Consider the following 120,755-nt stretch of genomic DNA (forward strand, 5'->3'; position numbering starts at 1 on the left):
GCTCCTAGGGCGTGTACAAGTCCTCTTCTGTGGCAAACAGTGCCAGGTTTGCATGTTGCAGGGCCAGGGCTGCAAAGTGATTGTGCTAGACTTGTAACATTCCAGAGGTGAGCTTAGCCAGCCACTGGGCTTCAATGAGCCACAGGAAACTGCTTTGGGCAACCTGTTGAGCATCTTAGAGGCTCTGAAATGTGTTAAAGAATAGACAGCCAAATGTCAGATGTGGTGCTCTGTAAATCCATGATGCAGCGAACAAATAAAGATGTGGCCCTTGAAACATCAGTCAATATGTGCTGAACTGAGCCCACATCTTCTGTACCTGCTTTTTATGCTCTTTCAGACCTGAGCATAAAAACACAAACCACTGAGCCATTTGTCACTCTTTCAACACAGAAGTCCTGTGAAACGATTCAGAATGCTGCAGTCAAACTTTTGAAAGCATTACACGCACAGAGCATTGCTCTGCTTAAAGCATTTCGAACTACAGTAGCTGTTAATAAGATAAAAAGCAGTAACAAATCAAAGAATATCGCCTCTAACAATCATGCATGACTTACCATGGCAAACACGTCCTCGCTGAGTAAGGAGAGTGCTCAGCGTCCGTTTCAGGCCTCCTGCTGCAGCCTTTCATGCTTTTTATTTTTATCCCATTTGTCAAAATAACAGCCCTTTGTCAGTGCTGATTGCAGAGATTTCAACTCCTTGCCTGCTGGGTTCCCCCTCTGCTCCATAGGAGTTTCCTAATTGAATATTACCCCTGTGAAAAGAAAAGCTTTGAATAAGAAGAGGAAAAAATTATTAACGGTCTTGAAATCACCTCTGAATATTCCACACAGTCCCACACACAAACTCCCTTTCTCTCCCCAATGTGAAGAATATTCTTCTTTTATTGAGCAGAATCAGCTCTTTTTCTGAAGCTAATCACATTTATCATACACAAAAAATTGTAAATGAATGCAGTAAGAACCTAACTGGAGGAGAAGGGGGTGGATAGAAAGATATTAATTCAAAATAAGTTATAAAAGGTGTCTGATTTGGTTAGATTCACTGGTGCTTCATTTCTCACATTTGTGAGTCAAAAGCAAGGTATCATTTACTGCCTGCATTGAGACCTGGCATTAACAATTTCTGCTCATGTCTTGGTGGATGGAGTAGGACTTTCAATTCATCAAAAGATCATTTGTAAACTCTCTTTTTTGGCACTACTATTCCTACTAAACCAGCAGCAGGCTGCATGCTCAGGTTCAATTGAGAAAGGACCAAAAACTTGTATTCCTTCAATGTGTGTGGGAAATGACACTTTGGCTTTAGACAGGTGAAAAACCTTGTCTGCCAAGTTCTTCCCCTGAGCGGGATGGCTATTGTGAAAGCTCACGTTTCCTGCTTCCTCATCAGAAGTCACTGACCAGGTGCTCTTGCTGCATCCCTCAGAGAATGAAGCACAAGAAAGCCACAGCTTCAAAGTCAGGCATTGAAAGTGGAATCTGCCTGGCTTGTCTGTGAAAAAAGGAGGAAAAATAAAAAGAGAAGCTCGTCAGTGAGGCTGTTGAATGAGACTGCTGTGCACACCTGGCTTCTTCAAAGCATGGCACACTTTCCTAGAAAACAGAGGGTCTGGTGTGTTGTTCCCAGAGATTCCTCGGCTAAGTGATTCCTGAGTTTCAGAATGCTCCTACCTCTCTTCACATAAACCAACCAAATAAAAAATAAATAGTAAAATGGGTGGTGAGGACATTTGAAAAACAAGGGGAGCAGAATTCACAGATAACCATGGGAAGGATTTAAAATGGCCAAAGAGAAACTCTTCTCTCTACATCCCTTTTCTTCAGTCTCTATGCCACCACGAATTTATTTTTTCTTCTGTTTTTAAGGTGGCTTTGTTCTTCAGATGCTTGTCAGAATAGTCTTGCAAAGTTATTCCTTGTAATCTTTCAATGCATCAGCTCACTATATGGAGATAATCTGAGGTTTTCCCACTCTCCAATTTAGGCCTGTTATACCCCATTAAGGGAGGGCAGTCTCCACATTCTGCTCCTGCTGTACCACCTCTAGGATTATGAAGCCTTTAGCACAATCTTTTATGTAATTTCCCCACTTTAAGAAGCAAATTGGTGAATCCATTTCACTGTTATCCAGCTACATGTGAGACAAGAGGGTTGCAGAAGGGAAGTATCTCTCCTACTGAGAGTGAGCTAAAGGGCACCTACTCCTCAGTATCCATCTTTAAAAATCACATGTTCTCCTATCAAGTGATCTACAGTAGAATTTCAACTTTGCAGAAAAATGATTTTGAGAGGAATAGATAGTTAACTGAATTCTGATACTCCCAGTAGGTTAAATAACAAGAGCTTAACTACATTCTAATTCCTTGAACAAGACACCTAAAAGAAAGATGAATTTCAGCAAGTTTTCTATGTGTGTACATTGGCCTGCAAAGTCAGAGCTGATACAACAAAGAGGGGAGACCCAGAGGGACCTGGATCAGCAGCAGATACAGCTCAGGTGTTTTTAGGCAGGTAGGTAACATGGGGTTCTAGCTGCAGAACAAATTCGACCATCACCTGAGAGGGAAGAGGGTGGGCTGGCTGAAATGGCCAGGATTGGGTGGTTCCTGTGGCAGTAGGCCAAGACTGGTCTGGACAATCAGGTTTGGGATAAGTCCAGAGCAGAGGAGCCTTCTGTGTCTCCTGACAGCATGAGAGTAGGAGACAGGTTGTGGCTGCTGCTGGGAAGCATTAGAGTGAGGGTGCCATCTTATTCTCCATCCTACTTCTATCCCTTACCTGAGTAAAGCAGCAGTGGCTCTGGCTTTGTACAGTGCCTGAGCACTGTGGAGAAGGAGGTCCTGCATGTTTAGCTGCTCCTGAGAGCTTGCTGCCAGTTCTGAATGTGCTTGGAAGCAGCCATGGTTGAAGGCTAGGAAAAGTAAATCATTCTTTTGTAAACGAAGTGGTTTGATACCACCAGGCATAGAAACTAAACGTGGGACGAGAGCTTTGAATTCCCACAGGTGCTCTTCTGAGAGGCATGCCTCTTCTCGTGAGGGCCCACCAGGTATGTGGGAGAGCAGAGTAAATGCGCTTTGCGCTGTGTAATCAAGTGTGTTGAATATAGAGGGAAGATAAAAGGCCGTCGCAGAAGGACACGTAGCGCTGCGCCGCTGCATTTCTTCTGCCTCTTCACAAGTTCCCAGTGAGTGCAGCATGAGGGAGAGAGCTATTAATAGTTCTGCTCAGCACGGCTGCACAGTGAAACAGCATAATCCCAGCACAAGGGGATATGGGAGCCATGAACTCTAAAGCAAAAAAACTTCAGGCACAGAAGACAGCCCCAAAACTGTAATAATTAACAAAAGAGGGAAAGAATATGTTTAATGCAGGTTATTTATGAAGCTACAAGAAAACACCTCTGCATTAAATAAAATTTAAATGAAGCCTTGCACCTGAAGCCCACAAGACAAGTGTCTCAGCTTACTCTCACAGTCTATAAATGTTTTTCTGAACAGATGAATTAAAGCCTTTGCTATACAGATGCCTAATAAATAGTATATGTGCTAGAACATGTCCATCTCGTTTTAATACATATCCAGGTCTTCCTTAGGGTTCTCATATTCTCTACAGGTAAGAACTACTTCTAAAACTTATATGCTTTTGGAAGTTGTTGTCAGAAGGGTACAGGACTGAATTTCTATCAAAAGAAAATTATAGAAATGCATGCACATTCAGTTTGACAGAGTCCTCAGACAGTAATATTGAGTGAAGACTGTGATTTTATCCAGTGATAAAACAGTATCTCTTGGTTATTTGTACATGCCAAGCACTTACATAAACACATGTCTAATTTTACTGCATAAAGTGTATTCACAGTTTCCTGAAATTACCAACGCTACAATCATGATTCTCAGGCAAGAAGAAAATCCTATTAGTGCATTCCCACAGAGGAAAACAGTATGCTTTGTAATAACAGTAGCTACTGAAGGCCATGAAGATAATATATGTAGAACATGATATCTGAGAAAATATCATAATATTTGTATGAGAGTATTATACAGTATTTATGAGGAAACATTCTCGGTTAAATGCTTATACCTTGATTAAATCCCATAAAAAAATGCTAAGCACACTTCCAGGCATTTTTCTATTACCACTTTACAACAGTTGGATCGCTTATATTCACAGGGTAGGCAAATGGCTTTAGCTGGGTCATCCTTTAGCTGGTATTTCTAACAAATATTGTGCCATGGGCCATTCCTCTTGTCAGAACACATTTATCTTTTTATCTAGATGATTATGGTCATATTTTTCCTTAAGTATTCCTCCTTGATGATATCCTGAATTCTCAGATTTTCAGCAAACACTTGCAATGCAATTACTGTAAATCTAATACAGTGTCTCTTATCGTCAGTTTTCCCAGAACTTTAAAATTATTGTTTGTATCAAAAACAATAAGAGAAACAAATTGATTATGTTCACCTTACATTGGTGGAGCCAGCACTGATATTTGGCCTAAATATTGTTACAAATGTTAAAAAACATGTGCCATAAACTATGCAAATGCTCACACACACATTTTAAGAAAGATAAAGGGGTAGGCTACTTACTTCAATATTTTCAGTTAATTTGGAATAACAGTTCCAGCTTATCGGAAATGCTTTTGTTTTAATTCAAGGTGTGGAACAAAAAAGAAAAACTATTTATACTTTAAAAACAGGGACTTGAATGTGAGCTTTCACCCTCTCAGATGTCTTATTAATCAACCTCTAGTGCCATTTCTATTACTGCTTTAATATGAACAGTCACTGGGAAAATGAAATAAGCAGCTATTTGAAACCATGTCCCCCGCATCCTGGCTGACTAACTTTTCAACTTGAGAGGTTTAATAATTCATTTCTAACGGCTCTCATTTGTTTTGCATTTTCTTAGCTTTCTATTATGCCTTTATCAAAATAATTATTTTTATTTCTCATTTTAATTCACTCTATTCTCAAATGCATAAACATTGGAGTTTGAAAAATAGCCTGACTAGACTCTCTGGTGACTCCGTGGTACAAAGTGCAGACTGTCTTGTTTAAGGTTTATCAGAGAGAACACATGGGATTATGAAAGAATGAAAATTAAGATAAACCAGAAGCAGGATCTTTCTGAGTCACCATGCTCTTCTAGAAATACCGTATTTGCAATGAACAGGAAAAGGTATGCAACATAAGTAACGACTAACAAATTCATCTAAATCTTGTGTCAAGAACTTCATTAACGATGGAATTAACACACTGTAATTTTTTCTTAGTTGTAGAAATTATTGTCAAATAACTAATGAATCCCTCTATATGAAAAAATAGTCAGGATCAACCAAATCTGCTTGGACCAAAATTGACGTGACATAACTGACAGGTGAATTCCTGTTAGTAGAGCTGCTGTAGATGTCAGTATGGGAAATGCTCTTTTTGGGCAAATCTACTTCAAAAGAACTAAAACCAGATCTTAAAACCAGGATGTGTTTGGTCCCCTATCTGACAAACATACAATAGCATATAGTTAAATGTTGTCATTTTGTAGCTACCTTATCAGTTTGCTACAGGAAGTACAAAAATATTGGGGAAATAAAAGTCTGTGATTATATTAGAACAAAATTAAAGTTTCAGATATGGATCCTGAGTGACTGGATCTCTATTTGCATTTAACCACGATTGCAAAGCATAAAGGCTGCAGCAGCATTAGTGCAAGAGGACTACATTTCTAGGGAATCCAGTCCCCAGTCTCTGCTAGCCATAAAACAGTTTCCCAGGCAAGAAGAACTCTTTTGAAAGTGCCACGTGCTTCCCTTATTAATGGTACTGCAGGCCTTAAACTTCTTAAACATCTAGCATTGTTTGATGGTAAAGGAGCTCAGTGGAGGACGAATGAGCATGAGACTGTACAGGGCAGCACCTCTGAGGGTGGGGAATGATGCTCCTGTCTGCCAGCATCTGTCAGCTGCCACCCTCCCCATGGCACTGCCTTGTGAGCATGGCCTGCCCAGACCAGCAGCAGGAAAGGGGCTGGCACCATTTGGAGAGGAGAAGGGCATCTGGCAAATCTCTTCCACTTTATTTTGATTGCATAGTATGTTTCCTCCATAGGAGCACACAAGCATGAAATATGTACCCATTAACAAAAAAAAATTTAAAGGGGTTTTCATGAACTGTAGTTGTATTAATCCCTATAGCTTACATTAGTATCAATCCTTCACACATTTTATTAGCTATCTTTGCTTATTTAAGAAAAGAAAAAAAAAAGGAGGAAGGAAAGAAAAGCAATGAAATCAAGTGATGTGCTATTAAGCTTCAGCAAGTCCCTCTGTGTGGGGCTAGTTGCTCTGTGATGTTAGTCAACAAGGAAAATACAACAACAGAGCTGCTTTAAGCATTCTATTAACCTAAAACTCAAAAAAAACCTGACTCTCCAAAGACAAGGCAATCATAGCATTCTCTGATACTCAAAAGGGAAATGCTGAGCTTAAAAAAAAATAAAAACATAAATTTGCCTGAGGTTTCTACCCTCAATTCCACCCATGACGTCTGGGTATATGCAAGATGTACAAAACAAGGATTCCATTTTTCTGGCAGGAGATACACTCCCAGCAGTACCTCCTGCACTCCAGCCTCATTCTTCTATCCCTGAGTGAGAAATCACCTGTAGCTGATATCTCTGTGTGATAACAGGCAATACCATGCAACACCATTGTCTTCTTGTCCCAATATTCAAGGACAGTCTTCCCTAAGTGGCTACTAAAGAATGAAGAAACAATGAGCTCTGAACTAGCTTAGGGGCTGGAGACAGTTTGGCCTGAAGGCACCTGAGATCTGGAGAGAAACCTATTGAGATCCTGGAGAACACACAGAGGCCAGCTGAATGCACTGATTGGTTGCTTAGAAGTATGAAAGCAAAACTCTCTCCTCTGACTTTCATCAGTAACTCTCTATGAATGTCTCTTTATGTGCTTCATTTCACACTTTTCGTACCCATGCACAGGACATACCATGGTTTTGCATCTGCTTTATTCTAATGCAATGAACTTTGTAAAGCAAGTCTCCTTTCCTGGGCAGCTGTGTGGATATTACTTGTGGTGGAAATATGGTAGCAGACATCATCAGACAAGGCAAAAAGGAAATGATATGGCAAGTAGATGTTTACCTATTGAAACCCAAATTGCAAAGGGGGAAGAAGGAGTTAATGGCTGCTGAAGTTTTTCTGCTAAGGGGTGTAGTTTATTTTTCTTATAACTAAGTTCCTCTGTTTCTGCAAGTTGAAATTTCATCTTTCATAGCAGACAGATCCTTGATTCTGTAGAAACTGATCAGGAATTGATTTCAAAGAAAAACAAGACATAGAGAGCTAAAATTTTGAAATCCTGTTTTTTCCTAAAATATTAATCAACAAGGTTCAGCCTTTGAGTATAAATTTTTCAATTTACTTGTTCTACCAGAAGAGGCTATAAAACACAGATTTCCTTTTGGAACAACTTAAAGTACAACACACTTTAAGAAAAGCAAAACCAAAATCAAGTCACAATTAATTCTGAAACTGGAACTAAGTAGTAATGCAAGAACTTGAAGCTTATGCAAGCCCCTTTGCCCAAAGAGGCTGCCAGACAGTCTCCTGGGCTGTAAAATAAAGCTGGAAAGAAGGCTGTGTTATTGACTTTTCAAGTTGAGTGCTGTGGGAACAGAGATAATTTTCTCACATTTGACAAGACACAATAGAGAAAGATACAGTATAGCAGAAGTAGGGAAGCATGGTTTTGTGTTCATGCTCTCAGGGTAGGTGGCAGCTGGTCAGTCACAGATGGATGCTCTGGGCTGGCAGGTCAGCCATGACAGCTGTTGCTTGAAACCTTGGCTTGCTTCCCTGGTTGACAGCATCATCAGGATAAAATCTCCCTCCTTCCCTCATTCCTTGCAGGCAGAGCCCAAGTGAAGGAGTTGCTCTCTGCTGTGGTATTGGTGCAGCGTGGTACAGCTCACTCCCAGTTCAGGAGGAGAGAAAAAAGATGGGGTTATTTGAAGAAGGACATGCAGCCCTGGGATGGCAGAGCAAGAGCTAATGCTGCTCAGAGTACCCCAGCTGCACAGCCCAAGAGCTGAGGCTTGTGCACAAAGATCAGAATCACCCAGCCCTGCTAGCCTTAGGCTCTGCATCCTGCACCAACTCATCACCCTGCTTTTGCTCTGTAGCGTTGAGTTTCCCTTGGAGTGTGCATATATAAAGCACCTCAGCTTCTAAATAAATAAAGTGTGATATGTTTGGAGTTACCAGTTAGACCTATTTTTTGTCTTTCACTTAAAGGTCTTGATAATACCACAGCCCTTGAAAATTAATAGCTTATTGTGTTTGAATTTGTCTCCTCTTTGTATTCCTTCTGTCAATAGTCATTAGAGACTATCTAATGACTACTGATTACTGTGATAGGTATGGCAGTATGTTGAGCTCTAGGCAGGTTCTTCCAGGTGATCTAGCAGATCAGTGGCCTCAATTAACACTGATATCTTTTTTTATTACACACAGTTGCTACTCAGAATCAACCATTTGTTCATAAAATTTCAAATAAAAATGAAAAAGCAATATAAATATAACTGATAGCTCTGTGTGATAGATCTCCCTAGAGACAGTTATGGGCCAAACATCTCTAAATGTCTCTTTCTTCTTCATTTTTTGAACAGTTGTAAAATTGCAGTCCTGATATCACCAGGCAGGACCAGCATAATGACCAGCATTTAAAGTCTCAGCTTAGACCTCCCTTAGTCCCGTGATACACACCTTTGCAGTGAGACATTCTATGCTGATGTGAAGGCATTCCTAGAAAAAGCAGGTAGCTGTGTTACCTAGGCAGAAAGCCCTGTAAGGGGAAACTCTTGGATGCAGAGATAAGATTCCTTATTGCCTATGATCACTACAGCAGCTGTGAGAATCTGGGGGAGAGGTAAAGCAGAAACAGCTAAAGGAACACTGTGCTCAAGGTATAAGACATGGCCTCAAGTTACACCAGGGGATGTTTAGATCAAATAGTAGGAAAAATTTGTCCCCTAAAAGGGTGGTCATTCACTGGAATAGTTTTCAAAACACATGTGGATTTGACACTTGGGTACAGGGTTTAGTGGTGCTGGATTAATAGCTGGACTCAGTGATCTTAGATGTCTGTTCCAGCCTTAATGATTCTGTGATTCTATAATTCATGCATTGAACAGTGTTGAACAGAGTTGGGAAATACATGTCTGTGCTCTGAGCTTGCAACTGCTGAGACAGAAATCCTTTATTCTAATTTCTTGCAAAGTCTGAGAGAACATACTGAAGAACCAGAGGAGCTCAGTTGGCTCTAGGAAATTTAAATAAACTTCTGGATTTTAGTGAAATCATGACTGGGAAATCCTGAAAGACATTTGCTAACATTCATTTTTTCTGGGGATAAATGTAACTGTACTGTGCTTTCTCTCACCACCTAAAATGTCATCGCTCTTCGCTGTTCATTTAATAGATGATGGAATACAGGTAAAATCACAGTCAATTTTTTCTAAAACAGATTACACAGATGCCAATCTACATACATAAATGCAGTTAAACATGGCTAGTTTTGAATAGATTAATTTCCAAGTCTTGTGTTTGTTTGGAACTGAGACATATTTATTCAGTTACGCTATTTAAAACTTTCTCCAGCTCAAAGTACTCACTAGAGAAAGAACGTTTAGTATGCCTAAAGAAATGAAAAAATAATTAATCTTTAAAATTGTGTATATACATATATATATCTCTAATGTATGTAATACAGATTTTTAATATGGAAATTTGCACATATAACAGAGATTTCTACATACATAAATATTATGAATACATGCATTAGAAACATGTATATGTATACACACAATTTTAAAGATTAATTTTTATTTTTTCTTTCCTTATATCAAAAGGTCAAGACTACTTTTCACAGTACTTTTTGTTTACTGAACAGAGAGATTTTTTTCATGTGCAGAAATGGATGTCTTCTGATTTCCTCATGCACACTCTTTGCTGTGCTGGGAGCCAGGAGCTAAGCAGTGTTTTTTCTGTTCCTCTAGTCCAAATCCCCAAGCCACACAAAGATATCCTTGGCACCCTCCCGCTCCCATATCAAGGAGATGCTGGCCAGTCTGCTTGGTTTGTCACCTACCACAGGCAGACTAAAAATATAAAGACAAACTGGATTTCCTGGAAGAGCAAATCTGATAACCTTGCTGGGATGGCAGTAGAGAGATTTATGCCTCTGCCACACATTGCAGCCAGGCTGTCCTGCAGGTGCAGGGAGAGGGAGATGCAGTTTGTACTAAAAGCTCTGTGAACTACACCATGGAGCAGTGCTGAAGGAAGCACTGCCTCCTGTCTGCCCTCTGCCTAGCAGAGAAAAAATGTAGAAACTGCTTCTCCCTTAGTGGCATCCAAGCCCTGGTGACATAGAAAATAATTTGTCAGTGCTCCCACATAACAAACCTTTGGCTAGACATCAGGAGAGCAATTTTTTCTACAAAGCAGGGCCTCCTTTGCCATCTTTGTTCAGGATTTGTGTAACAAATTTGGTGGGGGGGGGGGGTGTTGATGTAAAAGAAATCTAGAATCACTTCTCTGTAGAGAACAAGATTACACGAGGTTAATACCTATTTCAGAAAGGAAGATGGTTAGAAAGTGGATAAATACCTAAGAATTTCTTCAGGGTATATGTTCCTCTATGGCAGATTGTGCAACCAGGCTGTGTGTAAAACTTCACCTGCTGAGGTTGTGCTTTTTTCCGGTTTTATTTTCGGTAGCATCCATAGAAATCTTGTCAAACACGACTTTAGTGCCAACTCATATGCCGAATATAGCCTGAAGTGTTGGGCTGTTTGAGGTTTTTTGGGGGCATGGGGAGAAGAACAACAATGTTTTGGTTCACACACACAATCCCCAAGTCCTCGCATTTCACTGAGTTTTTAGGAAATGAGCATATGGCTTCAGAAAATCCACCTCTGAGTCTTGGGTTCTGTCAGCTGTAATAAGGAGAGGAGCAGCACAAAACGCAGGCAAGCCACACATAAGTGTCTAGCACAGGAAGGGTACCTTCAAAGAAAACTGAAGGAGTTGGATACTTCATTGGGGAAGACAGACTTGGATTTGGATACTAAACACAGTCATCATCTTTTTGGGAGCCATATGCTTTCAAAACACACTGCAGAAGGGGCTGCATTGATCTGTTGTGCACCATTAGCAAGCAATTCTCACAAAATCCTAATTCTCGAGTCAAAAATTGGTCTTCTGGAGAAATACACATGTTCACTTTATGAGGGTTGAGCTTCAAGCTATGATTTGTCTGTGATGCTGCTCAAAAAGAGGCCTTGGTTTTTGGTGTTTTTTGGTTTTTTTTCACCAGAAGGAAATACTTTCTCTCCCACATTTTGCCCACCAGTGGCTGAAATTGTGAATTTTTGGAGTTGAGAATGCAAGAAGTATAGATAAATGATTGAAACTCTAGGGATTTTCTACTTTATTGCTGGAAATTTTAGCAAGAAAAGAAAAGGGTATTATTTAGGGTCTCTGTGCACTGAAAAAGTGAATGAAGAGCAGCTTTTCTGTTTGCTGTGATAGGTACAGATCAGGCTATCAATTAAAAATCTCTAGCCTTGCTGTTGCATACTTTATTAAGAGAGCAGAAGCCTACAAATAATAATAAAGAACAAAATTATTGTCTAGTTGGGTTAACTTTGGTAATTATTTAATTTCTTCTTTTCTTCTGAACTTCTTGACTGAGGACCCACCACAAACATCAGGGAAACAAGCATTTCTCCAGAGACTTCTAAGGCTAACAGAAGCAGGAAGCACTATATTGTAAAATCCACTGTCACTAAACTAAAGCTCAAAAAAGGATACATCCCAATATTGTGGAAATTTTTAGTCAGAGTGTTGGAGGAAAATAGTATTTTGTCAGTCTGCTTCAAGACTTGCTGTTGAATGGCTATAACTTGCTGTTCCATGCATGGTATCTTCACAATTTCTACCCAGTGAGCTCACAAGGTGGGCACCTGAAATGGAAATGTAAGTGAATGAAGTCAAGCACCCAGCACCAGCTAGGCAGTAAAAGACAGCTGCAGCTCTGAGGAGTACAAACCAAGATCAATGACATTTCAAAAGCATCCTGAAATTGTTTACTGCCAGTAAAGCACAAATGCCTTTGACTGGGTATAAAGCTAGTGTATTAGATGTCTGCTCTTGTTCCAATGTCTCTTAAATGAACAAGCTTTAAATACATCACTTTTTGTATGCTGCACTTTTGTTTCCTTTTATGTAATGGATTATTCAGAACACTTTCTTTGGGATAGAGTTTGTCAGTCAGATGGAAGTTATTTGATTTCACAAACACATTCACATAGCAAGACATGTGCCTTTTATTCTGAACATTAATGCAAATACATGCACTCTACCTAATTCAAGGAGACATCATTCTGTTAGAGCTCCCATGCTAATCCACAGCTTTGCTTTGACCCCCTTACACAAAATCAAAGTGAAAAAAAGGTATGAAGATATTCAAATGTCCTTGCCAATAGCAACAGGGGAACAATTCTGACCATGCCCAGTAGACAGCAGTCATGCAGCTGCTCTTTGAGTATTTCATGCAAACTTAAATTTGGAAATGCTAACTGTAGGACCTGAGAGACAGGTATCAAAGATTACAGAGATTTAGAGTGAATCTGTTTTACATGGGACAACCCCAGGGAGATGGCTGGAGTTTAAACATTCCCAGTGCTCTCTGAGTTGTGCAGCCTCCAAGGCAGAGAGAAACACAGAAGCATTCATGCCCTATTTTAATGACCTGATCTCAGTTTCAGAACCCTGTTGTTCTACCTACCTGTGGACAGCAGGATGAAGCTCACTATGATATTTTTCCTTCCCATAAGGATGTTCTGGCCAGGAAGAGGAAAAAAATCAAAGCTACTGCAGTGTGTGTTATATAACTTCTTCTCTTTTTTTTTTTTTTTTTTTTTTTTTTTTTTCCTTCAGATGAGAAAGTGTTGATCCTTCCCTTTTTCACAGCCTCACTTCCCAGCTGCTGGCTTCCTTGCTTTATTACAAAGTTCTACCATGTTAATCTGATCCTTTCTCTCTGTTACATCATTCTCCCACTTTAGCCTGGGAAGTTTGTTGTAAGTGGACTTCATTCATTTCAGATGAATTGACTGCTTTCAATTTTGACCAGACTGAAGTTCTGATTGTGTGTTGTTTATATGGAGTATGAATGGGGGAAAATTCTTCTTGCAGGGGAGAGATCAGAGGAGATTATTTAGCCTGAACTGCCTCCACTCCACGACTGAGACGTCCTTAGGTAAGTTTACTGACCTGTGGAATATGCCTTTCTTTACTCCTCTGCTTTTCCTCCTCTGTCATTTTAATATTACATCCCCAACTATCCATTTAGATTGTACACTGCCATCCTGAAATGTGTTTAATTTGCTGCTGTGAACAGGTAAAGATCTGTTTCTTTGTTCATTAAGGGCACAAGGTGATATTTTCAAACAGTTTCACTATTCGCAGTTGGGAGATTTTTATCAACACAGCTGCTTTCTATGTAGCTACAAACATTTGAAAACCTTGCACACAAGAGTCACTTTTAAGAGGTGCTCCATGCCCATTAACAAAGCTGTCATATATGGCTTCTCTTTAATTAAATATTGCTAGGAATTTAGTCTTGGTACAACATTTCAGACTAATATGGAAAAATCCTTTTAAACTGCATAACAGATCAACATGCCTACATGACTCTCCCTCTGTTCTACTGGCTGGATAAAGCTGAAGGACAAAAAATGAGAACATTGTTCAGCTTTTGCTGCCATTTGGGTTCCTACTGGCTTTACTAGCAGTATAATTAGAGATGCCAGTTAATGTCAGTGATGGTTTATGTGAATGGTGTTTTTTTTTTTTTTTAATTTTAATTACTATGAGGGAAATCTCCAACCTCTTTCACTACAGTTTATCAATAGGGATTTTCATCAGTTCGAAACAACTCTCGTAAAATTAGATCTGTAAAAGTTTCCTTGTTCAGTATCAAGCATAATCAATTAAATAAATATACAGTTTTACAATGGAATAGTTCTCATCCTGAGAAGAACTTTACTCCATGCTGTCCACCTCCTTTGGCAGGTACTGCTGAAGACCATACATCTCTCTGGAACGCTTGCATGTAAGTGAGATTCTTTCACTTTTAGGCCTGCCTTTTTTTATTAGCTGTTTAATAGGTACTCGTGGCTACTGAGCTCTAAGCATTTTGTTTATTGCTTGGAAAAAAAAAGATAAAGATAATGTGCTGTCTGCCAATCAGAGCGCAGCTTTGAAGACTTCATTTCTTTAAGAACACATATCAGGCTCAGAAGACATCCTGAGAATCAGCAAATTCTTACAAGTATGAATGATTCACTTACTGTATTTTTCTACTGTGTGGTATTCATTCTCTTGATGCTCAATTTTACTGGCAAAGTTGTCTTTGAAACAAGCTACTACCTGAATGTACAAAATTCATTTTATCGCAAATTTGCCTGAATGGATCAGTTTACTGTAAAGTTGGTTTCTTCTATGTGATTTCTTCTATTTCAATCTAAAGTTGATTTCTCCTTTTTCTTCATTATATTCACTTGAACATTTTCCTTTTTGAATTGATACATAATTTAATGACAGAAAAATAGTAATAAGCTTTCTTCTATCACCTAGAGAATTTAATTAACTTGGTATCTCATCCATAGGGATGGGATTCTCTTCTCACGCCTACATTTAGGAACATCAGCCACAGTAGTATTGCAGAACATAAGCATAAGGAAAACGCAGCTCTAGAAACATTTAACTTTAAGAACAGATAATTTTAAGTAAGTTATTTACTGGAGACTTGTCTGTAAAATCTCATCCTGGCATTTTTCAGGCCAGTGGTGCTTGACAGAAATCCTGTTTGCCAATGTATTTCCAAGTGCTGTTATAACTAGACCGTGTAGTTCTACACCTGTCTTCCCTAAGCAAAGAAACTAGTCTTTTTAAAGGGGAGATCTCCAGTGCCATGGTCAACAGATTTTATTTCTTCATGCACTTCCCTGGTGGCTTTGAGTTGTGCTGAATGAATGAATCCTGTAACACTAGGTCTTAATTCAGATTCTAAGCGCTGGCTGGGGGCAAATCCAGCTCTGCAGATGTTTTCTTTTGGCAGGGCGCAGATTGGCAGGAACAGAACTTTGTTTATTGGAAACGTTTCTTCCACCTCTCAGTTCTGACTTGTTTGTTTGAGGAGCATTGTTCTGAGATATAAAATGTCCTTATTTTATTGCCAAATGCCTGAGCCACGGGAAGTCTTTACAAATGCTTCAAAACCCCTCACATTTGTGTTCTTTTGGCTTGCTCTGTATCTGGATAATCAGCATCACTGTAAATTAAGGAAGGGGGGGAATAAAAACCAAACCAAAACAAACAAAAAGCTCTTCAGAAAACCCCAACATGCTCCAGGTAAAGATAATGGAGCAAATGAATAAATGCTAGCTAAGCATTACTTTGTGCTTGGGAGTCACAGAAATGTTAAGCAAAGAGGCCATGAGTATATAATAAAACATGAGTATATCTAATAAGGCATAATGGCAATTTTGGTCTATTTAGCAGCTGTTACACAGCAAGGAAGCTGAAAGAAATTCACAAGAATCAAAGTAAGTGGTAACAAATTCTTTTTGAGTTTAAGAATTCTGCTTATTCTGTATAATCAAATTTTATTTAGTGATGCTGAATAGCACCTGTAAAGTGGAAGACTTTTCAGCAGGAGAGGATGAATAGTACAGCTTCAAGAATGTATTGATTACTGCAGTGACAAGAGAGGTTGTGCCGGAGAAACTGTGATATGTTCATTCTCTTGAATCCAAATAATGGGATTGTGTGTTCTGCCTCTGTGAGAGGTATTTGAGCCCATGTAACATTCACTAATGGGTCTGAATCATCTTCAAACATGTATGGCATAAATAAAAAGTTTCCCTATGCTGTACACATAGAATTAAAAGGTAGGCTAGATTAAGTGTCTTGCTCAAGGGCATAGAGGAAGACCAAATCCAACCATTGTTCTTGTCAGCTGGTGCAGCATTTATCAGGTTGCTGATTGAGTGGAGGGTCCTATATTCTATTATTGGTGATGCTGGTCTGACAAGGAGTCCTGGTAAGGTGGCATACAAATGAACCCTGTTAATTTTTGTACCATTAGCAACCCAAGACAGAACAAAGAAAATCAATGCTTTGTTTTATAGTAAAGAAAAAATCAATAAGGAAAGAAATGGTGTTTCCTAGGATCTCAGGAAATGTTTTGGGCTATGGGGAATAGTTAGAGGGAATTAAAACTATTTAATACAAGTTGCCAGAGTCCCTTCAGAGAACGATCGTCTAGAGCTATCATTTTGTAATAAAAACATGAGTAAAATCCAGAAGTTCAAGTTAGGAAAAGAAAGCAATACCAAGAAGAGAGTTCTATTGGTATTTTTTACTTTAAATTAAACCAGCAGCCAGCTTCATTGAATCTATGAAAACTGAAAAAAAAAAAAAAAAAAGTGTTAGTAAATAAAATTTAAAAACAAACATGGGCAGCAAATGAGAAGCTACATGTAATCCCAAAATCCACAAGAAAAATTTACCTAAGAGGACTGCCAGAGGTCAATTTCTAGACCTTTGTGTTTCTTTTCTGTCTCGTACAGTAGCATATAAAGGATTGCTAGGGGAACAATTTTAAAAACAGGCCAAAAATTGGAATAAAGTTTTCATGGTGTTGACTCTTGCTCTTGGCAGTCTGCAGTTTAGAGACACCTTGAACCAGAGGTTGCATCAGGACCATCCTATTTAATAGTCTCTGACATTACTTTCATATTTTTTAACTGTTCTTTAAAGACAGCACTCTGATTGAAGACATAAAAAACAAGCAAAAAAAAAAAAAAAAAAAAACAGAAAACCACTATTAAAGTATCCATAGTCTTAAAAAATAAGTGAGATTGATTTGTTTTAAACTTAACTTTTCATTTAATACCCCTACTTTATGTAGCACAACAAATGCTGAAAAATTTTTCCCCAGAGTCCTTCCTCACTTAGTTTCACAGTTCACAGAATCACAGAATGACGGAGTAAGCTGAACTAAAAGGACCCACAAAGATCATTGAAGTCCAGTTCCTGGCCTTGTACCCAAATAATCACATCATGAGCTTGAGTGTGTCATCCACTCTTCCTGAGCTCTCTCGGGCTGATGCTGTGATCACTTCCCTGGGGAGACTGATTCAGTGCCCAGCCACCCTCTTTTCTCCTTCTTCTCTGGGAGAAGAACCTTTTTTATATCCAGCCTAAACGTCCCTTGACACAACTTCAGGCCATTCCCTCAGGTCTTGTCAGTGGGCACCACAGAGCAGAGATCAGTGCCTGCCTGTCCTCTGCCCCTCATGAGGCAGCTATAACTGCAGTGCGGTCTCCCCTCAGTCTCCTCCAGGCTGAACTGACCAAGTGACCTCAGCTGCTCCTCATACGACTTCCCCTCAAGGCCCTTCACCATCTTTGTTGCCCTCCTTTGGATGTTCTCTAAGAGCTGAATGGCTTTATTATATGGTAGCACCCAAAACTGCACACAGGACTCGAGGTGAGGTCCTCCCAGCTCAGAGCAGAGCAGGACAATCCCCTCCCTTGCCCGGCTGTGATGCTGTGCCTGATGCTCCCCAGGACAGGGTGGTCTCTTCTGGCTGCCAGGGCTCTGCTGGCTCAGATTCAACTTGCCATCCACCAGGACCCCCAGGTCCTTTTCTGTGGCATTGCTTTCCAGCATCTCATTCCCCAGTCTGTACATTCATCCAGGGTTGTTCCATGACAAGTGCAGAATCCACACTTACCCTTAATAAATATGGTTGTTGATTGCCCAGACCTCTGATTTTGTCTAGGTGATCCATCAGATTTCTGTTGCCTATTGTTCCTTGTGCCCAAATGTAATTTCTCTGCTTAACTGTTGTGCCCTTTGATATTTATTTTATCTGAAATATAAATCATTCAATAACGCTAAAAATAATTTTGCTCTTATGTTTATATTTATAGGTACTTTTTGGACCACAAAGACATTTGGTGTATGAATTTATGCTGCGTCATAATGATGGTCTCTGCTTTCTGTTTCTTCCTTACAGCTCCTAATATTTATCTTCTTTTCTTTTTGACTGCCAGTGAGCTCTGTAGAGTAGATTTTGAATACCTACCAAGAGTGTTTCAGGAGTCTTTCTTAAGTAGTAATATACCCCAAGCTGAGTCCGTTTGCCCTTTGTTTTTATGTAGCTTGTCACATTATATGAAATTTTGACACATCCAGGTAACCAAGGGCAACCACTAAACCAGGGCCAAAATGCAAAGAGGAGATTTATCTGGTTACCTCACTAACAACGCTGGGCAGCACAGACACACAGGGACACAGCCTCTGTTTGGCTTAGTTCATCCTACAGAGGCAGGGGATTCACTGCCTGCCTCACTGGAGCAAAAAGGTTTGGGTGTGTCTGACAGTGTGTTGCATGTTCTCTACGCAGGAATTCTTCCTCTAAAAACAGGCGACACCAGGCATAATAAATGGAGTTTTCCCATACTGAGATTCTTAGCATTCCCAGCTGCAAGGTCACTTTGAATGAAACTATTCTCTCCTCCCTGACAAATCTTTCAGTTTTCACCCTTTTCTCCCAGCACAATGATCGACATTACTACACAGCTGAATGCTGTAAGCCTGTCTGAGACAATCCTAAAATCATTGATCATGGGAAATATGACAAGACCATACATTGAAGAAAATAGTAGGTGAAGTACTGCATTGTGCCAGAAATTGCATTGGAACCAGAAGTCTCCCACCACTCTGAATATAAGATTAACTTCAGAGAAACTAGGTATTTTTGGGAAAAAAATTCAGAACACATAGAATTCTTGGACCACTTCACTGATCTTCTGAAGGAGATGAGGACAGTGCATTAAAAACTTCCAAAACCAGATTAAATCTCCAGAGTTGGGTATTTTCCCTCTAAAATGAGACAGCAGTTAGGAACAAAGGAGAGAGCAGACCCAGTACACTTTATAGTTGTGCATCTGCCTAAGCGAGTTTGTTTCCTGAACCCATTTTCAACTGCAAGATCTTTTGACAATCAATTTCACTGTTCAGTATGGAAGGTATGGTCAAAGTATGTGTTCATTTGCTTCCTTCTAATTCTGATATTATGACAAAATTGAATCATCATTCTATATTCAACTTCTTTATGTCTCTCCTGAATACAATGTTTTCATAGTCATGTCTTTTATAAGTTGAGGGATCTTGGTACGTACAGCATCTCCTTGTTTGTTGAGCAGACAGCTCCTGCTTGTCACATTTCTCTGTTCCTTTTGCTCAGTCAGCCATGTCCATTAGGAGATGATGGGAATCAAACTGCATCTATGGCAGGTCTCAATGCTTTTCAAGAGGATGCCTAACATCCTAGTCCCTGTTTGATTAGTGTCAACCTGGTATTGCCTTAGATCTATCAATATAACTCCAAAATCTCTTTCCTGAGTGGTAGCAGGTCTTTACAGATCATTATTACTGACTTTTTGGATTTTTTTTTCTCCTCATTACCTTCCTTTACTTAAACAGAATTTATTCTGCTTTTTTGGTAACCTTTTTTATTATAAGAAATCCTCTGCAATGGTTTGAAATCAGCTTCTCTTTTTACCCTTCACACCATTTTCTTCATATCCAATCACCACCTAGATCACCTGTGAATGCAGAGTGAAGATACCCCAACATAAATATCTATTTTTTTCCATTTTGAAAAATAATGCTTTAGTCATGCCTTTGTTTTGGGGGGGGGGGGGGGGAGGGGGGGTGTTGTTTTGTTGTTGTTGTTGTTATTGCTTTGGGGGTTTGGTTTGGTTTTGTGGGGTTTTTTTTGGGGGGGAGGTTAAGGGGTTTGGGTTGGTTTTGTTTGTTTGTTTGTTTGTTTGTTTTGTTTTTTGGTTTGTTTTTTTGTTGTTGTTGTTTTGTTTTTGTTTTTGTTTTTGTTTTTTGTCCTATTCTTTAGCCCATTTTTAGTTCATGAGAATGCCTTCCTTTTTACCCATGTCAATTAAAGGCTTTTGGAAAAGACTTTCCAAAGCCTTCACCCCTCCAGATTAGTGTGATTAGCTGGATCATATTCATTGACACCCTTCTCAGTTTCCTCAGACAATGCCAACAGATTTGTAGAGCATAATATCCTGCTTGATTCTCCCATAGTGTATTGTTTTTCTTATATGCCTACTAGTCTTATTCTTGAGTATTGGTATAGCCAGTAAATTATTCAGATTTTCTTCTAGAGATTCTCACATCATGTCAGGCTTTTCTGGTAAGTGATATCTTTGGGACTCTATGAAACTCTTAGAATTAGCATTACAATCTTCTGATATGAAGGATGATGTGAGAAACTGCACATTGCTGTTAAAGTTCAGTATTAGGCTAAAACTGTTGGCTGAATCCTGAGAAATGCTTCCTGTACTTTGTATCAACTTTGTTCTGAAACAAAAATTTTTTTGAGATGCAACTTCTGATGTGCCCCTTTGTGTAAAAAGAGATTATTAGAGAGTGAACAGAGACAAAAAATTAAATTAGCTTCTCTGTTATGGTCTCATTTCCTCCGAGAGCTTCTGATGTAGTTTATTTCAAAAAGATGTCTAGACTTCTATTTCCTAAACGTCTAGACTTCTATTTCCTAAAGAATATAAAATATATTCTTTCCAGTGAGAGGAATCAAGAAATAGAATATATTGCGGGGGATACCCTGTTATGGTCAGTACCAAGAACATACATATGCTCTTGGGTTGTGCCTACATTTGGAACACTGTGCGGGAGAAGGGTGTATGGCATAAAATGGAAAAGATGAGAAGTTTCATTCTTTTCTTACATTATACACACAGAGGAGTAAATCTGGTGAAGCAGTTGAATAAAATCAGTATTGCAGCTAAGTCCAGACACTCACAGAAGAACACAGTGAAGGAGAAAAAGTCTATCTTGAGCAAGAAGCTGAGGAAATTCTTTTCTGCCACAGTAGAGTTCTGCATTCTGCCAGATGAAGAATTTTTAATGATATACTTTGTCAAACGATTCTGATTGAGTCAGACTGAATACAGCCATAGAATTGTAGCTGCTTCACTGGGATTTTCATCAGAAGATATTTGGGTGGCACTGAAATAACTTTCACTCAGGGGTTGTGGCAATTGCACAGGATGCAGGAAATCTTCATGCTTATCCTTTGCTGTCCATATAAGTTACAAGTGAGTCAGTCCCATTGGGTAAACTTTGATTCATGAACTTCTCTCTCCACACTTAAGTAAATAATCCTTGATAAGGAGAGAGAATGTTGATATCTATAAATCATAGATATGAGTCTGGACAATACAAAAATGCAGCACTGAGAGTGTTACTGAATTGTGGCTTTTGAGAATGAAACCAGATATTCTGGAATGCTATGTAGCTCTTCACCATCAAACAAAAATTAATATGAATTATTTAATTTGATCACAATCCAAGTTCTTACTTCTTAAAAAGAATTGAAAATCACTTTACTTTTTATACATCAGCGATCCAGAAACACCACGGAATTTTTTCTCAGATGTATTCTCCCTCCTGAACACATCGTTCCATATTCTGCCTTTCATGGTGTGATGGTCTCAAAGAAACTTTAAGTGGAGACAGTAAACCAGAAGATTGGGCTAGTTCATTAAACTCTCTAACCATACTTTTATCTGAATTTACATACCTGTAAAAAAACAAAGGATTTTGAAAACAGAGTGTGATGATGTTCCAGCCCAACCCTCCCAGTTAAACCTGCCCTCTGGTCCTCTGCTGTCGTCTCACTTCCCTGCCTTTCTCTCAGGCAGGCCACTTGCTGCATGCCAGAGCAATTCTGCAGGCTGAGTTGAGATACCTTATATTTTCCTGTCCAGTGAGGCTTTATTGTGCAGGGAGCAAAAAGACCAGAGGAAGGCAGAGGATTTTTTGTTTTGGTTTTTTTGGGGCTTGTGGGATTTGGTTTAGTCTTAATGTTTAAAATATACAATTCTGGGATGACATTTCTAGGTGTATTTTCCAAATTCCTCTTAGATGACTAGAGGTAAAATAATTAATGATTTCTTTATTCTAGTTCTATTCTGAGTACAAAAAAATTCAAGTTGTGATGCTCCAGCTTTGCCTCTATTACTGCTTCTTTCCCACCCTGATGCAGTATCAATGCAACTGACAAAATATGGTATGTATCTGTGCTGAGAGATTTGACCTGAGGCCTGTCATCAGGTTCCTGCAGGCTTGTTAAAATTGACTATTTGGCTTTGACAGCCCTTTCCAGCAATTGTGTGAATTAACCCTGGGGACTGAGGGTTCCCCACACCAGCACAACACTCAATTTCTCCCCCCTAGGCAAGAATTTAATGGATAAACTGAAGCAGGTTTCTTCCCAAAACACCTACTGGAACCTCTGTTTAAGATGAAGAAGGACTGGGGTGCCACAGATCAACAAACAAGTAACAAAATATTTCTAACAATTCAGAGCTCTTGATTGTCCAGATTCCAACTAGCATGTGAAAAGACTAACACCTATCCTAATAAGAATAAAGACAAAGAATTATTCTTTAATTTGAACCCAACTTCAAATGGTAAATTAATCTCTGTCAGGTACATATCAAAATAAAATAACTTTCTTTTAAATGACCTGAGCAGCACAAAAAAACTCCAGAGAAATTAAATTACAGATGTGATCTGTGCAATGGAGACTCTAAAAAGCAATGTAAACACTGTGCTTGGAAACCAAACATATGAACTAAGGCAGCAAAGGAAGCTGTGAATGTTTTTGCACTAAATCTTGCCTCTATCAAAAGCCTGAGTCAACATATCAAAGAAATCCCATTAGTACCAAAGCAAGAGCCTAGATACAGATCCAGTGAACTACTACTGGATTTTTTGCCTCTGCTTCAGGGATTTTTCTTCCATCTACGAATCACTGTGGATTTGTTTAACAGCAGGAACAGTTTGTTCAAAACCTCAGGTGTGCTTGATATTTTCTTTTTCCAAAATCAGTTATAACCTCTATCTTTCTGAAGAAAAATTAAGCCCAAGTTAAAAAAAAAAAAAAAAAAAAAAAAAAAAAAAGCACAGGAGATAGGAGAAGGTTAACTTTTTCCTTTTTATCTCCTCCCATTCTGTGTAATCAAAAAAAAGTAGAAAAGTTCTGGGAGCCTGCTTTTATGTTTACTTCTTACTTAAGGCTTGGCTTGAAAAAAAAATTGTTTTAAAATAAACTCAGGCAAAAACTTTCGAGGAGAGTTGAGAGTTTGTGCCATAATCAACAATCTCACTTCTGTTTAAGGCACAAAAGTGTTTTTTCACCAGGCTTTCAGCCAAAGATAGCTAGCTCTTATTAATAACATATTCGTACTCTGGGAGAAATCCAGCCTAAGGGTCTGAGCTATAGAGGCACCGGTCACCTGCAGCTCTCATCAACTTCAATGGGAAGTAGATGTCTCTGTAGATCAGAATTTACTGGAACAGAATTTCAGCCTCAGGATAAAATGAGACTTTTTAAAGAAATTTAATTTACAGAGAGAAATATGACTGCTTGGGGTGGTTGCAAGCTGCTATGTAAGGATCTCTCCAAAGGCCCAAGCTAGAGTTTGATGGAGTAATGGTAAGGGCATCTCCTTCTGTGGCTTCAACTCATATCGATTGTTACTCTCCTTAATTTAAAAAAAAACACAAACCAACCAATCAAATAAACCCCAAAACGAAACACTCTCACAACTGGAAGTGATTGATTCCAAAAGATACAGGAGGAAAATGAAATCTCCGATGGATTGTCAGGCATGATACGAACAGTATGACAGCTTTAGCACTCAGGAATAGCCTAGGCTTCCTGTTTCTTGAATGAAGTTTATGTAGCAGTTACCAGTCTAAAACAGAAATTACTTTTTTGAATGAAATATATAAAATTTGTTCCAATAGTAAAAGAAAATTGTATTTGTGCACATAAACACCTGTTCTTGAATCTGTTAGGGAAAAGGAATTTAAGTGAACCCTTGTAAAAAAAGAAAGGCAAAAGATGACATGAAGCAAAAGGAACCTAAGTGTCAGCTAGCAAAACAAAGTTCATTTCAATGTCAACACCTAGATTATTTTCTCATCAGATAGCTCTTTTGGGGAAAAAGATGATGGGGGCTCGACAGTGATTAAAAACAGAGTTAAAAAACAAGGCAGTGCTTATAGGGCATGCTAAGGACTAGATTTTCAGAAGTCCTGGACAGTCATTTTTTTCTCCTGTAAGACTAATTTCCACATTACTTCTGATTTCTCAAGAAGCAATGAACATATTGTTTTCCACTATTTATATCTTGAGTGTTTTTTCTGTCATGTGCCAAGTTATACACCTTGACTACTTGCAAAAGTGGCATATGATATCCGTTAAGCTATTATTAAGCAAAAATGTTTTGGAAATATTTTTTACATGGAGTTTTGAGACTGTTTTCAAAAATAGGAATGGCAAAATTATTTTTGGCCTAAAGCGAAATAAAAGAAAACTGTGATATTTGATTGTTTTCTTTTCTCTGGGACAGATGTCCCTGCTCACAGTAGGAGTGCTGGAACTAGATCTTTAAGGTCCCTTCCAACCCAGTCTATTCAATGATTCCATGATTCTTCAGAGCAGGCTGCTGCCCAGTATGCTGAGTAAGGATCTTTGACAATCTGGTTCCTTGGTTTTGTAGCTATTTGCTTGGCCTGTCAAAAGTCCTAGCTAGCCAAATCCTTCCTTAGTCCTGAAATTACCAGATGCATTGATCTTCCTTCTCTTCTTTTGTTGCTGCTGCTGCTGATCTTAGGCAGAAGCTGAGGTATAGAATTATGGAAATGCCGTATGGAATTACGGCATTTGGTCAGCAGCCTGAATCTGCTTTAGAAATCAGTAATTGTGTTAAATCAGCATTAATTTCAATAATGGGGGAAGGAAGGATACCTTTCAAAATGTGAGGATTACCAAGTTAGGGATGATGGTCGATTAAGGCAAGCCAATTCATGGCTGATTTAATATCCTTATATTTCTCTAACAACCATTTTACCCCTAGAGAAAGATTCATTTTTTAAATTTTTTTTAGCCAGACTATTTGTCAGTTCTTGGTCTATGGCTTCTGCTCTAAAATCAAGTTGAAGAACAGGCAGTGCCAAAGTAGGGACTGACAGATTAGAGCACAAGGCTTGTTCACATGAAAATTCATTTGGGTCATGCTTACAGAGTATTTTGAGTATTTTCTGATTAGGGTTAGAATTATGAGAAGAAAACACACAAAATCACATTATTACAAAATTTGGAAAAGACCTCTAGGACCCCATGTTTAATCCAGTCTGTCTCTAAACTCTGAACAGAGCTGAAGATGGACATTAAATGAGGTTTGGTCACCTTTTCCTGCTGAAGATGGTTGTCTTGACAGTGGGCATGCCTGAACCCTGGTCAGTCTTTTTCCAGGAAACTAATTAAAGCACAGCAGTATTAAGTGAGTAATTAATTCCCTGGTGGTTAGGGAAGGTAGGACTATGGGGTTAAATATCCTCAGGTGGAAGAGGGAAGAAATTTGTGGTCATATCTGGCTTTTGCTCACTAGTGTCTCAGGAGTTTTTGTGAGCATCTAGGCTGTCATTTTCTTCACTGATTTGGCAAGGACCTGATCTGAAAAGTCAGTTACTTACCAAGTCCTGTCTGTAATAACTCCCAAGAAGTACTGTCAGTAGCTAGGGGCATTGTGTTATTCCCTGTTATCTTCTTCCAGAAAATAGTGAACTCAACCAGCGTGACAAGCTTGCATTCATTATTGCAATAATAGAATACTCCCATTTACTTCATATTAAACTTCGTACCATGGTGCTAGAGTACCCTGCTTGCTACACTTGACCTAAGGACATCAATACATCAAGGCCTGGTGGTAACAAGCAAACAAAGCACCAAGATGGTTGCAGAAATGCGTAGCCCTGGTTTTGTGCCTGAGATGTTTTGGTTTTCTGAAATTCTTTTCCCAGAAAATTTCCTGTAAACAAGAGACTTGTTTTTGTAAACTGTACCTGTTTTCACTCCTTTTCCTAAGAAGGACTTCTTCTTGATGTCCCTCTAGTCTGACCAATGTGATAGAAGAAGTTTGTTTCACCAATCGAATTGGTCTGTTTAGAACAGTATAAAAGGGAGACACATCCCAAAAAAAAGTAATTTTCAGCCTTCTGAAGTTCAGAGTCTATGTCATTGTGGCGTAAAACAGCGTCACAAATGAGCTAAAATTTTGTACGTATATAAGGGATGTAGTGCACCAGCTATGCAGCAGTGCAGCCAATATTCTACTAGGGAAGAGAGGCAACATGGACTGGTAAAGGTGAAATGGAAAGAGAAGATGAGAGAGAAGCAGGAGTTTTAAATAAACTTCTCAGCCCACACCTGCTGTATGACTTCAGGCCATTCATTTATTTTCCTTCTTTCTTGGTCACTGAAGGATGTACAATTCTAAGGATCCCAACCAATTCGTTAAGCATTTGTGCAGTGCCTAGATATGGACACCCAGTTTGCACCTAGAGTGTCTTACTGCAAACACAGCAATTAACAACCCTTCTGTTTGTCTGTCTCCTAATTTAAGTTCTAGCCCAAAGACTGTCTACTCTGACTTTTTTTTGCTCTGGTCTGTCAGCTTAAAGCCTAAATCATGAATTTTGAGCCATGTAACTTTTCTCATTAGAGAGAAAACTGTATCACCAGCCCCTGTGATTTCAGAAGGTCCTGAATGTAATCATCTCCAGTAATTAGATCTAAGGACAGAACACTTGGGACTCAGGAATTCATGAAACTTTCAATATGTTACAAATCATAATTTACCCAGCTTTTAAAATGATGACATTTTCAAATGTATATAAATTAATTTAAAGGCCTCATTGGGCCTTTAATTTAAGAAGACCAACAAAATAATCCATTGCTCACCTGGTGCCTTATCACAAGCACTTGCTAAGGGACACAGGGACTTCTACAGTCATGTAGGGAAGGATAATGACAGGAAAGCAAAAGCATTTGGATACAGTAATTGGCAGAACTTTCATATTGACTGGTAACTTTAAATCCATTAACTCCAGCATCCAAGGTACAAACTACATGCCTGATGTGGCCTGGGCACTTCCATGAATAGCATCTTCTGTGGTGTCACTGGTGGGCCAACAAGGCACATCTTTGGGGACAATCAGTGTAATGTTGCTCTTTGCTATCAATTCACTTCTTCTTGTGAAACTTTGAGAAAGCAATTCCCTTGTCAAGTATGGTTGAGCTTAGACAGCAAGTTCAAAGAGTAAGGAGGACAGTAGGATCAAATAGGTATGCATTATGCAGGAAGTGTCATTGCAAAATCTTCAATTTTTACAAACTCGCTAGTAATAACAAGGACAAAAAAGGGGAAAGAATAGGAAAAGTTTGAATATGTCTTCTAGAAAGTCTATCACTGAAGCCTTTGTATCTAGGGGTTTATACTCAGTAAGTTTTGGAGAGTACTGCTTAAGCTCCATGAGGGTTCTCTGAGGCTGTAGACTGCTAAGATTAGGGATGGGGGGGCTAGGGTTTTTCTGGGTTTTTCTTGGTTTGTTTTTTGTTGTTCATTGGTTGGGGTTTTTTTAGTGGTTTTTTTGGGGGGTTGGGGTTTTTTTGTTGTTTGGTTGGGGTTTTTTGGGGTTTGGGGGGAGGGGGAGTGTGAGGGTTGTGTGGCTTTTGTTTGCTTGTATGGTTTGGTTTGGTTTTTTTATACTATAGGATTAAGTGCCTGAAAGTTATACTCTAATCCTGTAAACCGTGGGGAAATAAGAGGCTTTTGCACAGATATGTGTATTGTTTACCTTCCTAGTTCTTGATATAGAAAACAATTTCATTATTTTTAAGGATTTGTCTTGGTAGGACACAAGAGTTTATAACTAACAACCCTATAATAAATGGTTTTACTCTACACTAACAATATTAACACAGTATTTAAACAAGAACAATGTGTTTAACCACAATTTTATTTCATATACATACATATTTTAGAAAATACCTATGTTGTTTTTCAAACAGTTCAACAGAAAACATATACTAAACACTAAAATTCATGTTACTGAAGTTCCAAAGAAAGTTAGAGAATGAAAATAAATATTGGTATGAGTTAGAGTGCTAAATCTTCCTGTAAAGTACATAAGTTGGGTTTGGGGTTTTTTTTCAATTCCATTTGTTCATTAAGCTTAGGTCAATGTTTAATACAATAAAAGTCAAGAAATCCTGAGAGAACTGGAGAGAGAGCAAAGCTGGGTTTTTGATTTTAGGGGGTTGTTTTTTCCTCCAGTAATGCCAAAGAGCAATGGAAGGATGAGATCTATTAAATTAAAATATGGAACAACATAGGAGCCAATTTTTTTATAAACCTTGTGATAATTGATATTGCCTTCATTGAGGAACTTTACTGTGAACAAAAATGTATCTAGAGAAACTTAAACATTATAAATAAATAAAACAATAATTTACTCATACATAATAGAGGGAAAAGTGATAATGATCTGTACTTTTAACTGAATTTCAGATTCTCTGTGAAGAGAACTAAACACAAGCCTAAGAAACACTTGGTTCACTTTTCCAAAACACTGACAATGTAAAAATCTAAAAACATTGGTAGTGCATGCTTTGGCTTTGCAAAATAGAAGAACAAGGTAAAGTATTAAGACTTGTTTATACAAAAGATTGTGTATTTAAATATTTCATGTTATTTTGTGCACGTCCATGTGTATGTATGTGCAAAAATGTTTATCTCTTTTTGAGGAAAAAAAAAGACACAAATCTAAAAAAATTAAAATCCATTTACCCTAGGCTACTGAAATGATGGTGAAAATAGGGGCATCAAAATTCATTTAACCATGTATCTTATGTCTTATAATTACAAGCACAGAACACTGCACTTTGAATGGAATTTTTTTTTCCTCAGAACAAGCCCATATGCACAGGTCCTGAATTAAATCCTTCATGCTCTCCAAAGATTTCACTATGCAATTTTAAATATTATTTAACTATTATGATTAAGATGGTAATAACACTTTTCTGAAGTTTATATTGCCAAAGTCACTATTGGAGATACAACAGTAATGTAAAAATAGAAAAAATTATTAAAAGTAGTGGAACTTGCAGACATCTCATATACAAAAAGGCAACCTCTACTTCCCTCTAAGGCAAAATATGTACATCAAAATCTCTGCAGAGCTTGCAAGGCAAAGAATTTGATATTCTCAAAGAGAGTTTTTCAGAGTTTTTTTAAACAAAACCAATCTTCTTTCCAACATTTTGAAACAAGCTTCATTATAAATACCTTTAATTAGGATATTTTAGATTAAATTAAGTAATTTATTTCTATTTGTCATGGTTTAACTCCAAATGTAATCTCAGCCCCATGCATTCACTTGTTCCCTCACTGGTGGGGTGGTGAAGAGAACTGGAAGAGCAAAAGTGACAAAATGCACAGGTTGAGCTAAAGACAGTTTAATAGGTAAGGCAAAAGCAGCAAGCCTAAGCAAAGCAAAACAAAGAATTCATTCACCCCTTTCCATGGGCAGGCAGGTGTTCAGCCATCCCCATGGAAGCATGGCTCCATCACATGCAATGGTGACTTGGGAAGACAAACTCCAGACTTAATTCTTCATCACTCTTCATTATTCTTCTCCCAGTTTTACACCCTAGCCAAGATGCCATACAGTATGGAATGGGCTCAGTTGGGATCAGCTGATCTGCCTCTGTCCCCCCCCCAACTTCTTAAACCCCCAGCCTCCTTGCTGCTGGGTGGAGTGAGAACCAGAAAAGGTCTTGGCTCTGTGCAAGCACTGCTCAGCTAAAATGAAAATTTCCCTGAATTATCAACACTGTTTTCAGTACAAATCAGAACCACCTACTGTGAAGCAAATTAACGCCACCCCAGTCAAAACCAGCACAGCATTAGATTTATATTTTCCTTAATAATGAGACAAATCATAAGCTAAAGGGGAGTTCCTAGAACATAAACCAGTAGCAGAAAAATCTTGTTTAAAAGATGTTTTCTAAACCTATGACTTCTAAAGTTCAAATCTCCCCTTGGTCTACGGAGTTGGGGTTTTTTGGTGGGGTTTATTTGGTGGGGTTTTTTTGGATTTTTTGTTGTTGTGGTTGGTTTTGGTTTGGGGGGGTTGTTTGGTTTTGTATTACAGGTAATAAGCAAAACTTAAAACAAAAATTAATTATTATTTATTTCCCAGCATGAAAACTGTGCTTTACAGAAGTGTAGGAGCATATTTGAAGATCCTAAACTCTAAATGACAAGAAGAGGGGTTTAAGTTTTCAGGAACACAAAGCAGAAAAAATAATATTATAACATATCAATATTTGTGAAAAAACTGAATAATTTAAAACAATTAATGAAGACAATTGTAAGTATAACTTGCGCAATACTGTGTAATACTTCAATAATTACTTATCAGAACTAAAGAGGCATCAGAAAAGTGAAAAAGAATGAACAGGAATGTGTCTTGCCTATCCTTTGACAAGTGGCATGAAGAAAACAAGAAATAAAATGAAAAGATGAAAGCTAACCTACTTTAAAAATAGTTATGGAAGCTTGCTTTTCTTTATTTATTTTTAAGAGTTGTTTAAACTGCTTATTCATAATTGAGCCTTTCAAATGCACATGATTTGTTAGAGTATTATGTACTTCTGCTCTGTCTCTCTCCTGTCCTCTGACTGACTGCTATTTGAAGGCCTTATTTTATATGGCTGGACTAATGCTATTGCACAAATTGCCACCTTTTGAAGGCTGTGATTTCAACCTGCCTGAACAACTGCCACTTTAGCACCACAACAAAAAAATACCTTTCATGTAACAACTCCCTTCCTTTCAGAAGGAATAATGAAACAAAGCAAAATAAAAAGGCACAACCATCCCTTTTCCCAGAGGAGTCAGGCTTTGGAGACATCTCCTCCCCTCTCACCTTCCAGAGATTCCGAGCTGCTGCACCGACATGGGCACGGCAGCACACAGCTGCTGTGACACCTCTCCCCCAGAGCACACTCTGTCCTCACCCTGGACTCTGCAGATAATCCAAAACCAAACCAATCTTGCTGTTGTGTGGGGCTTTCTAACACCCACACCCTCTCCTCACTGGCACTGGGGCTCCTCTTTTGCTCTGCCTTCCCTGCTCAGCTTTCCAGGGTCTCATGGAGTTTCTTCTGCTTTTCTCTCCCTGTCTCCTCACTGGAGGCAGGGGACACTTCCTTCCATGAAATGGTCCCTGCATGAGAACACTTGAAGGGATTGGATGTTTTAGGGGATTCCCTGGAGTGCAGGATTGCATGTCTACACTGGGGCGTGTGCATGTCCAAGACTTTATCCATACAATAGTGGTTGTCTTCAGTACTCTCAAATGTCCAGATCATGTCTGCCTAGCTGTGAGGTTTTGAGTTTATGTTGTCATTACCCAGTCAGAGAACCAATTTTAACTTGGCAAAAGATCCTACATTTCAAATCTTGTTGTTCATACAAAAGTCACTCTTAAAAAAACATTCATCAAAATTTCAGTCCCCCTGATCTACAGGAGTAGATGTTTAATTAAGTATTTTTGACTAATAGCCAGCTATGTTCAGCAAGGATTTCCACTCTCACTGTCCTAAGTCTGGTCTAATGGAGATTGTCAGCCTAAGTTATTCCTTGCCAGAACAATTTTTATTTCAACTACTTTTGTTTTCCATTCAACTGCATCCTATAAAATTAGGCCAATTCTTAGTAAAACTAAGTTAAACAGCGAGAACTGTTTTCTGAATGCTGGATCCTGATCTCAAGTTTTTTTTCCAATGTTTCACCTGGGAACGCATGAAAACATCAGAACCATAAATTGGCTTGTCTCTGCTCTTTATCACAGACATAGCACTGCCTTCCCAAGGCCCTTATTTTCCTCTGCCTTGCTCTAGCCACAAGCAGATTCTAAACAGCAGTGCTCATGGGCTTTTGAACCCAAAGGTATATCCATCATTCAAGTTGTTGTTCCACAATTAGCAATGAGGTGTACTGGTTCTCACCCCAAGTCAGGGTTTAAACATAAGGCTTAAAATATTTTAGGTTTAGACATGGCAAAGATTGAATACTTTATTCAGAGGTAATGAGATGGTAATTTGAAAGGAAGTGCTTAATTCTTATTAGTCAGATAAGGAAAAAAGTCTATCTTAACTCCTTAGGAATTTGTCTCAAAATCCCCTAGCAACATGAAATTTCATTTTATTAGTGCAACCTATGGAAAAACTTGACTTCTTCCTATTCTTCAAAACTTAAGTCTTCTATTTTAAAATTTCAGAGAATCAAAGCATTATTTAGCTGGTGAATATCTGACTGGAATATATGAGGAGGTTTCAAGAGAAATATTTTTGAAAATTAGACAGGAGTCAATACCTTTTAATAGCAACAAGCCAGCAGCCAAAAGAGTTTAGTACCTGCATCCGCCTGTGGAGGAATAGAAGTATCTGGGTTCTCACAACTAACAGGCACTCAGGAAGGTACTTAACAATGAAACATTAGTATCCAGCAGATTTTCATTGCTCACTTGAGTACTGATATTGCAGTGCTACCATTTCAAGGGGAAAAGAACCAAAGCAAAACAAACCTGAAAATTATACCTAGCCTAAAAATTTCAGATACAGCACCACATACATTGGGAAATCCAGCCCTAGTCATGAATAGGGCACAGCAGATGTTAAACTGCTACTGTGGCAGAGGGTTAGTGCAGCTGGGACTGTTCTGGAACATCTGTAAAGCAAAATTCAGAAAAGATTATACTGGAAAGTCATCTAATACAGCTTAAAAATAAATAACTACATAAATAAATAACCTTTTGAGCTCCAAGCCCGTGCTTAGTTCCTAAACAAAAGTACTTCTAGCTTTTCTTGTGCATTTCTGTCTCAGCACTCTTGCAGCAGTCATAACAGACCATTGTGTCTCTTTTTTTCTTTTTTGTATCAAAAAAGTCTGAAGGAGAAAAATGCAACTATATTTAACTTCAAAACTGTCCGTCAGGCACGCAAAAGCATAAGTAAGTATTTCAACTGGTAAACCACGCACCACTTCGCTGCTAGAGCAGGCTGGCAGGGGAGCGCTAACGCACACTACGGCGTGATGCTGCGGCGCGGGCAGCCACAGCCGGGCACAGCCCGCCCGGCCCGACCAAACGCCGCCGGGCCGCCCCTGCCCGCGCCCGGGGCGGGTCGGCCGCCGGCTCCGCGGGTGTGCGCGGCGGTGCCCGCCCGGCCCCGGCAGCGGGAGCGCGTCCCGCAGCGCGGGGAGAGCGCCCATCGCCGCACCGGGCCGCAGCGCGGAGCTCGCGTCTCGAACCGACGCCCCTAACACCGCCAAAAGTTTCAGCCGCCGGCGTGCGGGGCCGACCCCGAAGGCGCCCGCCTCGTCCCGCTCTCCCTGCCCGGAGCCGCTCGCCGTGCTCCTGCGGCAGGAGCGGGCTGTGCCCGCCGCGCACACCCTCGGGCGGCGGGGCCGGGCAGGGCCGCTGCTCTGCCGCCCCCCGGCGGGCACCGAGTCCCCTCCCCGCGCCCGGCCCGCACCCGCGGCGCGGAGCGAGGCACGGAGCGCGGCGGGGAGCGCGGCAGGGAGCGCCCCGTCCTGCCCCGCCGCCCCCGGGGACGGGGGTGCCCGGCCGCCATGTGAGAGCAGCGGGGCCCGTGGCGGAGCCCGTCCCCGGGGCGGCGGGGCCGCGCCGGCTGTGGCCGCGCCGGCTGTGGCCGCCGCGCCGCGCTGCGGGCTCGGCAGGGCTGCGGAGGCGAGCGGGCAGCGAGGAGGCGCCGCCGGCCGCGGCCCCGCCATGGGAGCCGGGAGCGGGGCGAGGATCGGCGCCCCGAGCCGCCGCCGGGGCTGAGCGCGGCGCAGCGCAGGTACGGAGGGAAGGAGGGAGGCACGGAGGCGTCGCGCCGGGCCACGGGGGAAGCGGCCGGGCTGGGGAAGGGCTGACCCGGCTCCTTGCCGGCTCCACCGGGAGGGGCTCGGGCGGCGCCGCCCGGCCCTCCGGAAAGTTTGGGCGGGCGGCGCGGAGCCCCGGCGGCCGGGCCGGGCAGCGCTGCCGGGCGGGCGGAGCGCGGTGCCCCGCGGTGCCTTCTCCAGGGCTGGCGCGGGTAGAGAGAGAGGCTTTCAAATGGCTTTGGGGAGCGGTACCGCGGAGGTGAGGTTGTGCCGGGAGGCTGCAGCGGCATTGCTTGTCGTGGCCGGAGTAGTGTACGTATTTTGGTTTGGGTTTTTTGGTTTGGTTTGGTGTTTTTGTTTGGGTTTTTTTTTCCAATTTGGCGTGCAGTGTTTCAGGGAGAGGAGCCGGGAGCGCCGCCGAACTCCTGGAGGATGTGGGTTAAATGAGCCTGGGCTGCGGGAACTCGGAGCGGCTTTACATTGTCTTTCGAACACGGGCGAGGAAGAGGTGGTGGTGTGTGCTGGTTTGGGTAGTTCGGAAGGGAGGTAGCTTGTCTCTGCTCGCTTTAGTGTGCTTGGTTTTAGTTGTCTGTAACAGAAACGTGCTCACTGGCAGGTATTTAAACAAAACCCAAACCAGCGTGCCTCAGACTCAATAAGAGGTTAATGAAAATCGTCTTGTGTGCAGACAGGGAATAGCACTCGACTGGGTAATTTCTATTCCGGACCCTGCCGGATTTTGGGGAGCTCCATTTAATTCATCGGGCGTCCGTCCTCTTCACACGTTGTCATTTGAAAGTTAAAAATAACTCCCAAGCGCTGTGAGTTTTGCCTGCACCTGCCTTTGCAAGCGCTGACTCCCCGAAGTTCTACGTGGTGCTCTCTTGGAGCCGAAGACGCCCGGTCGGTGTCCAGAGCCCTGCTATTTATAAGACTTGGCAGAGCGGGGGAGGAGGAGGAGGGCTGCAGCAGCAGGCTGTTTGCCTTTTGCATAAACTACCGAGGCAGGTTGCATATTGTTTGAGATGTTGCATCGGTGGAGGCGAGGCGGGGTGCGGGGGGGAAGAAGTGGAGAAGCTGAAGTATTCCTAATCCTTCTTTTCCTAGGGACTGTGGATCTATGAAGCGCTTCCCTCCGATGTGAATGCAGTGTCCCCTGTGGGATGCAGTAGGTGATGCCCAGCTCTACTGCAATGGCAATTGGAGCTCTCTCTAGTTCTCTTCTCGTAACCTGCTGCCTCATGGTTGCCCTCTGTAGCTCCACCGTACCCGTACAAAAACTGGCCAAGGCTCAAGACAAACAGGAGATAAAGGCGAGCCAGGAAAAGAGGGATCACACGTCTACAAGGGACAGCCAGACAGGTCCGGGGAAAATGAATGAGATCGGCAGGAGCGGGAGGGAGGAGGGTAGCAGGGACTGGAAGAGCAAAGGAAACAGGAACTACTCGAACAAGGAGTCTTGGACTAAGCAAAAGCAGGCTTGGAACAGCCAGGGGACGAGCAGTAAATCTGGAAGCATTCAAGTGCAAGAGCAAAGGGATGCTGCTCCTGAAGAACCTCAGGTGGCTGAAGTTTCATCCCTCCCAGCATCTGTTGCGAGCGTCACTCCCGAGCCTCCGGAGGAGTACGCCTACCCGGACTACCGAGGCAAAGGCTGCGTGGACGAGAGCGGCTTCGTCTATGCCATCGGGGAGAAGTTTGCGCCGGGCCCCTCCGCCTGCCCCTGCCTCTGCACTGAGGAGGGCCCGCTATGTATCCAGCCCGAGTGCCCCAGGCTCCACCCTCGTTGCATCCATGTGGACACCACGCAGTGCTGCCCGCAGTGCAAGGAGAGGAAGAACTACTGCGAGTTCCGAGGGAAAACCTATCAGACCCTAGAGGAGTTCATGGTAAGGAATGAAGCTAAAAGGTCATTTTGTGGGTTATTCTCTTGTTTGAAGTGATATTATGATCTTTAACTGCTTTCTCAGAGAGTGTTCTGGGTCTACCCCTCCTATTTTCATTCTTGTGTTAATATTGCTTTTGCAGTCCTGTAAAATATTCCCCTTAAACATGACCTTTCTTGCTCTATGGTATTCTAACATTTTTAAATGAGGGTGCTGATCTTTATTAATTCCTTTGGTATTTACAGTAAAAAATGCTACTTGGAAGGATGCTACTCAGTAGTGTTCTGGATTTTGGGAAAATTTTCAGCAATACATTTGTTTCCTTATTTAACTATTTATTAACTGTTAAACGTCTGCCTTTTAGTGATCAAGCAGGGTTTTGTGGGGTGACTTCTATTCCTAGTTATCAATCTGTGACTATCTCTTTTTTAACAGTTCTTTCTTTTTCCTTTTTAACTATTTAAGTTGTGCTGCCAAGGTTGCATAATGTTTGCTTTCTATGAATGACTATAGGCCTTCTTTTGAATAATAGTATGGTTTGCAGTCTGGATACCTTAGACTAGTAGAACTTGAAAAGCTTCATGTTCAGGGAAATCCTTTTGGACTAGGATCTTCTTAGCATTGCTGTGCAAGGTCCTTACCATCGAAAATGCAAGATGTTACAGTCCACTCAAAAGTTCTGGAGTTGGGGCCAGTTTTCTGGTTGTTGACCTTGTCTTTTTCCATTTAGTGTTTTATTGTGGTTGAGACCTGAGAGCAGGCTCTAAGAATGGCTTGTCAATTTCCTTGTGAATGACTGTTAGACAGAGAGCTGTTCCAAAACCCATTTCTGAATACACCAGAGTTTCATGCTGAATATATTGAAGGGAATATGAAATATAACTCAGGGTTCTGGAAGCTGAGCCCCTCTCAGGATGGAGAAAAAGAAAATGTATTTTTGAAGGCTGAAAGTAGGGTGCCACCTTTGCTCTCTGGTATTGGCATGTTCTTGAAAACTTAGCTTTGGTTCATAATGTCTTTCCATGTTCTTCAGTTGAGGAGAAAATAAATAACAGAGTAGGACTACTTTCTCCATAATAAGAGCATTGTCATTTGCTCTTCTTAGGCAGTAAGGCGCAGAGCGCAGGTGAATTGCAAGGTGTGGCAGAAAACATTGTATCATCCTCCCTTGTCCATGTGTACCCTCAAGGGTTGCATTCAACTTCAAGGTGGCAGTTTTCTGCTTAAGAGGGAGCAGCTCCTTTAACAGCAGCTAGTTGGTGTGACCTTTTCAGAGGTGGCTTGTGAGATACTTTCTTTCCCAGCAAACTTAATTCTTGAGGGGTTAGCCAAAAGATGAAGCTCTTCCACGCTTTCTCCATAGGTCAGTGTTTTAAAGGCTTCTCTCTGCTTTTCACTCACATTCTTCTACAGAGTTCAATTTCTTAGCCTTTTTCTGTAGTGGTGTTTTATTAGTGGCTGTAGAGCATGCCTAAAATACTGTGTTAAATGTGTAGTGAGCATAGAACCTTAATGTTCCCTGGTACATTTGAATATGGCTGACAGTCTTAGTAAAAATGGAGCGTTGAACAGTGACATTTACAGAAGTGATCTGAAAAGATTTTGGATTTCAGCTTTCTTTTTAATTCCATTTAGCTTTTAGCCCTTCTCTTCAGATCTTCCTCTAATGAAACATTGGTTCCCTTACCGTTTTGTTTTACCCAGCTTTGGACACACAAGTGAGAAGGGATGACTGCTCAGGACAAGCAAGGAAAGTTACTGACACAGTTAGGCAGTGGAACTGCAGCCTGATTACTTTCCTATGTGAGAGCCTTGTTCTTTAGTTGAGCTTCAACGTTGGTTCCACTATTGTGAGCACAAGCTGTAAATGTAGCTGTTTGCCCAGGCCACTGCAATCAGTGGAGTTGTCTGGCAACACAAGGTGCAGACATAGTCAGGTTCCTGCTGCTCAGTGGATGGAAGCAGTTGCAAAATGCAAGCAGCTGCACAGCTACAAAGGTAATTTTAATGAGTTTAAAGTTGATGGTCTTAGAGAGGTTACTAATATGCTAGCTCTTTATTAAGGTCAGGGAAGGAGTTATAAATGGATAGTGATGTGATTTTTCTCTGTGTCTGTACCTGCTATTTGTGGCAAAGAGTACCAGAAATCAATGAAGGAAGGAAAAGGTGACCTCCTAACATTTAAGTGACATTTTTTTCAGAAACAAGTATGTATAGATGTGTAATTATACATAAATATTTCTGAGTCTGCTTATATAAAATTCCTGTATGGCTTGGCATGGCAAGGAATTGCCCTAACTGGAGCCAGAAACTGCCAGGGAATTTGAGGTTTGATGTGTTTCTTTGATTTGCACTCTGTCCTTCAGGCTTTGCTTGTGTGTACATGTATGCATTCATTTTTGTGTTTTCAAAATGGACATGGATGTCAGCACAACACAACTTAGGTGTAGGGAAAGGATGAAGTCTCATAAAGCTGTTTCCATCAGCACCACTCTGGGCACCTGTGGGTGTTATGAGGCAGGATAGCAGTGTTATCACAACATCCATATTGGTGGAATTGGTAGCAAAATATTTGGTGAAATGCAGTGAAGCTGGAGATTTCTAAAGCATGTGGTCCAAATCGTCCAAGTAAAATTTGAAAATTAAGACTGATGTATATATAAAGTCTTACAAGAATGAGGAATTATCTTCAGAAGTGCAATGTTTTGGAAAGGACCTATAATTTTGTAAGCTGTTGCTTTGTGTCTTTTAGAATTTCCTTGCTACCACAAATGGTATTTTTTGTGGGTAAGTCACTTGGATATCTGGAAGTAAACAAACCCAAATGAGTTTTGAAAGATCTGTGGTATTTTGAAGGCACAGAGGAATAAAGCATGGCTGGCATGTTTATTAATGTCAGTGAAACCCCATTAATGTTCTCCTGAGTTGTGTCAGTGGCAAAAAAATACTAGTAAAACTTTCAGCATAAAAGAAAATAAATTTGGGATTATGACTGATTTTTTTTTTTTTTAATTTAGGTATTTTCAAGGCTTAAGGAACCAAATGTAGATTGTATATCTGGTTTTAATCCAGCTTTTTTGTTGTTGTTGTTGTTGTTGGTTTTGTTTTAATTTTTTGTTTGTTTGTTTGTTTTTAATTAAAGTTGGACATGTGGTAGGGGAAAGCTCCAGTTACTTTGGACTACAAATGATTTTTCACTTCTTAATTATGACCATTTACATTAAGCTGCTGGACAGACCTAGTACCCTTACTAAGCTGCAGCTTTCTTCACACCCCACTAGTGGAAAACCCAGCAGTTTACACAGTAGTGTGTTTGCTCTTTTACCACAACTCCTGCAACTCCTATACCTCTGCTCATAAACTTCCTTTTGAACAGTTCTAAAGAACTAAGGCTTTTTGCCATCTGTAAGCTATTTTCTGCAGGTTTTTTGGCTGCCCAGTGAAAACGCAAGAATTTCCATTGCATCTTGTTGTCTTCCTGCAGTTTTTTCATAGGCAGTGGTGCTGCTTCTGTAGAGTTAACAGCATAGCATCATCTGTAGACCATGGAGGCGTGGTACCATTAGTCATCAGAGAGAGATTGATGGGTGGTATTTATTTCCAGGCCGGCCTGGTGATGTCAGAAGTGCTGAGCATGAGTGCTGCTGGGCTGCTTGTTCCCCACAGGAACAAGAGGGATGCTCCTTGCATTGGCTGTCACTAGAAACTCTGCTGCAGGGAATGCTCTTGCATTGCATGAGTAGAGAGGGGAAATGAAGGACCAAATGTGTCTTTTCATTCTGATTTGTTTAGCTGCTGTTACATACAAGCACTGTCTTGTCTCTCTCTTTAGGGATAATCACGTCTCCAGGTATTGAGCTGCCATTAAGGTGCAGAAAGTGGGGGTTTTGTACAGTTCCTGCTGTATCCTGATGATCAGTAAAAGGCAACGTGCTACTGTTTAGTCCAAAGATAGACAGATAATGGCTGACAGTGATACCATTTTAGCAGCCACTGTGGCTTACTTGCATGCCTGAGAAGAGCTTTGTAAGAATAAGCTCCTGGAGACCTTCCTTATTGCTGCTGCCATTACTCAGGTTGGTGGGTTGTACAGATGACAGTACTTACCAAGGGTGTACTATAAGTAATCCCCTGAAATCCCATGATCTATTACACTAGAAGTGTCTTCATTACTGCAGTATCACATTAACAGTGCACTCTGTTCATGGAAGACGTGGTCTTCAGGTGTATGTGCTGTAGAGGACAGAAATGTGTATCCTGACTCATCATTATTAGATAAGAATTAGATTAGCTTTGTTTCTCAATCAGTAGTAAATGACTTATTTTTCTGAAAATTTCAGCCTTTGTCAAATTCAGAAATCTAGTAAACCTGTAAAATTAGAATATGTTTTAATTTGTCAGAGGAGAGATATTAGGAATAATATTTGTGTGCTGCCTCGTTTCCTGATTGTCATCAGATACTCTAGTTTTTACACCTGATATTGGATGACACAGCTACTGAGCAGTGTCCTGGACTAAGGAGTGTCTGTTGTGGCAGCTACTGATCTCATTCAACTTCGATGGTTGGCTAATCTGCATCTTTTCCAAGTCATGGCAAAAAGTGCTAAATTTGATTGAAAGCTGTAGGTTTGCCTTGTTGATCCTGATCCTTGGAACTGAGTGCTATCTTTTTTCCAGCAGGATTATATATTGTATGATATTTTTATATTAAAAATAATCCTACCTAAAACCCATGCTTTTATAATTTAATAGGTATTGTTTCTAGATATAACTCTAGAAAGAAGGATTCTTATTCTTGCCTTAATATTTAGGAGCTCAGGTTTGCTGACACTTAAAACTTCATGTGTGATTCAAGTAATTACTTGAAATACCTGTACCTTTCAGCTCTGAGCACTGGATCAGAAACTTCCTCATCTGCCTACACTCCACCTCTGGAAGTGAACGTGGCAGTTTAAAAACAATTACAAGACAAAGTTTTCCCAAAGTCTGTAATAAAGATCTTCTGCACTGAGCTGTCAGCCTCAGTGTGGGATTTCATAAACACATGCCGTGGTGTTATCCTTGGTAAAGCAAAGAGAAAACACAAAGTGAGTAGCTAGCAAAGGAAACCTGAAATAAATAATAGTAATAAAAGCAGAAAGCAACACAGCAGGAGACCCTATTTAGACTTTCTAAGCAGAGGGGAGGGCGTGAAAGATATGTGAGTGCATAAGCAAATAAAAGCCTTGGCAGGTGGGAAGGGAAGTAGCAAAGCATGAATGAGCATTTAGTTTGAGATGATTCTTTGCAAGCATCAGCATGTTTGAACTTTGGAAGTGAGAAGGATGTGAGAGGCAAGCAAGCAGAGAATGGATTTGAGGAAAAAATGTGATAGACTGCCTAAAAAATAGAGAGAAGAAGCAGATGATCTGCAAGTTAGACATCTGGGTGATTCTTCATAGTGAATAATTATTTTCTTTTTGAGATCTTTTTTTCTGCTCTTATTGGAGAAGTGCAATGGGGGTCATCTGCATCAGCTGGAATCTGAAATGAAAAAGGGTCCATAAGAAGAACAATGTCCTCCTTAAGTAAATCAGTATCTGCACAGATTATAGATTTAGAAGTTCACTAATAATAACATTCAGCTGCATTTTCATCCTTTGTTCTGAACATGGGTACGTACCCATGTGGTTTTTTGGAGTGCAGCAATGAGATTTACAGTACAGCATTTATTGCTCTTCACATCCTTGCTTCCCTCTATCTTTTGTGGTATGAGGATGTCAGCAGTGTAAGTGTGATGTGCCTGGCCAGAAATGCTGAGGGGGACAGCTGGAATTGCACATGTGGCAAATAAAGACATTTCAAAGTCAAATTCTTACTTAAAAATGGACTTTGCTACTTGTTTTTGGGAATTAATTTCTTTGAAGTAGGTCTTTCAACTATCTCATGGTATTCCTATTCTCTAAGAGTTCTTCAAACCCAGTAACATTTCACTAGATATAACAGATTACCTGTATTTTTTTTCACTCCTTTCTTTGAAAGAAAGTTGAATTTCAACTTCCTTTCAGAAATTTGCAAGTATTAGAAGAATTGTCCAAAAACAATTAACCCATGGGAAGTACCTGAATTCAAAAGGATGGGGTTTTTTCCTGATCTCTCTTTGAAAAAGATAATTTTCAATAAAATACAACTTCTTGCTACCAAAATACTTTCAAACCTGAAAAAATTACGGTAAGAATTTCCATTAAAAAGAAGTTGCAAACTTCATTTAGCAAAACTTTTCTTCTTAAAATACTTCTTTTTTCCTCTAAATTATTTTTTGGACCTCTAATAGAACTAAACTAGATTAGGAACTTAATTTTCAGGAAGTTCATTAGAAATTCAGTGAGGTAATTTTTTTGTTTTATTTGTATTACAAGTCTTAACTGTTCTTGTTTTCAGCATCCCTATGACTTTCCCATTGGGTGTGTATGTTCAGAGAAGAACCTGTTTTATTTTGGTTTTCCTTTCCTGCCGTGGTACTGTACTTTTGCAGCAGCTCAGTCTTGCTCTCTGCGTTATTTAGGCCACAAACCCAGTTTGTTTCAGAGTGGGGAGGAGGAAGATGTGAAGGAGAGAACATTGCAGATGAGAAGATGGGCACGGAACGCTCCAGGAGCACAAGAAGTGAAGGAGTTAAAGGGTGACCGGGTTTGTGTTTCAGGTTTCTCCGTGTGAGAGGTGTCGCTGTGAAGCCAATGGCGAGGTGCTGTGCACTGTCTCCGCCTGTCCCCAGACCGAGTGTGTGGACCCAGTGTATGAGCCTGACCAGTGCTGCCCCATCTGCAAAAACGGTGAGTGATGGCTGCACAGCTAGGGGGAGGCCGCTGTCGCAAAGATCCGTGTTGCTCTGTTCTGCTTTTGAAAAATAATTCAGATATTTTTCTTCTTCCTTGAATGGAGATGGAGAAGAGTTGTGTGCGGTGGTTTAATCCTGTTGTGAGGAATCAGATCTTCCTTGACTGGGGTGGACTCAATTATGACCTACGGGGATTTTTGTTACCCAAGAGACAATTAGGATGTTAATACCAGCTGTTCCTGTATCTCTTGGATATATAATTTGAACTCATTGTGGCTGTGTTTTATATAGGCACACAAAATGGAATTCAGACTCTTCATATTACCAACCTTTCAACATGAGCAGGAAAAGCTGCTTTTGTTCTGCATTCATATTTGTTTCCCTTTCAGATAGTCTTCTACTTTTTTTTTTTTTCCTTAAGGCAAATCAAATGTACCTTATTGAGCTCATCTAATTTTCATAACTAAATGAATTAAACTCCCAAGTTTAATTGAATATTTTTTGTAACTAAATTAGATAGAAAGTCTCTCTACTCCCAGCAAGGGCTTGCATTAGATCAAAGTCTTAGTCTATTTAGAGGAAAGAAATTACATGACATACTAGCTCATCACTTATAAGGAAGAAACGATAATTTATTAATAGAAATGAAAGCTGCAAAATCTCAAATGAAATTATATTTAAAATTAAAAAAAGACATTTAAAAATACTCAGATAATGTGCACACATCTATTATTCCTCTTGAATAGGTAGGTTTCATTACATTACTTAAAACAAACTGCTTTAAATTGTGGGAAAGTTGGGGGAGGAGAGAGTGTACAGCATATGGTTTCTGCAAATTCAACAGTAGATGATAAGGGATTGTTAATTGCATTGGAGGAGTTTCATTTGTATGGATATAAAAGTAATTGCTTCACATCCCTTAATTGGTTGTTACAACCCTGAAGGAATTTATTCTTGGCTGTACAGCTTAAGGGCACTCTCGTTTCTGGTGATGAGGACAGGCATTTTTTGAGGCATTTAGGGACAGTTCCTGAGAAAGTCTGAATTTGGAAGCTGGTGATGTCATAGCTAGCTAGTCTGAAGGATCCTTTAGCACTTGTTTGATGGCAAGAACGTCACTGACGTTGTGTGTGACAGGCTCTGCTGCAGTTCCCCAGGTTGAAGTGACTTTAGCTGGCGAAAGGTCTGTTTTCGGTTGCAGGGATGGAGGTCTTAAAGAATACTTTAAGACTCTCTAGTCTTTCCCACTGAATTTGTCCAGTGATCTTCACAGTGTTTGGAGCTGGGTTGACCTTCCATCAGCACACATTCTCCCACAAGCAGCAACATAATGCACAGTATTGGCAACCTCCTGTTGATGACTCTCTTTTGGACTAAGATGATGTAACAGTGCAGGGCTTGGCTTGGCTGTTCACATAGATTCCCTGACACTTTTCCCAGAAATGAGGAAAAGTGACCAAAAATTGTACATGAAACATACCTTTTGTTGTGAGGAAGCTGCCTTTTCAGGGCTGTTAAAGCTGTATTACCTGAAAGCTGAGTTAAAGCTGAGTTCTACCAGCAAGAAAAGGATGATCTTGTCGTCAGCCTCTGAATCCCCAATATTACTTGCATATTTCTCCCATATAACTGTGAACTGGCATCTCTGACCCAGTTTCAGACCAAGGTGATCACAGCTGTCTGTTTCTTGTGAGTTGTACTGTCACTTCTCTGCATGTCAGAGAACCAGCAGTGGCTTTTCCTGTTAGTTTTTAGATGAAGAAGAAAACCATTAGCAATAACAACAAGACCAAGATAGCTCAGAAGCAGCTCAACTTTTCTGGTTCAGCAGTTTCAGTATAATATCATGAAAAAACTTTTGAGGAAACCTCTCCATCTGGGGAGTGCATTAAAAGAAAAAGTTTGCTTTTAGAGCTTGTTTTCAAGTGTAGTACAAATGCAATTCTCTAGGAACTTCAGTGAACTGCTGAATGTTTTTAATTAGATTGAAGCAAAAACCTACTGAGCAGGAAAACCTACCCTGCCTCATGCTCTCATTTTCTAGCTGGAACAAATGTGCTGTGAATGTGAGTTGGAGAAACAATCACTGCATTGTACTTCAGAGTTGATTGTTACAGCGATGACATCAATGACATCATGTTAGTGACATGAAAGAGCTTTGATATCCAGGGAGCTCAGCCATTTAACCTGAATGGTGGGAAAGGTGGAGCCATAGAAAGCATCCAGGTGAGGTAACTGCCATCATGATCTGCAGTAGAGCATGAAGGGGTGGGAGGTGAAGTTTGGGTTCTCTGCATTTAGTAGCATTTTTGTGTTGAAAATGCACACAGTCAAACTGATTTCCCTCCCTTTCCTGCCACTCCTTAATATACAAGACCTTTCCAACTTGCCTGGTGTGAGATTGCTGGCAGTGACCCAACAGTGAGAGCTGAGCGACTACTGCTGTCAGTGGTAAGAATGTGTACAAATGCCCAATTAAGAAGTATGGAGGAGAGCTAGTGAAAGCCTGTGATTATTAGAAATTCATTAATTTAGTGTCTTGACAGGTGTGAGAGCCTGTGCCTTATCTCTTGTGGAAAAGCAAGTATGCAATTGACTTCTCTATTTTCACAAATTTGCTGGCAACCCTTACGAGGTGGAGCAGATGTGTAACTGCACACTGGGCCTACACAACTGTGCATGTGTGTAGGTACAGGCTTGCTTTGGATGTAAGCAGTGCTGAATGGAAGACTTGTGGAATTAAAGAATAGTTGTATGTGTAGTGTTTAAGAGTCTTCCATATCACATCCTGACTTTCAAAGAGAAGCCTGGATACTTACATAGCTGAAGATATTATTTTCTCCTTTGTGAGTAGGAACATGGTGTGCTTTAAAAGAACATTTGCTCTGAAAACTAGTATATAGAAAAGACAAAAGATAACACCTCACTGAGAAGATCTTGGGATTAGGGGAATTTTCCTGCTTTTTATGTCTCAGTCACTGCAACTGAGGGAGCTGTTTTGTGTTTATCTTATATAAATGGCCTAAAGGTAGCAGGATGAGGACAGAGGAGCTTGGAGAAGAGGCTGCCTTCTCATGTGGATTGGCATGTTAAGTTTCATGCTTTGTAATCATCAGCAGCAGCCATGAGAAAAAAAAAATCCAGAAAGTTAAATCTGACTTCAGAAAGTCACATTAAGTAACAGGTGCCCAGTTCAGATCTCCATCCTGCTATACAATATTAGCATTGTGGTTACTTTTGTGAAAGACATCCCTGTTCACAGCAATATCAATAACCTTAGGTTCAGGTGCACTTTTCTACAGTTTGTGCAGAGTTTAAGGGTAAAGATAATGGGCATACAGTCACTCTTTCATTGGGAAAGGTCCGGGTACTTGTCACTGATGTATTTGGGGCTGTGGAAAGGGGTGAGGGGGGGTAGTAGTGGTAGTGAATTATCTTGCTCTAGGTTAAATTACCTTGGTTGTGTGTTCCACTTCTGTTCCCAGCATTAGAGCCCTGACAGGCATACACAGCTGAATTCTGCTGTGCCTGAAGCCTGCAGCCATAGAGCAGCCGATTGAGTCAAGGGTGGCCCCACTCCTGCCGGTGTTCTTGCAGGAAGATGAGATTAAACCCATAATCCACGTGGAGCCTGAGGGGGAGTTGTGGTTGCTAGACCAAAAACCATTTTGATATAAGGTCCCCAAGAGATTTTGATTTCATTATATGGCTGAAAGATTGCCCCAGATAAAATGAAGAGGATCCTGTTGCCTTCCTAGTGTTCATCTATCTGTGTGTCAGTGTTGTTTCTCTGTCTACAGCAAGGAGAGCAGAGGTTCTGCTTTCAGCAAAGGGTCATAGCTGTATAGTCAAAAATAAGAACACTGATGCCTGGAGGATCAGGTGTGTTCTCAGGGCTGTAACACTTGCGGGAGATGTCTATTCTTGCTGGCTGTGCAATTGGGAGACTTTACTGATTGCAGTCATTTCAGATGCCATGAGTCAGGACTTTATTTGATATTTGTGTTCATAGTTCTGGTTGAAATACATGCATCATTTGGTTGAAATGATTGCTGCTAATGAGGTGGAGGTGTAATGTGCTGTGGCCAGGGACGGCATTTGGTGATGGTTTTGTATCCTTGTGCTGTGAGGCTGACTCACTGAAACTTGCTTTAGTACCTTTCTGTATATGTACAGTGATCAGGCACAAGGGGACTTAAAGGTGCTGCTGAATGGCAAATGGGGACCTCCATCTGAGAGAAGGAGCTCTCAAGGGAGCAAAACCCTGGTAATGGCTCACAAAGCTGCTGTCCCCTTTTGCCACTGTTCGTAAAACTAGACTTTGTCTCCCCTCGAGACTCAAATCTGTTGAACAATGGTGCTAGTTGATGCTATACTGTTACCCCTAGCATCCCTCTAAGATCCATGTGGAGAGAGGCTATGTTGGGCTGAGAGACCTGTCTGGCCATAAGAAAGATAAGGATGTTTATTCTGGACCCAAGAAGGGAAGTTGCACATTGGCAGCTCTCATGTGAGCTGGCTGTTTGCTCTGCCCTGCCACCCCAGCCTTGCTCAAGCACCATGGTGAATCTGACCTGTAAAATTTAATGTCCTTCTGCAGTGTGTTTAAATAAAATATGATAGGACCTTGACCATAAATGCCTTAATCTCAGCAATGAAGAAAGTATCGTCATGCTGGTGTCCAAGTAGAGGTCAAGGCAGGACTATTGCAAACATCAGGAATGTAGCTGCTGTAAAATTTAAGTGACTGGTGCCTTTGGTTGTCCTCTCTTCCTCTGTCTATTGTCACTTTAAATACCTTTTTCAGTCGTGTTTGGCAGCTAATTTATACATAGCAAATGAAATCCAGAAGTTTTAAAGCCTAAGGTGGTTTCTTCAGTGTTCATTACAAGGAGGGGATCAAATACGGTGGTAATGGTGGTCTCTTCTAGATGTGAAATATAGGTACCATAAAATGATTGTAAATTGTAGTTGATAGGATTGAAACAGTATTTCATTTATTTAAACAAAAGGAATGTACATTAAAAAGTAATAACCTAATGAACAAGAAATCATTTCAAACAAATTCCAGTTCTACCCACACAGTATGCACCAATGTGATCTGTTCCCTTCTAATATGTTTACTTGAGTCATTTGAATACTTGTGTATTTGAGTGCAGGGTAACATTTGCTCCATGTTTCTGTGTGCATGGGTCACTTAGCAAAAACTTCTGCATGGACTCTCCACTTCAACGGAGTGTATTTCACAAAATGGTTTATAATATGGGACTCGAACCAAGAAATATTAATGTTCTAGGGTGAATAAACACTTCAGGGAGAAAAAACCATTTAAGTTGCACGAACAGCTATATCTGGTTTAAATGGCCTAGAGATTATGCAAGTTGGTTGAAAAACTGTAGCAGGTATTTTGGCAGATGTATTGAAAACGGTCTTGCTTCTTTTAGTCTGCATTGAGTGTTTAAGTGGCTTCCAATCTGGGAGATGAAGTTAGTAAACTAGTTGCAGTAGTTTTTATTCTTGGTTCTGCTGTTGATGAAGTTGAGAGGAAGTTTGGTCTGTATTGTCTTAATTCAAGGAATTCCTTTAAACCTATTTCATCTCTCTGCTTACTTACTCTCTCTACTGCGGGAAAGTTGGTGGCTGCATAAGCACCGTGTGCTTTCTGTGCAGAAATCACAGAATTTTATTCTTGTGCCATTTTTTAGATCCAAAGCTGTTTAAATGCACGTGCATTGGTACTGCAAAGTGGGCTGAGAAAAACCTTATGTCAAAACTACACAGGTCTTGTTGTTTCCAGCTTAAATCCATGTGCATGCGTGCATGTGGATAATAAGATCCACTGTTGGCATTGCTCATGTTCAGCTGGCTAAGTTGTGGTGGGTGCTGTTATTTCCTCCAAGGGTGTTTATTTAGCATACAAGTTATGTTGACTTCCAGGGTATACGTACTTTTCTAGGTATAGAAACGCATCAGAGTATGAAAAGGATCTGTCTGAAAATATGGCAAAAGTATCCAGTTATACTGAGCCTAGATCAGCTACAAGGATAAATCGGTTTATATAGTGTGTATGTATTTATTGCAAATAAATATTGTGTGGGGTTTTTTTCTCTTCCAGTGGCGAAAATGCTCTCAGTTGGGAGTTCTGCTGTCAAGAGGCAGCTATAACTGCCCCTGAGTATTTAATGTCCATCATTTTGCTCAGACACATGAGGACAATTAGAAATTATACTGACCTTGTTATTTAATGTGGTACTTTATACTTAAGTGGAAGGATGTAGAAGAGCCTATAAAACTATAAAAGCAGTGTATCCTATAAAGTTTTCAGAACTCACTTTGCAATAGGTTTTCATTACAGGCTGTTACAGTGAGTCTGAAGAGCATTCCATTTTTTGCCTCTTACTTGATACTGGAGGCTTAAGTCATATATCAAAGCTAAATTCTGCTCCATCAGTCCACTTTTGTGGCAAGTGCTTGCAGGATTATCATTTTACTGTAAGTTGAAGCAAAAGCCAACGATGATGTGCCCCAAACTTTTGTTTAGATGGTCCCAGGTGAGTGTAGGAAACAAGCTGCCAGTTCCTCATGGTGGTCAGAACTTCCATGTGTAGCAGCTACCTGGCTTCTTTGTGTCAGCCTCAGGAACAGAAAAATGAACATGCTTACTGTGCTGATAGGAAAAGAATAGACACTGAAATCCTGGGATGGGAGGAGAAAACTTTCTAGCAGTTTTCATGTATCTGATGTACCTTATAGTGCTTGTCACAGCAGTTTCATGTATCTGCCATCCTGTGTACTGCTGGATGCTGGTTAGTGCAAACAGGAAAGTGCCTTCGTGCCAATACCCATCAGAGTATTGGAGTAAACAGTGTGCTTTTGCTTGATCTGTCTTTCCTGACACTTTCTCTGTTACACAGAGCTGGATTTGAGGAGCTAGCCCATGCTCCACTAAATGAAGTCGTCAATTGCTTTAGGGTTTTGTTTGCATGTTTGTTTTGTATTTTTAAGTTCTTAATGTAAGAATTTTCTGAGTTTATGTTATAGTTTTGTTTCCACACACATAGAGATAGGTAAGATGTAAAAAGAGAAAAATAGATCCCAGATCTCATATTGTGAGCTCCCCCTGCTCCATACACTGCCCCCAGGGTTAGTTCTTTGCTGTTCAAAGGAAACAAACATTAAGGGAGTTGCCTTGTCTCCTGCATCCTGAATTTCTTTATATGCTTTTCATTAGAGAAAATATTCCCAATGCTTATTTTTCTCCCCCATTCTGCTATTGGACGTCTATTTTAATTTTGTATGTGTCACCAGCTGAAATTTTGACAAACATTTGGGGAGCATGTAGGCTTCCAAGGTCTGAAATGCTTGTGTGCATCCTGCTGTATGCTACATCCTTGGAGTAATATTCCCTATGAATAGAACATTTTACTATTTGATTAAATTGTGAGCCCTTAGATTCTGAAACCGTGTGCTGGTCCAGGTTGAGTTACCATAGGTTAATTCATTATCCAGTGTCAGCTGAGCTACTGTAGTGCCCATATGAGATCTTAGTCGTGTTCTTTGCAGATAATCCTGTTTGTAAATAGAAGCTGTTTACTAGCTAGGTGCGACAGTAATAGGTCTACATGGCTGATTAGTATTTTGTGGTGTGATCAAAAGGAGCAATGAAGAAAGATACACACCTTGTGCGTTTTGCTTTATGTTCTTTTGCATTTTTTCATTGCCATTTCATTATGTTCAATGAGGCATCCAGGAGTTTGCCTGGCTTTGAGGGGAAATGGAGGCTTATATTGAAGTGCTGCGGCATGTTGGTGTATCTCTCTCATATAATACTTGGCCTCTGATGATTAATGATATAATCAAAATCTCCTATAGTTCTAAGTGCAGTGTAATTTTCTCTGCTTTTTCTTTCATAGGAACATGAGATTTAGGCATTAAGGAAGATGCGAATTGATCCAAGTGACTTACTGGTTGATGGAAACAGTGAATTAGCTGATTTCATTAGATTTCATTTCCTTACCACTTTGTTTTTCTGTGGTTGAGCTTTGCAATCGTGATGGCCTTTCCACACAGTGCAGGATTGCTAATGCCAGGTTTGTCTTAACTCGACATAACTCCTCTTTCTTTTGAGTTTGTTGAAGGTCTTTCCATGTGCATAGCAGCAGTCTCAGGGGTTTTCTTCTAGTCCTGCTGGAACTGTATTTGTAAACGAAGTCAAAATCTGATCAACAACAGGAAAACTTGTTTGCTTTCCTGACATGAGCTTGACCAGGTGCTGAGTGGGATGCCTCTGCCAGTGTTTGGAAAAGAGTTCTGAAGGAAAAGGGATGGTGAGTTCTTAGGGAAAAGGCTAAAAGCTTCTCTTATTTTGTCTTGATATTTGTAAAATTGCAATGCTTGTTTTTCCTGTTGCTCCAAGTAGCCTCTTACTGTTTCAAACTACTGCACTGGGGATCCTCCCTGTGTTGTGTGCTGTGAGAGTCCTGAATTAAGTCCCTGGCGATTACCTTTGCCCAGCAGGTCAAACATCTTTATCAGCTGGAGACTTAAGTACTTTCCTAATTTAAAACCTTGATCTTTAAGGTGGAAGGAGTTTTTACTTTGTGAACCTTTGGATTGCTTCCACAGGGGTAATTATCCATACGGTTTTGTTTCCTTGAGTCTGTGCAGCTGTAGAGCAGCAGTGATTAAAAAAAAAAAACAAAAAAACTAAAAAAAGAAAATAACACACTTTAAGTAATTCCTTACCTTCACCAACACCGTTACCATAATGATTAGCATTTCAAAGCTGATAGGCAATCAAAAACTTTTGATTGCTATTTTCATTTAGGGAAACTGTAATTTTTTTTTTTTTTTTTTTTTTTTTTTGCTGCCTACACTAGTGCTTGTTAAATTTTCATTAGAGGAATGACTTCCTAGTGGTAAACATCACTTTCTTTTAAATGCCCTGTTCTTTTGCTGAGTCATCAGCTCTGTTTGGTTATTTCTGTGCTGCTAGCCCTTGGATAGGAGCCCTTTACAAAACCACATGCATAAATTGTACTTACCTTACAGTCTTGTAGATGATGAGTGCTTTTTTCTCCTGCATCATTTCTTCTTGCTATTGCACACTGGTTACTGACCACTTTTGCAAGCAAATCACACACTCTTCATTACCCATGGAAAACTTAACTACATCTTCACTGTGTGCTCGCCCAACATGTTATACTTGTTATTTTTTTTTTTTTCTTTTCAAGTGGAATTGACCAGATAGAGCAGTGGCAAGAAGAAAAGAGCAAGCAATGCATTGTAACAGGATTCAAAATACTATTTGGTGAATAGCATTGAATAAAGAAGATCCATATCCAAACAATTGCTTTTGGGCCTCCTGTGTTTCAAATACTTGCAGTGTTATCTCCTTTCTCAGAGATGGTTTCACTGAAGTGTGATGTTAATTGCTTTTTCCAGAAAAAGTAACTTGTTATGCTCCAAAGTAGTTCCCATTCCTTTCTGCTAATACGATGTCAGGCCTTCTCGAACATTTTGAGTTCAAAAGGGAATTTTGGGGGAAATATCCAAAAAATTACTCCTATTATAGACAGAAAAGGAAGGAGTAGTGACCATTAATAATATCTCATGAAACCAAACAACAAGGCAGCAGCACAATGGTAAATGAAATTCAGTGAAATCCTATGTTAACTAGTGAAAGAACTTGCTTGGGTATTTTGATGACCTTTTGTTAAGATTTCTGCCAAGCGGTTTTATTGTGAAGTGTGAAATATTGTTTGTAAACATCTGTCAGGCTTTATTAAGAAAGGCTTGCATTTATTAGAAGTACACTATTATTTGAAGACTGGTTCCTTCCACCTGGTTTGTATAATCTTCCATGCTTGCTGAGCACTCAGCAAGAAGAGATTGCAGAAGTACAGAGACCAGCAGCAAGAAATTCCCCTGAATATTCCCCTGTGAGAACAGATGAGGCCTCTAGTAGTGATAGTGCATGAATTAAAAATCATGTGATAAAGCGTGGTACCAGGGGAGAGGGATAGTACCAATGAAAATCTTCCCTGTGTTTGCAAGTTGAGGGAGAAGCAAGAAAATCAAAAGAAATTGTACATGAGGTCTTTAAAGCACCACATAATTAACCCATGAACTCACTGCAGAAGATAGTACTGTTACACAATTTCCAGGATTAGAAGATCATGTCTTTGATAGAAGGAATAAAATACCTTAACCTAGCTACCATAAAACTGGCTGGGGTGGCATGCTGTAGAGCCTCCCAGAAACCTGCTCATTTTCATGTGAAGAGAACATTGAATATATAACATTGTTTTCTGCTGTCCATGTCTTACAATTTCCTTTTTGAACTGCTTCTTTTTAGATTACTTTGCAGAAAAAGGACTGGGCTATCTTGACTTTAGCCCAGCCAAACCCATCCTGGATGGTTACTTTCTTGTGAAGACAAGAAGACAGAGCTAATGAAGAGATGTTGAAACAGCAGCAGTCCTTTTCCTGCACAGCCATTGCTCAATCACTGTGTTGTGTGCTGGGCCACAACAGCACCTTACTCAGTACTTGTAGGTGATGGAGATGAGACCTAATGAGGATGCCTTTTTGGCATAGTCTGCTCTCAGCTATTCTATCAACCTTTCTTTAAATGACCTGAAGGCAAGTCTTTAGTCATGAACTGCTTGTGTAATGGCTATCCATGCTGTCTAAGACTTCTGAGATTGGTCAAAGGACTCTCTGTATTTATAGTTCATGCATGTTTAATACAATCTGCTGAAGAACTAATTGGAAAAAAAAGAGGCTCAGAAGCAAATAAATTATAGCAGTTTATGGAGTTATTATGTCAATGTGATACAGGATGTGCCACCTCACAATGAAAACTAATTATCAGAAGGCCACGGCAGCTTGCTAACCTGATATTTTGTTAATGAATGGATTAGATGGAGCTTTGACAGCCACTAACATGAGCAAATGATTGTTTTTAAGACCACTTTATGCTGACGTCCAAGCTAGGCGATGATTATGACAACTTAGAGGCAATTCTGTATTCATTATTAAGCTCCTGTCCCTTCCTTCTCTCTCCCTTCTGCTCTTCCCCACCAACCCTCTTGGAGAATTAAGTCTAATTATATATGTACATTTTTAAGCACTCCTACATGTGGCTGGCATATACAAGGAAGCTTCATTTACCTGGTTTGTAGCCTAGACATTAAATGTTCAAGTTGGGGTTTGATTTCAGTGTGTTTAAATAAGATATGCTTTCCTTCTCACATGACTGCTGTGTTTTGCTGTGATTAGATAAGCTGCTAAGACATTGGAAGAATCATCAAGTCCAAGTATTGGGGGAAGGAAGATCGAGGTTTGCTGCCATAGGCTGCCTGGCTTGCTGGCAAGCAGGTGTTTGTCAAGTGTACTGTTTATGTGCCTGTGGTGCTGAAAAATAAACACTTCCTTGGATTTTCTTGCTGGCAGCTTGTTCAGCAGAGATGTTTTAACCACTGTGCAGTCTTCATTATGACAAGGTGATGTATTTGTCAGTATGAAAGAACTTTTTAATTTCACATCAGCTGAGTGTTTAATCTTCAGTCTTCTGAAGTTAAGTCTGTTGTGACAGCTGATTCTTTCCAGTCAAAATGACTGAAGAGTCAAGTCAATTATTTGAAATACATGGGTTTGTGTTTGTGCCTAGGTATGACTGATTAGTTTTTGGCTCCCCGTTCTGTTGTGGTGCATGCTTCCTCAGGGCCCTGGGGCTCTCTACCTGACTGTGCTGCTGTCTGTGCTGTCACCTGGCCATGGCTGTGCACCAGAAGATGCTTCCATAAAAATCCCTGTGTTATCAGCTAAGTGGAGAAGCAGTCTGGAAACATTTTGAGTCCTTTAAGCAAGCTTTCAGGAAGGCAGAAGTTTTCTCGACTGGTTTTGAGGACTCTACGAGAGACAAATATTTGGGGTGGATAGTTGACAGAATGTGAAAATCCCCCTTGACTCCAGTCATGTAAATGATGTACACAGGTTACAACATCTGGACAATGCAAAAGGGAAAGTTACAGATTCAGATAACACAAAACCCACTTATATTTACACTAAGCTGGGATCAGCTCCAAAGGGGGTTCTCACTGTTTGAGATCCAGCTGGCAGATTTCCAAATGAAAACACTTCCCACTTTGAAAACCTTCTCGAAACAGTTGCCTATAGTGGTCCATGGCCACTTTTATTTTGCCTCCCAGACACCAGGACAACCTTTTTGACTGGGGCTTTTGTGATAGGACAAGGGGTTTTAAACTATAAGATAGGTTTAGATTCTGTAAGGAAGAAATATTTTTTAATGCGGGTGTTGTTGATGCTCCATCATTGGAAGCATTCTGGAGCAGCTGCTGTCATTTCCTCCCTGCTTTCATGCATGAAGTGGTTGATGACTTGCTGTAACCTGGATATCCTTCCATCTGGACTATGTTGCAACTATTGTGTGGGGGAAATGCCTACCTCCAAGGCCCCATCACACCCTTGTTTTGCAGAGGAAGCTGCAAGAGTATTGCTCAAGCTGCAAGGCTGCTTTTACTATAGAGCAGTAGAGGACAAGAGGTTGCCTTGTTATTATGGATCTAGAGATGACGTTTTGCTTGTCTGCCTGAAGATGTGGACAATTGTCTGTCATTAGTTGTGCATAGCAGATACTTTAATTCATTTGTTACAGTTACGAGACTCATAATCTAGTGTTTGTATTTTGTTGCCTTTTCCTCTTTTTAATGAGTGAAAGCAGAGGTTTGGATTTAATCATAACATTTCTACAGACTGTGGTGAATCACCCTTAATTCACCTGTGACTGTAATAAATGGGAGTTCAAGGTCTTTCCTTAGCTGCACACTCCTTGCAGTGCCAGTAGCTGTGAATTGAAGCAGGCTTTGTAATTACAGAGAAGCCCAAAGATGCGTTTCCAAATGGGCAGGCCCATAAAAAGGTAAATTCCCATCAGTTGTCACTAGAGGTCAGCATTAAAGTAATTTTAAGATCGAATCTCTTCTTACCATGTAGTGAATTGCCTGTAGATTGGAGCTGTGGGTGGTTGTGACTCAGGTCAGACTTGCAGAAAATGAGTAAAACATGGAGCTAAAATAGTTGGGTGGAGTAATTTCATACATTCTTGTTATCTCTTGTTTTGATGGAGTGACTGGTGCTTTTGAGCTAAGTAACAAGATGATTTGACTTACTACCTTCTCTTTTCCCCTCCCTGCTTACTTGTCTACTTTATAATTAAAAATCTGTGTTTCTTTACAAATTTGTGGATTAGTTTTTTTAGCAGAGTTCAAATTGAATAGCTGTTAACATAATTTCCAGTCAGGGGTTGAGATCAGCAGTTAGATGTACTGATACTGTTAGGATTCTGTTGTGGATCACTCTTTTTTGCAGGACATCCACTGGATATATGGGAAGTGGTGTCCATGTGTATAAGTGCATCTTGTGTGGAATCAGAGTCCTAAAACTTTCTCATCAAAGCCTTGCCTCTAACTTCCGTGTAGGTCCCTTCAATCTCCTCTGAATACTCTAGCTAAGGAAGCGCGGTTTGTAGAAGGTAGATATTGCTCTGAGTTGAATTAGAGTAGCTAGTTAGTTTGATTTTTGGAATATGTGTGTTTTAATAAAATGAGGACTACCCCTTGATGCCTAGTTTTTCCTTGTGGAAACAATGTATATAGATCTAAGTCTCAAATAGTAAGATGGATCCATCCATGCCAGGGCATCCAGTGCGTGGCCAAGTGGAGCTGCCTGTCTGTGTTGGGGTATGTAACATGTCTGTAGGCTGTGTACACAGAAAGCTTCTGGATACATTAAATATTTGGCTGCCTGATAATGCCAGGCCATGAATGTACAAGAAAAGATGCTGCCAGTTGCTGCAGCTCACCGAGCCAGGCCTAATCTCCATGGGAGTGATGAGCCTCTTGAGGAACTGCAGTTATCCTCTGCCTGTGAACTTGCAAAATTGCTTGTCTTTGGGCTTGCAGTGTGTGCTTTGTTCATAGCAGATTGTGCTTAGCAATAATTGGCACTGTGTCTAATCCTTTCTGGTTTAGGACATGGAAGAGAATTTTATGACATGACAATGTCTGGAAAATAACAGAGTAGCCTTGTGCGAATGTAATTATTCATCAACATAGGTTTAAACATTGTGGTACACATCGAGGAAGGAAAAATAGAACTGATCGGGAAAGGATGGAAACCTCCCTGATATCAGTGAGAGCATGGTGTCTCATATGGCCTTTGAAACTCTAAAATAATCAGTTTATTTTCAAGCATCAGACTGTTTGATTATATTTACGTTTTTAATTCCAGAAAAAATGTTATTTAAATGGGTGCCAGCCTTCCATTTATGGAAGGTTAAATGGCATTTGAATTTTGTGATATTTGAAAGACTTGACTTCTCCAAAATTGTTTTAGTGTGAGAAACCAGCCTCAGTGATAATTACAGAGAGAATAGCTTAGCATAAATGCATATATATGTGTTTTCATTAGTTTCATAGAAAGAAGACTGAGTAGTTCCCAGCAGTGAAACCTCAGTGGCTGTTTTCCGTAAAGAAAATTCAAGAAATACTTAAGAATGCCCCAAACCGAGTGATTTCTGCCCTCACAAGATGCACCTGTAGGAGCACCAAGCTGCTGGATGAGTCAATGTAGATGGTTTTCCATGGACTGCTTAGGAGTTTGGTAACATGACACAGATTTCTTCAGTCAACCTCTATTTCTGGGTTATTTTTATTAGGAAGGTCAGTGATCTGTCTGAGCCTAATTATCCCATCTGGCGAGTACGCTTGAGGCACACAAGTTTCCTGCAGTTTGTGTGCACAAAGAAATGATATGGTTACCATGTTATTTTGTTATTTAGTCAGCTCTGATTCCTTGGCTGCATGGGAAGGTGTCTGCTGGCAGCTGCCTTGCCTGGGGTAGCCTTATATGTGATTCTGGAAAAGAGTTTGCCTCTCCAGTTTTATGGGGAGAGCTTGCTCTGCTATTGGGATTTACATTTTCATCCTGTAATTTATTTTTTTTAACATATTCTTTTATTGGTCATCGGTAAAAGCTGTGTGTTGATTCAGAACTTCTCTTGAGTTTTTCAGAAGTTTCTTCCATTTGTCTTGCACCACTGAGCAATTAGCTGAGCATTTCAGAAAGACCTCCAGGTCTTCCAGCTGCATCATCTTATAGCTAGCATTGTCTGTTTTAAGTGTTTATACAGAGCTCCACAAGCACAGTATGTAGAGCACCCAGCCGTCTCCAGTGCAGTTCAGCTGCACAGTGCCTCTGTAACACACAGAACTATTGCTGGGCAAGAATCTTGGTGGGTCATGTACCACATCATTGGTCATGTGCACATGAGACATAGACATGCACGGAAAAGGAAATTACACATAACTCCTCTTGGTTTATGTCTTATTCTATGAACTTCTAAATCGATCTGTTCTTTCCTAAAGCATCCATTCAAAATGCCAGCTGAAAGGAATATAGATTACTGACATGTACTGTCACTGTATTTAAACCTTCAGCAAGACTATGCACATACCCCAAATCTTTAGAGACATCTTTATTAATGAAGCTTCTCAGTCACAGGCAATATATATAGATATATATTTTAAGACATCCAATTCCATGCTTTGTAATCCTATTTCTGCTCTGAAAGAATGTAATATATAATTCTGGCTGGAAAATAAAATTACATAAATCTATGAATTCAGTCAAAACTGTATGTTCTTTATCTGCTGCTAATCTCTTTCATTAGTGGCTCTTGACAAAACAGTGCCATGTAGAAGGTGGCAGTGAAACTGATAAAAATCCAATTTTCTTTGTTTAACCAGAAACAGGTGTGCAGTCTGTGTATTTTCTCTGTCAGCTTTGAGACTGCTGGTGGGACTGAGATAGGTCTGTAGCTATGAGGTTTGCAGTTTCAATTCTGTCAGTGGCCGTTTTCCCACTGGTATGAGCTATACCTATTTGCAGAGGCACAGAGCAAAGCCATGCCAAACTGTGATAAAGATTATGTGCACAGGAATGATAAAAGGATTCAAAATATTATTATATCCCAGGAACACCCTGATATGAGGAGGTTTGAAAATCAGTAACAAGGGAGGGAAAGCTTGTATTTTTTTTTCCTTTCCCCACCTCTGTCTAGAACAGTTTCAAACCAGAGTGTGCTAGCCCTTGTTATGTCCTTGTACACATGCAGGCTTGAAAAGAGAGTAAACTCCTCTCTTCTGTGTTGCACTGAAAATGTGGGCACTTTTTCTGTTACCATCAGTGAAATGTAAAATATTTAAACAAAAATAATTTTGTTCATTTATTTGGAATATAGCTCAGAAAAAGTCTGGGATATGGAACAAAGTAGTATTTTTTCCTTTCCTGATAAATTTGTCTTGGTGCACCTGTGTGGCATGGATATTTCTCAGTCATCTAAGCTGGCCTTTAACTCTGCAATATCTCAGTTCAGATATCATTTAAGTGATTTAAGGAAAGGAGACAGAAGGTATTGGAATGAGGAAAAAATGAGTGAGAAGAATGAAGAGGAAGAAGAGAGGAGAAGGATTCAAAGAAGATGGGAGAGGTAAATTAGAGACACAGACTTCAGAAAAAGGTCGTATCCCCATAGTGAGGTAGCCAAGAAGTGCTTTTATTGTAGTCTGATTTGTTATCTGTATTTGGCAGACAAGAATATACTCAGCCATTGGGTCATGTCCAAATGCTTATCCAGTGAAGAATTAGGGAGTGGGAGGCATGGAAAGCAGAGCTGTGGTGTTCATATATTCTACACAGACCCAGCCTGCAACTGCTTGGCTGGCCATAACCCTGCAAGGCAGATGGGCACAAACCATGTGGTGCTGCTGTTTTTGTCTTCCCTGAATCTGTCCTGCACCAGATTTCATGGAAATCATTGTTTTAATCATCTTCAGTGAAGTCATCCATCCCCATCTTAAAACTTTCAGCATCACAGGGGCTAAGCAGCCATTATAGTGATGAGATAATTGAGATTTTGTATGTCTTACAGTGTGTCTTTCATCAAACCACAATTCTGTTGCTTTGTCAGGAGATTATTTATTATTATTATTTGAATGTATGAAACATAGCAGCATTTTGCACAGCCAAATGCTTATTAAAAAAGAGAATGTGGTGGTAGAGATCTGTAGTCAGTAGAGGCACTGGGGTAGTCAAGAAAATTGATTGGGTTTTCTGTTGGTGATTTGATTTTACTAAATTTCTAGTTACTGCCTTTAGTTATAATAGATTTTTCATGACCTTAAAACTAATTGTGAACAACAGAGGAACTTAAGTAAAGATTGAATGATTTCACATCTGAATTATTTTTTTTTCTAGATGAACAGACATGTTGCTTTTCTTTGTTAGCAGAAGTTTTCCATGCTGCAGGTTGTAAGATACTGTTTTGTCTTTTGCAAGTACAAAAATTACAAGAGAGTGTAGGAAAGAGGGGAACGTCTGCCTTTGTTCTAAGGTCAATATCGTATGCAAATTCTGTGTTAGGTACTTTAGGGACTCACAGATTTTCAGTGTGTAGGGCAAGCATCCTGAGCCTGAGAAATTTTGAATGGGGACCCAAGGACATCTCATCCAAAATAAGTCCACAATATCCCTACGCCATGTTGTTTGAGGGAAGCCCATGATGCCAAATTCTGCTTGTTGCCATCAAAGCTGACATTCGCTAGAAAAAAATATTTCAGATTTGAGGAATGATTTGCTTTTTCTTCTTCTTTCATTGTAAAGACATGCCATCTGTTTCAAACAGGAAGTTCTGAAATGAGCCTTTTTTATGCCTGGTGATACCTGTAATTCATATGATTTTTTTGACAGTGGTAATGAATGTGTTGCTTGGATAAAATGACTACCTCTCAGCTGCTTTGGGGTGGGTTTATGTTTACTTGTGTAACTCAGAAAGGATTTCTAGCACAGATTTCTTGACCAGATCAAACAATGTATCTCAGCATCCGAATGCCTCTTTCCGCACACCACGTGATCAGAAATGTCTGTTGCTTAGAGAGACTTCTAGTCTTGGGGAAACTTTCACTACATTTACAATTGGCGTATATTGGCAACAGCACTACAGTTTCTAAATCCATAGGCATTTGTATGGAGAATAAAAAGTAAATCCCTGCTTTAACCAGTATATAGTCTAAATGCATGTTTCTGATAAGGAGTGTGTTGTTATTTTCGTTTATATGGTTCCTAATGTCATACTCCCCACACTATCATTACTTAAACTATCAATTGTCTAACCTATACACAGGGTGGTTTTCTCACCCTGACATGTCATCTTCTATAGCCACAAAACATAGGGGATTTAGATGGCACTGAAGGATGTGTATTGAGTATGGAGGGAAAAAAATCCGATTGTTATTATTACTCATGACTGGAACAATTTAGTACATTATACTGATAATCCTGTGTCAACGTGAAGTTTGAAAGTATTGAAAAAGTAGAGAATGGTGTCAATCACTGATCTCAAAACCTGGCCACTGAAGGAAGCAAGAAACCTTAAGGACACCTTTTTAAAGTAATTATTATTCATAAACATGCTTGTTCCAGTTTAATATGCTAGTTTGTTTAACCCTGACTTCAGTTTCTTTAATTGCTTTTATTAAACCACAAAGAAGGTGTACATGTCTAAGTAAATGAGGAACTTTCCACTTCCACATTCAAATCATTTATTAAGAATATCTGTACTCAGGCATTTATTGGTGCCATCAACACTGCCGTGTTGTCTGGTTCCTTTGCGGGGAAAAAATGAGATTCATTCTTAGATAAGGACTTACATCTGAATGAAGGTGTAGTGTTTCTCAGATAATCTTCTTGGAATAATTCTAATTGCCAACTTTCAGACTAACTGGTTTGGACCATATCCAGGTTACACTCGGGTCATTGCCTATTTATAATGCTTCCAGAATAGACAGTGCAGGTGCTGATTTGTGTGCACTCTTATAAATGTTTCCTATGGGCTTCTGCTGTTTGTAGTTGTGCAGAACAGAACAGTTCAAATGGCCACTGCAACAATTTTACAGATTTTATTTAGCAAAGCTGCAAGGAATAAATGCCTTGTCCTGGATATAGACATCTAGATAGAGCAGCTGAGCTCTTTGGGTTACTCTGATTTGGCTTTGTTACACAGCTATGATCATGCAGTCCTAACAAACTGAAACTAGGATACCCATTTTCTAACCTTATCTCTGGAGAAAAAAGAAACAAACAAATAAATAGAACAGAAAATCCAGAGAAGAAAATAACAAGATAACAGCACTCCAGCAGGATCCTGATCTAGGACAAAGTCTTTTGTTGCTACCTGTAATAAACACCAACAGTTGAATTTCACCACAGAAAAAAATACCACTAAGTGACCCACGTATCTATTTTACATGTCCTTTACAGTAAAGATTTGTTTGGTAAAGTTTTTCTATAATGGAAGAATAGCTGTGAGGTGAGAAAGCAGATGGTCCTTCCTCTGAACAGCTCACATCTTAAATAAATAATTGTGCAAGCATAAGAAGAACAAGAGAAAGAAGCGTGTGTGCACACATCATCATGGTGAAGATGCTCTGTAACCCAGGACTTCTCAGGGCTGAAAGTGCTCAAGGTGTTGAACTATTCAGATCTCTTTTTCTCCTCTGCAGCCTGTGAGTTTAACTCTCTGAGCTGATCTCTGGGTCAACAGATGACTTGGACTGTGTCCAACCAAGGGAGATCGTTCACAGCATTCCTGTGTCTCCCAAGCTGTGATGTGGATGGCTTGGAAAGGTTTGACTGAGGAGAGGTCTCTCCACTCTTCCTTTGATCAAGGTTTCACATTACCTGCAGTACTGCTTAGTCTCCTTCAAAACATTTAGGCCTCTCTTTTCTATCTTTGGCCAGCAGTTTTCTGCACCTTTCAAGTTCTTGCTTACCCACAAAGGGGCAGGAGCCCCTTCCCCCTCAGCTCTTCACATGTGGATTGCTGCTACCTCCTCTTTTGGCTTCCAGGTGTCCCAGCAAGCAAAACAGGGTTAAACCTTAGTCTCAGCAGCTCACGTAGCATCAAACAAGTGGCAGAGGGTAAGAAACCAAGTGATTATCTGATGTGACTGCAGAGGGAGTTTGGACGTATAGCTGGAGCTGAAGGAATGAGTGCTGCAGTGCCTTGGGAGACCAAGCCAGTCAGCAGTGCTCGCCAAGGAACCTCTGTGGCACCAGGAAGCTGCTTCCACACAGACAAGGATAGAAACAAATCATCTCTAAACCACCTTGGGGTTTAAAGGATGTACATTAGTATTTGGTAGTGTCATAGCCAGCTCTGCCTTCCTCACATGGTCAGGGACAACTCTGTTAAGTAGTGAAAATCAGGATAAATCAGCAGCAGAGAGTTGGTGCATCAGAGTTGTCGTTCATTATCTCTTCAAGTCATCTTTGGATTACTGATAATTAGAGGCTGTGTTGACTCATTTGCCTGTGCTGTGGAGCTGACAATTATTTGAAAAGGAAATAAAGCGACCTCTGAGAGAGGTGGTGCTGGCTGCTCTCAACTGGGGCTACCACTGTGAGAGTCATGCACCCAGGCATTTAGGATTGCACATCTGTTCTTTGCTGTAGGTTTAATGTGATTTTAAATAAATGGGAAAATTGAAAGACATGAGACAAAGAGGAAAGTGCATAAAACTGGATGTCATTTAACTGAAAAAAAAAAAAAAACTGTTAGAAAATGCTAGTCTTTGATGTCTTGGTTGTTTAGATCACATAGCATTAAAAATGAGATTAAAAACAAGATTAAAAACATGCTCATTTTATACATCACATCTCCACCATTGCAAGCACTTTCAAGTTGCAGTCAGTTAAGGAGCTTTTAATGATAATGATCCAATTATTTTTAAGACTTGGTAATAAGTACATCATGTCGATATTTTAAGGGTTTAAATTAATGATTTCAGTTTTACAACATGGTAAAAGCTGTTGTAAGAAATAGGCACACCATATGAAATTGCATTGGCCAGGCACCCTTAAATCATACCCTATTCCTGCTACATTACAAAACATAAATCAAAATTGGAAGCCTGCTAGTAATTATTTCTTTACTTGCTGTTTTCTTGGAATGGCATTATGATGTTCAAATCCTGCATGGAGGTCGTGGCTGAGGTGTTTTCAACAGCAGTGAGTAGTTTGAGTCTTTCAGAGGTGAGCGTGCACAAACTGGTGTTTTCCTAAACAGTATGCTGTCACACTTGCACACTTCTTTGTTTTCCTTAATTTTATTATTACAGTTTTTAAGTACTTCCTTAAAAGTGGAGGAGGGAATTAAAATGGATATAATACAATTAGTGGTGATGAACACAGGCTCTTCTAATTATCTTTTGGGGATGACAGTGATTCTGGACAGGTGGTATTACAGATATCACCTCTGTAATAATTGCCCATAATTATGTGTCCAATAATAAAAATACTCTGAAGCAGTTTATCCCTGTTATTGAGCTTTGTGAAGAATCCAGCTCTATTCATTGCAGGGATCAGACTCCCTGCTGCTCTTGGCTTCCTGGAACAACAGCCCAAATGTTGAGCCTTGATCAGACCTTTAAGTTATTCTCTTGAACCAGCTCCTTTAAACAGTTGCAGTTTCTCCTTTAGATAAAGATTCAAGAGAAGAGGCTAAAGAGCTAAGAACACGTTCATCTGAATTGTCCTCCTGTTTCCTTGTGTGCAGTTGTTTTTTTGTTCCAGCACAGCACTGTCAAAACAGAGGCACCTATCAGGAAGTGGATAAGAGGAATGTGCTAGCTGTGTGGAGAAAGAAATCTGTGCTTGTGCACTCATTTATTTTATTTAGTGAGAGAGACTGAGCTTTGTTTTGGATTTTTTTGGATAGCCTAGTCTTGATTTTAACAAACAAACAAACAGTGATTCACAATTAAGCCTACAGTTTCAAATTTCATCTTGCAGAACAAAAATTTTGTCAGTCTTTTTGCGGTTCCCTTTGGTCTGAGTTTTCATGCCAGTTGAACCTACGCTGTTTAGTCCCAGGATTAAGTATTCATTTTGCACTTTGGACAGGTGAACACTGGCAAGAGCTCTTCAGTGACAGCTTCAAATGAATCATGCTGAGCCAGTGGCCTCAACACACTTCCCACAGAGTCTGGTGTTCCTCTTCTGGAGCTGTTTAACAGCAGCTAGAGCATGTGTTTATCCCTGCAATTTGTATGCTGCTTTAGTGTTAGAAAAAAAAAAATCAGTTGTTTCTAAATCAGCATGGTACAGGAAATCCAGATCTTACAAAAGAAGAAAATATTATCACTGACAGGCTCATGTTTGCTGCTATATTTTAACCAAATACATGTCTGTTTTTTCCTCTGATTTATAATACTAAATAGAAGGCTATCTTTCCTTTTACACTTTATGCAATGTATACGGGTGGTGTAGTATATGATAATTGTATGTACAATACATTCTAAAACACTATACGTACTAAAATGTACTATATAATACACACAACAGAAAGCTAGCTATGTGTGTGTATGTGTATACACAGATATATGTGTGCACAGACATATTCTTTATTTGGAAAACCCTACTCCTGCAGGGCTAGTGGGTTTAGGTGTAATTACAGCATCTCATTGACCAGGAGAGAGTGTAAGTTATGTATAAAATCATCTACTTACAATAAGTTAATGGTAGGATCACAGCTTAGTCCATTAGTAAATGTCCCCTGGTACATATTCTGTAATTGATTTAATTGGTCTCTCTCCTAGCTCCCTTGAGCAGAAAATGCCACTGAAAGGCTGCCATAATACATGGAAAATATAATTCAGTCCATGCTTCTAATAGAGCAGGTGTCTCCCCCAATCTGTTTTAGTCATTGAACTGCACTGAGAAAATTCAGCTTGTTACAGCCTGGGGTGATAAATTTGGGGTTTAGTTGTTGTTGTTTGATTGGTATTTTTTTGATTGTGTCTGTTTCTATAGTCTGATTTGCCCCTGATGACCACCACTCAGTGGTAGCCTAGGAGTGATAAATACATTCTTGTTGATGGCTTACATCTATATGTATATATATAGAGAGAGCATATATATATGCTTGCTAGAGACAACCTTACTCTAAATTAATTACAAGAAAAAGTTTAATATATAAATATCTGTGGATAACATTGAAATACCATAGAGGAACTAAATGATTGCTGTGACTGATTTGGTAAGAAAGGATGGACATTCATTTCAAAAGCCCTGGGCTCCATCCATGTACTTTGTTGTTCCTGCCAGGAGATTTTTGCCTTGCAAGAGCCATCTCCAGCTGCTGCTTTGTTCTATCTGCTGGGCCAGTAGATAGTGTATGGCAAGGGAGTTTGCAGAAGTGTTAATTGGTACTAGTCATTGTGCTCTTAGGGGATGTGGAGGTGGCACATGAATTGCTGGTTTCTTCAAGAGAACAGAAGTGCTGATAGGAACTTTGCACACATACAGAAAGAAGTATATTCCCCACTAAATATTTTTTTCTTGGCCCATAAGTGCACTAATTGATTATCACACCAAAAAGGCATTTTAATCTGTTTGTAGTGTGGAGATTTTGAGCCCATATGTTACGAACATGATTAATTTTTGGTTAATTTGTGTTGCATGTTCCAAATTTCTGGTATCTTGGACATGATAAATCACTAAAGAGCCCAAGCACTGTGTGCACTAATATGAATTGGGTCTGCTAGGTGTAGGATGAAGTACAAGCAAAGTAATTTGTGGTATAGAGGGGTTTTGAGAAGGATATTTTGTCTTTGGTTAGCTGGAAGAACTCATCAAAGATGTGGAGAAACTTATTTTGCAGCTCCTTTGTGTTGTTAGATAAGTTGACCTAACTTTCCTTGACTCCCAGGTTTATGAACCTTCAAATGTTGACGAGATGATAGTTTTTTGACCTCTATTACTGTAAGCTGCAGCTGTTTGCTTCTGTTGTGGTTTAACCCCAGCTTGTAGCAAGTAAGTACCATGCAGCTGCTCACTGACTTCCTTCCCTCCCTGCCCCCAGTGGGATGGGGAGGAGAATCAGAAAAAAGGTAAAACCTGTAGGTTGAGATTAAAAGAGTTTAATAACTGAAATGAAGTAAAACAATAAGAAGAAATAATAACAGTAATGAAAATCAATATCTGAGATCTTTTCAGATATTAAATATAGAGCCAACATGCGTCTGTGCTCTGGGTTGTTGTTCAGTACAACATGTCCCACAGCAGTCTTTGACAAGTTCTTTGACAGCCAAAAAACTGTGGTATATCTGTGTTAATTCCCAAAGTGATACCAGCATTCTTATCCACTAGTATCTCATATCTCACCTTAATGCAAAGTATTGTCAGGAGCTGAAATTGCACTTTGGATACAGATCTGTGCAACTTACCTAAGAATATATTCCATGAAGTTGTCCTGTGATGAGCTGAAACTTAGGTCTTCTGTAATGTGACTTGTAGTGTCCCACATGTTAGGAAAACTTTGTTGAGAATGAAGCTTTGGAATAATATGTGACACACTTCAAGCAGGTTTTTTTCTTTTTACTTTATGGAACAAAATCTTTCTTTTTTAGCCGAGTCCCTAGCTATCAGTAGAAGAGCTGAAGGACACTGGCTATCAGTACAATTTTTTTCCATTGCAATGAACTTATTTCTGTCTATTGTTGTTGTGAGAGCATGATCAGCACAGAGCAGCAATTCGAGGAGTTACAAGCTGGCACATTGTGGAGACCACAGAGTGCCAGCTGGGCCTGAGGAGTAGAGTGATCTCTGGTTGTGCTTTCCTGAAAGTGCTTGGACAAGTTCCATATTGTGAGAAAGATGGACAAAACTCATACATCCAAGAGCAGTCCTTGAGGCACTTTTTAAGTGTGCTCTCCAGCTGTGTTTAATTACACCTCTAGCTGGGTAAAACTTCCCACAAGTTTTAAAAGTCCCTGGCCCCATACCCAGACTCATGCAGCGTAAGGTATGTGACACTGTTTGAAGGTTCCTATTATTTGTCTTCTAATCCTTAAAATAATCTTTCTATTTTAATCCTTCAAACAAAAAATATTTTCAAAAGCCTTTTTTTTTGTTGCTGTTTTTTGGGGGGTTTTTGGTTTTGTTTATAGTCAGCTGCTAAAATGATCTGGCATTTGTGCCTTTTGCATCACCTATCAAGGGAGCAGGAACTGATAGGCAAATGCTAGTCCAGCATGTCCAGTGATGAGTTTTGAATGATGACTGCTTTTCCACTAAACTCTTTTCTGTCTTTATAGAATTAATATAATTTCTGCAGGCAGTGTAAAGCTCCAGTGGGGGGAGGGGAGTAATTTTGGGGGAAGTTTCTTAAAAAATCAAATGGTACATGTTGGGGAGGGGGAGGGAGAGTTGCAGAAAATTATTCTTATAATAAAACCAGGGCCTCAGACATTTGCTATTTTGAAACATATGTACTAGTGAGACAAAAATCTCAGGTGAGAATTGTCAGCTGCAGATGCTAGAGGAATTATCTGAAAATCCTGTCTGCAGCTGCTGAGGACGGAGCTGAGGTTAGTCAGCCTGCAAGCCTTGCTCATTTCTGTGGGTGGTTCAAATTGTCCAAATGCTTCCCCAACACTGGGATGGTTTGGAAGGCTCAGTGCTTATCCTGTGGTGTTCTTCTGGGCTGTGCAGAAAGATGTTAGGGTGCAGAAGCTGGTCTATTGTGTAGTCTCTGTGTCATCAACCACCTCTTTGCCCTGGGAAGGCTCTCTGAGGCTCACTGCATGTTTCTATGCTTTAGTTCAGATTCCTCTACCTGTTCACCTACCAGGAATCCCACTCTGGCTCTTCCCTTTTGGGAGCACTGGTCACTGGCAAGGACTGGAGGACATTCTTGGTGCACATGGGTTTCTGATGAGCTTGCAAGCTGGCTCTGGTCCAGGCTCATGTTTGAGTCAGCTTCAGAAGATGTTCCAGAAATGTTTTTAATCACACCTTGGCCACCGTGTGTCTTACCGTGATCCATTTCAAAGGCTCATGCAATTGTTCTCCCCAAGTTATACTACAAAAAAGTCTCTCTGCGTTGGACATTTCCTGCTGTGCCAGGCTGTGAGTCTGTGCTGCACTCCCTGTACCAGTTAGGCATCACTGCACCTAGTAACTTTATCTCCCTCAGGCTGGACACAGCTTTGCTTCATTTCCATTTGCAAAGGTGCTGGCTATGTGCTGAAACATTAGTCTTGCCCTCAAAAGAAAATGCTTAACTTCTTGCCCTCACTCATGATCATATAGTTAACTACAGCAAAGTAGCACTGGTACTTTCATAGCATTCATAGGCAAGGCCCTATTAATACAAGTCATTCAAGCTCATACTTCAAAACCCATGGAGGTAATCTGGTGTCTAACAGCCATGGATCTGCCTCATTTTTCACATGCTGTGAACACCACTGAACATATTCATATAAATGTTTGCTTTGCCACAGAGTTTCCTCATGACCTTGAAAAAAAGGTTTTAAAACTTTCTTATGTTTAAAGTTATGAGAATGAAAATCTCTCTTGCCTCATCTGTTTTTTTCTTGCTTGAATTTGAATTATAGCAGAACAAGTTTTATTATACAGTAGCACATTGTATCACGATTAGGGTATCTGCTGGAGCATTAAATATTACTATTTTACATAATTTTCATTTAAGCAGTTGTTCTTGCTCTTCAATTGCCTTCCATGCTGGTCCTCTGTTAATGTGTGTAAGCATAGGTGCTTCATTTCATATTGCACAGACAGGTAACACTAAATTTAATAGTAATTTGAGTGTGTGTGTCTGTGTGTGTGCTACCCAAACACACAATCTACAACAGAGATTATGTGTATTATCTGAGACTAATCTATTTATTGAACAGATGTTCAAGGGAGGGAGCAGAGCCGCCTTTCTTCAAAGTGCCACTTTTAATTGTGATTCTAATATATCCTTACTTTACAAAGCCTTGGTAGAATTTTATTGACTTGATATGTTCTTTGCAAATGAAAGTTTCAAATGCATATAGAAATTATCATAACAAGCACCAGTGTGTGTTCCTATTTGAAATTGATCAGGTTTTGAATTATCTTAGCAATATATAACATTTTAGTGAAGTAAAAAACCTTTTGTGGCGTGAGTTTGGGAAGGCAGTTTGTTCTGTTCTCCCCTTCTTCTCAAGCTCTTAAAAAAAAAAACCACTTTCCCTCCATTTGTCCTGGGTCTTATTTGGCTGAATGTGTAGATTTGTTCTAATTCTGACATCTCATTTGATCTTTGGAATGATCAGCACTGCCCATGCTGCACCAGGGGTCTGCAGGAGGACAGATTGCTTTAGCCACGTGGTCTTGGGGCTCTGACTGATCATATGTTTTGATTTCTTATGTGCATTAAATCTATACCAAAATAACCTTGAACTAAATCTATTAGAAGATGACAGGTGTCTGTTTGTCCCCTCCTTGAAAGTTCACAGGTTGCAATTAATGCTCTGAAAGGTGCTTTGCAGTCTGCTTGGCCTGTGATTTCTGCAAGTACCATTATCCTAAAAGCGTGAATTAGGGAACATCCAAATAATATAATATACTAAAAGCATAGGTTATATAAGTGCCCAAGTGCCCATAATTATTCACAGTGTCTCCTCAGTTTCATTCTTTTTGGAAAGGAGATTTGGGGCCTCCTCAATTCACTGAACTACTTTGGAGTTAATGGTTTCTTTGGGTGTGTGTGCAGGTGCATGAAGACAGCAGTTTCCAGCAACGTGAAAGAGTTTGGGTTGGAGTTGCATGTGCAACTTTTTTTTTTCTTAAAACCTGTAGGGAATCTTTAGGTTTTGGATGGTTTAGAAAAGTCTATCAAAATGCAGAGGAAATAAATGAGCAAAAATGTGGATGGTCAGCAGCATTCCATGCCTAAATTAGCAGCTCAATCTATGTAGTAGCTATAGGGCAAAAAGTCATACAGCAAGGGACCACCACAATTGAGGAGGCGACACAGCATATTGGATGGAGAAAAAGAAACAATTTAGACTTTATTAAGGTTTTCAATATGCTACATATTGGGTAAAACTTTAAAAGAAAATGTTACTGATTGAAAAGTAATGATATGAAGAAGCTCTGTATTACTATGATACCCAGTGCTATCAATTTAAGCCAATGACTAGGCTGTATTTGCAATATGGAAATTTTCAAGAACCTGAACCTGTCATTAAAAAAAAAAAAAAAAAAAAACCCAACCAACCAAGAGGCAATTATTTTTTTTAGATTTCCACTAGGATCTTAATAAGACTCTGATTCCTGAAGTGAATGTGCAGCTGGCAATACTTGTGACACCTGTCTGTGAGAATGTGATGCCGTGCACCTTTCTGGTCAGGTCTGCTGTCTGTGCTTGAACAGGCAGCATAAAGTGATGCTGCTGCACAGCAGATGAGGTCCTGCAGCTGCCTCAGAAATCAGGAGGGGTTAAGGGCAAGAAAGGAAGCAAGGTAAATCTGACTGGAGCAAAAGGAGATGGAAAGACTAGAGATGAAGACAGAAAGATAAAGGGAATGAGAACTTTGAGATCTTTGCTTACCGTGATTTTATTTTATCAACTTTGAACTTTATTAGAAGGTAGGGAAATTGCTTACACATTGTAATTGTGTGTACATGGTGGGTGAGAGACTTAGGTAGTAAGAAAAGTAGTGTGCTGAGGGTGATGCTGGGGGCTGCAGCACATAAAGACTTGGCGGTGGGGTACATTTGAGAAAACTTGTTTAGATGTAATGTGCTCATGCCATGATAGCTGGAGGAAGAGAAAGTGCTTTTAAGTTTCATTTATATTGTATGACCTCTTTTGAAATCTCTTTAGTGCCTTAGGCCTGGTTTCCTTAACATGCAGACTTGCACAATTCTTCATGGCAACCTTGCAGATTCTTTCATTTCCTTACTTTCTTATTTTTCCACGAGTGTTTTATTATCATCCCCATTACTCTCTACTGCAGTATGGCCAAGGTGCTCTCTTCTCCTAGGTCTATATGCTTAAATGCCCTGTACAGTCTTCCTATTATCCTTTCACACAGCTCACAAATGGAAACTGAACACAGGGTAGGACTGTATCTTAAATGGGAAAAATAAATGTGGTGAGGGTTAAAGCTTTTCCTAAAATCTTTCTTTAAACACTGAGCAAATAAAAAAGAAACCAAGCCATAGGCATTCTGTCTGTAATGGGAGTCAAATGTGGTCAGATATGGCTAGGCAGGCCAACCCTCTCCTTTAGACATTTTTTCTCACTTTTTACCAGCCTGGAAGTGAAATCTGTCTTTTAACCAGAAACCCGTGTTAGAAATGAACTTTTAAAAGCAATGTCATCTGCAGGAAAACCCACAGCAGATTAGTTATTGGGGAAAAGTAAGTGACTGAGTGCAGCTTTTAGGAGTTCCACTTTGAAAAGAAGTGAAAGTTAAGGAGGGGAAGTGCCAAAAAGCTAAGTTTTTCTTCCTGACTTCCATTATAGCTGCTATTTTTATCCTATTTTAAGAGTTTGCCCCTTTCTAGTTTGTCACCATCTGTATTCAGTCATTACTTGACAACATGACTTTATTCAGTAAGAACAAATATTCCATAATTTGCTGAAATATCAGTCTCATAATTGCAGGTATAGAGATGTTGTATTTGATAAGACTTTGTGCCCAGAGGAAAAAAAATCACATAATGTACCAAGAAGGCTTAAATCTGAAATTTAAATTTATCAATCCAATTATTTAACCATGATTAGGGTATTTTGACTTAGTTTCAGTATCCTTTGACAGTTCCAGTGTTGGCATCACTAGCCAAAGATGAAGATGTGTTTAACCATGGTTTTTATTGCTGGCATTTTGAAGAGATGTTTGAAACAGTTGTTTTCATATGATTCCCTCATGGAATCTCACCTTTGCAACTGTATTATTTTGCCCTGATACTAGATGGATTTACCTGGAGCAGTGTTCCTAATACAGTAGAAATCAGCTGACAATCAAGCTTTACTAAAGAGACTCCTTGATGTATTTTATTCCTTGATATAATATTCTGTATAAAAGTTTCCATTCCCAAGTCTTTTAGTCTATTTTAAAGCATTTACATGCTTTATTATTTATTTAATATTATTTCTTTATCTTATTTACAGTGTTGTGGTCAAGATTTCCCTTAAAAATTGTTGTGGAGTTTTGGTTTTAGTTTGGAGTTTTTTGCGATTTTCTTTCTGTTCTGACCAATTTTCTCTCCTCTCTTGACAACCTATCCACAGCTTTTGTTCCGCAAAGATTCCTTACGGAATTAATTTTTTATGCATGTTAATACAAGGATTTCAATTGCACATGCATAAATTACATATAGACTTGGAATAAAGAATCAGAAAATAAATTACCAATGCAGTAATGGTTGTAGACTTTACAAGTACATATTGTGCTATTAATGGTTATAGTGTCAAGTACAAAGGGAGTAATTGCAAATTAAACCCTAGAGCAAGACAGGAATGAGCCTCACCTTGCAAAAGGGAGCAAATTTTAGAAGATCTGCTGGTTTCTTCTCATTGGGCTGATATCCCCCCTTTGCTAGGACACCAATTCTGCAGGAAACATCTCCTTTCCACATCTCTGAATCTCACATGTTTTACAACACTCCTATCTACTCTGCAATTAAGAGCTTCTCATTTTAATTTAGTTTCGTCTTCTAGGGAGGTTCTTGGAAATAATAACTTCTACTCAACACAAACTTCTCAAGTCTTCTTTACACTGATGCTGTATATGCAGCAAGTGTGCAGTGATCATTTTTATCACCAGAGAGTAGAAGAATACCCCTAAGACAGATTGAGTAGCTATCACTGTAATCACACACTAAGTGTTTAATTGTTGGTTGTAGGACATTCTGGAGTAATAACTTAATTAGAAAAGTAAAATTTATGTTTTAGTTTTACCACTTTGTATTATTTTATTACTCTTTTTCTGGTGCACTAATCTGAGTTTCAGAAAAATCAGTTCAAAATGCCTTGGGAATCATTTACAGTTTCATAATGCTTTGGTTTTGCCTAGGAAAAAACAAACATAGCTTTTGGATAAACATAAAAGCACCAGCTGTTTTCCTCCAGAACTTTTATTTCCATAATAATTGCCTTTGGAGATAATTTTACAAGAAGAAGCATATAATATGTAGAAATATTTAAGATTAAGTTTACAATAATTCTATTACTGTAAATACAAAGACTGGTTTTCATGCCTCAATAACAGCTCCAGAGGTCTTACATGTTAGGAGAAGAAAAGGAAAAGAAAGTTCTAGGAAGCAGCCCACCTTTCCAGTGCCAACTTGGCCATCTTGGGGACCATTTCTGGAATCCAAATTGATTTTTTTCAGAGTTTTCTGGACTATTCATTTGATTAAAGGCCTGATCTGATTTCTTACTTTTCCCTGAGTGTCTTTGCAGGAGCTTGATGGCTACTTCTGTGAACAGGAACTTCAGTAATACCAGCAGTACTTGTCTTGGGCTTAGTGCCTTGACTTAGTGGTTGGGCATTTAAATAGCTCAGCCCCTGGCTGGGAATATCTTGTCTCTCCTTAGAAGAGCAGACATCTTTTCAATTTCCATTACACAAATTATGGTTTCTTGGATTATGTGTTTGCATTGGCTCTATGTGAGCCCTGGTGTTTTTTAAAGTTGTCTATATCCTGCTGTGTGACTGGGATGAACTGTTGAATCATCCTAGCCAACACAGGCCACCCTGTGATGTTAGTGTTGGTGGCTGAATATGCAGACTCGATCCACTGATACCCCTTAACAAGTTGCCATGGGACTGTTGATGGGAACATTGAGCTTATCATCCTCACTCTGTTTCTTTCACTAGCCCCTGGCCCAGCTGGCATATGTCCAGGAAGCCAAAGATCTGTCTGCTCCCAGGGAGTTGTGCTCTCTGCTGGGCTCTGCCCAATTTCTCACACTCATGTAAAGGAAAGAACGAGCCTGCACTGACAACATCATGGGAGGAAAGCACTGCACTATCAAATTATGCTCTTGGCTTCACAGCACATGGGAACATAAATGCTGTTTAAGACTCTAAAAGTGAAGAAGTTGAGTGATGTTATGTGGAAGGGTTTTTTTCCTTTTATATGTGCCCCTGTGAGTGACATGCAATCTCTGTGCTGCTGCGCTTCTCTTGGATGAAAAGATTTGTATAACTCACAGAGGCAATCCTTACATTTAACAAAGCTTGTTCTCATATCTTTCATGATTCATGTCTCTCACTTCAAAACCATCTGTCTTTCCATCTCAACGAAACGGTGATTCCTTAAAATAATTTTGCCAGTCACCCTGCCTGCTTTCTTCCTTTTTCCTTCCTGCTTGAAATCACAATAATTTGGTTTCTTCCAACATCAGTGGCTTACTGATCTTTTGCTTTTGCAATTCATCAACTTTCCATCTTCTGGTTTCTCACTCTTCCTACTCCAAAGCATCCCTGTTAGCTAGTTTTTGATCCGAGTTGTGTGAGGGTGATGCAAATGAAAATATGAGGAAATTAATTTCAGGTAGTGATAGATTTTCATGTTACAACTTAATATATTTAGATTTGCGTAATATCTGGCTATATTTCTTAAAAGCTGGCTTTAAACAAGGTCCTAAGTGAAGTGTGTGAACTCTTTTCGGGAATGGTGATTCAAATTTTCAGCTCTGACTTGTTGACAGTTTCTGATCAACAGAATAACTAATATTTGATGCACCCCTTCCTGTCCTGAGTACTTCTTTCATCCAACTAGTGGTTTTTTAGCATCTCACTCAGTATTCTGTTCAAGACCATGATGAGGTAAGAGAGGGATAGAGGGAGCCTGTGTGAGAAATGGGGCTGAAATGAGGGGAGGATGCCTGTGTGCTGGTGAAGGGCTCAACCTGCAGACCAGACTAGTGAGCAGCTGTGGCAACACCTGTCTGCAGGATGTGCAAGAACTTGTCCCCAGAGGTGCCTCTTCCTTGCACTCCATCTGCAGAGTCTGTAGGGGGCTGGCTTGGACCAGATCCCTCATTTACAGGTGGTAAAGCTAGGTGCCTATCCCCAGAACTGTGTCTGTCCAGAAGCAGGAAGTGTGCTGGAACAGGGATTGATGTAAAACTTTTCCCAGACTCCATCCTGGCCGGCCATGGGAGTAGGGCTGCTCAGGGAACCCTGCTTGGGGTACCAGGGGCAGGAAGAGCGTGCTCTCACAGAGACATTTGCCTGTGATTTTAAATTCAGCTTCCTCCACGGGTACAAAATGTAGTCTTTCCAAAGCAAGCTGTGTCAGGGCTGTGTTTCATAACCACCAGGGGAAAATTGTTAAAGGGGATAAAAAGCTGGAATTATTGATTGAGGAGCATGGAGGGCAAAGCATAACCTCTTTTTTGCTCATAAAAATACTGTGATTTTTCTCAGTTGTGGAGTAACTTAAGTGCATTTTAAAGCTAGCTTCTAAGGAATTTTTTCCTTATGAAAACTTAACAACTCATTTTTTTACAGGTATATTCACATAGTAATACTATGACATTAAAGCAATTAGCAATTACAACTGTATATTTTGTAAATTTTCACACCTATAGAAGTAATATGTTAAGAGTGGTGACTAAATAGGAGCTTCATTTTCCTGTTCTGGTTCCCATGCATTACACCTGTTTTTCACAAGGACACCTTTTGATTTCAGTCAGTGAAGCTAACAATGCACAGCAAAGGACATTGTTAGAATTCATTGAATTTTAAAATGATGCATGACATGCTGACAGTTGTAATTCATTCTTTGGCACAGATCCCTGACTCTTCTATTCCTGTAAGAAGGGGTACTATTTGTCTGGTTTTAGGAGGAAGATTATTGGAAACATTCTAAATGAGAAAGGGAGAACAGGGAAAAAATTGGTCAGTCTTCAGTATAAATTGAAGAATAACCTTTGTGGAACTGTTTGGGGTTTTTTAATGTTTTAAATAACAGTTGTGCTGGTATTGGTCTTGGCTGGGTACTTACCTTTGTAACTCAAAGGAATTTTTAAAATAAGCACAAAATACAATGAAGAAAATGCCCCAGGGCCAAAGTCTTCAAGTACAAAGCTGAGCAGTTCAGATTTGACAGATCACTTATTTCTGTTACTGCACAAACTTTATTCCTTTTAAGAGTCTTAACCTCTGTTTCCTCTTTCTGCAGCTGTCAGCTTTGCTCACAGCTTGTCTATATGAGAGGGTTACACAGGTGTCTGAGATTCCAAACTGCAGTTCCTTCAGTAAGGATGTCTTTTTCTCTTTAGTGTGTATCACTTCAGCAGCAGATTACCTGGAGAGAGGCATGTTAGGGACGTCTGTACACCTACAACCAGAATAAATCAACTCCAGTGAAGAGTGGCTAGAAATCTGTCTGTGTATGCAAGCCCCTAAGATGATAAGTAAAACAAAAATAAAAACCCAAAGGATCAATAATGATGACACAAAAAGCCAAGCCTTTATAAAGTACCTAAAATTGCAAGAGGATTGTGTAATTGGGAGAGTTGTCACTCTCTGTTGTGACAGTCTATCAGGACATGAATGATACTAATTTAGGATTTTGGTATAAATCATTCCCGGTAAGAATGATAACCTCTGGTTTAACTGTATTCAGTGTGTGTATTCTAAACTGTGGTGAAAAAATGGCTGATGCTTGACTGATAATGTTTTTTGGTTTGATTGAATAATTCCTTGTAGTAATAAGTAGCCACTGGCCATCCTCAGATATTGTATTTTCAAAACCCAATGGTTTACAGTGACTGGAAAAATATACTGATTTAGATTCTGCTTCATTGCTAAAGGAGAATTATACTGTATTTTGGTACCACTTTAGCTTTTGATTTAGAAATCTTTAGGGATTTTCCCAAAATAGTTCTCTAAATCTTATCCTTCATTAGTATCCTTGTATTTCAGGACTTATAAAATCCTGACTCTGTGTGTATTTTTGCTTAAGTTACTGACACTTCTTAGCGACCTAACTAAGCTAACTAATAGACGCTACAGCCCACCAGTGCTGCAGTGTTTTGGCTAATTAAAATGTGCTTTTAGTTCGAGTATTTGCAGCAAATCTCTGAAGCCTGAATCTTGTGCTTTTGGAAGAGCAGAATCTTTTTAAACTTGCATAACAGTTTTTAGGATAACTCATTGAGGACTTTTCAACAAAGGCATTTCACATGGCTTGCTTAATCTGAAGAGTAAGCTGATGTTTCTCAGTGCAATGAAGATGTCTTAGTGCTGAGCAGGTCTTTCACCAGGGCCCCAGTTATCCTGCCAAGCCCAGCAGGGTCACTGGGATGAATAAACAGCTTAAGAAAAGGAAGGATTAACCCCGTTAACCCCGTTAACCTCAACAGCAGGGTTTTTAAGCTCCCGTGCTACAAGTGCTGGGGCAGGCAGGCTTTTACCCCACTGCAGCCCACAGACTGCCCTATCGCTGTTGCCAGTCCCTGCACTGCCTGGCAATGCTGCTGCAGTTTCTGTAACAGAGGGAGAAAATAGCAATGATTGTTTATTTTCTTAGACGTGACTGCCCTCTCTGGGCTTCAGAAGTAATTTCCAAGTAGCCAGTGCTACTCCCACACACTCCCTAGGCTCCACTCCATTGCAAGCATCTCTGCAGAATGCTGCACCACAGCTCATGTCCCAGAGCCGCCCTCCTCTCTTGCAGGCTGGCTTTAGCCCAGGCTGGTTCACAGCCTGGATGGTGCAGGGGGAAGCAGAGAGTGAAGCAGAGGGAAGCTAAGGGGAGTGCAGGCAGGCAGCTTTCTGCAAGCATGCCTGGGCCCGGCAGGCAGGGACTGTGATAAGCAGGGTAAGGCTTGCCAGCCCCCAAGAGTTCCTTTTCCTCCCACAGCATCCTCCTGGAGAAATTGGCTGCTCATGGCTCAAACTCATTCGCTTGGTAAAAAAGCAGCTGGATGACCAGCCCCAGCGAGTGGTGGTGAATGGAGTTACATCCAGCTGGCAGCTGGTCACTACTGGAGTCCCCAGGGCTCAGCATTGGGGCCACACCTTGAATCCTGTGTCCAGTTCTGGGTCCCTCACTACAAGGACATTGATGTGCTGGAGCATTTCCAGAGAAGGGCAATGGACCTGGTTTAGGGACTGCATGTCCTATGAAGACTGGCTGAGAGAGGTGGGGTTGTTTAGCCTGGGGAAAAGGAGGCTAAGGGGAGACCTTACTGCTCTCTGAAATTACCTGGAAGGAGGTTGCAGCCAGGTGCAGATCACTTCTCCCAAGTAGCAAATGACAGGATGAGGGGAAATGGCCTGAAGTTGTGCCAGGGGAGATTTACACTGATGGTTAAAAAAAAAAATCCTTATAGAAAGGGTGGTCAGGCATTGGAGCAGGCTGCCCAGTGAAACAGAAGAGTTCACCATGCCTGAAAGCATTCCATAAGCATGTGGATGTGGCACTTGGAGACATGAGTTAGTGGTGCTTGGTTAATATATGGACTCAAGGATCTTAGAGATCTTTTCCAACAAACATTTCTGTGATTCTTTGTTATCTTAGGCATCTGACATGATTTTTCTCTACAATCAAGCCTGACGTCTTTAATTTCCTGATCATCTGGGCTGTGACAGACCTGCAAGAAAGCAGAGCCTAAAATCAATGCACAGCTTGCTGGCTTCTAAGTGTTTATGTAATTTTCTGTGAGATACCCACAGTGTTCAGCTCATGTCTAATTGATGCCGTTCCTGGGTAGAATACAATGCCCTTTTACAAGTCATAGGACCTTTGAAAATCATTTTAAGTAGCCTATTTGAGTCTTTCTGTATTTTCTCTGGTAAAGGAAGTTGTTTGATGCAGTTTATTTTTATGGCAGTCAAGCCTCATGTTTAATTGGACCCTTTTATGATTCAAGGCTTTCTATTTGGCTCATGTGGTATTGGATTGTGTTGTGTTCAATGCTCCTTTGCTTCTATGTATTCAGTACATAAAAAGCAGATATCTGAAATGCTCCTTACTGGATACGCCTGAAAATCTAAGGAGACAGTGGCAGTGGCAGGTTTCAGACTGTTCCCTTTCTGCAAGCCATTTCTATCTGTGCAAAACTCTGCAGCCCTTTTTGGCAGTGGTACTGTTGGCATTGTCAGTTGTTCTGGTAGTATTTGACATTGTCATTCCAGGGATGCTAACATCACCACCAAGTGCAAGGTGATGGAGAATCAGAGCTGGGAAGAAGCAGTGGTGAAAAGGATCAGTCCAGTGGCTGTGGTGGCATTGTTTCATGTTCTGTGGGCCTTTTTGGACACCAGTGCAATTTCTAGAACTGGAGCCAGAATAAAATGTTCATCAATAGTGCTGTCACATATGATAAATGAAAAAGTAAAACAACAGAACGTGGCTTGTGAGTCTCATAATGTCTCTCAACATTAAAACCCAGCTCTTAAATAGATTATAGCTGGTTTATGTTCTGGGTTAAAGCACACACACACAGAGGGACATGTAGGCTACAGCAAGTGCTAGATCTGTGATAGCCACTCTGTCACAGCAGTGCCACTGATGACATGGTCACCCTGTTTAGTTACAGAAGAGCTTCCTTGGGCTCTCTTCTATCTGTCTATTCACAGCAGACACTGCTATACACATCCTTCTAAATTAGTTGGCAAAATGTTGTTTTAAATTGTTTCTTCCAATCTATCATTTCCCTATGCATCTAAAAAAATATGGCCCTAACAGAAGGAGGAGCTTTATTATTCTTAAAATCACCAAAGCTTTGCCTAGGATGAAAAAAAATAATGTTTTCATGGTAGGTTGCATATTGCACCCACTGCATTTTTGTTACTTCCCACAGCAGCTAGGAAATACCACAAAATAGATATACTTATATTTTGCTTTTCCTTCTCATGCATTTATATACACACATTTACAGGAAGTCTGTTAGGATATCTGCCATGGTTCTCTGGATATCTTAAAGCATTGATAAACTGTGGAAATAGTACATGATTTTCAGGGTCTCAAATTGCTTTTAAGATTGAGTTTACCTGAATCCTCCTTCTATAATTGAAAATTCTCTTTTGGACTTGGTTCAGTTGTGTCCAGAGGTACTGAGGTAAGTAAAAGATTTCAATGGGCTGGGAGAAGTCAGAATCATGACAGTAAGCAGGGATGATGAACTTATTTTTGTGAGAGAATGAGCATCTGCTGTAATCCTGCTCACAGACTCCTTTTGCCAGCTGCTTTTCCTGCTTTATCTTCTGAGCTGACATTTCACAGGAGATAAATGTATTATATATACACACACATCCACATGAGAGGGAAACAAAATCATGTCAGGGAGATACAGACCCCTTAGAAGAGATAAGGGATTGGAAGGACACAAAGTGGGTACTGATACCATCTCTGGAGAAGGTGATTAGATTTGAGAGGGATGAGGGAGATAATGCCCATGTCTCAGAAGTCTTTCTGTTGTGGTGCTACATGGCACAGCACTTATTTTACAGTCTCACCATGTCACATTAGCACAAACCATCTCTAATATCTAAGTAGGTGAGAAGGGGCTTTGTGTCCCTGTGCACTGGGAAGCAGGCACAGCCAACATCTGTCTGTGGTTTGGTCCACAGTTGTCCCAGCTCCCCAGTGTAACTTCCAAAATGTCCTTGGCTTTGTATTGTGGCATCACAGGTCATCTGCAGCAGTAGAAAGCTTGAAATGCAGGCAGGTGGTTGGCTACATTTTCCAGCTCAGTGTTTCATTAGTCTCCCTGGCATCTGCAATGGAGAAAGTCTCAAAACCGCAGAAAGAAGAAAGAGCTGAGAGGTGGGAGGGCAGGCTTTGCTTTCTCTAGCATGTTCCTGAAATTACAGAGCAGCAAAAACATTCTTGCTGTACATGGAAGACTGTCAAGTAGCATTTCTGGACAGTGAAATTTTCACGTAACACAGGCAGTGGCAGATTTTACTTGAGTGCAATGATACATTTGTTTCTGTAAGATTTCTATCTCATGCAAAATTCATAAGTGTAATGAAAGTGTCAGCTCAACTTTTTCATCAGTGCTCACAAAAGAAGGGCAAATATCAGGAAGTAGGAAGAAAATAGGAAACAGAATAGGAAATATCACTGTGCTACTGTACAGGTCCATGGTACAGTTTTGCCAATTTGTGTGTGGTACACTGGTCTGATCCTCACAGCTCCAAAAAGAGGTAGCAGAACTGGAGGAGGCCTGGGAAGGTCAGCAGGGACAGTGAGGGTGCAGAACTGCAGGTGAAGTAATGGAGTGGAAGGGAAGCATGATATAGTATGAACAGCATGACAGTGATGGCGATGGTTGTTGCCACTTCTTCTACTATGACGATTTTGAAATACCAAGTTTAGGTAGTGTGTGGACAACAAAATAAAACTGTTCTACCCTGTGCACAATAGCTGTGGACATCCTGGCAACCAAATTCTGTTTATCTGAGTTCAGCAGGATGTTGGAGAGGTTAATCATGAAGTAACCTTTTAACTCCATCCATTAACTCCACTAACTCAGCAAGGAGGAGCCATTTACCAAATCTCCGATTCAGACAGTGCTGGAAGCTGGATCTATGTGCTTGCTCTGTCCCTGTATACTTCCCCACACACCTCCTTCTGGCTGCTGCTGGTGCAGGTGGACCTCTGATCTCACCCAGCGCAGCTGCTTCTTGTAAGTTGTCATGGTTCTCAACACTTCAAGGGCAGTGTAGGACCTCTTTCCATGTTGTAACCTTTGGAACTGTTTCCATGAAAAATGAAAATAAGTGTAAATGAAACCAAAGGGGTAAGCTAAATGTTGAAGTTGTGTAATTTACAAAGTGCTCTAATGTCACCCTTATTTTTCAGCCTTCTAATTGTTTCTCATTTCTACTGGGGTTTTCTCACGCTTGTGACAAAAACAAAGACTGCTATTTTGTGAGTAACACATTCTTTCCAGGGGGAAGGATAAATTGATAAACTTTCTGAGTTGACCTCTAGGGTCAGAAAGGTGTTCCTCTCGTCCTGCAATCCTTGATCAAATCCCAAAAACTATATAAGTTGAGATTCCCAAATAAACTGCCCCTTTTCCTTCTCATCTCACATCCTGACGGGTGAGGGTAGTTCTTTTCATGTCCTCTTGCGACACTAATACCACATGACCGATGCCAGAATGAGTGATGCCAGTGATGAATGCCAGAAAACTGTCAGGGTAGATGGGACTGCCATCAGGTTCCTTGGAAGTGGCCTGTTTGACTGCTGCAAGGAGCTATTAGAGAGGCAGCTGTGAGGAAGTTTAGTACAAACCAGAGCCCAAAGCAGTCTTACACCGAAGTGTTGTTTTACAGAGGTTGTCACTGTAGTTTTAATTGGCAAAAATCAACTGTGACTTACTCTCCAGGCAAGCACATTAACTTGCAGTTGAACAGATTTCTTTGTCCATGATTCAGTTTAACACATGATGAAAAAACAGTTGATTAAATCGTGACTTACCAAATTGCTGTATCTCATATTTTTTAACTGGTTGGAACATGTGCCCATACAAAAGCAAGGGCAGGAGGAAGAGGAAACAGGAACAGCTCCATGACATACAGCTGTGGTTTTGTGGAAGGAGGGGAGGAGTAGTTTCAGAGATGTACTACTGAGGTTGTCAAGGTTACGGGTATTTCTGTAGGTGAGCGGCTTGGGCATTCTCTGCTGAGAATTGGCATCAGCTGTTTCCTTCTGAGATAAAAAAATTTGCATTTTAATTAGATTGTTGCCTTTGTCAACACTGAAGCATAGCATATAAGTCATTGGAAATTTTCCACAGGACCAGTGAAATGATTTTTTAAAAAATTACAATAGCAGCATTTACCCCAATAATATTTTGAAACTTTTTTTTGTTTTTAAGTGTTTCTGAGATGAAGATCTCTTTATAATCACTCAATGAATTAACCACTCAGATCTGCCTTCTTAGTTCTTTAGATTGCAATAAAAATGATGCTTTTGGAAGCGTGGATTCACTGTTTCAGATGCAGGGAAGCCAAGAGCTGCATGCCAATCTGGTGCTCAGTGTGAGAACTGAGGATTTGCACTGAACTTGCTGCTTTGAGACTTTGCTGCAATGGCAGCAACTGTGCCTTAGCCCTGGGAAAGAAATCTGTGCTGATACCAGCATGATACCAGACTCGAGTGGAGTCTGACAGCACCAGTTGTATACTTTAAGAAAACAAACAGCATCATGGAAGATTTCAAGCTGCACTCAGAATTGATACAGTATGTCATAATGAATTTTCTGCCAGATTTAAGAGTGATACAGCAAGATCTTCATCTGCTGTGAGAAGTGCAGCACCACTGACTGTCTTAGTGCTATGTATGTGTACACAGTTGGGGATGGGGCCAGGAGGTTTATACTGCAGGGCAAACCAGCCAGTGCTGCACTAAGGAAGTACTAGGTGCTGAAGTTGGGCAGAGCAGTGATATAGCCAAGAAGGAGCTCAAAAGGCAGGCAACCTCCTCTGTAGACCAAGGAGAACAAATTCACTGCTCCTGCAGGAGCAGCACCTAGTGAGAAAGCTCACCACTGCTGTGGGGTTGGAACAGCCCCAAATTACTTTGAAATGCTTTTCGTGTGCTAAGTCAGGTAATTTTGCAAACTTAAAAACACAAAAATTGCTTACCTTTTTAAAATCTCACTAAATCAGTATAAACTGCCCAGTTTTAAATAAAGCAGCAGTTTCAGCAAGTGCCTTGCCATTGGGGCAGCTCATCCACTCTGAATGTTGAAGACAGCTCTCCTCAAAGGGAGACAGAGGAAAAGGCACTATTAAGCTTTTCAAACTAGCCTTTGTGTGCCTGCTGTGCCTCCTGGCCTTCCCACTATCTGTTCAAAATCTTCAGTTCCTCATTTTCCCTACTGTCCTTTTAGACAGGCAGAGAATCATTAGTGACTTCATCATCATTGTCCCTCCAACTGAACTTGATGATCCTTGTGGGTCTCTTCCAGCTTAGAATATTCTGTGATTGTATGACAGGCAGTGCCCAGGGAAGGGCTGCTGGTGGCACAAGAGTAGCCAGAGCAGCCTTTGACCAAAGGTCCAACCAGTGCTGTCCCACATATACCCCATCACTGCAGGCTGGTCTCATCAGTCCAGCCATGTACTTCTGTGTTCTGTGTCTGCTCCTCAGAGGAAGAGGAAAGGGATGAGAATTCCCTTGGTGGGAAGGGAGCCACAGGACACCAAGAGCCTAGACAAGCTCAAACAGTTTCAAAATTAAATGAGGGTTTAGGGTGAATCCCAGAGTTATTTTCCCTAGAAGTCTGAGAGTTTGAAGAAATAATAAGAGAAGGATTGTGGAATTGTTTTCCCTTGTTTGGACACTATATTGCACTGACATTTATGTGCATGATGTTGCAGTAATCCAGTCAGTTCAGCCTTTTCATTCATGACCTTTTCTGTAACATTACCCTCAATGTTCTGAGTGATATTGCTGAGAAAAAGGTGAGGGCAGGCATGCCAGCTGACTGTTGTCAGCTTAAGTACGATATAAGATTTGTACTTACTGTAATGGTGGGTGCAAATGCAGAACCAGAAAATGGGCAATTTTCTAAGGAAAAGTTCCGTAGTACTAAAGCAGCATTTGTTGCTGCCATTTTTTTTTTTTTTCAGATCTCTTTCTCAGGTAGATGGTTATTGCTCTTCTGTAGATTTACCAAAGCAATGACTTACCCCCATATGAAATAGTTTAACAGTTGAGGTCTAACTTGTTGAATCTTTCCATTAAATAACTTTCTGGTGTAAAAAGGACTCATCACACATGACATTAAAGTGTTGCTAATCGTGACGGGAGGCATTTACATTCTGAATCTGAGTGAATTATATTATGTGTGTTGCACCCTTTTTACTTCATTCCCCAGTTGGTTTTTATAACTAAGCATAACCTATAACATTTGCTTTTCCAGGAATAAAATAAATCCTGTACAGGGGATTGGCATCACTTTTTCCTATGGTGCCTTTTAAATAGTGTTTAAATTTCAAGTGGTCTTGTGGGTTTCATACAAATTCTCCATGGAAAGTAGATTCTTCTTTTAATATTTTAACTCTTTATATCATATAGCTTTGTAAATCATAGGGCTGTTAATGCCCAGCATGCAAAACATTCAGATATCTTTACCTAATATGCAGGTGAACTCATTTTGGGATGAAACTTTATTAGGTGCAAGAAAAATACTGTATTTCACAGAAACAGAATTATACAGATCAACATTCAAATATTTTAAGCACAGTTCCATTGACTACAGCATGGTTAATTCTGCTGTACCTTGGTTGAAACCCAGGGCACATCCCAGTATGCAGTGGGGACCCAGGAGCATTTCTTCCACCCCAAAAGTCCTCCTTCCAGTGTTTCCAGCTCAGTAATGCTTTGCATGGACAGATAGAGGGACTGAAAACAAGGAGATATCACAGTAACATTACGATAGTGAAGCAGGTGATTTTAGATGAGATATGCTGTATTTTGCTGCACTTTCTGCATCCAAATAGGCAGGAAGTCACCCAAAACTGTGGAAAAAGCCACATGTTGGAGATAATTGTCAACAGTCAATTCCAAAATTAGAACAGGCTGCCCAGGGAAGTGATGGAAACACTATCCCCAAAAGGTATGTGGATGTGGCACTTGGGGACATGGTTTTCTGGTGAACACGGTAGTGCTGGGTTAACAGTTGGACTCTGACCTTGGAGGTCTTTTCCAAACTCAATGATTCTACAGTCTGTGATTCTATGAAAACTAAGTATGGGCTTAAATATTCAGAGCATTAAGAAGGAGTACAACTTGGGGAAGCAAATTTCTGCAGGTCTTGCAGGTCTCTTCTAGAGGTAATTCTCCAGTGAGGAAAGACTTTCTTTATGGCAGATTTGGCATCTAATTCTCAGGCTGTTGTGTGCACACAAAGTCATAACCTGTTTCAATGAGGTAACTGTTAAAACTGATTTGTGAACTATTTGGTTTGTACTTTAAAATGTTCAGCCTAGGAGGTGGACTACATTTCTGTAGAAGAAGAAGAAGCCATGTTCTTTGGTGCAGTTCTTCAAGTAAACCCTCAGCAGTGGAAGACTGTGCCCATCTGGGATATATTTACTTGTATGGCAACCAGGCTGGCAGTCAACAAGTGCTTTGTGCATCCATAGCCTTTAAGAATTTCAGCAGTATCAGATCAGTGTGTCCTGGCTCTTCCTACAAATCCTGCCCTGATGACAGTGGTGCCAAAATGCTGTGAAGTGGTCAGGCTGTGCCTGAGTAGCTGCTGTGTGTGCTCATTGAATGGAAGGGCCGAGTTCTGCTGGGGGCATGGCAGTGGATAGATACATGGTTGGAGGGTTTAATGCTCCTCTGAAAGTGCATGTGGATTTTCAGGGCAGAAATAGACTTCTTTTTTTGACAGAAATATAAATAATGCAGCCCTCACAGCCTATTGCTTTTTGAAAGAACCTGATTGGTCTTCTGAGCCTTGTGCTGGTGGGGTTTTCTTCTGCCTCGTCCTTGGAAATAAAGTTATTTCAGTGTACTATGAAAAGAGGTGTTTGTAGACTTACTGACTTACATAAAATGGAATATTTCATTTTATACATGAAAAGTGTTCTCATTCAGAAGAGGCTGAAGCTATTTCAATCTGCTGGAAATAGACTATTTTCTCATGAAAGGGAAGATAAACTAATGTGATACTATGATTACTACAGAAACTAAAATGCTTGCTTCCAGTGGAAAAAAAAGTAATAAAATAAGCATCTCTCTAGTAGCTTACAGTAGCACTGTTGAATTATCAACAGCTGTCATTTTCTCTAGCTTCAGTCTGTGTTCATCTGCACCATCAGGGCGTGTCTAGGTCTCTGTCATAGTTGCATGTTGCACAGAAAGGCTTTTTTGCACCTTCTTGCACTAAGGGCAGGGACAGTACCAGAATCATCCAGCCGCTTTGGCAGGCAGGGTCCTTATGTTCTTTGCTGCTTTTCTGCCTTGTGCATGATACCCACGTTTGTTTAATGTACTCAGCCTTACTCAGTTTGCAATAGATTTTCCCTGTCCAGGTCCAGGACAGTGCTAGGCTGGATTGCAGTGTGCTGTTGGCATCACATAATGAACTCTCTCCTTCTTTCAGGCCCGAACTGCTTTGCAGAAACCCTTGTCATTCCAGCAGGCCGGGAGGTGCAAACTGATGAATGCACAATATGTCACTGTACTTACGAAGAAGGCACCTGGAGGATTGAACGGCAAGCCATGTGCACTAGACATGAATGCAAGCAAATATAGGAAATCAATCTACGGACTTTTCGTGGTTTTTATAAAATATCCCACAGCAGTAAGCACCTGAGATGACCCAGGGAAATATGGATGAGAAGATTCTGGCAAGGAGCAAGGAATAAAATACTGATATTTTGTTTTTCAAAGTAACATAATACTGCAAGGCAAAGAAGTGCATATATTTAAAACATTTGGACATAAGAATACTTGTCTTAAATGTGTTATTTTCACAGTGAGTACACTAAAATACACTATAAAATATTCTATGTATTTCTATAATACCATTATAGAGCTTAAAAATAAATGTTTTATATAGACAATACAGATTGAAGTACTGCATTATTGCCTCTCTTGTGTACATGCACCATGGCTAAAACATTACATTTCTGTTCCAGTTTCACTATATGAGGGTTTTCTTGTGTGTTTTTTGGTTTTGTTTTGGGTTGTGGTTTTTATGCTGTTGCTTATTTTGAGTTTATTGATGCAGGCAAGAGATAGCACATGACAAAACTTTAACATTCTTAATTTTGGAAAAAAGGAGATGAACAGGCTTTCAGAGAACATGTGTTCATTTATGAACATAAATGAGCTGTAATGTAGAGGTGGATCAGCTCCATGTCTTAGTTTTGCTTCTGCTCCTATCTTCTGCTACACAGCCAAGATAACTTGGAGCACTGGGTAATATGAAATTGGTCTCTCATAGCTGCTACTATAAAAAATTATTCAAATGGATTCAGTTCTTAATATTCACTTTAGACATAAGATTTATAAGCAGGACAAATATCTCCGTGACATATTGTGGCATCACCAAGCTGGTGGAGGTGATGGTAAGTAACCACAGATCATCATGGATGCGATGCATAATGGATATGGAGAAGTGCAGCTTGGAAGGGCTATAGCAGCCAAACAAGCCTTCACTATGTGGCTCCACATTGCTAAGATGTGGGTAGGAGAGCTGGTTAGTAGCTGCACCATTCCTTAGACCCTCCTCTTGCCACCTTCTTGGGATCTGGTTCAACATTTTGTTTGGCAGTATGTATAGGATCTGTGACACTGTATTAAAGTGAAAGGTTTAAAACTCCATCTTTGAATCCATCACAAGAGAATTTCTACCACGTAATCTGACCCTGAGTGCATGGGAGGTGAATTACATCACCCTGCTTCAGCCACCAACAACCTTTGCTTAAATTCATTTTAATTAGTTTGTCACCAAATCCAACAATATATCTGCTTTGGATACCTATTAAGGCAACGGCTTAAGACATATGGATTTACTTTTAAGCTTTTGCTGGAGGGAAAATTTGATAAATGCATATCTGAAAGCAGAAGACTATTTCTTAAATTCCCACTTACCCTTTGCTAATTTGTCCTGTGGTATAACCTGGTTACCAGCTTTGCATCCATACAAAGTATGACTTTCTGCTGCTTCTGATCACTAAGGAACTTTTGCCAATGACATCCCGTCATGTCCTTATTTTGAGTATATTTCTATCCCTGTGAGTTACTTGGGAGTGAAGGATGTAAATTTTGCCTAAGGCTTGTGATAAAGTACACCAACCCATTTCATAAGAATCAGTAGTCATATGACAGAGAGCTAGCTCCTAAGTCAGAGCCATGCCTCACGGCCATGTGGGCTTCTGCTTGCTGAAATCTAGTATCTGCAAAGCTCTGAGAGAGTACCATGAGTACTAGTGGTCTTCTAATGAGTACCAGTGGTCTTCCATGCATGACTTCTCAAGACTTCCCTGTAGGAAGCAGCCATGAAACTTGCCTTACCAAGTAGGCTGCCTGGTATCTCTAAGAGACACAAGTGTTTTCAGTGAACTGTGAGAAACTCATTGTTTGTGTCTTTCAATCTATGGCCATAAATGGCCATAATGAGTATGGTTTTGGAAATCTCACCTCAGACTAGTCACACTTTGCTCCTCCTTCACTGAAGGTTCTTGTTAAGCCTTATACCATTTCCTAGGCGAATTTCTGTTCTTTTAGACAGTTCTCTTTGTTGAAGTAGTAAATACAAAGTGAAACAGTTAGTTTCTAGTGTAGCTTTTATAAATATTTTCTACTGCACATTTTTTCAAAAATATTTTTCTTTCAATCCTGGTACTGACATATTAATGTCATTTTTACTGTGGTAATAGGATGGTCCTTTCAATTGCATGTGGAACTTCTTGACATCCAGCACTGTAAACTGATTTCTTAAAGAAATTGTATTTTGAGTTCTTTTTTTTTTTTTTTTTTTTTTTTTTTTTTGAGAAGCAAACTTCAGGTACTCTTAGATTTTTTTTTTTTTAATGAAATGGTGTAGAAGTTATACTGAGCTTTTGACCTTCTTTATGTTTAGATGACTGGCCACTGGCCACATCCAGCTTTCACCTGTGGTATTACCACAGGAGAGCTCTTTGGTCATCCCTGAGATGGGGAAATGGGCTGAGCGATTCTTTCTGAGCAGACCTCACCAGTCATACCCAGCTGGCACACAGTGTGCTGTGGGATAACCCCAGCAGGGAGCTAAACACCACACAGCCACTCACTCCCCAGCTGCCCACCCAGGTGGAGTGGGGGAAAAGAAAGGAAGAGTAAAAGCAAGAGAACTCATGGGTCAAGGTGGAAATAATTCAGTAGAGATAAGGGAGAGAAGAAAGAAGAAACAAAAAAAGTGTGACAATGGCCATCACTCACTACCTCCCATGGGCGGGGCTAATAGGTAGCCAGTTCCTGAGCAAAAGATAGCCAGCTTTACCTCAGCCTTGCTCCCCTCCATTTTACTGCTGAACTGAGCACTGTATGGCATGGAACATCTCTTTGGTTACTTAGTTCAGGTCACCTGCTGGTTGTGAGCCCTCCCAAGCTCTTATACACCCCATTCTAGTTGCAGTGGGTGAGTGAGAAGCAGAGAAGACCTTGGCACTGTGCACACCCTGTTCAGCAATAGCCAATACAATGCTGTGTATTTCAACATTGCTTTGGTCACTTGTCTAAACCACAGCACCTTGCTGCCTGTCCTGGGGAATAACTCCATCCCAGCACTCCATGATTCCACTAGCAACCCCCACACAGGCACAGAGGCAAACACACCAAAAGACCTCAAAAGCCAGACTACAACCTGAGACTGCACCAAGCAGCACGTGGGCCTTTGGCAGCAGAGTTGAGGAGCTGAGATTTGCAGCCTGATGTCACTTCACACAGGCTTGAAATTTTGCTGCTATTTGAGTTCATACTGAAAATAAGGAAAGTGAAATATTTAAAGTTAGCCATTATAGAATGCATTTCGGAACCATTTGCTGTAAATTTAATCTCAAAGCAATAAAAAAACAACCCCAGAATTACTTTGGTGGCCACATATACTGATCTAAATGTTATGCTTTGGTTGTGTAATCTACCTGTTCATATGTAACATTAAACATAAGAGAAAAGCCATCTGCATCATTTCTAGTGAGCAAAACTCTAGAGACTATTGTCTTTCCTTCTGAAGCCTAGATACTCAGCTGGTTTTTTGCTTCAGTGCAAACAGGATTATGCATCCTGCACATGAGGAGTTCTTCAGCTTTGCAGGTGGGTTGTGTCTATTAAAGCTGTATTTCCAGACACACTAATAACTCATGAATAATTTTGTATTTGAAGGTCTGTTACTTGGATAATGAATATTCTTCTCAGATGTTCTTGTGTAGCTGCATTGGCATGAATATGAGATTTCTGCTTCTGCTTCACTTGCTTCTGCCTATTTCCCAGTTGAAATCAAGGCAATCCTTTTCTGTAAGAGTGCATTATACATGAATTTGTCTTCAACCTGTGTAAGCAGGTGCCTGAAGAGATTACATTCTAGATGGTTTCAGGTAATTACAAAATTGCACAGTTAGTGTGGAGTAGGATTCTCTATACTATTCATTTAAGCCACAAAAATGGAAGAGCTGATACTCACCTAAATATTATGTGAGATTTAAAAGGCAGAAGTGGACAAAGAGGAAATATGAGAGACAGATGGGCTGAGCATTATAATAGGAATGTTAAAGAAAAAAAACAAAACATAATCTTTAAAGAATATGATAAGAAAAGTAAATGAGAAAAAGATTTGGGCATAAATTGAAATACAGGCAATTCTAGTTGGCAATGAAAAAAATCATACAGCAAGGTGAATCAATACTGGAGGTTGATACCTAGAGATGTTTTGGAGTCTCCATCTTTGAAGATGGCCAATTTCCAGCTGGGCACAGCCCTGAGCAGCCTACTGTAGCTGAACTTTCATTCAACGAGATATTGGATGGGATGATCTCCAGAGATGCAAAATTAAAAACCAGGTTCTAATGACACTGAATTGAAGTCTTTAATACATACAAGAAAAAAAAAAATGTGATGAATGGTTCCCTCACTTTGGAAAACATAGTATTTGATGTTACTTTTGACAGTAACTTTAATACCTAAGTTAACATAGCTCTGTGATACATAGGAGGCTTTTAAAGGCACACATTATTTAAGAATCTAATGTAATCCAATTAAATGCTCCATTTAGTCTTCTTATCAGGCAATGAGTTTTCTTCACAAGCTGTGTTAATATGTTTTTTCTCTCTGCAAAAATACAACTTCAAGCTGCATTAAAAACCAAACTCAATCTGGGGAGACAGCATTGAACTGAATATCACAGACTGTTTTCCTGACTATCCAAGAATTCAAATTTTTCATCACTTTTCAGTTAAAGTAAGAACTACTTTAGAAAGTACATAACTTGTTCAGTTTTGAGATGACAGCCAGTTCTTCCCAGAATCCTCTTTCCTTTGAAAATACATTTAGGCTCAACCACACTGAAAATGAAAATCTGCAGTCTCTTGAAATGTCATGTTAAACAACTTCCATAGTAGGCAAAAAATAAACACAATCTAGTATGTTATTTATTTATTTATTTTATTTGTTTGTTTATTTGATATACAGGAAAACTCCAAACTAGTGTGTCACTCACTAGTTACAGAGAAGTGGAAATAATTATATGGAACGTTAAATTATCACTATATGGAAAAAACGTTTTTTGGCTAAATCATAAAACAAAAGTATTTCAGAATGCCAGGTTAATACTGTTAACTGAGATTAGGATTTCTTCTACACCACAGGTAAAAATAATGAAGTCTCTGTACTTGACTACAGGCAGCAAATGTGAGGGAACATTCACAAATCCTGGTGTAAAGTGCCTTTGTTCATAGTAAGCAGAATTAAAGACAAACCTTTATAATTGTTTACTTTGCTTTTTCCAGTAAGTTCCAAAGAGTGTGCAAACTTTGTGAAATAAAGTGAATTTCACCTATCAGGAGGACCAAATCCCACAATTTCTATAATCTGCTAAAATCCATAAATGAATGCACAGAGAAGAATTTCAATATTTTGGTGTGTATAATACCCCATGGAAAAATACATCCACTTTATTGATCTCCCTCCAGGTATAGATGCAAATCTGTAAATGCCTTTAATTGATGAAATCACCTGCTAACCAGACCTTTCTATTTCTGATATAAAGGAAGGCAAAGTATAAAACTATCAAAGTGCTGCTTAAACTAATGGCTATTTCCTTATATAGCTGCACCATTCCAGGTGGTAATTCTTAAATTAATTTGCTATCCATACCTCACTAAGGTTCATGTGCTGTAGTACTTGTTACACTTTTTAACAAAACCAAATTCTGTATTTTCATGAAAGCAATGCTGCTCTCATTAGCCACTGCTAATTCAAATGAATGCTAACTAATTTAGTGCTGTCGTGAGTGAGAAATCATGGAGATAACACAGACGTGCAGTGCTTCTGCCTGATGTAACAACCCAGTGGGTTTGTTTAGTTCTGGTTACCACAAGAGAATAAGGAATCAGTGACTTTTAGTCATTTTAAGAGTTACAGTAAAAGAGAGTTCGATTTCTTAACTGCCAAACATTTTGGCAGCTTTCCCAGCTATTTATTTTCAAATGACATTTCATAAAAGGTGGTACTTTTTATATTCTGCTAGTTATGCCATTTGTGCTAATGTTTGTTTACAGTGTAATTCTGTGGAATTCTGATAATACTTGCTTTCCACTTTCTTTCAATTGCCTTAGTTGTGTATGTTTTATAGTTACATTCAAATGTACAGTTTTCAGTTTGGTATCATTCAAAGCAAAGTATATTTGGAGCTTCAGACTCTGTCACATTAACAAGATATTAGTGGGAATTTTATAGAATACTGTCTTGAGATAATACATCATATTGAGAAATTATTTCTTAGATGTAGGATAGTATTATTTCTTTTTAGTCCTTTTGTTCAGAGTTCCTGAAGACACACATTTATGTCTGTGGGCCATATCTGCACTTGAAGAAACAAATACCTGCAAACCTCATTTTCCAGATATGACAAAGAGGTGAAAATGGTGTCATGGTTTCACCCCAGTCAGAAACCAAGGCCTGTGCAGCCGCCTGCTCACTGCCCCACCAGCAGGATCGGGGAGAGGATCAGAAGGGTAAAAGCTGGAAAACTGATGAATTGAGTCAAAGACAGTTCAATAGAGAAAGCAAAAGCCAAACACAAGCAAAGCAAAACAAGGAATTCATTCACTGCTTCCCATAGGCAGGCAGGTGTTCAGCCATCTTCAGGAGAGAAGGGCCCCATCACCCGTAATGGTTACTTGGGAACACAAACACATTACTCCAGATGTTCTCACTTCTTCCTTCTTTCCCTCATCTTTATATACTGAGCATGATGTCTGAAATATCCCTTAGGTCAGTTTGGGTCACCTGTCCTGGCTGTGTTTCCTCCCAACTTCCTCACCAGCATGGTAGTGTAAGAAGCAGAAGAGGCCTTGGCTCTGTGTAAGCCTTGCTCAGCAATAACAAAACCAACTCTTTACTATCAACCCTTCAGCACAACTCCAAAACACAGGTGCATAACAGCCACTGTGAAGAAAATTAATTCTACCCCAGCCAAAAACAGCACAAATGATATTCACATATAGCTCATACTGGTTGGAAAAAAAAGAGTTAAGTGGAAGATGATTATAAACTTCATAATATTTATTAAAAACTAAGTAATTTCTAATTAAAATTAAACTAAATAATACAAAACAAATATTATTTTAAACAGAAGTCTCCACTAGTGAATACCATCTTAAGGTGCTTGGTGAATGATGATGACAAGGAATGTATTGAGTCAACCACTTAGTAATTCTGAGCAGTCTTAGAAAAGTAAAGATGAGTGTCAAGAAAAATATCATGGTACTTCATGTAGCTGTTAGTTTCCTTCAAGTAAGAGCAAAAGTCTTGTGCTCAACATAGTCTCCTAAAGATGGACAGATGGCTGACCCAAGTGGAATGTTACATCCTCTGGGGTGAGAAGTCACCAGTTGGTCAGCAGTGATGGTAGAATTAACCCTGAAAGAAAGACTTCAGGAGGTTTTTGCATTGGGTGCTACATGGCATCATTCATAACCTTTCATGTACACTGTGAGTTGCCTGCTCTAATCTTGTTAACCAACAGCTGAATGAGCAGGGAGCTGAAAACTGCAGTACGAATTCTTTCCATGAGCCCACATGGAGAGAACTGACATCTATCATCAAAGGACTAAAATAAGTATGCAAAATACAAGCTCTGCTTTTGTATTCAAATAGCTTTGTGATACAAATACTAGTCTAATAGCAGATATTCTGAAGACCTTAAAAATTAAGTAGTCATAAGTGGTATGACCTAAAAGATTTTAACAATATCATGATAAATCATTATTTCTTAATAACATATGTATTCTATTTATGTGAACAAAACAAACTCTGAACATTTGGAAAATATTCATATTACTCCATTATCATACATAAGACCTATTGCAAGAATGAAAATTCCTTAGATGTTAGTTTTGTTACTCCATGTCAAACCACCATCACACTGAAGACAGTGAATTCTATTACTGCATATAACTATGGCAAAGAAAAAAAAAAAAAAGTGGAATTTCAGTGACATTAATACACTCAAAATGTTCAGAACTCATCTTTATTTGAAACTGGTTTCTTCAGCATTCTGAGTTGATGGTCAAAAAATTATATATATTTTATATATCATCCATTTCTTAAACCATACTTTTCTTCACTTTTCACTTCATTCTCATATGAGGGATATGTCCATCAATTACATTTTAAAATGGCCTATATGCAGTAATATTTTAAATACACTTCTATAGCTCCTTGTATAAGTACTACAAGACAAAATAAAGCTGAAATTTATGCTCTGGTAATTATTAAGAAGTAGTGCAAAAATAATCCATCAAACCAGAAATCAATGTATGATGCAGAACAAGTGTTCTGAATGATCTTTTTCTCCTGTTGGGTCAAGTTATGCCATTTGACAAAATCTGCACAGTCACCTGCAGAATGACTTCACTGCAGAAGACTAACTCAAAATTGTGCTCTTGGCAGAAAAAGTGGGATTTGAGCTACTTGGTTTTGACTGTCCTGAATCACACCTCGATTGGGCAATGGTAGCCTTTCTGTGGGATAGACCTTTAATTAACAGCATTAGCATTCAGTATGCAAAGATAATTAAGGCCTTCTTCTCTTTTGCAGAGTTGGCATTTCCCTTATTACTGGGTTCTGCCTGTCTCAATGTTGACATCACAGTCACTGCTGCACAAACCTCCAGCAGTATTTTCAGTATTTGGTTTGGTTTATCTTTGTTTGTTGAGGCTGGCAGCATTCTGTAGATCCTCAGTGGCTGTCACTAACTCTTCAAGCATTTTTTGCCACTGCTATTGATGGAAGGGGTTTTAGATGTTATGAAATGTAAGAGAGAAGGAGTCCTCTGCAGGTGATGTCAGAACCTTGCCTTTAACTGTACATTAGTACAGGCAGACCAAGATGGCTTCATTGGAAAGAAAAAGCTTCACAGGTAACTAAAGGTATTTTCCAACCTTTCTGTCTGGAAAATCCATCATCTTGTGCTCCAGAGGAATAATTCTTCTATTTTATTGAAGATTATATGTACGTTTCTATCAAATCCTTCAGAATTTTCAGTTTATTTGATTGGAGGAATGTGGACTTTTTCTTACAATAGGATAAAATCTTTCTCAGACATGTCGTCTTTCTTGCTATCTATCAGAAAGCATAAAAAATAAAAAGGATTCTGAAGTAAGGACCAGTAGCATAGTTAGCCTGCTACTGGAAACTTTCTCTAATTGTGAAATTGTTTCAATCTTTTCACTAATGGAAAACTCCTATTTCTCTATTTTTATTTTAAAGGCATAAAAATCTTAACAAAATACTCTTTACAGCATATTTTACATACTTGCCACATCATACCTCACAAACCAAAATGTGCACATCATAATTTGTTCTTGTATCCTATAAACTAAATAATATCTTTCACTTTCTTCTGATTTTTAGGACTGTTTCAGTATTCTTTGAATAATGCTTTTCCTTTTGAACTTTCAAGTTACTATATTTTGCAATATAAATGATCAGCATATTATGAGAAAGAGCTGAAGAAAACCAAATTAGAACTGACTGTTCAGTATCTAGTCTACTAAAAATACCACAGAAATCAAGCTCAGAATAAAAATATTTCATTAATTTACTACAGGATCCCATATCAAATTTTCTCTCCAGAGAAAGCCTAAGAAACATATGACATTTTGTACTGTATTAATCTCACAGCTGCATATGATTAATATATATTTATATATATATATTTATAAAGCACACAAATTATATTTAAAAGTTTTGATGACATGAAAGTGACTCCATTGCTTATGTTAAGTAAAATTTAATGGTGGATCAAGCACGTTGCCAAAATATTTAATTAACTTGTTCTGAAATAACATTCTTTATTTAACATGAAACAGGATTTTTAAAGCAGAAAAGCATTAAAATTAATGCAAAATTATATGAAATAATTTCTCAGATGTCTATGCTTATCAATTCTGTTTATTCAAGACTCTTTTACAGAAGCAGAAGACTAAATGGAATTACTAATTATCATTAACTCTATGTCTTTAAGACATTGCCTCTACAGAATTGCTCAGTAAAGGGTTGGCCTGAGGCTTATCTAGTACTAGATGAGCAAAACTTTGATATATTTTACCACCTGTGTTTTCTGCCAAAAAGATTTCTCAATAGATAGGTACAACACACAATGGCTAATCAGGATAACACATTTAACTAATGCAGAAAGAGATTTAGACTGAAAAACGGGAGTAGAAGTTGAAACAATAGCTCAGTGTTTATTGCCATGTTAGTAGAAAAGCAGAGGTGGAAAAACAAATCAGGATATTGTTCGATATTGAAGAGCATGAGTGTGGAGAAGAAAATGAATGCAAATTCTGATGCAAAGATTTCGATTGGCAGATGATGTGGAAGTAAGTGGAAGGCATTTATGTTTAGGGCACAGATCGTGTGATGGCAGTGTGAAATAAATGATGCATTGCACAGCAGAGCACTGCACAACAGTATGCAGGAGCAGAACTACTGAAACACCACGTGGAAAGAGATATTCTAAAAATAATAGAGGAAAGAGAACAGGTGTAGCTGAACATCAAGCTATTTTGCTGTATTGAGAAGTAAAAATAGAGCAGCCTTGGTTATGAAACCTGCAGAGACTATGCATAGATTTTTTAATTTTTCCATGCTCTTGGGTCTACTACATAACCTCTTTCATTCTGTCATATCCTTATCAGGACATGGAGACTAGAAACAGATGCACTAAGCAAATTTTAATGTACTTTAGAAAGTCTGAGTGATATCTGTCTGCATGTCCCAAAATAGAACTGACCCACAGATGGTAACATGAGGTTTTCAATGTGCCTGTGGTGATAGCCTATGACTGGTAAGAAATGTATTATAAACTTTTCAGAAAAGAGAAAAATAATCCAAGAAATCACAAACCAGCTGATCAGGCTTGTATAATATGTAAAGACTTCATAAATGAATGCTGAAATCCATGCAGACAAGTATAAAGCAATACAATCTGAAGGAATTTTTGAATTAAGATAAATTGAATCAATTTGAAGGCATCTAATATGGCAGCGATGTAATTAACCAAAAAAGATGATGTTTAAAATGAAATTTTTAAAAGATTACTGAATGATCCTAAAAGGGAAATGAGAGTTGGAGAGCAATTGCTAAAGGGGTTACTCAGGAGCTTGCACTTAGACAGACTTACTAGATATTTCCATAATAAAATTATCAGAAAAAGTCCCAATGGACAATGCTGACAATAAAAGTGTGAGAAGCCATAAATATAGATAATGTGTAAATAGGCATGAAGAAACAGAAGAATGAGAGTGGCCTGTATGTTTGTTTGATTAAAGAGGACTGTGAACACAAACACAATGGAAATGGAAGTGAGTGCTATGACATCTTTTGAGGAAGAGGTTCTTTGGACCAAGAGAAAAGAACTAAAGGTGTAAAAGGCACTGGTAAAAGCTCATATGAAATACCATGTTATAATCTAGTGACTCCTGTGTAAGGATACTAAAATCAACATGACATGTATGATACACATTTGCTTTCCAGTGGTGAGGATGTGCAGTATAGACTTTTATTTCCTTGAGAGTCTGTGTAGCCTTCTGAGGTTTTAAAGAGTATGGAGGATACATCTCTCAGGTAGAGCTGAAGCTCATATCTTCCCTTGAGGTAGAATGATAAGCAGAGGATGATAAGCAATGTGATTTGCATTCTGAGGAAGTAAATTCCTGATTTTACCAAGACGTCAACCAGGGAAAAGAATGTATCTTTGAGCATGCTGACCCTCAAACTATGGGACATTTTCAACTATGGGAAGTAGTAGTCAGTCAAGTTTCAGGACTGACAGTTTCAGATTCTTGGGTTCTTCAGATGTGAAAGCTTGCCAAAGCCTCCGCCAAAGATGTGTCCATTGCAGTCCCAGGTATCAGCTGGGAATCAGCTCCTTGGGTTGGCGCTGGCATAGGGATGTGTAATGCTTCTGTCTAGTGCAGGAGTTAATGGAGCATGGAACCAAAGAAAACAGTATTATTTTTCTCTACTTATGTTAAACAGCAACCAGAGCTAATATGAAAATTTTGTTTTGAAGAAAAAAGACATACAAATTAGTTTAGTCCTGAGTAAAATATTCTGAGGGAAAGCCCAAAACAAAACTGCAGTTCATGCAAAACAAGTGATCCTAAACCCCCCTGCTTTTCTAAACTTGATTTTCAAATTTAGATTTATTTTGCAAATTTATACAGACTAATTATTGTACCTATCATCCTTACTATACTTAGATTTGGAATGGAGCATTTGAATTCGTAATTAGATGAAAGCATTGCATTATCATGACCCTCTTTATAAATTTAAGAACAAAAATAATTACCTTGTTTATCTCACTGTAAAAGAGCCCTTGAAACATACCTTGTCAGATTACAGATTTTATATCCTAATTACAAAAAGCCACCATTGCTACTTAGAGGTCTGAAATAAATCTGATTGGTTCTAATTTTAATTAGGCCATAGAAATTTAGAGTCTGGCTTGAAATCTAAATCAACAAGGTCTTATTATACTTCTAGCTAAGTGCAAACCCCATCTAGTGCTTGTTACCTTGACAGACTTATCCCAAAACAATCTGGCATGATAATCTTATGAAGTTAAGAATCAAAGTACTGAGTCCAATCAGAGGAAAAAGCAGTGCAGTATTTAGTACTCCATATGATAAATTAATTTGCCACTTAAGACAACAGTATGGATGTATTAGAGCATTTATTCCATGGCTATCCCCTGGACAATTGGGGGACAGTAGCAATCAACTCATATCATTTGCAGAGTACCTTCAATATGGTGTATTATAGGGAATAAATCAAGACTTTCCCTTCTGACTTCAGGTACTTCCTGTGGAGATGAAAACATCTCCATAAAGTGTTTTGCCTAAATTGAAGTAAACAAATTTATCAAAGTCTTTGATTTGAAGAGGTCAGAATATTAGAAAAGACAAAATCATATAAGTATGGGTTAGGATTGAGATGTAAAGGATGTACCTCCGAATCTTTGGGCTATAGCTAAATGGAAACAGGACAAGTGGCATTCTTGGATATGTTTGGTTTAGGTTAGATAAACCTTGATCAATTAATTCAATGTCTTTGAAAGTTTTCCGGGTTATACAAATAGAATTTTCAAAGCTAATCCATGGCAACTTTGCCTACATTAGAGAGCTGTAGCCCACCCTCAGTAAACTTGCAGCTTTCCCATCTATGTAAATACTACTATTTATGTCCACTTATATTTCAGAAATACTTTCCATCTTTATTAGCAATTTCTCTTCAATAAAGAGAAAATGCCAGAAGTCTCTTGAAGCCAAGTTAAATGAAGATGATGATGATGGTCATGATGTTCATGATGATAATGATTAATCAATCAAATATAATCATGAAAGACTAATGCACTTTCTAAAAAATATTTGTATAAATACAATCCTAGATAGGAAAAACATTAATTTCAATCAGAGTAGAATCTGCAGCACAGAATCACAGAAATGTTAGGATGCAAAGGAGCTCTCTTCCATCACATCTATTCCATCTCCCTAGTAAAAGAGTTTGTTTTTAAAAATACTTTATTTTCTCATGAATTTTGTACTGTTTTATACACTGTTTTCCACGTGAATATTAAAGATTTTAAGTCATAGCAGTTAAATTTGAAGATGTGACTTCTAACTGGCTAAAATACATAGAATACACAACACCAACAACAACAAAATTAAAAAAATTAAAAAAAATAAAAATAAAAAAAGCAACCTGACAAAATCTAACATTAAAAGTTGTCAGTGTTTCATATCCACACAGTGTTTTATTTGTATAAAGTGTCTGCTTTATAATGCTTATAAGGTTCAGTACACACACAAATTGGCAAAAACAAATTCATTCATGTTCTCTTAACTTCACCCCTTTGTATCGAAAAGATGCACTTTGGTCATGAGCTTTCGCTAGTAATTTAGACTTTTTTCAGTGGACACAATGGAAGCTGTTTAAATGACTACAATGTTATTTTAGAGTCCCTCACCTCTCTGTTGGAATCTCAAGGCACAATAGGTATTTGTGGTATTGCCCTAAACTTCCCCTTTGTCCTTTCCCCTCTAAAAATCTTTGAGTTAACAGTTAACTTGGTAAGCAGGACTCTCACTTGTGGTTCTCGAGTGTAACAGCCAAATGCCCTCGAGCAGCTAAACTTCTGCCCAATCAATAATAAAATTACTTTGAAGTGTTGGAAAGGCACTGCCATTGCAGAACAGCATGTTGGTTTTTTATAAGATAGCACACATTCAAAGTTTCCTGGTTGACTTACTACTTTTCATACCCTTAATATAGATTGATAGTGAGATCTGCCTTACCCATAATGGCAATAGAATATTAGAAATTGTAACTGATAAAATTCTGTATCCACTAGGGCTTTTCTATCGATTTAATAATTTGCTAAACAAAGTAAGCTTCATTTTTTTAGTGGTGTTATTCTTCATTGTGAGAGTAGCTTATTATGTTAGGTGCTGTTTTATTCTTCCATCCACACTACTTTGCTTAATCTCTGAGGTACATCACACACACTCTGCTGACATAGGCTGATTTTTTTTCTCTGTCTAAGGAAGCAACTGTAACAAAACATAACCTGATTATAAAAAGAACAAAATCAGTGAAATAATTTATTTTTTTATTTACTTGTTTAAGATTCTAGTCAGCTTTGATGCAAGTATTTAGGAAATGTATCCCTCGAATAAATATCATACATCAACATCTAATTTTCACTATACTTAAATATTTCATGGGAACTGTCATTTATTTGCAAATTCTAATGGCAAAGAACTGTATAATTCTGGACTCTTCCCAGATTTATATGATCAGAATTGCTTAAAAACATAAACTGCTCCTTCCCAACTTCCCTGCTGTCGTGGTTTTATGAAGAACCAGCTTTATAAAACAGTTGTACAGGAACCATAGCAGTTTCAGCTCCTGGCTGTTTCTGTTATGGACTCGAGTTTTCCCTCAAGAACAATCAATCAGGTTAATATCTAGTGCTTTTAAAAACTTTCACTGCTCCAGCCCCCTACACAAACATATCAGTTCTTGACGCCCCTGCACTTCAACCCTTTACAGTCTCCCTGGAATGTCTCTGATACATAGGAGGAACAAAGGGAGATTTCAGGTACAGACTGAAGAAGCAGCATAATTACATTTTAGTAATCTATTTACATGGGTCCACCCTCCTTATCAGTTGACAAGTACCAACATGTTGTGGTCAAGACCTGGGGAATTATTAATGAAGCTGCTGTACTGTTCTCCAGGACTGACATTAGAGTAAGCTGCCACATTAGGAATGAAATAAACTGTTAAGCATTTGAATTTAACTCTTTATAATACAAGCTTTACCTATCTCTGTCATGGAAATTATTCTGAAATACTAAATGCTATGTAGAAATAAAAAGGTACTTTCTGAGACTTGAAGCTACTTAAGACCATGTGATTTACAACTGGCTTATATCAAAGTTTACATTCATCAAAATTTCTCACTGAAGAATTTCTCCTACTAACATTCCAATATTCTACCAACCCTGCACATTGGCCAGATCTCATCTATGTAGTCTCAATAAGTTTAGAATTAACCTCAACTAACTACATATGAGAGGAAACAGATTTCTTTGGTACGTCAAACGCCATCCACTACAAATACACTTTTCAGAGAAACACAACAGACTAAAGATTTGATTGCTTTAATGAAAATAACAATGAAGCCTAATTGGTACACTTTGTTCAGAAAGAGATCTTTTCAAATTGTATGTCTTGATAGACAAATCCAGCACAACATAGGGAAACAATGGCCTTTTTAGAACCAAAATAATTAGAAACAGTAAGTCAAAGAAAATATTGCAGAGATATTCTTACATACATTCAGCTCAACAAGCTGAATAAGCAGCACCTCGTTGGGGTTTAGATATCTCTTTTAATTACAAAGCACTTCAATAAACTGCTTGTATATTGGAACTCTGTTATAGGTTCCTTCAGAACTCACAGCATAAATGAAACTTTTTTTCTTTTTTTAATGTGGCTTCAGTGTTTAGAATGAAGGGTTTAAGAACAAATCTCAGGGGAAAAAATTTCTTTTGGATTGACCTGGCACTGAGATTTCTGACTTCCACACTTAATGCCTTTAGTGAAAATCTGGTAATGTAAATACCTTATAAAAGCAAAATCATGTTAAAGCAAAAATGTATTTTTTAAATTTTATCAAAAGAGAATGAGTAACTAAGACACTGAAGGGTCTTCATTTATGTATAAACTCATTCATATTCAAACATCTAAATACCTGGATATCAAGTATAAAATTTTACAATTATTACAATACATAATCACACTCCTTCAGAATCTTTAATTATCCTGTAATTTGGTGACATATTCCCAAGATACCTAATCGCTTGCTATAAATCCAGCTAACTCAATATTTCTGGCAACTTAGTTTTACCCAAATCTCCTTTAGGCTCCTTTTGTTTTAAAGAAATGGAAAATTATGAAATCTCTCTCTCTTTGACTGTTAGATTTAAATGTCATTTAAATCACTTAAAGAAGGAAAGAAGGAAAAGTATTTAGGTTCAGCTCATTCAACTTTAGCTCCTGAAAATCAGACATCAAGCACAATCGGACCAAGGCACATCCACGGAGTGATTTATACACCTGCTGGATGAAGGTTATCAGGGCAGTTAAAGAATGCACTGTATCACTTTCCTTCCTGTGTTACTGGGCAACAAGGGACATTATAACAGTTTATGGTACAAAATTAACAACATCTTGATCTATCCACAGCTATAAAAAGTTGTAAAGCTATTTGAAATAATGTCAAATATGCACTTTTACATAGATCAACTAGCCTTTTGCAATTGACATGAATTTCACATTCAATACTTGGAAGGACTTTTACAATCGAGAAACTTTATTATTAAATCTTTATGATATTTTCTGCATGCAAGCAGTAAATACTGTTAAAAATAAAAATTCTAATCATGCTTTTAGAGCAAGGCAGATTTTTACCTGAAGATGTAAAATTCTGTAGACCTCTTCTCTGCATATTTACATGATGGCAAGTTGACTTAATCAATGGCCACTCACAAAGTTCAGAAACTAGTTTCCTTAGTATCAGAAGCAGTACTTTCTCAGAAGTGTTATAGGAACAGTTGCAGGGGGCTGCTTAATACCAAGCTATGAACTCACCTTAATTTTTTAGAATCAGAATAAACCTCAAGAAAAAATTTGGAAGAGGATGAGGAACAGATATAAAATCAAAATAAGAAAGCTATTTGCATATTTGAAAAAAAAAAATCCAGTTTAAATCCTCAATATATAAATGAAACTTATTTTGCACCCATACAGAATTTTGAATAATAAAATAGCATATGCTGAGCCAGTGGGAAACGCTAAAGATATTTTTACAATTCAGAATTCTTATTTACATCCACAAGTAAGCCTTACTCTTTATTATTGTAACTTTTTCATATAGTTTTTAAACTAACAGAGGATTACAGTAAGAGAATCAGGAATATGAACCCTAAGGTTAAGAAGCATACAAAATACACTTTAGTATGTGCCATGCTATTTCATTTCATTTCATTTTGGCCAGTTATAGTAAATATTTTTAGTCAACTATCACAGAAGTATTGTCAAGGGCGTAAAAACTGAATCCTCTTCCCCAAAGATCAAGAAGTTTAACCACTAGATTAACTAATAGATCAACAGGAATTCTTTCTCTGTGAGCAGAATCAACTGAAAGAGTTTCTGAATAGGTAAGAAATTTACTTTTATTCATGGATCAACTATTTCACATTTACTGTGAAGCTGAATGCGCAGAAGACCATCTTTTACAAAAAATCCAGTTTGCCATGTACGTGTTTCTAGTTAATTCATGATAACCACTCTACTTATCCAAAGCTGAAGATCAACAGAGCACAATGTTAAATAGAAAATAGGAATAAAGAAAGGAAGAAGAGGTAACATAGTGTGGGTAAAATCACAAAAATGAGAAGGTGTGGCAAGGAAGAAAGAAGAAATAGAAACCAAATCAGCTAAAAGGAGAAAGAGAACACCAAAAATATAGTACCAAATTAAGGCAGCTCATTAGAACTTCTATCTGAAATATGCTGATTCCTATTTCAGAAATTTTTTTGAATATATGTGAACTGTAACTTTTCTGTCAAAACTGTTTCAAAGAAACCTTTTCCTTTCCTGTTCTGTCAAAGAATCCAGGTGCTAAAAATCATTATTATTCTGAAAAAAGGCTACAGGAACAAATTATAAACTTTCTCAGAGGTTAACTGAAGTTATTGGGCTGTACTGTGTTTCTAAATGAGCACTGATATGCATTGTAAATTCAAGAATAGATATAATTCCTGCTGAGGGCAATAGGAGCTCTTGCCTACATCTCTCCAAGAACAAAATATCCTTTAAAGAAGAAAAGAAGAGCTAATAATTAATAAATAATGTTGTCTTTACAGTCTTTCACTTTATTAAAGCCTTTTAACTGCTGACAGAGGAAAATGTAATCAGAACAGGAAAAAATAAGCTACAAGTATTATATCATCAAGTTATATGTTCTTTAAAAACACAACCAGATAATAATTGAGGCATTAACATGTGTGAAATAAATTCATATGGCTGTGCTAAAATTAATCTCCTAAAGAATAGCTGTTTAAATTTATAGTATTTTAATGTTATAAAAGATTACTGCCTATTCAATTTGTTACATTTGATTTTTCTTAGTCAAGAACTGTATCATAAGTTTCTCCATCAGCCACTGAGCTTCACTTATGCCTCCGTAAATGACGTTAAATTAACTGCCTCATAGTGACTAATATTAAAAACTATTTCCCAGAGAAACAGAATGTTCTTATCTCTGCATATTAAATTCTAAATATGTCCATTTATTTAAAATTAGCAAGATATATATTAAAAAGTAAAACTTGTACAAGGCAACACCACCCCACATACATGGACTGATAACTCAATATAAGCAAAGTAGTTTATTATGAGGGTTCTATCAGATTTTACTGCTGTTAGTTTATAAATAATGGAAAAAAATGTGGACTCCACTCAAAAATATTACCGGGGAAAAAAAAAAAAAGAAGTGTGTAAGTAATCTCTTTTTATACCTCTGTATAGTAAAACAGGATATCAACGTTTCAGTCTTTGGAACTGCTTTATAAGCTAGCTGCTGGTGATGTTTAACATGCAGCAAACCTCAAAGTAAGCAAGACAGGAAGTTTATGTTAAGCAAGTACTGTACAATGGACCCTCAAAAATTATATTTCCGTACCAAAGTAAGAATGTGTTTAATATTGTAAAATAATCCTTCTGAAGAGAATACTATGCATTGTCACGGTGGCCAAAGTCTTAACACAGCTTTTCAGTTCACAGCAGTTCAAGGCAGAGCAGAAGTAAGCTCTGCTTCAAAGGACAGATGAGCATGGCTCTTCACCTAAGTTTTTAAATTGAAAGGGAAGCACTGCTAAAGGCCTGGGTTGAGCACTGACCATGAGCCAAAGAGCTGTCCCATGCATTCTGAATGTGCATCACTTGATGACAGTTGATGGGTCCTTTCCTCAAAAGTATTCAGGTGGTAACAAGAAAGGGTTTAATTATCATATGCAACCCATTTTGCAGCTGAAAAAAACCTATATTAGACTATATTAGAGTCAATTGCAATAGATTTTAAGGTAAAATTCTCACTTTGATAAAATATTTTGAGAAAAAATATTTTATTTCCACTTTCAGACCAAAAAACCCCCAAGATTTTTAACAATCTAAATAATACAGACCTTTTATGTAGACAATGCAAGCTTAGACAATTAGTGTGGTGCAAAAGCAGCATAATTTTAGACTGAAAAAATCAATTAAATATCTATATTACACACATCTTAGGACTTTTACTTCAGACCTGTCCTAATCTGGCTTTACAGGCTGAGCACAGATTTCTTGAAGCAAACCTCTCCAATAAGCTTCATCCAAAATGAATCCAGTTTGTGCACTCAAGAAACCAGACAATGATCCAAACAAAATGTGCTAAGTGGGTACAATCAAGTAATTCACTTCAAAATCACACTCCTATTCAAAACAACATGTTGCTGAGCTGCATGCTGGTTTTCTTGGTTTATGATTTTAAGAAAGATATTGAGGAATAAAAATAACACAACTGAAGTGCATCTCTTTACATTATTTGCAGGAAGATATAGGACAACTTTGTTCCACAAAAAACTGTTTAAGATTTTAATTAATTTTGTTGAATATATGACTATGTTCTAAAAAAAACTGAAGTGCTACGGAAAAGGAGAATTATTAAAAAGAAAATGCAAATTCTTTGGCAAGAATGGTTTGGGATTCCATATTTGCCTAGGCTCTTACAATAATGGTGCACTGTTGTTCATTTTTTGGATGATGATTTGATTTTTGTCTGCGAACTAGGTGTCATTTTCTCCTATGTGCTGCAATAGCTAATAGATAGTTTGACAATGTCAGAAAAACTACATAGATTTAATAACTACATGTAGTTCTGATGTTTGACATATGCAACTGTCCTGTGTGGGCCAAAAGCAAGAACACTATTAGTTGGTTGATGGCTGGAACACCTTTAAGATGTATCAAGGACAGCTTGGATAGATGTATAACATGTTACTGAACTGCAAAGATGACAAGAAGTCTGCAGAAGATAAAGCTTGGAAATCCAGTGAAGGTATCTGATCAATAATATTTTTTCAAAGTACATCAGCAGCAATGGAAAAGTAAAGTGTTCTTCTGATGGACTGAGTCACTGACTTTATTATAGAATTTTTTATCCTACCTGGAACAGTGAATGCTTCATATACCAGAAAAGATCAGAATTTCTACATGGGAACTATTATTTACTTTACTGGTATGTCTGAGTGTGAGGAATCTCCTTTCAGATCATGTAATCATGAACCTGTTATATTGTTGGTTTATGTGGCTTTTTTTCCCCAGTTCTGTAATAGAAAGCAAACTCAAAATGCCTGGCTCCATGGGATTATCTAAATGAATACTGCCTACTCAGCTGAATTTGGGTTCCCATACAGACAGTTATTTTCAAAGCAAAATTTTTAAAGTGATTAAGGTATACACCCCTCCCTGAAATCTAGAATTTTTTTCATGTTACTTCTATGCAGCAGATTCAGTAAGACAAGTGAGCAGGTTTGTAATGTGAATCACGTTATATATTAATCGATATGTTTGATGGCAAGTTGAACATGAGTCAGCAGTGCCCCGGCAGCCAGGAGGGCCAAGTGTGTCCTGGGGGGCATCAGGCACAGCATCACCAGCTGGGCAAGAGAGAGGATTGTCCTGCTTTGGTCTGCACCAGGGGGGCCTCAGTGCAGAGGTGTGCAGTTTTGGGAGGCACAATATAAAAAAGACATCGAGCTCTTAAAAAGGTGCCCAAAGGAGGGCAACAAAGATGGTGAAACGGTCTGGAGGGAAAGTTGTATGAGTAGCAGCTGAGGTCATTTGGTCTGTTCAGCCTGGAGGAGACTGAGAGGAGACCTCAATGCAGTTACAGCTTCTTTGTGAGGGGAGGAGAAGGGGCAGGCACTGATTCCTGCTCTGCAGTGATCAGTGACAGAACCCAAGGGAATGGCCTGAAGTTGTGTCAGAGGAGGTTTAGCTTGGATATGGAGAAAAGTTTTTCTGTCAGTGGGTGTTTGGACACTGGAACAGCTCCCCAGGGAAGCGGTCATAGCACCAGCCTGACAGAGTTCAAGGAGCATTTGGACAATGTCCTCAGGCACATGGTGTGACTCTTGGGGATGGTTCTATGTAGACCCAGGAGTAGGACTTGATGATCCTTGAAGGTCAGTCTCAATTGTGCTTATTCTGTGATACTGTGAACCATAGAACTAAATGAGGAAGGGAGTTAAGGAAACAATTTTTCAGTATTTATGCTATAGAAAATAGGAGTACACATTGAAAAGTGAACAAGTTTAAAGCATACCAAACCCACTGTTTTTTAATATTATACATATTTGAATGGTTGGACCTTTGTTTTGTTAGTTTGGTTTGTTTGTTGTTTTTCTGGTGGGCTTTTTGGGGTTGTTGTTGGTTTGTTTTTGGTTTTGGTTTTTGTTTTAGTTTTTGTTGTTTTTTTTTTTAAAAACAGTTAAACATTATAAAAGTATTGTCAGAGACTAATGTCAGAGAGTTTGGTTCAGAGTGTCTCTAAACTGCAGACTGCCAAGAGCAAGAGTCAACACCATGAAAATTTTATTCCATTTTTGGTCTGTTGTTACATTTTTCCCCTAGCAATCCTTTATATGCTACTGTAAGAGACAGAAAAACAAAACTACAAATGGACCTCTGGCAGTTCTCTTAGGTAAACCTGTCTTGTGGATTTTGGGATTACATGTAGCCTCTCATTTGCTGTAGATGTCAGGAAAAGGTTCTTCCCCTGGAGAATAGTCAGGCACTGGAACAGACTCCCCAGGGAAATGGTCACAGCACAAGGCATGAGGGAGCTCAGGAAACATTTGGACAATGCTCTCAGGCACAGGGTGTGATTTTGGGGGATGGTGCTGTGCAAGCCCAGGAGTTGGACTCAATGGTCCTTGTGAGTCCCATCCAACTGAGATTACTCTGATTCTGTGAATATGTCTCTATTGCACAGGAATCATGCACCATGGACCAACAGCAAATTCAGAGGTTCCCTGGAGTCAGTGGAAATTGGCATGTCTTAAAATTGAAATTCTTTTTAAATTAATGATAAGAGAGAGCTAGACCTTTCTCCAGGACTCTCTGGAATTAGAATTATGCAAAGCAGAGCTGTTTCTGTGAGAACTATGTTATAGATTCTAAATCCCACTGAAAAAGCATGAATGATGTATCAAGCAAGGTTTATGAATCCCTTAACGTTGTAAAATTTTGTTTAAAGCTAATGTTTCTATTTTTAATTTCTCTGTTTACTAAATTTAAAATCAACATATTGATTCTTCTTTCAGTGTAAAAAATGAAGTTACTCCCCATCCTTTTCCCCATGTCTTATTCAGAACAGTTTTACATTAGATCAACTTCTGTATTTTGAAATTATACAATAAGAACAAAATTAGATGACAGCAGAATCATGCTGATGGGCTTTTCAGAAACAGAATTTTCAGATGTTTAGAAGCAGCTATCATCCAAACCATAAATTATGATTGAACTACTGGGTATGCTCAAATTTAAATAAGTAAAATATAAAGATGTCCAAATAGGGAAATTCAGCAATTAATTATTCATGTACAGAAACAAAAGTTAACATGTATAGTGATATATGTACATATAAAACTTATATATGTATATATGTGTACATATGTATGTATATAATAAATTTGAGTTGACTGAAAAAATTCTCAGGAAAGGAAAATGCTCTATTTTGTAGGACTCTGACAGTCTTATTAGGAAATAACTCATGTACCAGTTCTAAGGATAAAAGGAGTATACAGATATACACATGTGCTAAAAGCTCTTTCATACTTCTTCCAATCCTCTTTTGTTTCTTATCCACAAAAGAACTGTTTTATATACCAATAGAAGGGTTTAGAAGGTTTGGGGTTTAGCTTGTACTTCAGAGATGAGTGCAGGTATTTAACTTCTCAGTTGCTTAGTTGCTTTGTTTTACAAAATTCTAGGAATGCTCTTTTTTCAGTATGAAGGGACAGTCACAATCTTGCCATACATATATTCCTTCTATGCATATATTGGGGGGTGATGTGTATAAAAAACAGTTACTTTCTTGTTAATCTAAATTCCTATGTTCATTTTCACCCAATTGGAACAGGCCTATTCCATTGTCTGCATTTGGAAATAAAAACTGAATCACTATTTCTTGGTTGCTGTTCTATTTGGTTGCTTAGAACATCAAAAATTCTGGTCAATGCAGTAAAACTCTAAGATCCTGAACTTATGAAACAATTATTTTGAGGAGTTTTTTCCATCATTCAAAGTATATTTTAAAAACCTCTTCTTCTCAGCCAGCCCAACAGCTACTCAAAAACTTCAAAGTACAATTTCCAGATCTCAGTACAACAGAGCCACTATGCCAACTGAAGAAGGAATGGTTTGCTAATTTTAAAGTTGTGGTGATTTTAAATTAAATTTTGTGCAGTATTTAAATTTTCATTACTCTATATGTGGACTGGAAAAATCTGTGAACAAAGCTACTTTTTCAAAAAACAAATGGGTTCTAAAGCTACAGAAATGAAAGTGCTAATTGCCCTTTGTCAGCTTTTACTGTAGTCATGTTGTTTGAATGCATGTAGCTAGACAGATTTTTGGGGCACAAAACACCTTTTTAGGGAGTGTATGTATCAAGAGCTAATGCGTCTGTAAGAGAATCTGATTTTACAACTCTGACAGATAGTGCAATGAAAGGCTCTCTTCCTGCAGTTGTTATGCTTAAGCAATTGCATTTATTTATTTTAAAGCATCCCAAGAAGAGGTATTTTATTAGTCTTTCCAAAAGCTTGATTCACAATTCATCATATTCATTTTTTATTTCCAACGACCACACTGAAAATGAAATTATGTATCAAGCAAAGTTTATGAATCCTAATTTTCCACTGTAATGAAAACTGGCTATGACAGATATTAGAAGACACAGTAGTCACAAAAAAACTCACATATTTTTTAGTATTTAGAGAGGATTACACCCATAATTAAAGGAGGCCATGTGATCAAATTCTTCTTTTTACACAGAGAACATTTAATGAACTAGAAACTTTAAGGAGTTTTTTTGGTCTGTTTATATTTTATTGGAATGAAAAAAAAATGTATCACAGCTCTACAATAAGGAGTGTCTCCGTGATATTTACCAAGTTGTGGTGGCTAAAGATGAAGTCCTCTGATTAACATTTTTAAAAAATTCTTTTATCCAAACCTAAGTCATTCCTATACAAAGTTAAATCAGGGAATCATAAGTTTTCTTCTCTTATTGGAATGTTTTTTGCCCTCCTACTGATGTTTGCAGTACACCTGAAGTTGCCACAGAGTTGAGAATCCCTGCTGCCATAGTTTCTTTGCTGGTGGACCAAGGTTGGCATAGCAACTTGGGATACTTCTCAAGCAATCTGCCCTAAGGGATTTAACCCTGTCAACTGGAAGAAGTCTGAGGTCTCCATGGTTTTCTGCTCTACACAGATGAACCTGCAGTTTGAGTAAACAGAAGCCAGAGGAGTGAAATGGGCAATTTTTGTTAATTGCGAATCAGAAGTTTTCTTCTGTCAGATCAAATTAGGCTCAGTACTTAGACACATGACAACACTCCTGACTGTGTCTGTCATGCATCACAGGCTGGGCATCAAAATATATCAGTTACAGTGCAGGACACTTAGATAACCAGAATACATACATCCAAAGGGAGATTAGCAGCTTAAACTACAAGGACATTGCCCACAGCCATAAATACAAACAAAACCACTTTGAGGCAAGGAATGCTAAAAATTCAGGGGGCAAAGTCCATCATCAGATTGAGAGCAAAAACACAGGGCAGTATTAAATAAAAATCACATAAATGAGAGATGCTCTACCACGAAGGTTGACATGCAGAGGATTAAGAATAAAGAACCACTATGATATAAATTATATTTCAGATTGTATTATAGGAAAATATCAGACCAAGGACAGAGTTCTGATCGAGACTACTGTAAACTAAGAGAAAAGCAAGTAGGATAGGATTTGCCTTGTAAAAGGATGAATGGTTCACAGCTTAAATTGTAAAATTAATAAGAGATTAAATAGGCTTATAATTTAATCATAATACTTCTTATCCTTTTTGAAATTAAATTACACCAAAAGGTAACCGAGACATGCGTAGGAAGAAATAAAAAAGCAGAATTTGAGTTTCCTGCTCAGACTTCAAAAGATATTGCTGATGAGTCACTCCTGATCTCAAAGCAATCCTTATTATGTGAGGAAAAATAACATATATACAAGTAACACAACATACTCCATGCAGAAACAATGATATGGGGTTTTGCGCCATACTAGAATTTTCAGACAATGACATCATTAGAGGCATCTTTCTGAAAAAGAATTTTGATATTCTTAAGATCAATAGGCCAGCCTAGCTAATATTCATTTGTTACTGTACCATATAATGCAGAAAACAGCACACTATACATTTTCAACTGTAAAATACTATGTCATGGAAATAAATACCACTTACAGATTTCCATTTTTGAAATTTCAATTCATTTTAATTATTTTAATGAAAATTAATATGAATTCTACATGTTAATGCATTTGCCAATCTGATTAGTCATTTTCCATTGCAAATCTTTGATACTTTTTCTCAAAGTTTACCAACCTTTAGCTAAGGTTTATTAGTAGTTTATTGGGGCAAAATTTTATATGTTGTACTTGTTTCTCTCTTCACATTTTTTTATTTCCTCAAAGTCATTTTGTTCTCTCTTAGAACAATAGGAAAATAGCTCTTCGAATCCATAAGTAACAAAATTATGTCATTATCATCATAACCTGCCAAGGTGGTAAATTCTATCATACCACTGTAAATTTCCATGACAGATTTGTAAGCATGTATAGTAGGATACAAAAGGGCATCTGATAGAAAATGAAGGCCGAAAAAAAATCTGAAACCTTTTATTTTCCTTTCAAAACAAAGTCTTACTCTTTAATTAAAGTTCTTTGCTATTGTTTTTATTTGTTCGTATTTTCTCCATCATAAAAAATATTTATCCTAGATTAGATAGTGTTCCAAAAAAAGAACAGTAATGTCAAGCATTTTAAAACTGCAGGATTTAAAAAGTGCAGGATTGTATTTCACCAAATTTTTGTGGGGACAGAAGAAAAAAACCACCTTAAAATAAAGATGTTGCCCTGCATCTCAAAGGAACACTGGAGCCAAGCCTGGTATACTCACAATGGTCTGTCCCAGATATAGTAAAAATATTCTTTTAAGTACTAAATCATTTAGAAACCAAGTTGGAATTAAACATTTAGGTCTTACCTTTTAACTTTCAAATTTCACTGAGCCATTCAAATAGTACTCATATTTACAGGTATTAGAGTCAGAAGATAGAAAAAATACACTAATTGGATGAACTTTTATACTATTCAGAGCCATTACTGAATATTAAATAACATTGCAAACTAATAAAAGAAATCTTCAAATTATTTCCCAGAATTGTTTCACCTTTAGAGAAAATTTTAACTCTCAGATTTTCCAGTAATTGTTTTGCTTTATGAGAAAATAAAGTGGTAAGTTTGTACTCTAGTGTTAGATGCATGTGACTTAGAAAGCAATACATTCCTAATTCTTCCTATATATAAATATACAATTTTATTTTTTTTTTCGGTAGAATGTAACACAAACTTCAGGCTTCAGGTTCTGTGAACGTAGCAAGTTAGATCAAGTTGGAATACCTTCAGTAGAAGAAAGCAATATTTTGAAGTAAACAGTCCTACAGACAAGTGAAAGAGTAGAGAGAACATTATCATTGCTACAACAATCACAGAAAAGAATTATCTTGGTTTCATGAAAATTATGAGCAAGAATCTAAAGAAATATTAAAAAAAATTCTGTAGGATAACCTAATAAGCATAGAAAAGTCAGTCCAGAATTGTAATTAACCAGAACACTTAAAATAATTTAAAACCATTCAGTAATAAGGGATTTTATAAAGGAGAGCCTTTTCTTTAAAAATATTTTGACTGAATTTGCTACTTTATATTTAAAGAAAAACTTTGGAAATAAAACATATCTCACTCTTTTTAAGCTGTTTTGTCTTGGTGCCACACTTTAAAACTCTTTAAGAGTTGAGCTTGGAATAAAGAACAATGACATTAATACAACTACTTAATGTATAGGAAAAAAACAATCAGTATACTTTAGGTTAATCTACGCTCTTTAAAGCTTGTTTCTTCAATGAATACTCAGTTAATATCTGCTTAATATTTTCACAACCATGACTCATTACGACAACAAAAAACAATGCCAAAGGCCTAATATCAAAAAAGCATCTGTATTCTAAACAGCACTTGTTTGAATTTAGTTTTAAATATATACATGATTTTAAAAAGATCTGTCACATTTTAAATTAAGGCTGTCTATAATGAGGAAAAGGGGAATAAGCACTGTCCAAAATGTGGATAAAATTCATCTGCCTTGTTACAATACCCTCAGTCCGTAGGTCAATACATATATACATCAACCATCAATGAAGCAGTGAACTTGGGTTCATGATTCTGACCTTCTTAATTTCTTCATGAGATGAAATATAAGGTATTTAATTTCTGCTGTAAATTGCATTTATTTTAAATAGGAATGAAAAACTTTCATAGAGATTGCAGAGATTTACAAGAAGTTCAAGGTTTCCAGAAGAAAAATAAAGTTTTTGTTCAAGTGGGATTCTAGTACAAGTCAGATCTGGGGTTCTCTGACAGAGTTTTCTGAGCTACAGAACTGAAGCCAGCAGGAAGATAAGGACAGCTTTCAGCCTCTCAGCATTTTGTGTTCTTTGTCTCCACCTTCTGCTTGGAAAGAATGTGAGTTACAGGGAGTTAAGGCACTGTGATTTTTAATTAAATTGGATAAATCTGGGAAAGAAAGCAAATAACAATGGAGGAGAAATTCACAAATAAAAAAGGCAACAACGAAATACTGAACATAATGAACATATCATCAGTAGTAATTATTTTATAAAGGCAAGCTAAATAGTTATGTGACCTGAAGTCAAGTGCCTGTCAATAACTTAAATTCAGTAGTCAAAAACAAAAGGCAACAATAAATAGTTACCTGAACTGGCTATAGATTGAGATATTTGCTGTGGACAAGAAGAAATACAGAGTCGAATCACAACTTGGGTTTGATTTATCTTGGTTTAAACAATAATTAAAGCAATAATGGGTAATCATCAAGTCACCCCTTCTATTACAAAAAAATGCAATTATACTGTACAGTGTTGTGATGGAAAACAGAAGCAAGGCAAATTCTCTGGCTCTAAGGACACTACGACCAAGGTAAGTTAAAAGGACTGTCTGTACTTGTCAGAATGTCAGCAGAGTATGTCACTGACAATACCTAGAAAGTAGAAAGAAATAAAACTTCGTTTGAGAAGGAAAGAAAATAAAAGAGACAGAAGATACTGATAAGAGTACCTCATAGGTGGTGGATTTCTGTGATTAACAGTTTAATTAACTTCACAAATTTTTTTTTGTTATGTGCTACTGACACAACTTTTTTTGAGGAGCAAAATTTTTCAAATAACTTTATTTTCCCCAACCACTACCTGGAATAATTAGAGGCGTTTTATTGAAAAATGAAATGGATTAAAATTTTTTCACTGTAATAATTAAGTCTTTTAGATCTCTGCTGCACTGGCAGAAACAATTTAATGTTTCATTAAAATTCTGCTCCTGAAAGAACATGAGCACATTCCCCATTGACAAAAATGAGCATATGTTCTCATATTAATAAAAGCATACTAATTTCTAACAAATAACAAAGCTACCTGAAAAACAGCCTGGGTTAAAATTCCATCTGCTGTTATTTTCTATCATGGTCTGTAATATTTTATGACCTGTCAAACTGATTTATGAATCATAATTGAAAGGGAAAAACATAATCCACCAAAACCCAGTAAGTTAATGAAAGAAAAACTGAAAACTATATTAAAAAGATAGTATCCAAAGTTTATCAAAATGCCATGGAATAAATGTATCTAGAAATGTTAAGCATTGCAAATTGAGAGGGCATGAGAAGATGTACACTACGTAACTTGTGGGAGGTTTTGGTACTACTTAATGCAAAAAAGAAATATTTTTCTACAATAACACCTTAAACCCGAAGATGGAGCTCTTGAACTGTTCATTCTAAAAGAACTAGAAAAAGTGAAAGCAATACAGTTGCCAAAAGAAGATACTGTAGAACTTCTGAATTTACTTTCTTAGTATCTTCAATGGCATTGCATGCTACATTGTGAGAAAGTCACTATAAATGCTCTTTCATGTGCATAAACATTTCACTTGCATAGCAGACAATTCACTCCATAAATCTTCCTGTCCACAGATGAATTACAACTCTCAAACACTCCTCACATTTGAGACAGTCTTTCAAAATCTTTTAATTTTTTTTTTTTTTAGACTTCTGACTGGAATTCCTTTGGAATGGAAATGGTACTTGCTCCAGCACCGTCTAGTACAAATGATTTTCCCATTCATTCTCTCTGTTTAAAGAGTGTGTGTGACCAGGTTAAAGACATACATTCCATAGGGGGAAAAAATATGTATCAAGTCAGTAAGTCCCACAGAAAGAGCTCCAGAAAATGAAGTACAAGGGAACTGCTTTAACCAGATTTTAAAGTCATTAAATATTATTTAATTATTTCAATTATTCCATCCATTCCATTATTCCATCTCTTCTGTCTGAACCCATCCTTAAGAAGCAGTGGGAAAAATCCTTTGTTTCAGTATTTTCTGAGAAAAAATAAATTAATTTCTGAATTAACTCCCTAATTAAGTTTTTTGATCAGCCAAGTACTCTAGAAATACATAGTGTCTGATTCCTCATGCCTGTATTTTTTACAGGCATTATACTAAGTATGAACAACAGTTCCTTTTGCAGAGGAACACAAATGAAGAAAAACAGTTTACATCACTATCAGACATGTAGAAATTTAGGGTAGTTCACCCCCAAGTCCAGGGTAGTTCAAGCCAGTATAAATGGTTTTATATGACCATGCCCTCAAAAGGTACATTTGACATATGAAGTATCCATTGGTTGAAGATTCCTCGCTCAACTTTAAAATCAGACTGAGTTAATTCAACCGCTTTGCTACTAATTTATGACATGGAAATAGGCCAAAAGAACCTGCAGTGAGTTAAATTCAAGTGTAGAATGCTAACATCCTGTTCAATGTGTTTAAAATCTACTTGGGCAGCAGTACAGATACTACTTAAACACAGACAAATTGAACTCTTGAATTTCTAAGGGGCTCTGCATATTGGAGAAAAGTCTCACTTCAAGATGAGAAATAGTAGGGGGATTGTTCCCACACAGGAAAACAAACTTTCCTGCTCCACCCTGAGGAGGAAGTTACAACAGCTTCAGGTAAAGAGGAGCGTCTTCCCACTTCTTGTCCAAAGGAGTAACAAGGATATATTAGACCAAATTAACATTATTGCTATGCCCACTGAGTTGAAAGGAAATGCCATTCACCCCCTGAAGTTTCACATCAAGTGCATCCTACTATTTCATAAAATATTGTTTCTGAATTTTTCAGCCTTAAAATCAGCATTAGAGTTGCAAAATCAAGTATCTTCACAATAATTCAGCAGAAAAATAAATTTAGTCTGAATCTTGCGTTGGCAGGAAACAGTTTAGAAAGAGTCTTAAATAATTAAACGGTCGATTTATTAATTAATAAAGTGCTGTATTATAATAATGCTCAATTGGCATAGTTTCAATTGATTTCTTTAGAAATAAAAATTCTATAAAGTGATAGGGAAAGATTTAAGTCATGGTAACCACTAAAAGTTTTTTCAAAGAAATTATATTTTGAGATAGTTTTTGTAAAGATATTTCTGTACCAAAAGATCATATAAACAGCAATTCTTCTTAAATTATTTTCCTCAATCATGCTAATAGTCAAGTGGTTTTCTAAATCCAAGTATTTTAATAACAGCTGGCATTTCTAAACTGCCTATTCATGGTAAGTGCTGTGCAGAAACATTACCATTTCTATTACTTGTTGTTTTAAAGTCATACAGAAGAAATCATTTCAGTTTCTAATCTGTCTCATTTAGAATGTAACCCTTTAGATAAAAAGCCTTCAAGATATAAACTATATTACGTTTTGCAAGTAGATCTTTATATTTTCTTTCTGACAACAACACCATTCATGTGTTTCCTAAGTTCAAAATTAAACTTCTTTATCATGTAGCATGCCAGAGTTAAAAATGCAGTATCTTTCCAGTAAGACAGGCACTTCCTTCAGATGGCTCAGAAAACTCAAATGTAATTAAGACACGTCAAGAAACATGTTCCACGTTGTCCTCAAAAAGTTTAATTAACAAGTTGTATAAAGTATAGTGCCAAAACTGTCAACAAACTACACAAAAAAACCCCACAAGAAAACAAAACCCACAAATTAGCAGACAAACAAAACCAAAACCAAAACACAGACCCACCCCCCAACCAAAAAACCCAAATAAACAAACCAAAATTAAAGTCTCTTGTTCTTTACATCAATCTGAAACTCAGATTTTGCTAATAAGACTCTAGTGCAGTAATATGGAAGCGTCTTTTTTGGAGCAGACAATGTCCATTACGTCTACTCAAACCAAAGACAGAAGAAATATTCTGATGTTTTAGTGACTATGTACTAAAATATTGCATATGTCAGAATATGTGCAAAATACCTTTTTTGTCAGAAAGTAGAAGTGGGAATTTCATCTTTGATCACAACCAGACCATAGAATAAGAAGATCCAGCATGTATATACACTAAATAAATAACCTAGTTTAATACTACCCACTGAAGCAATTTACCATGTCCTAATTTTAAAACCTCACTAGGAAGCAGAGACTATTACTCCCACAATGGCATGCAACTTCTTTGGCACATGGGAAGGTGAAATCCCCCTCTCTCTGCTCATTTTTGTGAAGGAAAAAAAACAAATTAGATAATCCTTTAGTTTTCCTGTGTCCATCTGCAAACTGATGAATGGAAAGGAAATTCAATCCCAGTGGGGGAGTGTAGATGGGTAAAGCGCTGGCAGGGATAAAACAAAACCCACAGGGGAAAGCTCCTGTGGTACTATGGAACAGCACGTCCCAGACAGCAACACAGGCTTAAAACCAGCGGGCTGCACAGAGGGTGCCCCCAAGTAACCAGCG

The 120,755-nt window shown here is 38.7% G+C and overlaps 1 protein-coding gene across 2 annotated transcripts; it reads left to right on the plus strand.

The window, feature by feature from the left end:
* Window positions 1-33,705: 33,705 nt before the first annotated feature.
* Window positions 33,706-88,013, plus strand: VWC2 (von Willebrand factor C domain containing 2). 2 transcript variants are annotated; one of them, XM_066326817.1, is made up of 4 exons: window positions 33,706-34,003; window positions 35,136-35,917; window positions 42,597-42,726; window positions 87,760-88,013. In XM_066326817.1, the coding sequence occupies exons 2-4, from the start codon at window positions 35,204-35,206 to the stop codon at window positions 87,909-87,911; spliced, it is 996 nt and encodes a 331-aa protein (XP_066182914.1). In that variant the 5' UTR covers window positions 33,706-34,003; window positions 35,136-35,203; the 3' UTR covers window positions 87,912-88,013. The 2 variants fall into 2 exon arrangements, with proteins under 2 accessions (XP_066182914.1, XP_066182924.1); XM_066326827.1 differs by lacking the exon at window positions 33,706-34,003 and adding an exon at window positions 34,278-34,340.
* Window positions 88,014-120,755: the final 32,742 nt, after the last annotated feature.

This window comes from Sylvia atricapilla, chromosome 1, assembly GCF_009819655.1.
Source record: "Sylvia atricapilla isolate bSylAtr1 chromosome 1, bSylAtr1.pri, whole genome shotgun sequence".
Classification (NCBI taxonomy): domain Eukaryota; kingdom Metazoa; phylum Chordata; class Aves; order Passeriformes; family Sylviidae; genus Sylvia; species Sylvia atricapilla.

What these genes read in the sequence shown, in the direction of transcription:
- VWC2 (XM_066326817.1), top strand. Translation starts at nt 35,204, where the DNA reads ATGCCCAGCTCTACTGCAATGGCAATTGGAGCTCTCTCTAGTTCTCTT. An exon ending in AGACCCTAGAGGAGTTCATG is followed by an intron (nt 35,918 to 42,596) that starts GTAAGGAATGAA and finishes TTTGTGTTTCAG; the next exon opens with GTTTCTCCGTGTGAGAGGTG. An exon ending in CTGCCCCATCTGCAAAAACG is followed by an intron (nt 42,727 to 87,759) that starts GTGAGTGATGGC and finishes TCCTTCTTTCAG; the next exon opens with GCCCGAACTGCTTTGCAGAA.